General features: G+C 40.4%; 2 protein-coding genes across 3 annotated transcripts; both read left to right on the top strand.

Moving 5' to 3' along the window:
• The first annotated feature begins 30,680 nt into the window (after positions 1-30,680).
• On the top strand, positions 30,681-94,333 carry BAZ1A (bromodomain adjacent to zinc finger domain 1A). Of its 2 annotated transcripts, XM_058806199.1 has the most exons (27): positions 30,681-30,760; positions 31,451-31,600; positions 38,535-38,813; positions 51,424-51,567; positions 58,012-58,113; positions 58,696-58,783; positions 60,330-60,464; positions 60,993-61,095; positions 63,093-63,259; positions 64,078-64,173; positions 66,596-66,734; positions 67,181-67,327; positions 69,687-69,782; positions 69,911-70,135; positions 70,785-70,950; positions 71,220-71,333; positions 71,936-72,060; positions 73,616-74,224; positions 76,813-76,976; positions 77,159-77,313; positions 79,887-80,035; positions 87,232-87,479; positions 87,572-87,795; positions 89,060-89,529; positions 90,570-90,712; positions 92,748-92,835; positions 93,360-94,333. In XM_058806199.1, the coding sequence occupies exons 2-27, from the start codon at positions 31,488-31,490 to the stop codon at positions 93,548-93,550; spliced, it is 4,680 nt and encodes a 1,559-aa protein (XP_058662182.1). In that variant the 5' UTR covers positions 30,681-30,760; positions 31,451-31,487; the 3' UTR covers positions 93,551-94,333. The 2 variants fall into 2 exon arrangements, with proteins under 2 accessions (XP_058662182.1, XP_058662184.1); XM_058806201.1 differs by lacking the exon at positions 69,687-69,782.
• Positions 94,334-106,148: 11,815 nt separating this feature from the next.
• Positions 106,149-111,782, top strand: CFL2 (cofilin 2). The gene is made up of 4 exons (XM_058806643.1): positions 106,149-106,250; positions 107,648-107,955; positions 108,051-108,127; positions 108,218-111,782. Exons 1-4 carry the CDS (start codon positions 106,248-106,250, stop codon positions 108,328-108,330), a joined length of 501 nt encoding a protein of 166 aa, XP_058662626.1. The 5' UTR covers positions 106,149-106,247; the 3' UTR covers positions 108,331-111,782.
• The last annotated feature ends 19,242 nt before the right edge of the window (positions 111,783-131,024 follow it).

The following is a 131,024-nucleotide window of genomic DNA, read 5'->3' as shown; positions in this document are numbered from 1 at the left end:
AGTAAATAAATGGGACTGTAGAAAGGATAGTGAGTTTTAAGAAGTCTTACTTTCATGTCCTGTTCAGAGTGGCAGAGAATGTTTTAACTTGAGTGATGCTGAACTGCTGCTCAAATACTGTGTTGAATCTATTCTTCATGTGTTTAAAAATATAAAAAGATGGAAAGCTTTTCTTAAAACATTTATTTTATTGGTTACTTGGTTGTCAGTGAGACAAGTGCCCCTAGAATAGAAGACTAGGAGAGGCCAAGCAGCAGCATGGAGGGGTAATGCAAGGCTAACAGATCTGATAAGGAGAGAATAAAAAAGAAGAAAAGAAATGCATGCACAGTTCAGAATGAGGAAATGAGCACTGTAGTAATCAGTACAGTGGAAGCTGTATAAATAGGCTGCTATAAAAGGAAAACTGAATGGGTCATGAAAAGCTACTTCATAACCCTACTACCATGTGAGAAGAAAACACCATGTTGGAATGTTTTTTACTTTTTCCAGAGGTCCTGAAAGATCTCCTGAATCAATTGTCAGGACTTGGGGCTCATGGTACTGGGTATGATCTGTGCCCTGCACCTTGTTTTAGTAATATGGGAACTACAACTTTCATTGCAGTTGTTTCTCCTCTTCATGCTGAGTCTTCAAATACTTTTTTTGGGTGTTGATCTCAGATTAAAAGAATTTCAATAGACTGGAGCAGATCACCAGCATATTTAATGACATCTGTATCCTCTGACTGAAAATAGAATGCACGCATCTGGAGCTCATATGCAGCAGAGGGTGCAAAAGGGAAGCTCCCCCTGTCTTTTTTAGACATCAGGAGAAACTCAAGAGGTGAGTTCAAGCTGCTGAAATACATGTTTTCATCTCCTGCCCTTGATGGGTCCTCGGTGAAAACCCTCACATTGACATGTTCACTGAGAAGAGGTGGTGGTAATTCAGTTTGGTTTTATCAAACTCATATTAAGAGATATATCTCCTCTGTCCTTTAGAAGCCTCTTCCTAACGTGACTTCCTAGGGCCAGAGATCACAGGGCCATTCTTCAGGATGTTATGAGCTGCCTAACTCCCCTACTGAAGAGCTAGAAACAACGAGTGTATCAACAAGATGGTAATTGTCTCTTTTCCAGCTGGCCCCTTTCAGTCCTGTTACACATTCCCACACACAAGGGCAGCAAAGGTAAATTGTGATGTAGTTTGCCAAACCTCATGTGAAAGGGGGGAAATTTGTCTTCCATGTGCAGGCTCAGAAGACCTCAGACATCAGCAGAAATCCTCCCAAGGGTGGAGGATTTCTGTGTATTGCCTCAACTAAGGGTTTGCTGTTTCAGCTTGAGGAAGCTGCCAGAGTATATTCAGCATGTTGAGTCCTTGTTCTTAGTTCTGCTACTGCTGAACTGGCATTTGACCAGTGATTGAACTTTTCTCTTCCTTGGTGTCTACAGTGAAAATGAGAACAACTAATCCAAAACCAGAGCAAGGTTGTGAATTAATTGAGTATCAGTTGCTTTGAGATTGTCATATAAAAAATGTTAAACAGCAGAGCTCTTCTTTGTAAAGTGACCTAATTTAAAAAACCTGAAAGGCAAAGATAATACCAGTACCTCTCTGAGATATTTTCTGGCTCTTTCCTTCACCTGACAGCATTGAAAAGGAAGCACAGCTTAACCACAGTCCAGTGTTGAAAATGCATAAATAATTGTTTCCTAGAGCTCTGTTTTTACACTGCCCTTGCTGTTAGCTGGCCCCTGATGTTGGGAGGAAGGGAGAGGGGAGTATCTGGCACCCAGATTTGTGGGCCTGCGTGCAGGGCAGCCCTGTGACAGCTGCTGGAGATGTCACGGTGGCTGCCACAAGCTGCCAGCCCTCGCTGCCCCGCACAGCTCTGGGGCTGCACAGCTGCTGTGTGCTGCCACTGCCTGTGAAACACAGCTCTGTATGGCCTGACAGAGGTCCCAACCCCTGCTGCAGCAGCAGTACACTGAGCAACTGTAAATCCAAAAATTTCACTTTTGTAGGGCTGAATTTAAAAAAAATTAATGAGGGAGATTAATATCTGCAGCAGATATATAATAGCCAGGAGTTCCTGTCACACATGGAAAGCAGCTCTGCTATTCTCCATCCCATGCAGTACCCTGGTTTCTGCAGAAAGAGCCATCTGAAATTTGAACCCATCAAGAACTAGTAGTAAAAGAAGTACTCTCTAGTAGTAAAAGAAGAAAAAAAATACTCTGGATCCACTGTAGTAGCACAAAAAAAAGTCAAGCTATAAGAATGATAGATTCACTTTGCAGACAGGACATGTTGCAAATATCTTTACTTGAGACTGTTTTCAAAAAATCACCAAATGCCTAGTGAGAACAGCCTGGCTCTCAAAGGGGTGTCATTTTCCATGTGCCTTTTTTCACAGTAAGCAATACTGGAAGGGGCTAATGGCCTATGCTTAGGAAAACTTGACAGTGGAGCAAGCTTGAAAAAACCCAAATCCAGCTCCTTCATTCCTCACCATCTGTATCCTCCTCTCTTTCCTAGGTTTCTCCTGTCTCATGTCTCTTCTCAGATGTCTTTTCTCTCGCTGCTGCCAGTGCCAGGACCAGCCATAGTGCAGCAGGAGTGTGCCTGAGTGTGGCTGCAGCCTGCACATTTTCTCTGTTACTGGAAGACAATAATAGAAAATGTGACCGGTAACTTCAGCTGAACAGCTTCTAGGACTCGCTGCAGGCTGGAAAAATGACAGAAACATTTTTAAGGGGTTGCTTTGCACTCTCCAGGAATTCCTGGTGGGGACTCCAGTGAAAAGAGCAGACTCTGCTCCATCTCATCTCTGAGGCCTCACAACAGACTCAGACTCTGCCTGCCCCCTGCCCACCCTTGGTAAAGCAAGAGTTGACATGCATCATGCCAGTACTCTTTGCCAGCATTTTAACAAATGGCCTCTCAAATGTCCTTGAGCTGTCACAAGCCCTCTGCAGTAGAGGGAATTGTATTTGTAGAAATAAGTGGGAGAAGAAGGGAGTGCTGCTTTTCCAACAAATGCATGTTAAATGCTCCTGGAAATGTCTATACTTCCACACATTCATTATTTGAGAGCAGATTAATGTGGCACAGTGTTTTGGGGAAGGAAGAGAGATGGAACATCATGCTTAAATGCACATGTTTTTTAAATTCCTTTGCAGAAACTCAGTGCAGCTTGTATATCTTAAAAAATTGACACGTTTGTGTCACCCTAGGGGTGAGTCTTTTCCAACAGGAACATGGTAGCAGTATATTGGAAGGCTTAGTTAGAACTGATCACCTCCAGTATCCCTTGTAGCTTGTAATGTAGGAGTTCTCTATGTGAAAACATGCTGGAGTCATTCCCCATCCAAGAAAGAGATATTAAAACCCCGAACCCAGAAGTTCACTATTAGTTGTAAGTCTTTTGTACTAAGTTTTTTCTTCCCCCCTTTATTTCTGCTGCATGACTTGTGTGATGTCCCAGCTCCTCTGGCAGTTGTGGTTCCACTTTACCTGGACACCCTGTCTTGGGGATTTTTGCACTCATGCTTCTCTGGAGACTCCTCTTCTTCCACTTGGTGGGACAGGAGAACAAAAGAGTTTTGATTCTTTATCACAGGGTGCATCAGAGTTCCAGGTTCTCCTGACCTGCCCCTCTCTCTGTGCAAGTGGCTGTGATGGCTTACTTTCCATCACCTGGCTCAAGCCCCACCAAACACCTATGGGGCAGGGGGGGAGAGGGAAGGTTCTGAATCTTTGCTCAGCTGTGCTTCCAGGGGTTTACCCAAGCAGGGAAGGCAGCCAGCCAAAACTGTCAGCCTGAGCTGGAAGTAGCAAGGATGGGCAAAGTAGGCAAGAAATTTCATGCCAAAATTTGCAGTACAATAACTGACCAGAGTTGCTAGCTGCTCCAACAGAAATCAGGCCCCAATTATCTGCAGCATTGTGTGAGCATATGTATTGTGTATGTGTGTGTATATATCCACCAACATAGTGAGACACTGCTTATCCTTGAGAGTCAGCCATGTAGGCAGACAAAGGTAGAAGAAAGAAAATAATATTTCCTATCTTCCGGATGGGGCATTGAATTTTGTGTGGTTATTGTGATTGTGTAAATGAGGTAATTGCACACACGTGGTCTGCTGTAGGATTGCTGAGTGCACTCTTTGTGGTCAGTATTTTTAGGGACTTAATGAGCATGAAAATACATAGCCGTTAAATAATCTGTATTTTAAAAATGACATTAAGATAAGTAGTACACAGTTTACTGTGGGGGGGCAGTGGTAAAGGAGGGGAACAGAACATTACTGATGGCATCCTGGCAAAACAATTTAAGACACAAGCACCAAGCTGACACACAGATAAACATTTTAAGGGCACTGGTGTAATGAAGAATTTGGGTGGAGCTGCCTGCTTCCAATTGCTTGAACAAAGAAACTAACAAAGAAAAAATTACTAATTTTGATAGTAAGCTAAACAGAAAGTTAACAAAACATCAGGCTTAGCATCTTAAAATGAGACTAAGCATGAAGTATTTGCTGACTAACTAGGGTTGAATACTGAGGAGCAGTATTCTCTACTAGAGATCACAGATGCCTACATGTTTTCTTTCAGCCCTGTGTAAGGTGTTCATGCTGAGAATGTAAGTAAACAAGTATATCAGCTTTGTCATTTTGAAAGCATTTTGAATAGTAAGTACATTTCAGTTAGGAGCTGTGGCAATTAGGCAAAACAATTATTTGAGCTAGTAAGCTCAAGTAATCTTGACCTACTATGCTACAAATATGCACTAGGGATGTCACTCTCAGAGGCCTACACAGGAGCATCTTGGACATTGCCACTGATTCTTTCCCACTTGTGTATGTCAGAAAGACTGAACCAGTGACTGGTAGGTCATTGTCAGCTCTCCATTTTTGCCAGGGCAATAACCCAAAAGGTCATCAGCAAAAACATCCAAACCAGAGCCAGGCAATGAGGGGGTTGCCAAGCATTCAAGGATTTTATGGTCAAAACTGCCGCATGTGTGAGCACAGCATGGGGTGTTGCAATACTGTGAGTCTGTGTTTCTTAATGCACTTACTGAAATTAGTAAGGACCACCACTGTCTGTTTAAAATCTCTGTGTCATAGTCTGACTCTCTATTTCAGTGTCATCAAGGTGTCAGCCAAAAATTCTGAGGTGGCAGTAAGATTTGCTATGGAAGAATCCAAAATATGTACAGCTTTTGGCCTCCTTTTGGGAAGGGGCTGATTGAGGAGTACAGTACATGTTGTTGGCCTTTATTTCTTTTTAATGACTCATATTTTGGACCTTATTCCTGTTTGTCTTTCAATGCCAAACAGAAATTACTATTTAGGTCAAGCTGCTGTGTGGTACTAATAGAAGCAGACATCAGTTTTGTCGATGGATTTCACAGCTATGCTTTTTGCAGAATGAAGTTCTCTCTCTAGGCTACTTCTGACATTTAGCTCTGATGGTGTTAATACCAGTTTCCAGTGCTACCTCTGCTATTTTACTTGCACATGCTCAGCTGGGGAATATAGCTGGGAAATTACCTTTCAGCTATAGCTTTTTTTTCCATGCAGACTCTGAGTACAGCATCTTCTGCTCCCAGATCCAGCTTTCAGGCCACTTCATGCTGCTGCTGCATGGTCCCAGCTCTTCCCTTTTCAGCTCTTCCTATGCTGTGATCTGTGATCCTCTTGGCCTGCCCGTGGGCTGCTGCCAGCTTTGCTATGTTCTGCTTCTTTTACAGGGTTGTTTTCTAACTCTGACTCCCCTGGCTCTTGCTTAATGCTTCCTGATGAGTGACAGCTTTGGAGAGGAGCCTCAGCTCATGCCCTGAGGTTTTCAGCCTGTGTTCTGGTCCATGCCTCGACTCAGATGCTGGTGTGTCTCTGCAGTGAGGTTTGCTGCACTGCTGCCCTGGAACCAGAACCCTGGGCATGCATGGAAACAGGAGACCTGCTAGCTTAGGTGCCAGAAGACTGGGACCAGCAAATGGGGGTGCTGCAGGCCTCTCATCCCTTCTCGTCAGGTAACAGAGTCAATTGAAGTATCTCTGCAGTACAAAGCTGACACAACTTAAGAGCCACCATGACCCATTAGATGGTCCATGGGAATTGTTAGATAAAATTAAAGAGGGGTGGTTTGGCTGACTGCTGGTGTAACTCTCTGTGTGCAAGACTTCACTGAATTTCCTCCAGTTCTCATCATCTGAGTATTGATCTTCAACTTTGAGCATCAGGATTTCCGAAGACGGATCTTTAAACCAATTTATGCACAGAGCTACAGCCAAAGATATGAGTTGAAAGAGAAAGTATAAAAATGGATCTAAGGTACCTTTGAATTTCTGCATTATCTGTATTACTTTGCTTGCTCTGATTAAATGATACATTAACTTGCAGAATAGCCAAACATGAGCTGGTTAGCAGTCCTGGGGCCTCTACTACCAGCTAATGTCTAGAAGGCTGAATGTACCTCTTAAGTCTATTTTCTTCCTTTCCATCCTCAGATTTTTCTGCAGGTAAGAGGAAGCCTAAAATCACTTGATTTTTGTTCACTTTCTGAGAGGGCTGTGCTAACAGGAACAGCATGACTGACCACAGCCTGATAATTAGGTCTGGTTTTACTTACATAGATAACAAGATGGTTTGTGTGAAATTTCCCAATCCCTTTCAAACAGATCCTCTTTTACAGTACATGTATCATATAAAATCCAACACTGCATTAATTTTCTCTTCCTGGTTTTGTCTCTTGTTTTTGTCTTTGGTTTTGTTCAGTGGAGTTTTCTTTCCTGGTCAATTGTTTCACCCAAACTTTGCATGCAAAGTTGATGCCACCCTGAAACTCTCATAACAGAAGGATGTTCTTACCACTTACTGCTTTGAGTTGATAGTCCTGCTCTGAACTAACAGAAGTTAGTTGTAGCACCCACATTTAATCATAACTGTGCATATGGTTCAGCTCTCACAGATAATAGGGATGAGTATTTAGTAGCTAGAAAGATGTATTTTACTGCGACTTTGAAGCAGACCATTCAACCCAGAGATAATGGCCTTTCAGAAATAAGGATTTATTTTATTTTACTGTCTTGTAGCTACAGTATCCAGACTTGGGATTATTCCTTCATCCTTCCTGCAAGTGGCTGCAAAGGACATGGAGGGAGTGGAAGACAGAGCTGGTCAGAAACTAATTCTGTCCCCTCCCCATGTAGGCCTTAATAGTAATGAAGGACCTTGGCAGAGAGGAGAGCAGACAAACATCCTGGATGTGTGGATGACATCCCTGCTCACAGCCTAAATTAACTGTCAGAGATACCTAGGCTCCAAAACAAGTATTTCCAGTGCATGGGAATGGGTTCACCTTACTGCTGTGATCACAGCACAGGAGAAACAAGGTGCAAACTTCTCAGCATGACCAGAGCAGCCTGGTGGCTGTCTGGTGGAAAAAGTAGTCATACACTGCTCTGTGCCCCAGAGAGGAGGTAAAGCCTCCAGACCCAGCAATGACCTGAGCCTGGTGCTAAACCCTGTCTAAACAGGGTGCACTGCACCACACCTGAGCCCTTTCCATCACTCCCAGCCCTGAGCAGCCATCTGTCTGTTCCTGCAGCCATTGGGTTTGCTAAGTCAGTGAGGACTTCTCCCCATAAATTCCCACTTTGCTTCTGGCATGACCTGGACTGTTTTCTCTGCCCTGCCTTGCAGAACCATCCCACCTCTCCCAGTCATGTTTCCTTTACTCTTCCTACAATGTTTTGAGAAATGCATATGAGCTATCCAATTACCTCACCCCTTGGTGAGGGAAGTTGGAGAGTACAGAGGTCAATAGACTGGGATCTCTTTCTGCCCAAACTGGTTCACCTGGATATTGGTTCCCAACCAGTCTTCCTCTGAGGTGGGGAAGGGGCAAGGCAAGAGGAAAGAAGGAGAAATCAGGAGCAGAAGGGCTTGTTCTGAAAGAATTAGGGGAAGATTGCTCCAGGAAAGAAGTCTGCCTATCTGTCCCTGGAAGCTGGGGTGATGCACAGCTGATGGACAGCCATCCCTTTCTCCTCTGTGCTCCACATTTCCAGGACAGTTTTAGGGCACTGAACATCCAATCAAGAGGAAGAGGTAGATTAGGGGGAAGAGGAAGCAAGGAGCCAGCAAAGGACTGGCAGCACCTAAGGAGTGTGTAGCATTGGATATCAGTTAACACTCCTCCTTCCATGGGGAACAGCTCTCTATGAAGTTCTGGTCTTCCACTGCTATGCTCATTGCCCATAGAAGATCCTGAGCTGGAAGAGACCCATAAGAACCCTTGGATGCACTTGTCACCTGTGTTTTCCAGAGAAAGGCTTTCCAGACTGGCTGTCAAGAAGGCTCTTTCCCATCTACACTGCACTCAAACCCTGGTTTTTGAAGGAGCTCTCCCTCCAAAGCCAAGGCTCAGCCTAATACTTTTAACCACTCCTACCAGCATTTTTTTCAGAAGCCATATTTATGACAATGTATACATTAGATACAGATTGCTTAATTTGCATAGGTGCCAGACACAGAGTTGCATGAAATTTGGCAGGTAAGCCCAGACACAGAGGGTGTGAGTGTTGCAAGAGGGAGGAGACAGGGCCCTTGTTTGTGTTCCTGTGAGGATTGCTGCTGGCAGAGCAAAATGGGTTTAACTGGAAACCAAAAGGTTTCAGATCAAAGCTGTGAAAAGGCTTTAAAAAACATTCTGCTCTCCTCCTGCACTGCACCAGCACTCTCTTATTCTTTGCTTTAAGCAAAAACTTCGACTGTGGTCAAATTATTATGCGTGTGAAGAAGGTGCCACACGAGGCAGCTGCAGCAGGTTTTGGCAAATCAGGGAAGTGTGAGACATCCTGGTGGAACCTTGTCAGGTTTAGCAGTGATGGTTTCACATTGCCTGCCATCTCCCCCACCTCCCTGCCGGGGTCCTTGCCTGGGCAGTGGCCAAAGCAGGGGCTTGCTGCCTCAGCCTGTGGAGAAATTGCCCTTCTCAGCATCTGCTGGCTTCCCCTGCTGCTGGGACAGACGGCACTGGAGAGGGCACTGCAGACACGGGGGAGCTAAAGCGTTACAGATTGCTGCTGTTCAGGTCGGCAGAGCCCATCTGTCAGGGCCTTTAAAATGCATCAGTCCCAAGATGGAGCTTTCCAGTTCAAATCAAGCGGCTTTACTTTGATGCTATTTAGTAGGATCTGCTCATAATGAACTAAAACCTTGGATAGGCACCACTGCCTAATCTAGCCAGGCAGTTCAGTGCATTAGCACAGGCAGCTTGCTGCTCTTCCCTGCAGAGTGGAGCAAGGTGGGGAACACACCTCATCCCTTCCTGTTCACGGCCCAGGGCTTTGTCTTAAGCCAGTAACAATGGTGGGCTTGTGCAAAAACACCCAGCTGAAAATGAGAATATCCCTCACAAATGCTCAAATCTTGCTCTGCTACCTGGCAAAAGAGATTAATATTCTGTGACTATGATACCTCAAGAAGGGGAGATATGTTAGAGTTTTGCAGACCCTTTGCTCATGAATGAGAGGATCTATGTAGAGTTTAAGATGTCTCAAATTGTACACATTTTATGAGTTTTCCAAGTGGAGACATGGCAGAAATTTGCTAAAAAGCTAATTGAAATTTTGCCTGTTGGCAAATGGCCAACTACAAGTAATTATATTGAAGGCACCTGTTGACAAGTGAGGTTACTTAAACCCTCTTTGATTTGATCACTTGTCTTTGGTAAGCAGAAGGCACATCATTGGACATTCTGCTGTCTGAGGCTGACAGCAGATTGGAGATGTGGTTATCCGCCTTCACTTACTCCACTTTGAACACTCCCTCTCAGAGGCTGAGTGGGATGGCCAGAAAATAGGGAGGATGTGGTTTCTGAATTCTGAATCATGACAGTTTTCACCCAATACTCTTATTTGTAGTAATGTAAAAATTACAGCCTGGTAATTAGACTGTACTTGGTCTCAGGCTCTATGGGCCTTGACACTAGCTTTTGAAATTTCAGGACTAACCAGACGAATCAAATTTAATTTTTTAATTAAAAGTTCTCCTAAACTGATACTCAATTGGAGGTCAAGCTGAGCAACCGCGTTTTGGAAGTCATTCTGTTACTTACACTTCTGTTTGCATAGTTCAACTGGTGCTTGGGTCACTTCTCTTCTGCATCTGGATAACAAGATGCAGTTCACAAGCAAGTGAACAAGTGGTTCCTGCAGGACCCCAGGAGGTGGCTTTTAGAGATCTCTCAGCAGACTTCAGTTCTGCCTGGTGACAGGATTGTCTTGGTCCCTGATCAGGACAAAACAGGGATGTAGTAAATGCCACAGATATTCCCCATGAGAATTTGTGCTCACAGCCTGAATTCTGCTGCACTAAACACCAGCTCCAGTAGTAAGTACAGGATTAGATATTGGTGTAGGACCTGACCCTCTATGTATGACCCTCTTCTAGTCTTTTCTCAAGTTATCTGACTCATATAAACCTGTTACTACTGTGATATTAACCTTTTTCCTGGCTGCTGTTCAGTTTATCTCTGAAATTCATCTTCAGGCTTTAGACCACTCTTGCTGTGAAAGCTGAGCAATACTAAAATGCAGAAATCTGACCATCACAGTACATCATAAAGTGCCTACACCTCATGGAAAAATCTGACAGATGCCTTACTTAGAAATGCTTTGGTTTAGGTGTGTCATTCTATTTGGTTTCCTTAATATGTTGCTATGAAAACAGGGTCATGGTTTAGAATTTAATCTTCTCTCTATTCCTGACTTCAGTTGTAACCTCTGTCCACGTCAAAATTAGCTGGAACTTCATCTTTACAGCACACACCAGGTTTGAAAGAGATCTTTTAATCTTTTTTTTCCCTGTAAAGATCTGAAACCTAAGCAGAAAAATAATCAAAGTTTTCTCATCCTTTTAAATTATTCTTAGTGTGAATTGATTTTGTGGTATTGATTTTAGAAATACTATCTGTAAGCAGTTATATTTTGTGCAATATACTAAATAGTAAAAAAAATGGAGTGCATGCATTTATAAAAAATAGAATACTTCATTTATACATATAACACATGCCGCTGTGTACACAGACGTAATCATAGAAATTCTGTAAATCAATGTAGCTGCTGGTTACATTATTTCATTTATTTTCTATTCTATCTTCTCACTAGAAAAGATGATAATAACCTTGCAGTTGTTTTTTTCAGTGTAGAACAGCATATACATTTGAAACTTACTGGGAAAAAACACCCCATGAATTTCCTGCACAGCTGAAAAGGTGAGTAAGAAAATCAGTGAAAGATGCATTGCAGCATCACACAGAATAAACCAGGCAGCACTTTAAAGTTCCATATTCACTACAGGAAGGTGGATTTAAATTCAATGTCACAATGCCATCACCTCCCCTAGCAGAAATGATGCCTTGTTTTGTTTTAAGGTGGTTGCATTTAAGCTATTAAAAAAAGAACCCCAAAAAAGCAAACTTTCCCTGGAAATTTTCTGCTTCTTCCTTGCTTCAAAAGGATCCAGGAAATGGTAGACATAGACATACTTCAAATCCAAGTCCAGGGCCTGATGAATAGGCTGCTGCCCTTTGCCAGGGAGACACAGCAGGGAGGGCTGGACAGGGCTGGTGCAGGGATGAAGGGCTCCTCAGGGCTCTCCCTGGTTGGGGCAAGAGTTGCATTTATGCATAATCATTTCTGAACTGCATATTTTCCACTCTTTTATTAATAGTCTGCTATTGCTTAAGGGTTCACCTACATGCTGGTTTTGGGATTCATTTACCTGTAGATAGGTTCAGAAAGAGGTATGGGTATAATTCTATGGGTATAAGCTATAGTGCTAAAAGCACTGTTAGCCTAGCAGAACTATGTTCACCCTAGCAGAGCAGGCAGTCACTTTATTTATATTCTTAAGTTTAAAACATTACAAAAACATTACAAAAACATTACAAAAAATTAAAGCATTGCTGAGAGCAAAGAGATGAGATGAATTAGCTATATTGCAAAAGCTGGTTGGTATACTTCAGTGTTTACAGTGCTAATGTTGGTACTTTAGAATAATCTGCTTTGTAACTTAAAAATAAATTCACAAATCTTTCTGTTTATTTTAGTTGAGATTATTTTGTCTTCAGCTCCCTTGTCAATGTGTGGCTGCTTAACAATAATTAAACTGCACCTTATGAAATGCATTCATCCAAGATGGTTTCTTAGAAATCTTAGCTTGCCATGAATTGCTTTAGTCCACTTGGTATTGCAGGTTGGGCCACATTTGCCTCACCACAGCAAGGAGAACAATTTAAGTAATTTCACTTGAGGTCTTGGTTAGCATTTTTACCACCGTGAAATGATGTAAGAATTAAAGGATAACAGGAAACTCCCTCAAATCACATTTTCAAAAGCATTTTCCAAAAGTGGCCATGTTAGTAGACTTTATTGTCACCAGAAAGCCTCTGGTAATCTTACAAAGCATCTGCAATGAATAATCTTCTCCTCCCCCATCCTTATTTGTTGCCAGAAACAGCTTATAAATGCTCAGTTGAAGACGGTGCCAAATTTTGCTTTTAGGCACAGTTGTAAATAGAAAATATTTCCATTGATTTTGGTAGAATTATTCCAGATTTACGCAGATGCAAGTGGAAGCCAAATTTTGCCTCATGGGGTCTTCCCTCATGGGTGCCACTTGGTGCCCTGATCAGCTCCAGAGCTGCTGCCTCTGGTGTCAGTGGAAGGCAAGTGCTTCAGCTGAATCTGCCCATAATTTGACAAATTATTATAAACAGATTTGAACAAATATTTCTTTACAAAACAAACTGGTCAGCAGGCTCCAGGCTTTAGTCTCCTGATGCATTTTACAGGAAATAATATCAAGTTAGCTATTATGAAACTACCCCCTCCTCACACACGCATAATTGTTTCCAGCTTGCTGATTATTACCCTTTCTTTAACTGATAGAGTGAGAAGAGAAATAAAAATATCTCCATACAGTAGGCCAAATCCTCATCTGGTATAAATCGACATAGCTCCATCAAAGTCAATAAAACCATCTTGATTTACACCAGTCAAAGAGCTGATGCACTATAATTTTTTTACTTGCTTTTAAAAATAAAACCTTATGTGATTGTGTAACCAACATTACAACAGAAACCAGCATTTTCTTTTGTGAAGTTAAACGTGCCCTCCCATTGACTTGCAAACATTTTCACTTAGATAGTCCTTCTATAGCTTTTTTTTCTTTTGCCTTCTGGCAGAATGCTCCTACCACCCTTGTGTCACAAGTGAGGTACAAACTGGACTGAAAGATAATCACACACAGAATAATCATTTCATGGAGTAATGAGGACAAAGAATGAAATGCTACCACTACTCTTTCACCCAAAAGAGGAAAGACAGCTAAGCAAAGCACAAGAATTTAAAAAAAATTATTTCTGACATTCTCTCTGATCACCATTCTCCAATTAACAAACATATATTAACAGCACCAAGAAATTAGTAATACTTACTCAGGAATGACAGTACTGTAAACTGCTATTATAGATTAAGTTTCTTAAATAATCTTTAAAATAATACAATGAGACTTATTACAAGGTTTACTGAAGCTGATAGAAACTCTCCATGTGCACTCTCTGGACAAACATTTCTAAAGTCTTTTTTTGGTGTTCTCTAGGGGCTGTGAAACACATGGTGATTTTTTTAGGAATACTCTTTGTCTCTTGTACTTCTCAAAAGCAAAGCAAGCTGTTCAAGCAAATCTTTTACATGCATTTCAGGGAGTTCTAAGCATTTCCGTGAAGTATATTGTCAAATAAAGGTCTGGTCTTTCCCAAGGCTTCATTTTTTTGACTGGTTGTTTTGATTGATGTGTATATTCAGAAATTCATGATAATTTCAACAACATCTTGAAAAATTTGGAATGATTTCATTGTTAATGCTGACACAGTTTTGTACTGCTTCAGCAAAGACTTTTAAGAAAATGTACATTTATTAATTCTTGGTATTTAGCAGCCCCTAACAGCATGCTGGTAGTTTTATTAAAGTTAATGGTGATATTTGCAGGATTGCAGCCTTTAATTTCCAATTGCTTTTTTGAATACTGTAAAAAATTAAAGTGTAATAAAAAAATGCATTAGCATGAATTTCCAAATGTTTCCATTCAAAATGCAGTCAAGATTAAGCTTGCTTTTAAATACATATTCCATTGCTTTGAATAACATCTTGAAAATCATTCTATGATGTCTGGAATTCAGTTGCAGAGACTGAATTGGAATTCAGTCACACATTCTAGTCTCTGTTTTAATACATATTTTTTGATTCATAGACGAGTCTGAAACACATTCAGAACTGACTGGAAAAGATTTTATAGTAAGACTTGAAAATTTGCATATCATATTTGGTGGATATCACTACACTACTTATTTGGATTTTGAAAAGATTGCTTATCTCCATTACACTGGGAGCCCTTTAGCTTTGGGATCCTGCTTTCTCTGAAACCATCACTTTAGACTGCAACCCTTATTTTGTGATGAGGCTTTTCCACCTGGTCAAATGAATGAATGACTGAGAGGCTGATGCAGAAAAATTAAATTCAGGTCCTTTATTCCCCCTCTGTAAAATATGACTTGAAACATGATCCTTGTAGAAGACAGGAGTTTCCCAAGTTCTCTATAAGCAAGTATTTATAGGCAGGGACTCTCCAGATCTGTGCAGAGGAAGTTAAAAGAGAACAGAAATTGGCAGTTGGAATTGAAAGAGTGGCCCTGATGGAAAGAAAGGTGGTGGTAGTTCTTGGCAGACAATTCTGTCACATGCAGAGTAGGCCAGCCTTGGATAATATGGGCAAGGAGTATCAAGGCCTGTTGGGGACAAACAAAAGCTGTTCAAAAAGTCAGGTCCTGTCCTCCCTGGTAGTGATGCAGACAAGTTCCTACAAAATGTAGACAATGATTCAAAAATATTTTACTTAGCTAGAAAGTGCAGTCTTTCACAGGGCCACAGTTCAGGCTTGCAGGCTCTCAGCACATTTCTGGGGCTGTGGGAGCTTGGCTTTCAAGCTGATGGTTCAATGACCCAAAGCAGGAAAGAGGCTGCTCTCTACAAAGCTGGTCCCATTTCCTACATAACCATGGAGCAACAGGCTCATGCCAGTATGGGCACTGGCAAGGGTGGAGCTTTTCCTAGAAAAATCATAATTGTTCTTTGAGGAAGTTGTGCCTGCTGATATTGATATGGATGCTCTATGCACAGGCCATTTTCCAGCAGGTTGAAGACCAGAGACCTGGTGGCTGTGGTGCCCCATTTTGGGGAGACTTCAGCTCTGATTGCTGAAAATTTGTCAGAGCAGGGTGCTTCCAATGACAAGCCTCAAGTTCAGAACTTGTTTCAGCAGAAAACACAAATGTAACCAGTTCCAACTCAGGGTTCTTTCCTCTAAGAATAAACCACATATGAAATAAGTGTAGGGGATTTAGGTAACATCTTAGACCGCTTTTATTTTATACACTATGGCAAAACTTTTATTTTATTCCAAAGTGTAGCAACAAAGATTGAAAAAGAACACTGCACCGTCTTGCCTTAAGCATGCTGAAGCTTTGTGGCATCTTTAGACTGGATTCTTGGCTTTGGAGACTAGAGAAACCAGAAAGTGTACTGGAAGTGAAGTCAAAACAGCTTGTTACCCAACTTGCTTTTTCCACAAAGTATTGAAATATTAAGAACTCAGGCAAATAATGCTTGGATACAACTTTGTTTGTGTTGAGTTCCATTTGTTTGTCTGAAGCCAAACTGGGTGAATAATTTTGCATTCTTTATCTTAGCAGTCAATTGTGTGGTTCTGAAATTTGAGTAAGATAAGATCACAAACAAGTAAAAGCATGTGTAGGCTGAAAAATCAATATGTTTCAAAGTAACAGTTGAGAAACAAATTATTCCTGTACTAATAGGCTGAAAACTGGGCTTAGAGATTCTGCTAGAGCTGATAGTATTGCTAACAGTAAAGCAGTTTAAAAGAAATTTGAGCTGCCTCCATAGTTATGTTAATCATGCCATCACCTAGAAATAAGGTGGCCAGAAGACTAAAAATGGTAACTGTAGCATTAAGGATTTTTTTAAGCTTCTCAGTTTTTGCATAATAATCAAATCTTGACAACTGTAGTCCTTTTTAACTACTCATCCTGAGGTCTGCCCTTCCCATTTATCCTAAAATTTTCTAATATTTTACTTCATTTATTCAGAGTACTCTCTTGCTAAGATGTTCTTGTTTTTCAGTTCAGGACTCAAGGTCATTGTCAGCAAAGAGTGGCAGAATTCCTGCTAACTTAATCACATTCAGATCTATACCATGCCCAATGTCAGAAAGCCATTAATAACTAGCTTATACCAACCCAAGTCTGTTCTCTGAGTGATGATACATCTCAAAAATAGTTTCCTTTAAATGAAATCTACATTTCTGTACTTAATTGTTACTTTCTAGGAGTCACTCTTTTGGTAACCTTTATACTTTGCTGAAACAAAACACTCATTGCCCTTGAGAACCACTTGAATAAGCAATACCTAATATACAATTCAAGAATAATCAAAGGCAATAAGTGAAAACTGTAGGCTAGCAGCAACATAAAGGTTCCCTTTGCCACCAGAATCTGCCTTTTCCAGCCCCTGCTTCATCTACAGCATTTAAAATGGTGTAGAATTCAAAAACACCTGTTCAAAAATAAAACTTCCAGTCTCTGTGTCTGGTGCATAATTCACCAGGACAGGACTAAACATCACCTGTTTGTATTTCTATCTATATGCTGAAGTCTCCTGAGTGCTGACTTGGTCTACAAGCAAGCCATACATGTACTGTAAACATCCGTGTATTTATAACACAGAACCCTCAAATTCTCATCACCTCAGCAAATGACTGACTTTTTAAAAAACTACACATGCAATAGCAGTCTCATCCTCTTTGAAGGTATTTGTTTGGTTAACAGCATTTTTGAGAGAAAAGCTGTGTTGACAGGAAAAAGGACAGGCTGTTGAGTTATGGGCCTGTGGAATGGTTGCAGTAGGGAGGACTCAGCAGCAACAAGTAGAACTGTAAACTAAGATGAGTGTCAATTCAGTGTTTTGATGAAGCCAGACTGACTCAAGTGGCATGTTGAGGCAACCACACAGAGTCTTATCTGCTTAGTTCTACATAAATGTATTAAAATTAAAAACAAAAACAAAAAACCAAAACAAAGCAAAAAAAAAAAAAAAAAAAAAAAACAAAAAAAAACCAACAACAACCAAAAAAAAAAAAAAAAAACCCCAAAAAAAACCCAAAAAAAAAAACAAGGAAAAAACCCCTCAGAAATCAGCAGAGCTACATCTTCCCAGTGTGGATCCTACTAACAGTGCTTAAGATGGAGTTTGGACTAGAGGCCTCAATATGTGAGAAGCTCCCAGTCCAGACTCTTTGATTTTTATGAGAGGGGGAGAACTGCTGATAAAGGGATCTGTGTAACTTACAAAATCAAAATCCTCTCATGTGATGTTAAATGGCTGAGGAAAGAGTAGAAATGAAAGACTGATCTATTTTTTAACCTGTTTAACAATGACTGTAAATAGTCTGAAGTTCTGAATTTATTTTCTTGGAAGTTTTTCAACAGCTGTGAAATCACTCATTACTTGCCAATTACAGTGTAACTTAGAATAATGAATGACCACAGACATTTTAGAAGAAAAGCTGGCCACTGAGCATACATATTTAAAGGGAAGATTGTGACTGGATGGTGAGAAGCAGAAGTTGGGAGGGATCAGGACTGGCAGCAAAGGTAAGGCCAGGCAGGGACAGCAAGTGGGACAGGTGCATACAGGACAAAAATGTGTTGTGTGAAGATGAAAACCCTTGTAGTAGTGCTAGGAGCCTCACACATACTGTGTGAGAAGCCACTGCCATTTCCAAGGGAGCTGGGCTTGCTAATCTGGAGAAACCAGAATGAAATGTCCAATCTTACCAAACTTGGCAATTTCTGTTAGAATGTGGCCTGCTCCTGTTCTAGGAAGAGTTGTGGTGTTGTGAGTTGATCCTATCACTTACAGGTTAGTAATTTCTAACTTTGTCTTTCTAGCACATTGAAAACTTTTAACTCCATGACTGGGATCCTTCTGGACCAGTGACTGGAGCTTGTTTAGATTCCAAAACTGGTATCCCAGCCCCTCTGTGGTCCCAGAGGTCCTTCAGGTCCCCCTTGCTTTTCTAACCCAAGCCAGGTTGCACTGTATTCCTCTCAATGTTTGCAGGGGCAGCAATCCCCAGCCACATACCCTGGGGGAAGAGAATGGGGAGAGGCTGTGGGTAGAGATAGCAGGAGGCACCTGTGGAAGGGAGATGGGAGCCAGCACTGGGAAGAGCAGGACTCTTCCTCTGCAGGCCTGCTGCCCAAGCCATCCAAGGGTCAGTTCTGTGTAACAAGCCCATTATCTACCTGATGGGAACACCATTTAGCCTGTGCCATTGGTGCCTGGGTTGGAGCTTTAGGTCTAGTCCAATGAAACCATCATGAAGTCCCTACAATCAAATTGATGGCTAAAAACCTCTCTTTGGAGCTGTATTCAAAACAAAAAACACAACATGGCATTAACAAGATCCAAATGGAATTCTTACAGTAACACAGACATGGTCTTTATTTTTTCTACCAAGTTTAATGTGGGCCTGGTTTGAAATGTACTACAATATGCATTACTTGCTATGAATAAGGAAACCATTTATGACAGAGTACCCAATGGCATCTGCCATTACAAGTGACTTAAAAGCATTCTTAAATACTATAAATATCCCAAGGAATTGTGAATTCTGTCTCCCACAAAAACTTTTTATAACATCAGAGCAAGCTAACTTTTGATGTACACTACTGCTGTGAAGCTGGATATGACAGTTCAATGCCAAACTGTGTTTCTAATTGATAAGGACGCAGTTAAAGTAACACTAACAATTGATTTTTCCTCATGATCTAAACTATTCTGGAACTATATGTTCTAGGCAACTGTAACAAGTTCAGAGATAAAAGAAAACAAAACCAAAACCAAGCTGAAAAGGGTAACATTAACAGAAATGTTATAAATCTATAATTTTTGAAATTGAGTGATGAAAGGCAAGGTGAAGTTCACCTTGTACAGATAACATCTATACACCACTTTCTTTGCAAGGTGTCAGAATAGGGAGTCATCTGAATCATCTGGTGTGTAATATTTTTCTTATCTTTTTCTGAGACAAGGTGCACATCAAGTGATAAGGAGATGGAGCAAATTAGAAGGTGAATGTTGAAACAATGAAAAGAGTACTTTAAAACAGGCACCTGTGCTGCCTTTTAATTTTTTGGTTGTCATGTGTTCATTCCTGTTGCTACCTAACCTTCCAAAACAGGATACAGAGGAAAATCTTTCTTTGACCCAGGGTTTCATGCACCTGCAGAAAAAGAGGACAGAATGTGATCATTTACACCAGTGAAGCAGCTTTAAACAGGCTGAAATCAGCACCTTTCTCAGGTGTCTTTGATCAGTTCCCTTCTCAGTCAAACATAGAAAGAGACAAGCCTGAGTCTGGAGAACATTAGCCATCATTTCATTTTGCTAAGCGTGCCATACAAGTTTATGGTGTCTCTAGATAAGGGGTTTTATGTGTTACCTACTACACTCTAAATTATTATAATCCTATCCCTGCACTGTTCAGGCTGCTTACTGCACTGGCAACCAAACAGGTTTAGTTTGAGGGTGTGAAGTCCTCTTTTTCTCATAACTGGCATCACCTATCTCTTAAATGCACATTGAGCGTTCCTCCCACTAAACATCTGATTGTTGTAAAAGGAAAAATAACATTTTCTTCCTGGCATAAGAAGTTACTATTGGAATGTTTGAATTAATTTGTCTATCAGGAGGATAAGAGGGCAGTATGAACTCTATCTTCATTTCAAGTTTTTTAAATAAACAAACGGTAAGAAATTTTTTCTTCTCAAACTCTGTTTTTGGTCCTCAGGTCAATTCCCTGCCCCAAATGACTCTTTCTCTCTTTTCTTTCTTCTTCCTTCTCACACAGTATAATACACAGGATTTGTTGCTAGTTATAAAAGGGCAAAGGTTTTACATAACTCTAGGCAACAAGAACACAAAACCAAAATTTCCATCCCCTTGCTCTAGGCAACTGCTAGACAGAGGGTTGGAGTTTTTGTTCTGTTTTGTTTTGAGACTGGTGGGGTTTTTTGCTCCTAGAGGCAGTGTCTTTGCTCTTAATTCATTCACATCAGCCTGGGAAAATCACAGGTACTGCCTGGACTACTTCTTGCTCAGGCCTTCAGCAATGGCTCAGCCCCTTGCTTTGGAGAGCTGCTACCTCCATGTTTCCAGAGTAAGCACTGTACAAAGACACACAGCTCAGAGCAGACTGCAGTTAGCCTGAAAGAAGAGACAGGAGGGCAGCCAGATGCATAAACAAGTAGATGACTGTCAACAGATTAAAACTTTTTGATATTGATTATTAACAATTTTCAACATTGTAAAATGTTTACTCCTTTTTATTACTCCACAAATTGTCATTACTTCCTCATCAGACAGAAGCTTGAGAACATGTTTGTATAAAACAAGCAACAGGAATTCTAAAATTATATCTTGGAGAAAAGCAAACATGCCCCAACCCTATTAGCTATCATTAAATAGTTTTTCAATGCTTATTCTATCCTATCTCCAAAGATGAAGAATTAAAAAACACAAAGCAAAACAAAAACCAAAATAAAACAAAATGGAGGATAGGAGAAGAAAGATATGACAAACATTTTCTTTAATTATCTTGGACTTTGTTTTGTTGTTTAAAGAATTAATCAGCTGTTCTTAGCCCAGGGGGAGCACTCTGGTGGCAGAGATAGACTGCAGAGCAGGTCCATGCTTCCCATGCTTTTTGTTTCTATGTTCTGGGAGTCAGAGTTCAGAAGCAGGGAAGTGCACCCTATCTCAGCAGGCCTAAGCCTGGCAGAGCTGTTTCTGGAGAAGTGAAAATACTTATGGCTGGGGCAGTTAAGCTGGCTCTAGACCTGTTTTGAACTATTGGAGTTGTGCCAAGGACCTGGCTCAACTGATAGATTTTGTTTTGAAGTTGCATAAGCACAAACCTGCAAGACTTGATTTTTTTTTTTTTTTTGTACAGTGGTGCAGTTCAGATAGGATTATTTAAATAGCAACTACAATGGAACCCATATAACCACCTTTTATTTTACCTTAATTACATTCTTGGGTGTTGCATCCTTGCTTGTTGGCCTTTGTGTTCTGATCTTACAGCTACTCCAGTGGTTTGACATACTGAGCACCACTGAATATTTAAAGATTCTGCCCATGTTCCTTCAGAAAAATTGTAGATTTTACTTATCCATATTATTTTTATTGGGAAAAGATAATCAGGTTTCATAATGAACACAAGGGAAATTTTAATATGATTGAAGTTATGTGGGTAGCATTCCATCCTTCTGAATACTTTTTCATCTTACTGTGGACTCTTCATTCAATTTCTTTAGAAGTTCTAACATTTTCCCCCATGTAGACAAAGTTCAAAGCTTTTCCCTTTGCAGACATTTTGCAAAGGCTTTAAAACATACTCATCTGGAGAAAATAATTATCTCTTGAAATACATAGTTATTGATTGCCAAACGAATTAATACATTACACCTAAGTGTAAAGGAAACAGCGTGAAAGTCAGCTGACAGAGACGGATTTTTATCTTCACTACTACTGTAGGAGGGAAACATACTAGGACACATATTTCAGATACTTCAAGGCAAATCTTCCTTTGGTGGGACAGGCATATACTTACACCAGTCATCTGATACAGAATTAAGCAAAGTTCCTACACAAGCCAAATCCAGATAAAAGGAAAAAGTAGTCTATGCACAAAGCTTTCGCTGGCTCATCTAGACCCCTTTTTACTCCTACTTAACTAAATACCTTTAAAACTCTGTGTTAATGTGCTAATGTAGTGTTTACACCTTGTTTCTCAATGTGTCCACCTGACAGTTCTCAGCAGAGCCACTAAACTGATGCCAGAATAACTCTAGTTAAACTAGTTCATGGTCTGGTCTGCATGCAAAGCTTATGATGCATCTAAGAGTAGGATTTAGGAGTAGAATGTGCTAAAAAAAAATCAAAAAAGTTCTGTTCTGCATTCCCTAACACTGTGAAACCGTAACAATTTACAGGAGCTTTTATCTTTCCCTAAATCCTTATGAACTGATAGTTTACAAAATAAAGAGAGAGAAGGGACAGACTTAATTTTAGAACAAAGGATGGTCACATGCACAAGGTCTATACACCATTGAAATATGAATCACTAGTAGATTCATTCTGGTTAACTGAAGAAACAAAGTCCAAATTATTCCCAGGAGCATTTTTGTTGTTTGACCCCCACTGGAACTGATTACATTTTATGACTCCCAGCAGAAGGACCTCTTAATTTCCGTGAGGTTTTATATATAGCACACAGCGATGCGAGCACTGGATGCGATCTGGCTGGTGCAGGGGAGCAGCACAGCCGGCAGCGCTGAACCCAGCGCTGTTTCTTACCCTGTTGGCTAAAGAGGTGGCCAAACCCAGCACCCACAACCCCCAGGCTTCAAAGCTTTTACCTGGCTTGGAGCCAAGAGCCAGTTCCTACCCAATTTTGGCCATGAAGTTGGGGAGGGCCGTGGGCCTCCCTGGAGCAGGTGGTGAGCTGCTCCATGGTGTGCTGGCGGTGCAGGCCTGCCATGCAGGGGGCAGCAGCAGCCCCAGCACTGCCTGGGCTCCCGACACACCACCTGGGGACATGCCGGACAGACGGACGTGTGGAGGAGGCCGAGGGGATGGACTTCCCATGGCAGCCACAGCGCCGAGCCTCCTCCTCAGGCAGCAGGCCTGGGCAATGGTGGCCTCCAGCCTGCACATCCCTGTGAGATGGTGAGGTGAGCTGTGGGGCTGTCCCTGCTCCTCAGCCCGCTCTGGTTAAGCTCTAACTGTCCTCCTCACCCAGGGGTGAGCGAGTGGGTGCTCCAGCTCCACCTGCGACAGGGCCAGCCCTAATGGGCAGCTTGAGGGCCTTCCCCTGTATGGCTGCCATGGCTCACTACAGCCCCGCCATGGATGTCACAGACCACTAGAGACCCCCAAACTGCTCCTGGTTTAGGCACAAAATGTGTAGTTCCTGAAAGTGTTTTTTTTTCCAGATCCCACCATTAGTGCCAAAGTCCATCCAAATCCCACTGATCGGCCAGCCTGTGAAACGGTGCCCGCCAGGGTGGCAACGTCAGCCTAACAGAAACAAATTACTGGCAGCAAATAAAACTCCTCTGGCAGCATTTCCTCATTCACACAGTCGGACTGAGCTTCACCAGATGAAGAGCACTGCTTCTATTTGGTTCTGCAAAGCTGTTTGGAAAGCCACCACTTTTTGTAACCAGGTTTTACATGAACGTTAGAAGAATCCATATGTGTTGGACTCAGAGATGGGCTGTACTCACAGCCTGTTGTGGAACTCATTGAGAATCCCACCACGGACACAGACAGGAGCTGTGTTTCCTGGCATACCTTTCCCTTTCCTCCTCCTGACTTTTTGACAAACTGTCCTCCTGCCAAGGATATTCTTTTAGACGGTGTGAAAGAATTATTATTGGGGGCGGGGGGAGGAAGTGTTTTATTTCAACTTGTGTCAGCTGCTAAACATTTTTATCCAAGCATGTGCACATGCAATATGCACAAGTATTAGATAATGCTGAGGGTTGTAACTCCTTTTGCTGCTAAACTCTCAGTTGCACAACAGGCAAGAAATGGAGAATCGAGGTCATGCATATGCCTTGCATGGTTGAAAATCTATCTCTGAAGCAGGAAATTCTCTCACTGAACTTCACTTTTGTCACAGAGGCACAACACAATCACTCATAAACACTAGAAAATAAAAAATCAAGGCAATTCAGGGCAGTAATGGGAAGGCATGGGCATTTTTAAACTTGATCTGATCTTTTAAACCTTTCTTCTTGGTACTGATTTAGTGGGGATACTTACCATTATAAGGTGTAAAAGAAATATCTTGCACATATTCTCCTTTATTCTCATTATCAGCTGCACTAACTTCACTATACCTCAAATGAGTCAGTGGTACAGAGTGTAAGTGAAAGTTATTGTAAGGAGGGGCCTTGTCCATTGCATCCGATAAGGACTAGGCAGAGCTGTAGATGACTCTTTCTTTTTGCACTAAAGGAAGATTGCAGTTATAACAAACTTTCTAATTTCTGGGGACAAGACAGTGGTTAGTATGCTGGTTTAATTGTCCTTGTCTCTGTAAATCTGGATTTATATGCAATGTTTTCCAATATCCTGTAATTATAACAAGGATGAAAACTTTTAAAAAGTATTTTAGGCTGAGATATTTATGCCAATTCAACCTTAAACATGCATACATTTAGATATATATTATGATACATTGAATCACTAGGAAGTGTTCCTATAGAACAATAAACTGTGTGGATATAAGCATTTTTGCAACTTTATATCTATGTCCACACTGTAGTCTATAAATTCTATGTGTGAAGGCAGTCTTAGGATTGTCCTTGTCTTTGCTTTGTCTAAGAACTTCTTGGATGACTGGAAATTACAACTGAAATAATTGTTGCTTCTTAATTCATAAGTTTCTGAAACTAGCAATTTCATTCTATCAATGTTTACATTTTCCTCTTTGCTATGAATGCTTAGCAACTGTATGGTAACAATCCAAATAACTTTCCAGCTGTCCTAAGTCTGCCAAAGAGAGCAAGACTAACGTATGCACTGGATTTACCACCTTTAACGTTTGTTTCCTTCAGTTCTGCTCTACATGCATGCTTTATATAAAACATATTTATGAGTGCTTGACCTTTAAGAAATGTAGAAATTTTGTCAGTATCTCACTTTCCCTTGGGTGTGAGGCACCAGCATGGGTATTGTGGGTGGTGGTGTCCATCCCTGGATCTGTGGGAGAAGGGAGAATGATCATTTGGGTTGAGCCTGAGGAGCTTTTCTTTCAGAGGATTTCCATGTAGTATAGCATTCATTCCCCAAGAACTATATTCTGTGGCTGTGATGTAGTATGGTTGGCTTCCTTCAAGGTATAGGACTCAGCAGGCTTGGAGCATCCTGTAAAAGCTCAAAATCAAAACTGAAGCTTGCTTTGTACACAGAGCAAGCTACCAGCCCCCGTCTGCCTTGGCTGAAGTGCTCTGAGCATGAGCAGAAGCATTGTGGTGGGGCTGTTCCACCTGTACACACCCTGACTCACTGTGTGTGGTCAACTGGGGAGATATCCAGAGTCTTTTTCAGCCAGCTACTCTCTGCTTCCAATTCTGCTCTTGTCTGGGATCTACCATCAGAAGAGTGCCTGGATAGTTAACATCTTTGCCTTAGCATTGAAGGTCTTCTGTTAGAGATGAGTAGCAGGACAGAAGAAAATAAGGTGGAGGCCAAAGGAGTCTCATATTAAAAGGATAAGTCAGAATACTGGTCACGGTTGTGAGTCATCACATTTGTCAAATGAATGACTCAAAGAAAATCCAGCATGGTCTGTATTTGATTGAGCAGATGTATATGCTTCAGATTGACTCATCACTGTACACTCTGACTAAATAACCCAGATCAGCTACTGGGCCAACTTCTCTTTATGTGCTCCTCAACAGAAATTGCACTGCATGGCATCATTTCAATGTGCAAGAGGGTTTGTCTAATCTCAGTATTAGTGACCAAAAACCCCACAAAAACTAATAGCAAACAAACTAACAAGTTGGGACTGTATAGTCATATAATAAAATCATAAAGCAACATCCTTGAAATTATTTGTTCTACTCATCAACTAGACAGAGAGGTGTTCAATGTAAGAAATTCAAATAAGATGAATGCAAACTTAGTAAAGGGTTAGAATTATTCAGCTTGAGAGTTTCCAATCTTAAATTTGATTGTACAAAGAATATCTTAATCATATAGATCCAGGTTTCAAGCACACTGATTCAGGATATTTAAGTCTATTGTAAAATTGCTCCAGTAGTGACAATGTGCATATGTAGCAAAAATTAACAAATCTGCCCATCATTCAGTCTTCATTCATTCAAAATCCTTAATCAGCCATCATTCATTCTAAATATTAGTTAGCAATAGAAATTCAGCATATTTTAGTGTAAGAAAATTACAGTAGTGTCAGTGCTCTGTATCCAGTGCACTACAACTGTAAGAGAGAAAACCCGGTAGCAATCCTCTCAGAGCTTAAGCTGGTTTCAGAGACACTATTAGGAAATAAATAGTGGTTTCACAACATCATTTTATCATTTTGTAACCAGGTTAGAGGCCAGTCATACATGGTCATTGCTGTAAAGTAGATAAGGTCAGAGTTCCTCCCCACTAGTATAAAGTTATCAGCTTAAATACCTTTAATAGTATTTTCTGAGAGAGAAAAAATAGGATGTGATTAAACTTTAAAGGAACGTATCTCTTAATTTCTAGAGTTGCACAGATATTAAACATGCAATATCTGTTAAAAGCAGCGAGAACCATATGTCTAAATCCTATTAAACTGTGAAAAAAATTAAGAATGTGGAATGCCTTTTCACAGAATGAATCCAATGACATAAGAAACATCCCAGTGCTCCCCGAGGGCTTTGTGGAGGGATGGGCTCTGCTGTACTGGGTGTTATTTAAGCTCAACAAGAGCCAAAGCAGATTCTGGCCATGACTTACTGCCCTCTATGATAGCAACAGACCCAACCATTATGCCTGCATTTGCAACTGTGGGATGCCTGTCTTAAGGCATCCCACAAATTGTGACCACACCAAAAATTCACTGTCAACAGGGATTGGTTCTTCACCTTTATTTGTGACTCATGAAAGCAAAAAAGTAATGAATGCATCCAGCAGCTGCAGAATAAGGAACCTCCTGTTCTTGTGATTACAGAACTACTTTAAAAGTATGTTGAAATATAACTGCACCAGAATGAAAGAAAGATTAAATGTGTTGTGAAAAATCGTGTACTTGTTCCATGGCTTTGTTTTTTGACTGAAGAATGCTATTTATAAGTGAATATCTTATTAAACACTGAACATAGTGCTTTACAGCCAGTAAAAGACAATAGACCAAATGTTACTGTTACCCACAGCTGGAGTGGATTGATAAAACCAGCACATTGTCTTTGTTCACATAGTTTAAAGTCTAAATAAAGATATATGATCAAAAGAGTGAATTGACTTAGCAAGGTGACAGAGAAAGGGCAAAAGGTGAAAAAAAGCTGTATCAGTAAGTTATAAAATGCATAAATGGATAATATTTTGCTGGCTGCCTTAAGCTTTAAAAAAAGTGATCTATGGTTAATGTTTACATTACAGAAATTAAGCATTTTCAAAACAGCATTTGGAATGGGAAGGGGTGACACTAGTCCCCCAAAATCTACTCAGTGCATTAAAATGAGTCAATGCTTGCATATATGTTATACTTCTCTCTTTATATATGATCCAGCAAACTGTGAAAAAGGTAGGTGTCATTGCTATCATGTCATTTGACAGAAGAACTTACTAGCAATCTATAATTTACACATTTTCACATTTATCTTTTCAACCATATGGTTTTTTACCAAAATTATAGTTGAGAACCTAGCATACCATTCAAGGTCCAAGGATATTCTTCGTTAAAAAATCCAATTATTTTTTCTCTAAATTCAGCAAAACCTGGAGAGAACTAAGTGGCAACTTTGGGGGAAAAAATAAAAAGAAAATACTCTCCCAGTTGCATGACAATATAGGTAAAACTGAGTAAAAATTCTCCTTTGCACTGTTCCAAGTATATGATTCGGACAAGTATTAGTTATTCCAACATAAATTCAACTGTGATTTTTAAACTGACAACCCTTTTGTAAAATATTGCACGGGCTCTACATTTTTTCAGAATAACAAGTCACATATGGAATTGTTTTGTTATGGACATAGTTGAATAAAAATTTTGGAGCATCTTTGTGCAAAGCAGCTCCTGGTAGTTTAAAAAGGGGAAGAAATAGAATAAGGAAATGAATCTGTAATTCGGGAAAGATCCAGTGAAAAGAAATTTTAAAAAATTTAAAATTGTGGGGACCTTGAAGGAGCAGCTGGGCAGAGGTGGGGGAAGCTGCCCCAAGCCTGGGTTGACTCTGTCCCTAGGAAATTGTTGTATCCTTGTAAAGCACAGAGACCAAGTGTTTTATAAGATTTTATGTTCCAAATACAACTATTTTTAAAGTTCTGCGAGTGAGAACTGCAATCTCCCTGACTAGGGAACTATGTTTAATATATCTGTTAGTGTATAAGTCATCTTCTAAAAGGAAAGCAGCTTCATTTTTGCTGTTTTGTGGTAAAATCCACATCAACAACCCCCCGAATGTTACCAATCATCCCATTCCTGCATCTTGAATTAAAACTACTTTCAGTAATTTGTAAAAAAGTCCCAAATTATTGTAAAGACTAAGCATTGTGTTAAAATAGAAGAAATATTCCTGAGGAAGGAAACTAAGCTTTTTCTGATGTTTCAGAATTATTTTATGTTGATTTCTCAATGCCCACTTAGTAGACATTTAGCTGGCATCATAAAAACCTGTTCTAGGTCCTGCTGACCTTATTGGAAGAAGAACCAGAGCCTGGATTTGTAGATTTTAAAGAACAAAGGTGAAAACTAAATGAACTGCTCCTCTCTGTCCTAAGAACATGAAAACACAGTGCAACCCTATTACTCAGTGAGGATCTGTTCACTGGAAAATCACTGAGGGAATAATGAGGGGGGAAGAACACAAGGAGGAGGAAAAGGTGAGAAGAAAAGAGAAAGAGGGCAAGAGAGAGCGAAGAGGAAAGGGGAATTTGCTTTTGATGTCACAGTTCTATCAGCTCATGCATTTTTCATGGATACCAACTAGTGCTAAAATAATGCTGTGCTGACAATACAAGCACGAAAAAAAGCAGCCAGGTCCCCAAATATCATGACATTGGCTTAAAAAAAATTATAAAAATTTGTAACTCAAAGCTTTCTTTCCCTTCTAATTCGTAAGCCTTTTGGGGCTGCCTATTCCAGCATTTCTCTCAAACTTGAGATTTATCATTTTTAAGGTGACCTGAGGTTCCAATTAAATTGCATCTGCTGAAGAGCTTAAAACAAAGCTAAGTGTTGCAAAATTGCTGCAACCCTGAGCTGGCAACACTAAATGTCATAAGCATGGCGTACTACACAGTTTTGAGCAAAGTTGACTAAAAATTACCAGATGTTTGATACAAGTGCATTAATTAAAGTAGCATTTGTGCCCTTTGCTAGCAAGAAAATAAAAACTGAAAGGGAAGCCAGCTGGTAAAGCAAAATAAACTGGTAAGACTCAGGAGTTAACCTGGTTTGCAGTTCAAGCTTTGTAAACTTAATTTGAGGAAGTGAACATTAACATTTTTCAGTGCTTTTGATTAAAACCTGACCTTTTAAAAATAATTAATGGACTGTATGTATATCTTCTTTTAGGTTTTAGTCACACATGCTACAGCAGCACCGATTGCTGCCTTTACTTGCAGAAGAAGAAAAACCATGCACAGGTGCAGGAAACAGCACCGGACCTTTATTTGCAGGAACGGCATTTTCAGTTGAATTATTTAGGTATCAGCCTTCAGATATTAACCACTTCAATAGTTCTAGGGACTTTCTGCAGTTACTCTGTAGATTTTTTAATATAAACACTTCACTTAGTTCTGGTTAATTACAATGGATGTGGCCTTTCTGTGGTTTTTGTCTCCCAACCTGGCGAGCACTCTTAGGAACGCAATTAATTTAATACTCCAGTTTTAATTACCAGTGACACTGTAAATGCATTAGTGTTTAAAAAAAAAGGTAATGAAAAATTAATACATTAATGAAACCATTTAATGACATTTTCGGTGAACTGGAAGGAAAAGCAATGTTAGGGGGCCAACGTACAACCCTCACGCTCATCTTAATTATATACAATCGCACTTTCTGCAAAATACACCCGCACGCCCCCGCCCGCGCCGATAGCACCGTGGCTCGGGGGCTGTAACTGAGAGAGCAGCGTGCCCGGCCCTGCACTGTCAAACGCCGAAATCCGCCGGGATCGGCCCCGCAGGAGACGCACTGGGGCCCCGCTCGCAGGGCAGGTACGAAGGGCAGAGAGGGGTGGCTCCGGGGCCGGCGGTGGGTCCCTACGGGCCGGCGGTCTCACAGCTGCTCGGCGGCCCCTCGGCACCGGCTGCTGCCGCCGCGGGCGGAGGCGCGGGCGGGCAGCACCGCCCGCCGCAGGCTCGGCCGCCCCGCCGAGCCGTGACCGCCGTGCCGGGGTCGCCGTGCTAGAGCCGCCCGCAGCCCGGCCCGGCCCGGCCCGGCCGCAGCGCCGCGCCGAGAGAGCCGCCTTCCCCGCCGGCAGCCGGGCTGCGCGCACCCCCCGCACCGGAGGTCTCCGCTGATAATTCAAAAATGGAGGATGCGCCCTCTCAGCCATTAATTAATAATGTAGCTCGCTGTCTTCCTGTGTGACACACGCTGGAAGGCACCGAGCGGCCAATAAAGATGTAGGGGAGAGCAGGGGAAGGCTCCTCCCCGCAGCTCTTCCTGATTGAGGGCTTGAAGAAGTAGATCAAAAACTTCCCAGGAGCCGGCAGGGGGGGGCGGGGGGGGGGCTGAGGAAAGGGAAGAAACGCAAGAAACGCGGCGAGGGGGACCGCGCTCCGCACCGACCGAGCAGCGAGCAGAGCCTGCGGCCGCACCAGGTGGGCAGGAGGGGAGGGAGCCCCGCAGCCCCCGCCGGACAGGCCGGAGGCCGGGCTGCCCCCGCGCCGCGGCCGCGCTGTCCCGCGGCGGCAGAGCCCGGCAGGCGCCGGGCCAGGGCGAGGCGCGGGGCGGGAAGGGCGAGGACCCCAGTTAGGCAGCGACCCGGCAGGAAGGGAAGGAGGGAGATAAGTGGTCGGCGCTGCCCCTCCTGGGTGTTTGCTTTGCGGAGAGGAGGAGGAGGAGGCGGAGGCGGCGGGGGAGTGGAAGTTGGTGTCCGGCCCGGCGTGTGTGGGTCAGAGGCGGGGGAAAGGGGGTGACCCGAAGGCAGGGGCGCCGCAGGAGACAAAGCGCGGCCGGGGTATCCCCGAGCCGAGCACGTTGCGCGGCTGGCGCGGGGGTTGCCGCCTCCGCCCGCCGCTCGGCGTCATGGCCCCATTGTGAGGCGGGCGGAGGCGGAGGAAGGTGCCGCCGTTGGTCCGCGCGCAGTCCCAGGCAGGCAACGGCGTGTCGGGCACACAAAAGGCTCCGCCGAGCCACCACCGCCGCTCCTGCTCGCTTCTGCTCGCTCCTGCCTTGGCTCCCCCGGGAGGAGGGACACGCCGGGCCCGTTCCCTCCTCCCCGGGCTGGTGGGCGCCTCTGCCTCGCTTAATCCCTCCGTGTTTTTTATTCTCCCCCGTACCCTCTGAAGCCGATCCTGGGGCAGGAAGAGAGCCGGGAGCGGGGCAATGCCGCTGCTGCACCGAAAGCCCTTCGTGAGGGTGAAGCCCCCCGCCGACCTCCGGCCGGACGAGCGTGTTTTCTACTGCAGGGTCACTAACGAGATCTTCAGGAACTACGAGTAAGAAACAACCCCGCGTCAGTGTCCGCGTCCCTATGTCCGTCCTGCACTCCCCCGCCAACCCCCCCGCGCTCCGGCGGCGGCGGCGGCGGGCAGGGAGCGGCTGGAGCCCCCAACCCGCTCTGACACCTGGGCGGGCAGGGAGGGAGGAGAAGGGATTCCCCGGCTCGCTGCGGGGAGCCTTGCCGGGGGGTGTGAGTGGGGGACCGCGGCTGGCGCCGAGCCTGTGCCCTCGCGAGGGGGATGGGGGCAGAGAGGGCGGATCTCTCGCCTGGGGCAGGGATTCCCCTGCCCCTCCTCGCCGGGGGTACCCCGCAGCCCCCTTCGCCCTCGGGGAAGGAAGACAGCCAGCTCCTTCCCCCTTCCTTCTCTCGCTCCTTCCGCGGTGTCGCCCCTGCCCCCGCCGGGGAAGTGAAAGTTGCGCGTGTGGGAGGCGGCGGGCGGCAACGAGCGTCTACCGGGCTCGGGCTCTCCCTCCCGTCCGCCCCCGCCGGCAGCCGCGTGTCGGCGGCGCTCGGCGCTAGGCCGCCCCGCGGAAGGGGCCGCGCCGGGCCCGCGTTCAGCCGGCGCAGCGGGGCCGCCCGCCCGGCGTGTGCCGGTGCCCTATTGTTGTGCTGACGGCCGGGCGGGGGGCACTGGCTGCCGGGCCCGCCGGGCTGCTCCGGGCTGGGCTCCCAGGCCGGCTCCCACCGCGGTTAACCCCTTGCTGGCGGCCCTCGCCGCGCCGCCCAGGGCCGCGCTCGCCCCGCCTCCGCGGGGAGCTGCCGGCTGCTCCGGTTGGAAATGGCCGGCGGGGCAGCGCGGCGCGGGGTCGCTGCACCTGTCCGGCGGGGCAGGGGTCCCGCCGCCGGAGCCCTCCCGTGCGGCACAGCCAGGGGTTAAACCCCGCCTGAAGCCCAGCGAGCGCACCTGTCACCTTAGGAGCTTTTTTCCTTGCGAGGCTTTTATCGCTTCTTCTATCGCTCTCATATCCTTTATATGTATATTTTTTTCTTTTTTTTTTTTTTTTTTTTTTCTCGCGTGTTCAAAGCTGAACAGGATAGGTGAAATTCCCGTTAACGAGTGAAGGCGGATGGCACGGGTAGTCCCGAACTTGCAGCCACTCACTTCACCGCTTGTAAGAACAATGGACAGAAAGTATTAGCAAGACGTTTTTCAAAAGCCGATAAATTACGGGTTTTCACCACCGGTCTGATCCAGCAACATTCTCACCTACAAAAGGCCCCCACATCCAAACTATAATTTTTTTAAGATGTGCAGACTAACGAGGTTAAATCTAAAATGCTTTTAGTTTGCAACATATGAAATAAAAGCACACCTAAATCTTTCTCATGTTTAGACTTGTTTTTGTTGTTCAAATACACTCGGCTTAATAAAAATTTGAAGAAGCTGGATTAGGTAACTTTGAAGGGTAATGCCTTACTTTTCCCTGAACTATATACTCTCAGGGTGCTGATTGTGTTGGGAGTTCTGTAAGGAGTATTTTCCTTATAGGGTGTATAAGAACCTGACAAGGGAGAGGTGACAGCCTCCTGTTTCTGTAGGAATTAAGTCACCCTCCCCCAGCTTCTGATATTGCTTTGCTTATATTGATATTGATTTGCTTATTCTGATAAGCTACTTTTCTGGATACAAGTATTATCACATCATTAGATGACATTAATGTATTTGTTGACACAGGGAAATATGTTTCAGGTACATGTAGTTTTACTACAATTTCGGTATGAAAAGTATCCTTTTAAAATGTCTGTCTGTCCTCAAAATGTTTGGTGACTATTTGAAGTATTGTGACAGGCATATTTATACTGCAGAGGTGTTGTCAATAAGTATGAAAGACCAAATTCCTTGCTTAACCAAAGTTCAGGAATTAAGGAGTAAATTTAGATGTGTTCACACAGGCAATCCCTAGAAATGTCAGGAGGTGGTTAGCTGAGAGGTCCGGCCTTAGAATGTGGTGTTTGGGAAGACTCCACAGAAAACTCTGCTGTGCTTGTTTTTTGTGTATGGGGGTGTGTGTGTTTTTGGTAATGGGTTTGTTTTTGTTGGTTTTGTTTTCTGGCCCTTTTTGTTGGGTTGGATAAAATTGGTGCATTGGATTGAAAAACGTAGTACTTTCTTTGCCTAGCAAAGTGTTCTGGCACAGATGGGTTGTAAGTTTAGGTTACTGTTAGTTATGGCATAATCTTCTCGAGAACATAAGTTTGGTCATCTTTTAGACAGTTTTAAAGGTTCTGATCCTTTAAAACATCAGCTTTCTCTGCTGATTGATAATGCCTTCTGAAAACAATAGTACCTATTTCTTTGCCTAAGCAAGGGCAAGTAGATTAATAGGGATAGGGAAGGCCCACTTCTTTAAAATTGTATTAGCTGTTTCATGAAAGAAAGCCATTGTCTAAGTCAGACTTCTCTGAATCTACTATTTGAGGGGAGAATTTAAAAATTCCACAGTCCAACTAGATGAAGAGGGCTGTACTGATATATATATATATATATATATATGATAACCTGAATTCACCCCCTACATCAACTGTATGAATGCTTTTAACTATTACAAACAGTTAAGACTCAAGCTGGTTTTGTGTTTGTTTTTTGTTGGGTTGTTTGGTGGGTTTTTGGCAGAGCACAAACTTAGTGGTGAAAAGCTGCTTTCATGCATGTGTCAGCTTTAGTAGAGTTGATTAGAAATCACACATTAGTATTATTCTTTTCTATATAAGAAATGGTTATACTAATATGAGAAAAATTTGGCAAGACTAGTATTTTGTAAAGTGACTTTCCTGTAAAGAATGTATTTCCTCTTTAATTCGAGATACAATCACATAATTTTGTAATCCTTTCAGAAGAGAGAGCCACGTCCAGTTATATTTATCCTTAGAAACTGGGAAAGCTGATGTTTTCCATGCTTGGTTACATTCCTGGTTAGAGGGACAGACCAGCAAGGAGAGTCTGTGGGGTCAGAGTAGGGAAATCAAGTACGGATGTGCATGAGATGTATGGAATGCATGAAAAACATATTGAACCAGTGGGATGCTACCACCAGTCTTTGACACCTTGTCTGTGACAGTTAATAGCTGATAGAAATGTGCAGAGAAAGCTACTACTAAAGTGTGGGAAGTCTTGTATATGAAGATAGTTTGAAAAAGACAATGATGAGTAGTATAGACACAGTGGTAGGAATGTTTCTCATTCTAGAACGTGAGAGCAGGGAAGAGCAGTTTCTCCTTACCTTCAAAACTTAGTGAAACTTATTTAGAGGCTGACCTGTAGTGTTCTTGGTTACAGTCAAATAGAGATCTTTCAAAAGGCTTTTTAAAAGCCCTTAGTTAAATTAGGTGAATTTTCCTCTTTTCTTGGAGAGAAACTCATCACTTAAAATGTATTCCTTAATGCATAATTAACCTACAAATATTAAGGAATAAATGTATTTATGATGGGTTCTTGTTTGTTTTGTGCATTATTTGTAATGCTAGTTCTTGACTACTTCTGGAGACCAAGAGTATAAGAAAACTCTGATCCAGAATGGCAGAGTTAGTCTTCTCTGATTACCCTCCTGTGGTACACTAAATTACTTGTTCTAACGTATGCTAAGAAAATGAATGGAAGTAAATATTAGCAATAAATGCTCTCGAAGCACACTAAAAATATAGTCAGTCTTAAAATCAAGAGGAGTATTTGTTTAGTTCAAGAAAAAGCTGTAATTACTAGGCTGATTTTTATATCCATTGCAAATGCAGTCAGCACAGAGGTTGCCAGTAATTTAGTTCTTGCTTCTGTTAATGACCTGCCTCCTATCAAATACCTACTGAGTAGTGGCATTAAACTACTACTCAATGAGTTGCTGATAATTTTACAGTTTGCCTTACCTTGCATAGAAAACTAATTAAATGAAAAGAGGCATCCAGCTGAGAAGTTGGTGTTAATTACAACTACAAAGACAAATTGGTTTTTAGTCCATGCTGCTCGAGTAGTTGAGCTGATGTGGACATCACCAGGGTGCTGCAGTTGCATTGGACATCTCAAATGCAGATGCATCCATGCAAGTGACCTTTGTGGATGTGTTTTGTATGAAATTCTCCCTCCTGGTTGCCAAGAGCCACAGACATCTTGAACCAGCAAGGAAGCCCCAGAAACCGTAATACCCTAGATAAAGACATAGGTAATGCTTGAGATGTGATGTAGCAGCAGATGCTCTTGCTCTTGTGAAGTTGGGTGTAGAATATGATCAAGGGCATTATCACCCTTCAAGTAAAGGGAAAGACTATCACTGCTGCTGCCTTGGTTTGGTAGATGTTGTGTCTTCGTCAAGTGTTTTGTGATAACTGATGTCCCCTGGAGAGAGACAGGGACAGAAGGAGTATATTTAGTGGTATACTGTGGGATTTTGTTTTCTTTCAAACCAAGTTAAAGTGAGATCCTTAAAACATTGCAGTGAAACTGCTAACAGACTAAGCCACAGATGGTTTTGATGCACTGTAGGTAAAGATAGCTAAATAATGCTTTCAAAATGGAATGTAGCTGTTTTTCACACTATTTTTTTTCTTCCCTGTAAACTCACAGGGGAAAAATCCACACAAAACAAAAGAGGAAATGAGGGAAAATGAAACTAGATACACAAAATATGCTCATGTGTAAATGGAACATATTTACTTCTAATATGTTTCAGTTAAAGTAATCTTAGCATTTTGTACTTGTAATAATCATGGATCAGGAATTTTTAGAAAGAGGTTTGTTGACTGGGATTCTTAAATTATTTTTTTCCTTGTTTTTATAATTTTTTTTCTCCTTTAAGTTCAGTGCTGCTGCTTTAAATAGCATGACTGCCCGGTATCCCCTCACAAAGAATAACAGCAGCTCTTAAAGGGACACTATCTCTGTCTCTCCCTTGCTCTCTGATGCCCCCTTGACTTTTTTTTTCTAGCTTTACTTTCATAGTTTAAAAAAAATTATATTCTGGTACATTGTTAGTAACTCTTTAGAGTGTTTTTCTATTTCCTGGCTAAAGATAGTTATCAAGAGCCTCTTGGGTAAGTGAGACACACACAAAAATATATTTAGAAATACAGCTGAATGAAGATTGAAGTAAGTGCTACTTTATCCATTGAATATCCATCCATAAAAATTACTTTATTCTAATACAGAAATATTGAAATGTAGGGCAAGACAAGACGTGAAGAGATCACATTTCATCTATTCTATCACCTCACAGAAAAACCCAGTCTAAACTCATGAAACAGATTTTTGTCAAACCTGTTCTTTAATATGTTTAAATAAGTATAATACACAATAAAGATGCACAAAGAATGACTGACAGCCATCTGTTCTTCATATCTTGAAGAATAGTTTATCTAATTCTCTCTCCTTTGTTCTTGTCCTTTTTGTCTTTAGAGTAAGCAGCCCCACATTATCCATATACTGTCAAATATATTGAGTAGATAGCAGGATAGCAGATGATATAAAAATCTGAAATTCTGCAGCTATTAAATATTATTCAGCTAATTTATCTATCCCTTCCTCTTCTGTCCTTCTTGCAGCTGATGGTTCTTCCTAAAGCATATCTTGCTCAGAGGACTCCTGTGTTCATACAGAAAGGATTATCTGAGCCAAGACCCTTCATTGTCCTCAATCTGAAATTTCCATTTTCATTTACAAAATGTTATGGTTCATCTGTCCATCTGCAGTGAACACTGTCATCTGCATCAGTGTCACCGATGAACATTTGCCAGCTTGAGTTTGCAGGGAGACTGCAAGAAAAAACTGACTGTGAACTGTCCAATTCTCTTAACCTCATTACTAGAAGTTATTTGAACAGGTCTATCCTTTTAAAAATGGGAACAGTGTGGTTTAGTTTTGGGTTTTTTGTGAAGGGAATGAAATGAAACTTCAGTACAGGCATCTGATGTAGCATGCAATTGACTGAAAGTACTGTGTGCTTTGAAATAGCTATGTTGGACTGATAAAGCTTTCTGAGCTTGGTTTGTCATGTGTATTCAGTAGTTATCAATACTAGTCCATTAATATTTGTAAAGGCAAGTAAAAGCATTGTCTGAACTGGGGCATATTGAAAGATTGCTTTGCTGTCTGATCACTAATCCAAAGTATATGATATGTTTTAACATGGCTTTGTGAATTGATGCATCTCCTTAATTTAGAAAATGTTTTAATAAGCTGCTGTTCTTCTGACACCTGTCAAAAATGGACAGATTTTGACTAATGAAAGCTCTTCATTCTTGATTCCAATATAATAGCTAGTAAGCAAGCAGTAACAACAATGCAATTTTAGCCTTAATTGGAAATGTGTGGAAGGAGGAGAATCAATATTTACTAACGGAACAAGGGAGGAAAAGAATCTGTAGGAAAAAATATTTCAGTGCTTTTTTGTAAGAGCTATGCAAACAGTGAAGGGATAAAAACTATTTAGAGAACTACTTGACATTAAATTTTTGCCTCTCCCATCTTTTAGTTTGTGAGTTAAGGCACTCAAAATCTGGAACTTATTCAAGTTGCAACATGTTTCTGTGATCTTAAAGTTATTTCGTGTTTGAACAGTTTTAGGCGCTCGTCTTACAAATATTTGTGGAAATGGGGGAGATGCGAGCATGATATGACACCTATTAAACCCAGTGTGCTGATTATTATGCAAAAGGCTTCTTATACATTAATATTTGTTTGCAGCATGTCTTAAGTCTTGATTCTCTTACTGTAGTCTGTAATGAGGGGAGACTTTGGTTGTACAATAGCAATTTACCATGTCTGAAAAACATCAAATACTCCTTGATATCTACAAACTGTAGAGGAGTAGAGCTGCTTTTGCATTTCATGCTGTAAAAGATATTTGCAATTTGCTGCTATATTAACTGTGAGCAAGTTTAAAATGTTAGTCCAAACTCAACTGTTTTCTTTCTTTCTTCCCCCTCCGACCTTTCTTCCTTTCCAGTGATTTTTTTGAACGCACCATTCTGTGCAACAGCCTTGTGTGGAGCTGTGCCGTCACAGGTAAACCAGGACTCACATATCAGGAAGCTCTGGAATCGGAGAAGAAAGCCAGACATAATCTTCAAAGTTTTCCAGAAGCACTCATCATTCCAGTTCTCTACTTGGCCACCCTTACCCATCGCACCCGCCTGCATGAGATCTGTGATGAAATCTTTGCTTATGTCAAGGATCGGTATTTTGTTGATGAAATAGTGGAAGTACTTAGAAATAATGGTGCAAGGTAAGTATATTTAAAAATACTAATTTTTGTTTGTGTGTGCATTTTTGAACCCAAACCCCAGTGTAATAAACTCCATCCAAGTGAGGTGTGATGCTTCAGCTGGTGATACTATTACTGCACTTCCCTACTTTAATTAAGAGCAGGATTGTGTTGCTTGCTTGATACATTCCCTTAGCTTTGAAGTTGCTGTGTAGACATGACAGTGTTCTCAGGTCTTGACACTGCATGTTTTTTGGTCTGTGTGGTGGATTTGCAAAGGAATGTTGGTTTTTGTGAAAGGTGGTTTGTTTGTAGAATAAGATTTAGTGAGAAATTAGGGGAAGATACAAATTTAAAAAACACATGGCAATTTTGATGAATCATTCAGAATTAATGGCCAAACTACTGAAAGCTTAAAATAACTGATAGATGTTGGATTTTTACTTCTTAGGTAGTGCAAAAATTGTGATTACATTTTCAGTGAAGTTGGGAATTAATTGTATAATATGTATAATAGTTGATTATCTGGAATTTTGGTTGATAGGAGTTTCTTCCCACTCATAGTTAATGTTATTCTTACTGTTATACTGGTGTATTTACTGCAAATGTTTTTATTGCTGTCTTAGACCAATTAAAACCTTGGAAGAATTTTAAGCTTCAGATGCATTGTTTCTCATATCATTGGTACATATGCTCTATAGCAGAAATAAGCTTGAGTCTTTGTTTAAAGCAGCTTCTAGGGGAGGTCTAGAAAAGGTTCATATTTTGTCTAAATGAGTTTACAGTTTTACCTGATTGAGGCTTAAGATGTGAAAAAACATGCTTAGCTTGGATGTACCTGCAGAATGGGTGCTAAAGCCTTTGTGGGTTCAGCTGTTGCTGCTGGGGTTTTTGTTGTTTGTAGGGTCATTGTATTTTGCTTTTTTTCAGGAGGTAGGTGACAGCTTACACTTCAGAGTAGAAGGCACTCCTCAGGGTAGCCTGATACTTAGTGCATAGACTGGTGTTTGTTGGGTGATAGGAGCAGGCTGCTTCAAAATGATCATTGGAGAACAGTTATTCTGTGTCAGTTTTTGTAGTGGCTGATCCAGATATTATTTATGGCAAATTTGGTACTACACCAGGGAGAAAAGTCTCAATGCACTGCAGGAGATAAGTTGTAAGGGAATTGGTATGGTTATGTACATAAGGTCAGTGCTTAATAGAAAAGCTTTCCTTCTCTTCACTGCTCTATTCTTTTCAACCAGTAAAGTGCCAGTCTGCAAAGCCAGGATGAGAACAGCTTCAGTAGGGTTACTGCTTTCTGTATGGAAAACCTATATCCAAAGTTTCTTTCTCTCTTTCTCATCATTATACTTGTCAAATGACTAGACTCAGGATACCACTGGTATTGCAGTATTTTGCTTAGAGAATAAGGTGTTTGTTTGTTTAATTTGTTTATTTAGGAACCCAAATATTATGACCTGTCAGTATTGTTCAGCTGTTCTTCTTTTGCTCAATGAAATGCCTTAATATCTTCAAATGTAGAAAACAGTTAGTTTCCAAAACAATAGCAAAAATAATTATTGTTCTTCTAAAAGTTTTTTCCCCTCAAGAATAACTCTTTCTATTACTTTTCTAAAATATTTGCATGTGTGCATTGTAGCTTTCCAAAGATGTTTTCAAAGGTATAGCTGTGATATCACCTTAAGAGAGTGCTGTGGGTTTTTTACCAGCTTTTAATTCAAACTTCTTGGTTACCTGAACTTGTATTGAGATAAACACAAAATTGTTACATGTGTATGTTCTACTTTAACTGATCAGTGCATGTATAGGATATAAGTTAAATTTCTTGAGCCTCTGAGATGGATACCTTTCAAAAGATTTAAAGTTTCAAATAAAATTTATTTCCATCACAAATCAGCCTGCTAGAGATTGTATGTTTTAACTACATAAGTATAAATTGGTGTAAAATGAAGAATAAAAAACTTTCCTTAGCTGATTGTATGCCACTGATATTGCAGACAAAGGTATAGTAGGGAACTAGTTCTGACCTTTAATACTAAATCCAGGAAACACCGCAAATAGCATGGTAATGCAGAGGGACTTTCATGCTCAGAGGTACATAATTAAAGAATACAAAGTGGGAGGAGGTGAGGTGTAGTTATTTGTGTGCCAATTAACAGTTGACTTTGCCCTGCATGTTGAAGTACTGCATTGGGGATTAAGTGTACCAACTCACATTACTTGTACATAAGACGGCTTTCAGCAGAGCTGTTTGCATGCGTTTGTCATTTGCAGCTACAGTTTTGGGATCTTTTCTAGAAAAAGTTACCACAGTCCATCTATATTGTAATAGCATCCTATGAGAGCAACAGAATTTGGCAGATCATGAAAACCCAGTTGTTTTGTGGTGTTGTAAATTCTTCCACTTCTTTTAAAGTTTTTTGCACATGTAATGTCAGCAGGATTTTTTGGTTTTCTGAGCTCTGTGCATCATTTAATTCCAAGCCTACTACATAATGCATATGTAACTAAGGCTTGTTCAAACAACTTAAATATTGATATTTTATAACTCCTGACTTTGCATGTGTAATATAGTCATAAGATAGACTGCAGCTTTCTAGATTTTGAACAAAATAAGCATTAGGGAGCCCAGTCACTAGAAGGCTTAGCATTTTGGCTTAATATAAATGGTTTTTTATCCTTGAGCATATGAAGTTGTCTATAACACTGCAGGAGATGACAGCTGATTTGCAATGAGAGGACAAGTTCTTTGTTCAGAGTCTAGGAAGATGATGGGTTTTTTGATTGTATGAAACCTGTATGTTCTGGTTTTTGCAGAGTCTAATGCTCCATTACTTTTTCTGGTCTTACGTCTCCTGGTTTCTAGCCTTTTGCTATGGTGCTCAGTTTTGAATTTGGCTAATTCTGCCTTGTTACTGAGGTCTGGTAAGAGGAACTCAGGAGAATTTGGGATATACTGTCCTCCTCTTGTTTTGGTATGTCTGGTGTCTCCAACAACTGTTGTCAACCAGAAACAAATTGCAGAGAAAGCCCCCCCACCCCCCAATCCTGCCTTGTTCAGGTGGTCTCTAAAAATTATGGGTGCATTTTGGTAATCTGTTAGAAGCAGCAAGGAGATAATTCTGCTTGCTCTGTAACCCTTTCAAGTGATGCATTGATTAAAAATGGCCATCTTTCTTGGTTTGTGTCTGACTTTTCTGGCCAAACTGTGCTGACTTTTCTCCAAAGTGGCAGCTGTGCTATGCTTTCAAACACAAGGTGCTCTGATTTCCAGTTAAAGAAACTTAGGAACTGACTAACAACATTTTCCTAATACTGCCTTCACAAAAGACAAAATTACTATTTGAAGTATTGGTCAGAAACATTATAGAATAAAAAGAGAAAACTTAACTTAATCTAAAGTTAAGTTTGAGTTGCTAAAGAATTGAAACTAGTTGATATTGCAAACTATTGTTCATTAGAATGTCACATTGCAGTTTATGGAAAGTAGTTTATGGAAAAGGGCATGGAAATTATTTGAGATTTTATTGGAGGGAGGTTTAGAGCAATATTTCATGTTAGCCATAGTAAATTAAGATGTAAAATAAGCAGCAAATGTTTTAGCTCACACTTTATTGAAGGAGAGGAAATAAGTTGATCACATTACTGGAATCGCTTCCTATATTTGACATTCAAAACTGGAAGTTCAAGACCCTCATGTACCTGTTGGTCTTTTGATTTTCCACAAGGAATAGTGTCTCTTGCAGGAACCTGTCTATTTGTTGCTGTCTTAGTACTGTGTTTTATTATTGATACTTGAAACTTGTGAAATTGATTTTCAGCATTTTGACATCTGAAGACAGTTACCTGAAAGCTGAAACTATGTGATATGGAAGGCCTACCTGAAAATAGTAACCTCAGCTAATGCCTCAGACATACTAAAAAATAAAACCCTTGAACAACTTAACTTGCTCAGCAGTAAGACCTCTTCTTTTCTGCCTGAAGTCAGCATCATGCTTTTTGGATTTTACAACTGTTTTAATTTGTTGGAGGAAAAACTTCATTTACAGCCCATGTAAACAACATATTGTCATTTATCACCAGTATTCTGAGTCTGGGTGCTATCACAAGAAGTAATGTCCTGCTTTATGAGGATATATAAGTGAGCAGTTTGATAATTAGTTAATTAAACTATAAGCTTTTGGTCTGACTTGAGCAGTGAGGAGATGTGGCAACTCTACCTCCACTCTTGAAAATAGCTTATGTGGTGACGTCTTCCCTTCCCCATGTGGAGGCTGGAGCACAACCAATTCTTGTCCATCAGTTAGTATGGCACTTAAGTAAAAAGTCAGCCACTTACAGACTGAAATAGATGCCTTAAAGGTCAGTGTGTAAGAAGGAAGAAAATAATACAGAAAGGAATATCGTTTTTTCATTGAATTTGACCACTAGATGACACCACTGCAAAAGAATACTTGGCTAATGTCTGTGACCAAGCAACACCAGAATGCTTTTAAAAATGAGCCTACTTGCAGAAGCAGTAGATGATGTTCTGTTAGGAAGATTCTGCATCTGATCATACATTTGAATAGGTTAAGATCCTTTCTCTGCTTTGAATGATCTGATGTTGACAATTGTCAAGCTGCAGGAAACAGATAATCAGAGATCAAACTTCTTTTCACTCATCAGTTGTTTTCACTGGTGTCCCAGTGCTTTAGGAGTGTTCATTTAGGAGTGGATTAACCAGTGCATTAGGCCAATTAAAAGATTTGCATACTGTTTTCATCTCTGTAAGTCTTAACTGGGGCACAGGAAGCATGTCGCTGGTCAAGACTGTAGCTGATAAGGAGTTAGGATGGTGGAAGATAATCCTTGCAAGAGATAAAGTTAGAGCTAATTTTCCAACTTTTCTATTCAAACTGGCAATTGCTTATATCTGTCTGTCTATATCTCTATATCTGTAGTTGTCTTCTGAGTGCTAGGATGAGTTATTATAAGACCACTAGGTAGTGACAGTGTCTTGCCTGTTTAGACTAATGAGTTACAGAGAATTTAAATTATTTAAATTATAATTACTAATTGTGTGGCTTTTTAGTGGTAATGCTTAAATGTAAGTTCCTGTATACAAAGGAAGTTTACTACTTTATTTTGAAAGGTGAATTTGAAATTCCAGAAAGTATCAAAACTAGCATGGTGTCTGTGAAACAGCATCTCTGATAGTACTGGAGAGCAGCTTACCTATTCATAAAGGAAATACAGTATGCATTTTCTCAGCATAGCTGTTTAAGGATCAGTCAACTTCTGTCCTGGAAAAATCACATTTAACAAATTTACTTTCCACTACCCTTAAATCCTTTGGGATGTAAATGTAAATTTTTTGACTAATAAATATATTTGTATTTGAGTAGTGGAAGCTATGAGATGATGATATATGGGAAAGAACCTGCAGCTCCTTTCTTATGGGTTGTTAAAACAGCTGTTACAACAATTGGCACTGCCAGTCTCTGTTTGCTCTCATTCTCACACTCTCTGTTTTAGAACTATAAATTCAAAGGTAAAGGTTTTGGTTTGTTTTATTGCTTACTTGTTTTTAATGCTATGAAACAAATGCTGGGCAGTCAAAATGATACATATACCAGTGTAGTACTGTCCTAATTCTGCAGGAGACAGCTGATACAGCTAGTCTGTACTTGCTCTTTTCCTAAGCAAAACTGTGTTTCCTACTAGTTTCTTTGAAACATACAATCTTAATTATAACTTGAATAAAGATGCTAAAACCCGAAAGCAGCAGCTCTTTCTGTACTTTAGGAAGCCATTATGTGCATAAAACCTGTCTCCTTGTTGTGTGCTTTTGTTTGTGTGTGCATTAAACAGTATCAGTTAGCTTAGTAAAAGATGTCACTTATTCCTTCAGATGTTGTCTTTTACCTCCTTAATTACTCTCAAGTGTATGAAAACTGTTAGGACAAGGATATGAGTGACTGCACTTACTTGACATTTGCTTCTTAAAAACTTCCTTAAAGCTGACAAAACAGAATGGTGCTATAGTTTTTTTTTTGGTGCTTTTTAGCACTTGCTACTACACCTTCTTGTATATTACTCTTATGGGGGTTTCTGTATTCAACTAACCTTATATATTATTAGAAAAAGTGTGCTTTTTTAATTTTGGCATTTGAAAAACATTACTTTCATTTGTGTGTCTTAAAAAGTGAATTTGCTTCTGATTCACTGATCATTGTGGGTTTTATTTTAAAAGCTGACTTCAAAGTGTTGCAGTGTTCCCCCACTGTCTCATTTGAAACAGCCATGTGCCATCCAAGGGGTAGTTTTTTCTGCTTATCATAAAGCACAAAGAGACACATTTACAACTCATCTGAGCCTTCAGGGTATCTTGTTTTTTGACTTGAAATGGGGACATAGCTGAATACCAGAGTATTATTTCTGTCAGAGTAATTAGTGCCAGCCAGATCAGAAGCTGGTGTGCAGAATGCTCAATTGAGGAGCTGTGAGAAGTGGTCTCTCCTCTCAGAGCCTCTCTAATGCCAGCCTTGGTTGGATGTAAAGGCCTGCTTTGCATTTGGGAGGAACTTTACTGGGAAGCAAAAGTGCCAATAGTTGCAGGGTTGAGGTTTTTCAGTTGGTATCCTGTAATGGTCTGGGCCTATTACATAGTAGAGTGCAGATTCTCTTCTCTTGTTTAAACTGTGTTCTTCTACTTCTCCAGCAGCAGCAGATGGAGGTACCTGGCCTGTTGCAACTCCTAATAGCTTGTATGTGTCTTTGAGCTGCTGAGATGAAGGAAAGAATTTGTTCTGGTTTGTTTCATTCTGAAGAGGAAGGGAAAAGGCTGAGGAGTATCAGGGAGTATGAGAGAAAACAGACTGGTGGAGTCACATCCTCCAGTCCCTGAGAGAAATACAGTGGATGGAAGCTTGGCAAGAGTCAGAGAAACCCTGACCCTCTCACCATCAGGGAGAAGGGGGGACCTAAAAGGTGTGGGTCAATGGAAACAGGTCCCTGCCCAGGGAGACAGGACAACTCCCCCCAGCCTCCCTTTCCTTTCAAAGTGGCCTTGCAGAAAATGTATGAAGGTCTGCAATATCAGGGTCAGACAGAAAATAGTGGGGATGAAGTTCTCTCTTGGAGCTTGCCCAGAACAAGTCAGTCAGCCAGATGGATCAAAACTTTGGGTGTTAAGAAAGAAAGAAAGGTGATTGTAGGTGATTTCCTTTGCAGGGAAACTGAGGGCCCCATATGCCGGCTGGATCCATTCCACAGGCAAGTCTGCTGCATCCTTGGGACTTGGGTAAGGGATGTCATCAGGAGACTCCCAGGACTAATTGAGCCCTCTGATTATTACTGACTTCTAGTTGTGCAGGTTGGCAGTGACAAGGTTGATGAGAGAAGTCTCATGGCAGTCAAAAAGAACTTCAGGGCACTAGGGCAACAGATTGAAAGAACAAGAGCACAGGTGGTGTTTTCCTCAAATCCTTTGGTAGCAGGGAGGAAAATGGTGAAAGGAACAGGATAACTCACCTGATCAACACGTGGCTTAAAGGCCATCAGTGGTGTTTTGGCTTTTGCAATCATGGGACAGTTTCTATGGCACCAGGCCGGCTGTAGACAAATGGGGTTTGCCTGTCTAAAAGTCCCTGAGTTGGCAGGGGTGATTGAAAAGGCTTAAAATTAGGTTTGAAGGAGGAAAGGGATAAGACCAGGCTTGCCAGCATTGGGGGTGAAATCAGTAGCCTAGCTGAAGTGCATCTATATTATACTGACTCTGAAATGTGTGAGCCATATTGGAACATGCAGTGTTAGGGAGATGAGCCAGGGTCTCCTAAGGTATTATAAACCAAAAGGGAAACCACCAGAGAATTATCTCTAAGGAATTCAGGGGTGTGCTCCTCTAGGAAGGTGACACAGCTGACAGCCCAGCTGAGGGTGCCTTGCATCAAAGCACACAGCATCAGCAGCAAACAGTAGTTGGAAAGCATTTTGCTGCTAGAAAGCTATGACCTTGTTACCATTACTGAAATATGGTGGGACAAATCCCATGACTGGACTGTGACCATTGATGGCTACAGGCTGTTCAGAAGAGATGGGAGGAAGAGAGGAGGAGGGGTTGCCCCCTTCATCAAGAGGTGGAATGAGTGTAAAGAGCTGTCTGTGAAGAACAGCCATGAGCAGGTTGAAAGCCTGTGGGTAAAAATCAGACACTGAGGCAACAAAAGGAAGCAAGGTTGGTAACAAAGGTTGGTAACTGCTACAGACAAGGTGTCTGTATTGACAAAGCCTTATTGCTTTGTCAGGAACTATTGCTGACTACAGGAACCATTGCACTCACGGGCTCTTGTCCTTCTTGGGGCCTTCAACCGCCCTGACATCTGCTGGAAAATAGCACAGTGGCCTGGCTGAGTAGGGACCTGATGTTCAAACTAAAGAGAAAGAAGCAAATACACAGACAGACAAAGACAGGACTGACAGGTGACCTGGGAAGAGCAAGGCAAAGCTGGAATTGAACCTTGCAGGGGATGCAAATAACAGAAAGAGCTTTAACACATGCATTAACCAGAAAAGGAAGGTCAAGAGGGTGTAACCCCCCGATAAACAGTGCTGGAAAGCTGGTGACAATGGATGAGTAGAAGGCTGAGGTAATCAAAAACTTATTTGCCTTGGTCTTCAATGGCAGCCCCTCTTCTCCCACCTCTTGAGTAGATGGACAGCTCTCCAGCCTCCTCTGCATTTATTTGTGGTCAGTGTTTATAACTTGCATATGTCCTAACTCTCATCCATCCTTCAGTGAGCTGCTTAAAGTAGGTAATAATGATACAAGTTTACCCAGCATTTCACATTGGTTTAGGGATTTTGGTGGTTTTTTTTTTTTAATGTATATTCTTTTGTTTAGTTTTTTATTAGGTAGTTGAATCCAGTTTCATGACAATTAATAAATGAAAGTGATTGCCAGAGCAGCAAAAAGCAAGCACCATGTATGTGGCTGGAAAGAGGAGTGGCAAAGGAAGATCTTCCCATTTGACAGGAGCTGTTAAGTCATCTCTGCATCTTGTGGAGCAGCAGCCTAGGCTGCAAGTGCAGTTTGCTTTTGTATACCTTCAATCTACTTCAGCTTTCTTAGAGTCCTGGGAGGGACAAGGTTCGGTCAGACTTTAGTTTTCTGTTAGATGTAGGCTCTTCTAAGCACAGCCCAGAATAGTTTCTGCAGAAGGAGACTGAGTTTGGGTTTCCTAGGAACTGTCCTGTGCCCCAGTCTGTAGTCCCTAGCCCTTGGGTTGCTGGAGTTAGTTCTGTTCTTTTGCATGTGCAGCTGACCAACCCTACACAACATTCATGGAAATCAATGGAAATTCTCAGACTTCATTTGAGAGAGAAGATACATTTTAAAAATAAATTATGTTTGTGATACTGAACTCTGGCTTTGTGTTGAAAACCTTTGGACTCCTGTGTTGTTCTTTGTTGTTTTGGGATTTTTAAAAGAATAAAGATAAAACCATAAGGCTAAGCGTTTATTTGAACCCTTACCATAACAGACCTCAAAGATCTTAGTTTCTGAGCCTAACAAAAATTAGATCTGTAATCATGAGGCCATCCTTTCAATGAGCCAGAAGACTCCACTGTGGATAACAGCCTGTAGTGCAGAAATAGGTAAGCAAAATTGTTTTAAGTAGTGTCTGAGCTAGAGTTGCTGGGACTGTTGTGTGCAAGTTCCTAATGGTTCTATTCTCAATTTATTTTGAAAGCCTTTGAGATTCACTCAGTGTGACTGTAATCTTTATTGTAATTTGAAGAAAGTGCTTCCTGACTGATGGGGATAGTTGGGGTACATATTTATGTTGATGCTGCTGTCTTTTTAGATTGAGTTGCCCCCAAATGTTATTTTATGGGAATAGTGAGCATGGTTTGACATAAGCTGGGTAAAGATCTTGAAGTATCTTTTTTAGGAAGTAATTCTCAAGTAGTATGTGTCATTTAAATGTCTTGCTTCAGCTTTCAGCTATGTTGTTTTATGTGCCTTATATTATAAAATAAGAGTTGTAGTGAGTGAACTCAGGGAATTGTTAGGTTATTGAGAAGAGCAGACCACTTGCACTAGAAACTGTTTTTGCCACTTAGTCCAGGGAATTGATGCTATTAGCCATGACTTGACTACAAGCTAAAAAAATCATTCATAGATTATTTCTTTAATGCCAGAAGGAATGGTTGCATCACTGTCTTTAATCTCCTGTCCATCAGTAAGCATTAAATTGCACAGGATTGTGCTTTTATTGCACCAGGTAATGTTTCACTTGATTCCTTCCCCAAAGGTTTCTGGTAATGATTTGAACGGCATAGAAGATGGAGTATCACTTCCCTTCTGAGATAGCTTAGTCTGTTAGTCATTCTTCCTGCTGAAAAATAAAGGGGAAAGGGGCGGGAGTGGAATGCAGCTGTTATTGGGGATTTGGCTGCTTATTGAATCAAGCGTATAGAATATGTAATTGCCATTCTTAGAAAAAGAGATGCGATGCCCTGTAAATGACGGGGCGCTCGATGGATGAGCAGGTAAAGCCAGAGTTGGAAAGCCCCTCGGTGAGTGGAACATGAACATGAAGTGTTTTTGTGCCGTGGCACGGCCCGGGCCGGGCGTGCGCTGAGGCCGCTTTGTCAGCGGGGGCCGCGCCGTGTGCGCCCCCCCTGGTGGGGAGCGCCGGAACTGCACCAGCGTGTGGCAGCCTCCGCTGGGCTCCGTGAGAAACTAAGGTGTGGCTTCATCCGAGTTGGACTCACTAGGAAATGTAGTTCATAATCTCAAACAAGACTAATTCCACTAAGAAGCCTTTTTTTAGGAGACGATCTTTATTGGATTTTAAAAAACCCAGCCTAATAATAAACATGCTGTCATGCAGTTGGGTCCATATTATTTAAAATGAAGAGGTAACTGTGATGTTCCTAATATTGGAAAACCAAGTTACTAGTAATAGACTTTACTTATAGGGCTCAGAGTCTGGTGTGGACCAGGCCTTAATAAGCCTTGTTGGACTTGCATTGACTTTGTGAGCAGTCACCAGGTTCTACCTCCACTATACTTGGACACTCTCGGTTCTTCACACAGAATCCATCTAGATTTTTTACAGTTAATAAGCTTGGTCTCCACTGTCTGGGAAGACGTGTCTTCCAGGCCAGCCAGCTTTGGAAACATACAGGCTGCATTGGGAATGGCAGTGTGCCTGTGGCCAGCAAGTAGGCTCAGGCTGCCTCTGCATGCAAGCAGCTCTCGTGTCCCCATGGACACTGTAAGCACTGGTCATATTGTTGTCTCTAGGAGTATATAAGGATGTAAATAGTCTTGATGGTTTTTTTTAATGAAATTATTTTCATATTTTTTAAATAACGTGCTGGAGCATCTTGGACCTTCCTTCCTATTGGAGGGAGCAGCTACAGGGTCTAACTGCTTACTGATCCTTGATAATGTCACAAGAATACTACCTAGGATATTTTAATGTCTTTACATTATTTTAATTCTTTGGGGTTTTCTCAAGCTACCAGCATCTTATCTTTCTCTTTTCTCTATCCCCAGTCTTTTCCATGTCTGCAAGTTTTCAGCAGTACTGTCTGCTTGCAGAAAGATGTGTTCAAGAAATATTTTGACATTGCTTGCTTTTTGCCAATGTTCAGTTCAGAAAGAAAAACATTTAGATTTTGTCATGGATTTTGTGAGGTTTATTTGTTTTTAGCCTAAGTGTGACATAACTAGTTCAAGCCCAGAACTTGATGTATTCTTCATTTTACATATTTCAAGTGGGACAGCTTGGTGCCCTGAGAAGAAAATTATGTGTTCTTTTCCTCCATGCTTTGAGCTTTTAGTGGTAGAATGTGACAACATCCATTGGCTACAGCAGTTAATTTTCATTAATCAGACAAGGCTTTTGGATGTTAAACTAAATAATAGGAACCATGGAATTCTAGAAAGGGGTGAAAGTTAGTGGTTAAGAACCAGCTACAGTACAGTTACCCAGCATGAAGTGTTGATTAATCATACTTTTTGATATGTAGTTAATTCTCTCTTTTATAACTAGCATTCAGGATGGCAAAGGAATAGGCTTGTTTTTCCAATTGTGTGCATGCCAGATGGAGCCTTAATATGTGTCAGCAGATAAATGGGCCATTATTAAGATTAGATGCATAATGATCATTTCAGCCTTGTTTATTTAGGTCATCAACAGTAGTAGATTATGATCTCTTACAAGTAAAAATACTTTGGGATCTCAAAATATTTTGCTTTTCTTAGAATGCTGTGAAAATAACATAGGAGTTTTGTTGTCTAGTTTTAAAGTAATGCATTAAGTTAACTTTTTTAGTTTACTTAAATGAGAACTGAAGAAAAACCTCAGAACCACAAGTAACTTGATTTGTTTCCAGAGAAGTGAAGCTGATGGCTGTGTAAGCAGATTAATTTGTCCATTTATTAGATGGTGCTTACAAAATTAATATTTTACCTAGTATTTCAGTTCAAGGCTCTTGGTTACTTACTTAGTAGACAGTACAATGTTCAGTTATGTATGTATTCTTAAAATAACATCCGCTACAACTTTAGACTCCTTGTACTAGTGAAAGACTTTTGCCATTAATAAATGTCTGTGTTTTATTGCAGGTTGCAGTGTAAGGTTTTGGAAGTCATAGCTCCAGCCCATCACAATGGAATGGCGAATGGGCACACCAGCAGTGCTGATGGGGACACCATTGTCATCAGCGACAGTGACGACTCAGAAACGCACAACAGCTCTGCACAAAACGGGTACAGGATATTTTTACTGTGTGTCATTCTGACTGGCTGGGAAGGAGATTAAAGCCAGATGTGTCAGAGTCTGACTGAAACAAATTACTTGATCTGTATGGGTTGTGAGCGTTCAGACAGCTGAAGGTGACAAGCTGAACCTTCAGGGGTGCAGGCTCTGCTAACGCACCAGAAAACTGCATTATGAGAAGGGCAATACCTACAGGTTAATCGTTGTTTATCACTTTGCAGTGACTGGTTTTGCTGAGCGATGGTGGAAGAGCTGTGTGTACCTCTTGGTGGTTCTCTGTGCTGGCACATCTGTGCTGCTGTAGCAGAAAGTGCAGCGTGTGCTGCAGTTGTGCAGTTTTGGTATCACTTCGCTTCCAGTATGGGGCTCAGAGTTGAGATTACTCTATGACAGGACACGCTGTTACTGGAGCTCTCTGAAAAGTTTTCCCAGAGACTTGTTGTGTCAAAAAACCCAAAAACATAACAAGCTTACTTCATTGTGCATGTGTCCATATAAATATATCATTGTATTTGATGGATTTGGTTATGATGTTAGGTGCAGTGAAACTGTGTGTCTTGTCTTGAGGAACTTTCTGTGGGCTGGAGTAGCCTAATAACATTGAATAGGAGATCTTCTTGGTTGTAACTGCGTTGTTTATTGTGTTGGACTGTTCCCTTAGTGAGCAGTAATTGAGCCTATCCTAGCAGTATAATGAGAAGAAAGACTTCTGTGTTTCATAGGCATGATGATGAAAGAGGAGTGTTTGAAGTGGGCCCTAATCTAGCATCTAGCAACACAGAGGCTTTGCCTGAACTGTTACTGACTTTAAGATGTCACATGGATGCAGAAGTTAATCTTGTTGATTGCTTTATGATGAAGTCATGTCCTGACATGCCTAGAATAACTAGGGTAGAGCTCCTCACTTGGTTAAGAAAATAACATGGGATAAATAATTTTTAAATTTCTTTGCTGTCTCTTGAAGGCAGTGTCTAAGTTGTTCATGAAGATGTCCTATGTATTTGAAAAAATAAATGCATTTTCAGTATTCCAAAAGGCATGTGGCATTTGAAAGGAGGTTATTGGAATTAGGCAAGCATGCACAGAGCTGACTGTAGGATTGATCCATTATACTGCTGTCACTTCTGTGCATGCAGAGCTGGTGGTAAGACTAAGTCTTGTACTCCCAGTCAATCTGTTGTTCTCCCCAGCTGATTACTTATTTTGACAGTGCAGAGAAGGGAGGGAAAATGATTTCTTTCTCTTAGAAGGGGAGTTCTTGTGAGAATATACGGTATTCTGGGACATATCTAACATTGATGCTGCAAGTTAAATTGCAAACCTCTTGTGTCTTTAAAATGCTTACTGTAACTTTTAAGTGAGTCTGTTTATAACAAATGTTAGAGTATAGTAACAGTAATTTTCTAGATATATTCTGGGTATATGCAGACTTGAAAAGTGTTATTTGCAGTATGTGTAAAACCGATCTGTAAGTAGAGCATTGTCATGAATTTTTGTATGCTAGCATATAAGATTCTTTAAACCATTGCTCAAAACGATGAAATCCCACTGAACTGAATGACATGGTTTTGTATCCCTAGTCCTTCAGAGATTATATTTTGCTGTTTATAGGGAGACTTGTATGTGGAGAGTATGGATGTTAGTCACCTTGGGACCAATGTCAAATCGATGTGTGCAGGACAGCTCTGCCTCAGCCTGCACACAAATCTGCAGGTTTTGAGACCGTCTTTGTGCAAAGCTGCAGTGCTGTTAAACAATGGTACAGCAGATGCTCAGGGTGTTTGTGAGGGAGGGGGAGGGGAGCACAGCACAGATTGATGGGCCATCTGCAAATATTTTTCCTAAAGAATCTGTAAGGCTGGAGAATCTTAACTGAAAATAGATGTCATTAGAGATCTCAGCCTTTCTGTGACCCTACTCCTCCTGTCTGTGTGGGGCAGAAATAGCTGTGTAGTCGGTACAAATGTTGCTGCTGACCTTTTCTGTTGTGTTCTTCAGTAAAAGTTGGGGTGGTACAGGAAGAAAGAGGCTATGATGCTCTTACTTTCCCTCAGAAAAACAGGCTGTGCTCTAAGGCCTGGCTTACATAGCAAAAGGTAGCAAATTTTCTGAGTTCTTAAAACATTTCTGCTATGCCCTGGGAGCCTCTGGTACCATAGGATAGTGGTCACATGGAATAGTAGTGTTCACACCTTAAACTGATAGGCTTTTAAAGGTAAGGTTGAATTCTTGTGTTGGCTTTAGCACTCAGCAGCAGCCTGGAGGTTTGGGGGCTTTTGCTGCCAAATGCAGACAATTCAGCTGCAACTTAATTATTCATGTCATTCCTTTTGTCAGGGCTGTGAGTAGTGTGAATCATCAAGCATCATCAGAAATACTAGAAAAAAAATTATTGGTTTGCTGGCTGGTTTATGGCAGTAAATTTCGGTGTTTGTTCAGTTTGAATTGAAGATTAATTTTGGGGAAGGGCTAATTGTTTCTGCAAGTTTGGGGATATAAGAGGTAACAGTTTTTGGAAATAATGTCAGTGTAACCTTACCATCCAGGCCTTTTACCATCTTCAAATGAGTTTTTAAATTTATTTGGAGGAAAAAAATTATTCACTGGATACATTAAAATGTGGGCATAGCTTGTCATTAAAGCTATATAATATCTTCAGTACAGTAAAATCTTTCTTCATCTGTAATTATTATCTTTCCTTTCTTCCTCTCTCATTTCTACATTGCTTGAATCCAAGAATAATGATGATGGGTAGTCCTCTTTTTATGTTATAAGGAAAAACCAAAGTACCTGGATCAAAGGCACCTTAAAATCTGCACCAAAAAGTTAAAAGTCAGTTGTCTTGTCCCTAGAATGTTCTTAACCGTCTTCAGGTTGCTCTGTTTTGTTGTTGAAAATACTTGCAGAAAATATTTGCAATTCCAAGTGGACGGTTGTTGTTATTGCTCAGTACAGAGTTCCTTGTCAGTGGCACCCGTCAGAGATGTCAGAGGCAGCCGTGCCTTGGGGATCAGTTTGCTGACAGGTTACCTGTGCAAGGCTTGCACTGGAGCGTGATGAGACCATAAATGATTGTGTTACTTACCTAGCATTCTTCAAAGGAGTTTTGTCCATTCCCAAATTGAGTGAAAGGGAAAAAAGCCACTGCCTTTTTTCGGGAAAAGTGGGACAGCAGTCATTTTAGCACTTTTGGACAACATTCTGGATCCTCCAACTTCAGTATTTTTTGGTGCAATTTTTCGGTTTTTGTTAAATACAGTAAGATACAGGTAGCTGTGGCAAGACTCAGACCAGATGGTGCAGATCAAGGTAATTCAGGAGGATAAGGTTGAAGGAGCAGGGTTTATTTAGCCTGGAGAAAAGGAGGTTCAGGAGGGACTTTAGCACCCCCTACAACCACCTGAAACGAGGGTGTAGTTGGTCTCTTCTCCCAGGTTGCAAGTGACAGGATGAAGTGGCCTCAAATTGTGCCAGGGAAAGTTTATATTGGATAATAGGAAAAATTTCTCCACTGAAACATCAGGCATTGGAATAGGCTGCTCAGGGATGTCATGAAATCATCATCCCTGGGAGTGTTCAAAAAGCCATGTGGATGTGGCACTTGAAAATGTGATTTAGTGGTGAGCATGATGGGGCCAGGTTGGTAGCTGGACTCAGTCCTAGAGGCCTTTTCCAACATTAACAATTCCATGGTTCTAAGGTCTCAGGGGTTACTTGGTACTGCTCCCTTAGTACTGTGCTGTCAGAGTGTAGCATAGCTGTAGTGTAAGAAGAAATTTATGTTCAGGTCATGTGGGCAACATGCCAAAGTAATTGAAGGCCTGATGAGATTATTACCTGTCAGTGGTTATTATTACCTGTCAGTGGTTCACTATAACCTTACTAAAAATGCAAGATTCTCACACAGGTACTAACCACACTCACTTGACTGCAGTAGAAACTAGTGTGATATGGGTGAGTCAGTTGTAGTTTTTACCTACTAAGTTACAAAATACTCTGTGTTTTTTCCTCTGGATTTGTGTGTCAGAGCTGTGCTGAGAAGATTTTTTGTAAGGGATCTCTGCAGTGAAGTGGATCTAACCCTTGCTAACTCTAATGTGTTTTATATAATGCTTTACAAAATAAAATATAAGCAAAAATAACAATATTTTTATGCTAAAGCTGCTCGATAATCTATATAATTTTTAAAGCTTGCTTTGTGTATTGAATTACCTTTTTCTTCCTCTTTTGCACTAAGCAAAATTTTTACTCTAAATTTGGCAGAGGATGTCGGGAATATATTTACTTCTTTGGATAATATCTAGAAACTCAGAAACTAAGCAGAAAAAATTAGTGTGTTTTGAAATTACATTTGGGCTATTATATATGATTCACTGAAATTGAAAAATATTTACACAAACTAAGAAGAAAAGATTAATGATGAAGAATTGAAAATTTTATTATTCTTTGGGCCCTGAATTTGATTGCAGACAGTATTGAAGCTTAGAACCTATTCAAAATGTATAAATAAGCTGATATACTTTTGGTTTCATATTGGTACTCTGATGGCTTTTATTTTGTATCTGAACATTATCTGTTTGGGCTGTTCTTCAGCTTACTAGTCAAAGGCCTGGAAAGGCAATGGTGTGTGATGAGGTGCAAGTTTGTCTTTCATACTATCCAAAAATTCCTGTGAACAGCCTTCATTACTTTAGCTTTCCTGTCTTGAGACTGAAGGTGGTCATGGAAGACCAAGTCATGGTATGACCAGAATATGAAGGCTCTTCTAACAAACTTAAGTAAATATGTTAAAATCTTGCCAGTGGATATACTGGATTATAGTTGATCTGTGTTTTGCTAATATGAATGGCTGGGTGGACTTTTTTTCTGTTGTATTTCTTAAACTGTGTTTGGTCTGACTGACTTAACTTTAGACTTCAGCTGTGATGTGCATGAAGTCTCATGCAAGACACTGCACGGAAATCACAGCACTTACCTGTAGGTCTAGTAGATACGTTGCTGTTTCCAAGTCTGTCTTTTTTTGTCAGTCCATTTATTATTAACTATGCTGATAATTTAATCATTATAAACTATTTTTCTTGAGAACTTTGCAAATTAGTCTCGTCTGAAATGTCACTAATGGTGAATAAGTACTGTTTTGTTTAATCTGTAGTTAATAATGTATTTATTAGACATTGGAAAGTTAGCATTTCTTGAATCTCTCTTTCACAGAGTTAGTGGGGAAAAACAAGAATTGTAGCAAATTTTATTTTCAGAGCATTGCAAAGTACAGTTCTCAACATCATGTGCATGTTTTTCACAAGGCTAAAGAACAGCAAGTGATGTACTGGTTTATTTTTTCAAACTCCACCTGAAAGAATTTTGTAAATGCTGGAAGGAGTGACAATGATGAAATGCATAGTTTTAAATCTCCTAGTTCATCTACATAGCTGCTTCAACTTTCCTTCTTGATGAAATAAGACGATGACTGAATTCTTCCTTACAAAGCAGTACAAGTCTTGATTACAAATTGTCACCTCAGGAGAAGTTAGTTCTGTTGTTTAATGCCAAAATGCAACATTATTATTTAAATAAAGTCTTATTAGTTCAGCTCTGTTCATAAATACACTGCTCTTCTTAAAGCATAAAGAGCCCCTCTCTTTCTTGTAAAGGAGTGAATTTTGGTAGCACACCAGACCTGGGTGTTATCCACCTAGGAAGAGATGTAACAAAACAGTAAATGTTATGTTAAAACTGAAGAAATATTTTCCAAGTGGGGGGAAAACATCCAGGTCTCTGTAGGAATACCTGTAAAAGGGAAGTGCACTTTGGCTAGTAAAGCATGTAACCTGGTGAGCATTTATTTTGAAGTGTAGATATTTATGGTTTCTGTTACTTCCTGTTATTTTATGCTATTGGTAAAGTGTTTGATTTGGTTTTTTTTCCTAAAGTGTTACTTCGGAAAAATATTTTAGGTGTTTTTTACTTGTTTTGTAACACAATTGGTAGATCAAGGACTGCTGGTTTTATTAATTTTATTTATTTCTGTCCTTTGGACTCCTTTCTCACCATCTTTTTCTCCTTTTTCCTGTCTTCCTGTTACCATCATGAGCACTTGAGAGTATTAAGGAGACAATTTTCTGAAGTGTAGGGATGTATCATTACTTGTCTCTCTCTCTCTTTCTTCCTTCCCTTCTTACCTTCCATTTCCTTGCTAAGAAAAATCCCTCATTGTTCTTCCTGTTTCTTGCAGGAACTGCTTTTAATGCAGATTTAAATATAGTAGCACAAAAGTTGGCATAAATTAATGAGCCCTCTTTGGTCCTGGTGGAAGTTACAAATTGGCTATTTTTAAGAAGTCCATTGTATAGGCATATAAATATATTAAATGTGTAAAATATGGGGCTGATGATATGTGAATGTAAACTTCTAATTTTTAATTTTTTTTTTCCTAGGGAGAAGAAAGCCATAATTGATCCTTCTTTGTTCAAATACAAAGTCCAACCTATTAAAAAACACCTATATGAAGCTGTTATTGTTAAAGCATCTCAACTAAGGTAAAAATTAGTATGCGGAAGTTAAAACTATACTTTATAACTGTGAATTGTATACGATTTTTTGATGTAAAATGACGTTTTAAAACAATGTTAGAGCTGTTAATTAAAAGCACTGGAACAGAATACTGTAATACAGACCTTCTGTATCAAGGATTCCAAGCTTTGCTAGCATTAACACAGGTACCAGCTCCTTGCAGGTCTCTGCTTTCATTGGCACACAGATGAGACCTGCTGTTGTTGTCTGCAAAAATTGGATTAGTTACCCAGTGTGCAGTGAGCCAATAATTACACACTCAAGAGACAGAGGTTTTTATTTCACAAGCCTAGGTGATCAGTGGTATTCCATAAATCAAGCAGAATCTTCAAAATTAAAATTGCAGATGCATAAACCAACTCTTTATGTACTACTTGTGTTTTGTTTTATTCATAAGGAAAATTTTAATTCAGTTGTGCTTTCAAAGAAATATAATGAAGAAAATAAGAAAAAGTTCAATCACATGTATTCTTGCACATACTTTTGGCTGTACTTAAATACTAATTAAAGATGTTAGTTGATAATACTACCTTTCTTTCCTAATCCAGCCGGAGGAAACATCTTTTTTCTCGTGATAGACTTAAACTTTTTCTGAAACAACACTGTGAACCACATGATGGAGTCATTAAAGCTAAGGTAAGCAAGAAGACATAATTTATGGGATAGAATATTGACACTATTTGGTATTTTTTTGCTCTCCTCTACTAGCTGCTCGGAGCTCCTTTTAAATACTACATCACATTTAGGTTTTTGTAAGTATAATATACTTTTGATTAGTCTAGCACATGAGTTGTTTTCATTCTTCAAGGTATGCAGCTAAGTTGAATAAAAATGAACTGGTTTTGTGTTGGTACAGTAAACCAATATTACTCTGTTCTAATTCTTTTAACTGGAAAATATTTTATAATAGATTGTATTCAGTCTCCATATCTTCAGTAAGACCAGAGTTTAGGTGGCTGGAATGGATTTTCTGTAAGGTTTTAGGTTTTGATTGTGCATGTGTTTGCAATTTTAGATATACGGTGATACTTAGAACAACTCAGACTGAAGTTCACATCTTAGTGGGCACCAGAGGACTGAGAATTTGAGCAGCTTTTCCCACAAGGCAGCAATTTCCCTTGTTTTGCTTGCTGAACCACAAGAGATCCTGGACACCTTCTCTGTGTATTGCAGCCTTGACCCCGAAATCCTTGCTATCTTCTTGTTTTTAGAAAGTAGCAGGGATTTTTATCGTGTCTGTTATTTTCTCATACAGCTGTGTAACTGCTCATTCTGCACAGGAAGGCTCGGAGAGATGAGAGTCAGTGAGAGTCTTGCCTCTGAAAATAACAAAGGCAATGAATTTCTAAATAAATTTGTAACTCCTAAGAGTCTGTCTCTTCTAAAGAAATGGAAATAGAAGAAAATAGAGCTGAAAGGGATAAACCACCCCATTCCTTGGGCTTATTAGTGGTCATTTTGACCCACCTCACTGTACCACATTAAGGACTAGTCATCTATTATTGATGCTTTCTGAAGCCTCAGGAAAATTGTTGTATTCTATATATGTTTATTTGTCATCTTGTCTTTAGTTGGGCTTTCTATGGAGTGTCTTCTTGTCCTCTTGCTGATTGCCTTGCATTTCAGTTACGTGAACATGTCCTATTTGGAATGTCTCCTTTGTATACTCATCTGTATTGTCCAGTAAGGGTGGATTTCCTGAAGTCATGGTTGAGAAAGTAGACTTGAAAAGAACCTTTGACAATTTGGAAAAATCTTCCTCTAGAAATAAGTACCTGTGTAATAGAGAATTATATAATTCTTCAATAAGTTAAGTTTCTGCTTATATCTGTCAAAATTTATTCTTCACACACTTCAGTAATGTGCTAGGAAGATACTGATGAGCTATGTTTGCTGAAAGGCATATAAAGAAACAACATCTTACCTAATGAAGCCAAATTCTAATTTCAGATGAGTGCTGCATACATTATTATCATAACTTGGTAGATTAACTCTTCACTTACACTATTTCAGAGATGTATTTCTTATCCTCAGTTAAGTAGTTGTGGATATGGTTGCTCTTACTGTCTTCTTTTGTGAATTAATGATTGATTAGTTAGCTTATATTTAGATTATTTAGCTTATATTTATAAAAAGGTTAAGAATTTCACCATGAATATCTATCTTCATCTTTCTCACTAAGGCAACATCAATTGAAAAATATAATCTAGCAGAACAAAGCTTCTCCTATTTCTTTCCTGATGAACCACCCACGTTTATCTTCAGTCCTGCAAGCAGACGGCGAGGGCGACCTCCAAAGAGGGCATCTGCAAGTCTTGTAAGTAATAACATTTCTAATCCCAGATGAGGACACCTCAGCATAGTCTAGGAAGTACTTCTATTTGTCTGACTTTTCAGATCATTTGAAATACAGGGTTGACATTGTGCTTCTTTTATTTTGAGGGCAATTGGGATATATTCCACAATTGCTTTAAAGTAATTGCTTTATAGTCAAGCTGGTAAAAGGGATCATAATTGATATGTTATCATCTTATTTCTGTTATTGTTTCTGAGATCCCATCAAGAAACTAGTTTCTCAGTGTGTTGACAGAGAACTTTTCCATTCTGGGATTAATAAATAATTTACTAAAAAGCTTTAATTTGAACTCTTCATATAAAATGATGTCACTTGCCCTCAGATACAGGTATGTCACTTGCCTGTATTTAAACACTGAGACTCTTAGTCACTATACTACTTCATTATGTTCTACAGAACAGTTGAAAAATCGGGAATATCTTTTGCTGGTCATTTCACTGTAGTTATTATGCTCTTTTTTCTCCTCTCCACCTCCAAATTCTCTATCAGGAGGACAATATTAAACCTAAACAAAACACTGCAGGAAATAAAAGTAAAGTATCAAGGGAAAGAGCAAGGTTCCAGAAGCATAAAGAAGATGTGCAGGCCATAGGTAAGTTGAAGTTTATTCATATGACCAGTAGAACTAGTTTTTGCAGATTTGAGAGCAGGCCATAATTAGGGTGCTTTTGGGGTTGTACCTTTCAAAGGGAAAATGTATTAAGAGTGTACTGCCACACCACTGTGGCCAAGTGCTCCTTTGAATAGTTAGCATGCTTGTTTACTGGTTTTATTTCTTTTCCATGTTAGTTGATTAAACTGGGGAAATGTAGGAAGCTTGTGGTCCAACTGTGTTGATTTCTCAGATAAATAAAGAGCTAAAGAATTTTTTGTAGAAACTTGGCTGGTGAAGTCATGTGTAAATTTTACCAGCTGAAGGTGTATCAAAGCACGAATGTGTAACACAAATCTGTTAGTTTTTCCATTTATGCATTTTCCTCATACAACAATCTCAAAATTCAAAAGAACTGAAATATATTTTGATTTTTTGGGGTTTAAAAGATTCAGAGATTTTTAGTTTGGACTGATTGAATTATTTTGGCTTAGTTTTAACCTGTTCCTGATCAATTTAAATTTGATTTTAAATGAAGTAAGTGGATCCATATGCCTTTTCTTTGGGTTTAACTAGATAAATTGGTGTGCCTTCTTGAGGACAAAGGTCAGACAGGGACATATTCTTCTAGATTGTAAGGATTGTTTTTCCTAAGGAAAGGCTTTAATCTGTGGAAGTATTTCAGTGAACTTTTGGTTCCAGCCTCTCATCTTCTTGAAGACAGAATTTTTTAAGATGCCAAGGATATTTAGAAATTACCTAGTCTAATATCTGTGTAAATAACAGCACAGTTGTCTGACACTGTTTGGGCCTTTCCTTTCTAGGAGATAGATGGGAACACTAGAATTTCATGGGTTCCATTAAACTTGTGTTTCCATGTTCTTGCACAACAAGCATCTATTTGTTTATGTGCTGGGAATGACAGCACAGACCAAGCTAACAGCTGATCAGTGTCCAAGCTGCTTCCTCTCTTGTGTGGACAGAAACTGCAGCTTCTAGAAGGGTTGTTAAGACGCATTTTCACAATGTGAAAAGGTAGCAAGTTACCAAGTACCTTGAAAATTTAACCTTCTGAGTGCGTTGAAAGCTCCAAGGATCAGCTTTACTGCATTTGTTAGCCAAATTCATACATTGCTGCTGTGTGCAGTAGCTATCTGTAGAAGGAACCTAGCCCATTTTCAGAATGTTATAGGAAAATATAATAAAAGTTTTTGTTGTTGGTACAATCCACTTGGTAAGAGTGAGGATCTTTTTTCATTTCATTCACATATGATTTTAGCTTTCCTGTTTATTCAGTTAAAACAGTAAGAGCCCCTTTTATTTGTTAGCCTGTGTGTGGGTTGATGGGCGCTGTCTGCCCCTACAAAGTGGAAATTTATATCCTGTTCTTCTACACATGCCTGCAAAGAAACCTGCATCTCTTCAGGCAGTAGCATTTATTATTATTTAAAGTTCAGCTTAAACTGTGTAACTGAAGTAACATTTGAGCAAAACACACTGAAATACTACATGGGTTTCAAATGCATTGACTTCAGTAATTCAGTAAGAACTAAATACTTAAAGACCACTTATTTAAAGGGTTTTGCTGTCACAGATATTTCATGGTTGTGTGCCACACCTGGTTGTGACATGCTTTTATTAACGAGTCATTACTAAATATGTTGCTGTAATTATATGTTCGAATCAGTTCTCATCTTTATATGTCAATTGATAGAAACCAATAAACAAGTAATAACCTTCTGTATCCTCATAAAACTAGATACATTTAACTTTATTACCTGTTGACAACTTCATAAAACATGTCTAATACATAGGCTTGAAACTCTGATTCTGTAAAGAACTTCCAAGTGTTTGAATTTCTGGTTGGTGTGGAAACAATTCAGCTTTCAAAACCATATTTTTCTGATATGATAATTATAAAATTACAGTCTATTTATCGGTTAAAACTAACGTTTTACAAAAGAAAAATAACTCAGGTTTGTCATTTTCCTTTATAGCTTTTGAAAAAGCTAAATTAAAACAAGAGAAGGCAAATGCTATAGAAGCTAGGAAAAAGGAGAAAGAAGATAAGGAAAAGAAGAGAGAAGAATTAAAGAAAATTGTGGAGGAAGAAAGGATGAAAAAGAAAGAAGAGAAAGAGAGACTCAAAATAGAAAAGGAAAAAGTAAGGCTTTTGAAGTATCTGTGTTTCATATAGGAACAGTATAATGGCTTTCTAGTATTAATGGAATGGTATAATGGCTTTTTGTTTCTTAGTCTCTGTTTGAAGTTATTTTCCATAATCATTTTCATTTTCTAGAAATGCACTTTAAAAAAATAGGCAGTTACAAGATTTGATGGTGGATTGTATTTCTGGTTAACATTCTCTATAATTTTAGTTTACCAAAAGTTCATTTTGAATTTGAATTTACATTTGAAGTTATGTGGTGGGTTTAGGGTTTTTTTAATGCCAATAATGCATAAAACTATTTGATTTAATGGTTGTCTTCTCTTTGAAGTATCTGTTTTGCATCAGATTGACAGCATATCTAATGGTTGTGGGTTTCTGTGTGGATTTTTTTTGGATATAAATTGTTAAATAACGTTTTTGTCAAGTTGAATATGAAGAAATGATAGATTCCACTATATTTTACCACAGCCACATTCACTGTTGTTGAATGGATGTTGTAGATGGTCTTTTTTGAGGCAACGTTCATCAATGCTGTCTAATTTTTGATATTTTTTCTTTAGCCATTTCCATTAAAAAGAAAACAAAACCCAGAACACCCCCCAGCAAAAGCAATAACTATTCCAACAATGTATCACCTCATTTAAATATTTTTGCTAGTATCATTTTATACAAAATAAAATTAATAGATTACTCTCTTCTCATGAAATGTGATGTTTTACTTTTCAGTGGGATTGAGTAGTAAATGATGCAGTTTTAGAAACTGCAGTAAGACCATGACAATATTTATATACAATTGTGACTGTTTTTTTCAGGAAAGAGAGAAACTGCGTGAGGAAAAAAGGAAATATGTGGAATACCTCAAACAGTGGAGTAAGCCTAGAGAAGATATGGAGTGTGATGACCTTAAGGTATGATTGAATTTGGGATAGCTGAAGATTGTAGTTTGCAGAGTTCCCAGATGGATTAGATTCCCTAATGCAGGGACAAATCTAGATCTGATTGGAATGCTAGAGGCTGTGAGTCACCTGCAGTGTGTAATACATATTTCCCAGTGGCAATGCTAATGGGATCATCTGCATCTGCATTTTCAACATCCAGAAAAGCTTTACAGCCTGTGCTCAGTCTGCAATGGAGTATGTTCAGTGTGCTGGCATTACTGAGTGAGGGGTATTGAGTATACCTGATTTTTCTGTGAAGAATACAAAATGAACTCACTTATAAAAATGTGTGTTACATAAAAGATTTGAGTAATGAAAAAACTAAAGTTTTGGCTGCAAAAGTTAGAGAAGACATTGGCTTGTTACTTCCTGAGGCATTCTTTTGATTTAAACTGTAGTAATATAATATAAATATCATGTTTAATTAACATCTTTCATGATGATACTGGAAACCTGTAGAAAGTAACAAGAATTTGCTTCTCAAAGAGCTTAGGATTCACACAAGAGTATAATGTGGCTGTGTACCACAGAAGATTTTCAAGTGTTATATGTTTATGTATGCTTTACTGGGATTCATTCTGGCAGGGGATTGCAAAAGGAGGCAAATAGTCAGAAACACAAGGTTAAGAGTTTGAGGTACACAGGGAATTGTAACAAGTGCAAGGAGGGCGAGTGGAAATAAAGGAGAGTGTTGAATGAATTCAAGTGAAATCACTGATTGGGAGGAATATGAGAGCTGAACATATTTGCAAGGAGAGCTGTATGGCCACTGAAGATGGGAGTGAAAACTCCTAGCTATGTAGAAAGGGAAAAAAAGCTGAGGAAAGGGGAAAAGGCCATTGCTGAAAAGGGAGAGCAAGCTGTGAAAACAGTTCTGCTGTATTTCTACTGGAAAAAAAAAGGAGGGGTGGAAAAGCAGTGTCATCACTACACTGAGACTCTGCTGCTCTACTCACCTCAGTCTGTGCCTGGTGCAGCCTCACCTGGACTACTGTGAGTTTTTGGTCACTGCAATAAAACAAAGACATTAAGCTATTAGAGAGTGTTAAAGGAGGGAAAAAAGGATGGTGAAGGACCTGGAGAAGAAGCCATATCAGGAGTGGCTGAGATCACTTGGTCTGTTCAGCCTGGAGGAGACTGAGGGGACACCTCATCACAGTCTACAGCATCCTTGTGAGGGGAAGTGGAGGGGCAGGCGCTGAGCTCTGCCCTGTGGTGACAGTGACAGGACCCAAGAATGGCCTGAAGCTGGGCCAGGGAAGGGTTAGGTTGGATATTAGCAAAAGCTTCTTCACCCAGACAGTGGTTGGGCACTGCAACTGGCTTCCAAGGGAAGTGGTCAAAGCACCAAGTCTGATGGAGTTCAAGGACCTTTTGGACAAATGCTCTCAGGCACAGGATGGTTCACATGGGTGGTTCTGTGCAGGGCCAGGAGTTGGAAGTGAAGGTCCTTGTGGTTCCCTTACAACTTAAAAGAACCTGTTATTTTGTGATTCTGTGAATTGGCAAGAATATAAATAAAGATGAGTTTAGGTGGGGACTGCTTTTGAAAAGATTCCCATCTCTGGAAATTTATGAAATATCTTACTGTGTTCCTTTGGAGCACAATATTCGGCTTTCTTTAAAATATTTGTGAACTACCACATTTGTGGAAAATAGACATCATTCTGAAAATTATTCTATGTGCGCTAAAAAGCAGTAAATGAAGACAAATCTTGAAGGATTCAATGAAAATAGTAATTTCAAAATCAAACTTGATGTTAGGCACCATTATCTGTGGTTTGGAGGTGGTGTCTCTTAAGTGGTCTTGTTATGTGGTTACATCAGCTCCCTTTAATGTCTTCAGCTACCATAAATGCCTTACAAATGCAAAAAACTCAGTGCCAGAGCACACAGTTGTTAGACATGATCTTGCATATCCTAGTATTAGAAGGGTGCATTTTATGTGAACGTGTTGGGGTTTGCTTGTCTTTGCAGGCAATCATAAGTAACTTCTAAGAGTATGTTTATTTTGGCTTGTTTGGACAGTTCAGGAAACTGAAATTCAAAACTCTTGTGAAATAATACAGGTATAAAGGAAAAAGCTTGACAGCCAATGTTTTTAATTTGTAATGGGATTAACTTCATTTAATGAAGATAAAAACTTCATGGACATGAGTAAACTTCTTTCTCAAAAATTTCACATTCGAGTTGCATGCTCTTCTGTTTCCAAAGTTAATATTATCACCAGTGTTACCATGATAACTGGTCATGTGTCCTTTGGGACTCATTTTAGTAAAACACAGAGAAACTCAACTAATACATTCCTTAGAATAACATCTCTTTGGTTTTAATGACTTGTGTACTTTGCACAAACCAAATACTGTATTAAGTGGTCCCATTTGGTTTGCAGGAACTTCCCATTCCAGTGCCAGTGAAGACGAGACTTCCTCCTGAGATCTTTGGTGATGCTCTGATGGTTTTGGAGTTTTTACATGCTTTTGGGGAACTTTTTGATCTTCAAGATGAATTTCCTGAAGGAGTGACTTTAGGCAAGTTGTGGCTTATATGGCAAGGTGCCCCACTTCAGTGGTTTCCCTTCTACCAAACAACCAAACATCTTAAGTGTGCACAAGTACCACTGCTACAGAATTTTCTGTGTGGCTTTAATCTGTCAGTGCCAACACGTGTATCGATCGAGGTTTCAGTTCATAGTTGACTCCAAGGGACTTGTAAAATCAAAATTAGTTTTGTTGTACAAGTTGTTATTCTGCTTATCAAAAGATCTACCTGTACTTTTTTCTTGCAGTTCTCTATTAAGAAAACAATGTTTGGTCAACACTTTTTCTGACACCATCATTCTAGGAATATATGCAGTAAATTATGGAAATGTAATTTAATTATCATACCTGAAGGGAAAAAATGTTTTCATTCTTCAGTACATAATCTTTTTTCCAACTTTGCGGCAAAAGTGACGCTTCTTAAACTTTATTCACAGAGGTTTTAGAGGAAGCTCTTGTAGGAAATGACACTGAAGGCCCACTATGTGAATTGCTGTTTTTCTTCCTGACTGCCATCTTTCAGGCAATGGCCGAAGAGGAAGAGGAAGTGGCCAAAGATCAAATAGCTGATGCTGAGACCAAAGGTCAGATCTTTAATTTTACTGCTGAAAAGCTGAAGTTGCACTGGAATTAACTTTAAGCTGCATGATTTATGGCACTCCTTTGTTTAACCTTGTCTTATTATGCATGGATATTGTATGTAAATGGGCTTGATTTTTCTCTTTTATCTGAAATTAAAGCCTTGAACTGGGCATGGACCGCAGGGTCTGGGGGGAATAGAGAAAAAGGAAGCTCATTGTTACTATGATTGTATCCAGCAAAGCATAATAAGCTCTTAACAGCATTGCTTGTGTTTTGGAGGTGCAGGAAGCATCTTTACCTTCCTCCTCTTCCTCCAGCACTGTTACATGTTTCTCCTGAGGGTCAGGAAACAAGTCATATTCCTAAGTCATATTCTCAAAGATATCTGTATCTATAAAAAAATTTGTACCTAACTAGATGAAAAACTAAAACTCCCCAGCACAACTGTAATGGTGAATTGAATATTCATTGTCCTCCAAGGCTTGAAGTTATTCATCCACAACTCCTGGATACTACTGTGTGTGTTCTTTCACTAAAGACTCTCACAGTCACACTGACTTTGGTCTTTGCTCTAAAGCTGATGTCCCCATTTTTAGAGGCATTCAGTATATACTAACCACTGATCAGAAGGAAGTGCAGGCTTTGTAACAAATTTGTAGTCCTGTGTTTATGGACTGCCAAATTTGCTGACTAAAGGAGAAGCTTTGGCCCATCCTACTAGCCTTCATTTTATTAGAGGTAGGTACATAAGAGCACTCACTCTTTGAGGTCAAGTGAATTCCATGGTGCCCCTCCAAGCCAGGTATGTGAGTTAAACAAAAGTTCCTTTAACCCCTCCATTGAAGATTGTTTATTTTCATGTTTAAGATTGATGTCGAGTCTATAAATTATCTTTATATAAGCATGGGCACTGTCTTCAATAACAGTGGCTGCTCTTGTTAATTGAATAGAGATTTGAGACAGTGTTAATAAATTTAGACTGTATTTCAATTACTGTTGAATTTAGCTATTAAACTGTATTTGTTAACTACTGACAGTATTGCCTTGGCAATACAAACAAGGATTATCAGGTAATAATGGAATAGTTGATTAGAGTCTATATTATTTGTATGGCTGATCAGAAAAAACATAATGTAACTTTCATATTTTAATTTGACATAATGGGGCTGATAATTGCAAAAGTCTGCCATTTTGTTTCTAGTTTAGCAGAGTTGTGAGTAAGGCACTTCATTTATTGTGTTATTTGCCTCAGAACTTTAATTTCTTGTCACTCTTGTTTAGACATCTTCTTTCCCATAAAAGATCTACATAGTCTTGCCTTTGTAATTCTGGCTAACCAAACTAGCACTAGTCAGCATGTTTGCTCAGTTAAATTCTGTACAGGCAGTGTTTCTGCTACAGGGAACACCACAGATATGTGGTTTGGGGGTGTACAGTTCTTTCTCAAAGTGTGTTATATAGTTAAAGTGAAAGGGGAGGTGCAGAGATTCATTTTGCTGTGTCTGGGTGACAGTTTTCAAACAACATCCTAGAGGACTGTTGTGGATTTGCATTTATGTATTGTTTGTATAGTTTGTGGTTTTATTTTGACTTGGTGATTTAAAGTGCTTAATAATTTGGATTTGAATAAAGTGAAATTGTTGAAACAGCATACATTGCTGAAAATACTCTGCCAACCCTCTGGAGAAATACCTGTAAGTGCTGAGGAAACCTTTGTTTAAGAAACAGGAACTTGCTGTTTCTGCCTTTCACTTCACTGCTTTCCTGGTCAGTTTGCTTATGGATGATGGTCATTAAGTGCAGGTGCTTGATTTGGTGAAATAGGATCTATTTGTAATGTCTTAGTAATTGTGTTTGTGAAGAACAGGCTGTATGTGAGTTGTAGATAGAAAGTATAAAGTGAGTGGTGATAGCCAGTATCAAAGTACATTATTGGTTTGAGTTATGCTTCCTAAAAACAAAATTATGATAAGAAAAACTGTTTGAGGAAAGGAAATACAGGTGTTCTTGCATTGCTACTTGTCTGCACTTTCAAGTGTGTTGCTGGATTTGTCCCTGCTACCTTTTATGTTGCCATTGTGCATGTTCTGCGTGTTGCGGTTGCTTTAACAGCTTAGATGGTGTTCTCCCTATGTAGCATGTGGTGCATGTCCTTAGCTTTTAGTTGGATTTTTTTAGTTGCATTTCAAGATCTGTAAATTGTTGTCTGGATGTTGAATTGAGTTTTGAATACATTGATGGATCTGTAAATACCATCCCTCTTTTTGCTTTGTCTGCAATTCTCAAAACGCAGCTTCCTTTCCTCCCCTCCACAGTACAAGTTTTAATTTGCACTAGAATAAAGTGTTTATTTCCTTAAAGATTTAACAGAGGCTTTGGATGAAGATGCAGACCCCACAAAATCTGCACTGTCTGCAGTTGCAACTTTGGCAGCTGCATGGCCCCAGTTACATCAGGGTATGTGTGGGTTTCACTTCTTGTTTTGTTACTGTTATTATTTTGCTCTGTATTTTAAAGAACTATTTTTATATTTATGTACATTTAAATATCTGTATAAAATAACTGTTTATTCTTCTCAACTGTAGGCTGCAATTTGAAAAACTTGGATCTTGATAGCTGCACTCTTTCTGAGATTCTCAGACTTCACATTCTAGCATCAGGTGCTGATATAACATCAGCCAATGCAAAATACCGTTACCAGAAACGAGGAGGGTTTGATACTACTGATGATGCTTGCATGGAGCTGAGATTAAGTAATCCTGGTCTCTTGAAGAAGCTTTCAAGTACCTCAGTATATGATTTGTTGCCAGGTAATAAAAGAATACATGTTAGGGATTATTAGATTGCTGAATAAGTGATTCATTTTGCAACTGCTTTACACCAATAATACAATTTATTGTATCATAGAATAATTGAGTTTGGAAAGGATCTCTGGGGGTTTTATGTAGACCAGCACTCACCTCCTATGCTTCAGTCCTCACAAGCACATCCCACCACATCAGAGATTGCAGAGCTAGGCAGTTTTGTTACTTCTGAGTAGCTTTTCTTTCATCTCATTAAAAATGTTAGTGTTACTTGAATAAGGGGATCTCTCTGGAAGAAGCATTGGTGTGTTTGATTCAGCCCCTGCTTTTTTTTCTCTCTGTTTGTATTTGGGTCTTTTGTTCATTACTTGGAAATGGAGAAAAATTTCTGTCAATTCTTCTTTTGTCTCTACTTTGAAGATAATACTGCATGTTACTAATTTGGTGGTAAAAGTTAATAAATTAAAAATAAAGGCTTGTGTCTCTGAACAAAGCAGATACGCTTTCAGGAAATGTCTCTGCAAGTGCACCTAGTGTGCTACAAATGTTTCTTCACTTGTTCTTAAGTGAGAACAAATCCAGTTTGGAGTCTGTAAGACTTAGGCTTATTATCAGTTACATAGTGAAATATAAACATTGGTCCAAATTTTATTAGGAGAAAAGATGAAGATCCTTCATGCTCTCTGTGGGAAACTTCTGACTCTGGTCTCCACTCGAGATTTCATTGAGGACTCTGTTGATGTGCTACGACAAGCAAAACAGGAGTTCCGGGAGCTAAAGGCAGAACAGCATCGCAAGGAACGAGAGGCAGCAGCAGCCAGGTAGAGCTAGGATATGGAAAAATAAAGTTTGGTGCTACAATTGAGATTCATGTCTCAGCTGCAGAAGGCATATGAGAAACAGTAGTAATGTTTCTGTTCTATGCTGATTTCCTGGGACAGTGGGCAGGAGTGAAACTTAGTTCTGCTAAATGTTGTTTTCCCATGTTTCTGCTATTTTTGGATGATGTTTTAGTATGAAAGAAAACTATCTGGTGGATAGACTAGATGCTATATTAATTGCAACTGGTTTTTTATATCCTTATTATTAGGATACGTAAGAGAAGAGAAGAAAGGTTAAAAGAACAAGAGTTAAAAATGAAAGAGAAACAAGAAAAGCTGAAAGAAGAGGAGCAAAGAATTCCTGCTGTAGAAATATCTGTTGGGTATGATACATAGTATTACTGTGATGTATAACATAGAGCACTTTTCAGCTTTGTGGCCAGACTTCACATGTGTAGTTTCATTTACTAGATCATATACAAAGCTGTATTTTAAGAATATTGTCCTTAATGTTGATTTTATTTTTCTTCATAGTGGTGTAGAATTGGTTAAAAAGTTACCTTGTAAAAACTGCCTGTTTTTCTGTAGGGAATTAATTATATTTGCTAGATGAGGCAAAAATGTGTAACAAGCATTTTACAGAATGCTACATACCTTTTGGGAAGGAAACTTTACTTAGACATGAAAAAAAACTCACAGAAATAGAACTACACTAAGATGTCTCCAAAAATGGTCTGATTATAATAATAATACTCTTTAAATGAAAGTGTGGGCACCAAATAACAGGTTTTAGTCCTTAATATAGAACTTCACATTTATAGTTCAGTAGGTTTCTTTTGGGCTTTAATATAGTCTGTGATTTACAGTTGATTTTTCAAGAGCATTATACTAGTTAAGTACTTGGGAGATAAAAGTACTCTTTGTGTCAAAGATGCCATGTTATTTATGGTTGGTTAGTCACAGTTTGTTTATTTTGCTGTGTCAGGGAGGAGGAACGGGAAGAGCTTGATACTAGCACAGAGAGCAAAGAGATGGAACGTAAAGAGCAAGACGTGGACACAGTCACAGAGGATGAAGAAGAGCTGGGACCAAACAAAAAACGCCGGAGAGGTAATGCTAGAATGGATTTGTTTGTGTACCTGTGCACCTGCATGCATGCACCTGGCAAGCTCCTGTGTTTTATAGTAAACAACACCAATCTTTGCTGTAATTTTCTTTTAAGGAAACAAACCCACACTAGAACACGATCATAATGGGCTCTTAAGTACATTGAGCCGGACTGGTGTAGTTCTAGTCAGCTCTATGTTCTTTCACACTTCTGTTTCTTCTTGTCTTCCATACATGCTGTGTGGATTCCTCTGTTGTCTAAAAAATGTTATGGTGTTGCCATTACAAGTACTTGCCCTCATAGAGAGAGCTGTAGGAGTTTCGTCTAATAGGAAGTGGTATGGGTTTGATATTTTAAATTTTTTTTTTTTAGCAAAGTGCAAAACCAACTAATATTTCAGAAGAGAACATTAGATCATGCATTTAGGTATGGTTTTCTCCTATACAAGAATAAAACCAGACTTATGCCTAGATTTAATTTCCTCAGCAGTGTGCTAGTAGGAACTGGAGTGCAGTAAATGATGCTGCCTGCTGTTCCTAACTAAACATAGATGGCACCACAGGAGGAAGAATGGTTGATGGCTTTGGGCTGCTAGATCATATTTTCTTTCTGCTGGGAAGGCTTCATGCTGGTGTCTGTGCCAGTGAAAGTCCTAGATGATTGTGGTCTTAAGTTGCAAACTTGTACAGTTCCTAACAGTACCTGGGAATTCTGAGTCATTCAGTAATACAGATTTACACGTTTGTTAGAGCTTTGCCATGAAAAAGCAATGAGATCTTAAACAGAATTTCAGGTTTCTCAAATACCCATGTGTGAAACATTGTGACTGGGTGACAAACAAGTGTTATTATCTCATTCATACAGCTAGGGTCACACTGGAAGCATGTAGAACTTGAGTGTTGACTGCACCTATCAGGTTGCATGCATCAATTATGAGACATACTGGTCTAGATGACAACCAGGACTTTAATACTTCCAGTGTAAACGAAAGATGTGAACTGAAATGTTTTCAGCTGGTACAAATTGAGAGGGGAAAATAATAGTAAATACTTGATCCCTTTAATTTTTAAATGTGAGATACCTGAGTTTGCCATAGAAGCTGCTATGTAGGGATTGTGGTCTTTCTTCAGACCTTTGGCGGTTTAAGATCATCATTTTGAGTATGATAAATAAAGTCTGGATCATAGTTTGTATTCAGTACTGAAATTGCTAGAATTCTACTTTATATAAGATGTTTCTATTATATATTTTTACATTCTTAAAATTTTGGTTCTTTTTGTATGATATTGAAGATGACAGTGTCAGTAAGGGAGACTTAGTCTAGTTTCTGCAAAGTGAGGATGTATTTAAAGTGGTTACCTGTTCTTCAAGGGAATGGGGGTGAATCACTTGAGTTTTTGTTTAATAAAGCCAGTATTATCTCTTGACTGAGCTGATGGTCTTTGACAGTGTAAGTTTGGATAACCAAAAAGGGACAGAACTAAAACCTGCCCTTTACTTGAGTTTTTGGTTTAAAAAATTTGTAAATTAATTCCTATCATACTTCTTTTAACTTAGGGAGAAGAGGGCAAAATGGATTTAAAGAATTTACAAGACAAGAAGAGACCACTTGTGAAAAGAGCGAACCTCTTACTGCTGAAGATGAAGAAGCTTTAAAACAGGAACAACAAAAGAAAGAGAAGGAACTGTTAGAAAAGATTCAGAATGCAACAGCCTGCACAAATATCACCCCGTTGGGTCGTGACCGCCTGTACCGGCGCTACTGGATTTTCCCTTCTGTTCCTGGATTGTTTGTCGAGGAGGACTATTCTGGTCTCACAGAAGACATGTTGTTGCCTCGAACCTCTTCCTTTCAGAATAGTGGACAGTCTTGCACAAATGAACCTCAGGTATTCAGTAAAACTGGAGAGTCTTTGAAATCCTCTGAATCTACCTCCAATGTTGACCAAGATTCACGTACCAGTGTTGTCGTAGAGGTGCCAAGGCCAGTATACAAACCAAACCGTTGGTGCTTTTACAGTTCTCGGGAACAACTGGACCAACTCCTCGAGGCTCTCAATTCCCGAGGACATAGGGAGAGTGCCTTAAAAGAAACTCTTTTACAAGAGAAAAGTAGAATATATGAACAACTAAGCAGTTTTCCTGTGGAGAAATTCCATATTCCAGGTAAATGAAAGGCTCTTGGTCTTAACTTGATTCTATGGATTAAACTTCTATATAAGATTATAGAAACGTCTAGTTTTAATTTAACTGTAATTTTTAAGGTCTAAGAATTCTCCTTAAGCTTTTTTTCACTCAATGGAAGACAAGTTTGGTTTTTTCCCTGCCTTCCATTTCTTTTTTCTTCCTACTTGACAGACCTTTGTGGTATTTTCTGGTGTTTCATGCTAAAAAAAGCAATAATTCTTCCGTGATCTTACTGCTCAGTAAACCGGGATTGGCTTTTAAACAGACAACTTTAGGAAGTAATTTTAGCTTTGGAAAAAGATTAACTGAGGAATAAAAGTTAATACATGCTAAAAAGCCGTGTAGCTGGGTTGGTTGTTAGATGGATTTACATCAGTGCAGTGGCATTTTGTGATATTATTCTTTTCTGGGTTTTGTTTCCCTTTTCTTCCTTTGGCAGACGCTCAGTGCAGATTGAAGCAGTAGGATAGCAGATGTTTTTATAGCTTTTTAAACACAGAAGTGTACTGAACACCATCCTAGACCTAGGGTTTGGGGCTGTTTCCTTTTTCTCCTAGCCAAGTATTTTGGCATTTATTGGCAAGGCATTGGCTCCAATCACTGATAAAATTCTGCACATACAGACTTACAGCTGACTTGCTTATAGCGTGTTGGTGGGTAGACAATGTTACCAAAGTGAGACTCCCTAGGGTGATGTTTAAGAAATTGCATTTTATTTTTAATTATGACAAATTACCTTGAGGATTTGGGGTTCTCTGTATTGGGGCAAGGGAATATTATTCACAGCAGACACAAATTCTGTTTTCCTGGAGTGGGTATGCTAGGACACACTGTGAACACATCAGATACTGCTAAATTTATGACTGATCTACCATCTCTTTCGGTGGAAACTTGCACAAGACAGAGTTTTTGCATAGTCATTAAGCTTTATTTTGAGGCCTTTTTTCTATATTGGGTTCTTTTTTGTGCAAAAATCTCTATCATCTTCTGATACGTTTGAGTTTGTATGTGTGGTTCCCTATTGATCGCTGCACCTTTATCTGTATTTTGTTTGTTGCTTTCTGCTCTGAAGCAACTTGATGTCCATAGTCACAGATTTTTCTTCTAATTAAGTTAGAACTGTTGAATAATATTGATTTTCGTTTGAAAAAAATAGAGGCAGCTTTGAACTTCACTTTGTTAGAGATCAAGAAAATTCAAATGCAGTGGTCCAATACCGATGGTGGCACATGTTTGTGTGATAAGCAGGGATAAATAGCCACTTGTAGCTGTACTGGGTTGGGAGCTTTTCTGCTGTGGATTCCAGATGCTGCCCCATTGCCTTCACTCAAATGACCTGTGAACAAGAGGGATTCTCCTGCAGTGTGGGCTGCTCTCCTGCCTTTTCAAGTTCCTGCTCAAAAGAGCATGGAAATAAAATTAGTATATGCTATTACTTGATTTTATTCCAGTATCCACTAAATTCTCCTTGTCAATTATTTGAAAAGCGGTTGCTGCTTTTCTACTTCTGCTCAACAAAAAATACTATATTTCTTCTCTGCTTTTAAACCAAAAAGGACTTTTCCCACATCCAGGCAGTAGAGTTGCTAGTCTACATTTTGAGAGTATTTGCATGATTACTTTCAGTTTCAGGGAATTCTTTCAGCAATTGAGAGTGCCTTAGAAATTCATCCTGTGCTTTCTTAGCAGCTGCTTTATTTATATTATTTATTAAATACATCTTAATTTGTTGCATGTACCTTCTTATCACTGCACTCAAAGGTTTTAAGGTAAATCCTGTGAACAAAAATGTTCACCACCTATGCAGACTTGCAAGCATTAATTTAGGATTTGGGCAGACTTTCTGCTCTTTCCTGTGGCTTTTGAGTTTTTGCATGAACTTTGAGTTCTCTTGGGACTAGGTTTTTACTTGAAAGCCCATCATCAGGAGCTCTCACCTTGTTTTCATAAATTAGCATGTTGTCTTGCTCCTTTTTCCCTGTCTTTAATTAGAGAACACAGTCAGTCTTGTCTGTGCCTGTATCATCTTATCTTTTTGTTTTGTTCTAAGGTTAGGTTTTTAAAAGAGATTTTATCTTGTCTTGTTCTGTTAGGTTTTATGTTTTTCAATTGCACATGCTTATTTTAAGTGTTTCTATGATAAAGATACATGCAGGAAGGACAGTTGAAGAGTTCTCTTGTAAAGTAAGAGCAATCAAACAAGAGAAATGTGACTTTATTCTCTCTCTTTTTGTTCTCCTCCTAAAGTAAGGTTGATGTTACTTATCTACTACTTTTGAAAGAATTTTAAGACAAAAGAACTACTTTTAAATTAGCAAAGGTTTCTCTCATGAGTTGTTCTGAGTGGATGCCAATCATCTATTGGCCATCTCTTGGTCATCATTACTCTGCCTGGCTGAATCATATTCCTTAGCTGGCACAGATGTTGGTGTTGGCACTTAATTACAAGAAGGGAATTTTGAACCCATGCATTCAGCTTGTTCTGTCTTGTACTGTTGTTCCCTCTGCCAACAGCTGCTTTAAAGGAACAAGGCCTGCTAACACCAAATTACTTGCTGTTCTTGCAGAAAAACCTCAAAGTGATGTCAGACCTCCTGTAGGAAGGGGAAGGATGCAGAATGTCCATGATGGATCTCACCCATCTGCAGAGAAACAACTTGAACTGAGACTTAGGGACTTTCTTTTGGACATTGAAGACAGGATCTACCAAGGAACATTGGGGGCTATTAAGGTATTTGTAAATGGTAGAATGTGGGAACTTCATGGTGCCATCAAGTCTGTAACTTAAATGAGAACTCCTGCATGCAATGGTTTTAGTGAAAGCATAATTAAATTAAATGCAGATTGTAATGGGTACTAAAAGCTTGTGTCCTTTGATTCTTTAGAAACCTCAAATTTGTATATTTGCTGCAGGTTACAGACAGACAGGCTTGGAGAGCAGCCCTAGAACATGGGCGATATGAATTTCTGAATGATGAAAATAAAGAAAATGGCATTATTAAAACTGTGAATGAAGAATCTGAAGAAATGGAAACTGATGATCATGATAAGTTTATTGTGAAAGACAGGTAAGAGCTATAGTTTAAATAATGGTTCTTCTCTCTGAGTTTTATAGCAGTGCTCTGGCTTTGTTTGGCTGGGGACTTTTTCACCTTCGGGTTATTGTTACCCTCAAATTCTTCCACATGGTGATTTTTAAGACTGTGAATTTGAAAATGCAAGCTTTTACTTTGGCTTATAGTCTGTAAATGATGCTGTTCTATTACCATATAAGATTAAGGCACCAATTTTTACATCTTTCAGTATTCAGATATTACACTGCTCAAAGTAAACATTGATTATCAAAGAAGGAACATGTGGATTCATTTTGAAGTAATTTTAAATGCAGGGAAAAAATTACACTCTCAATTGATGATGTGTTTCCCAGAAGAACCTCCCCCCCAAAAAAACCCTAAACCAAAAAAACCTCACACAAACAAAAAACCTCCAATAAGACACAAAACCAAAACCCACCAAACAAAACAACAAAATCAAACCACTTCAATTTCTGAGAAGAGTATAGGGGTATTGAAAAGGAAAAATGGTAATAGTAACAAATCTCTGTTTGAACTGGCTGTTCACTTACCTGTGAGTCATGGTGAAGACCACTGGGGCAACAGGCCATGGTCTGGATTAACTTTAAGCTTAGCAGCAAAATGGAGATGTGATCTTACAACTTTGGGAATGATAATACTTCTGTGGAGCAAGCTGCAACATAATGAAAGGAAGGAAACCTCAAATCCTACAGTGTTGTAGCTGTAAAGTGTTTTGTGGTGTTTAGTTTTTAAACATTTGAGGCAGATGTGCTCTCTGATAGCAGTTCTTGTTGTAAATCAAACTTGAGAAATCACAGAAATGGTGAAGATTTCCAAATTCTTAATTCTCTAAAGTTGCATACTTGTCAAAAATAAATGTCTACCTTAATATAGTTAATGAATATGAAATTTTATCTCTTGATAGGATGTGAATATTGAAATACATCAGGAAAAAAGATTCATTTGAGACAGTCATTGTACTAACATTTTGTTTGCCTTACATATTTTGTGAGGCATTTCTGCTGTTAGACTTCTATAAAAGCTGTATTTCTGAGTGGACTAATGAATGCTGTGTTGGATGTTAGGAATTTGAAGTTCTTCAGGTATTTTTCTCATTTTATTTCAGTTCTCATTCATCACTGTGAATTAGAATTTTCCTGTTAGACTGTCCTTTGAGTCAGAATTCTCTAGTTCCATGCAAAATGGATGGGATCATCCTTTATATTAATTATGCAATATACAGACATTTGGTTCCTGAAAACCACAATATAGAAGTATTCCACTGTTTTAACTAAGAAGCTGAAATTTATCTGTTTCCACTTAATGTTGGGTACTTGTTCCATTGCCAACTCTTAATTCAACTGCAGAACTTTGTAGCTTAATTTTTTTCCATTTGATACTGACTCCATCATAGTTTCTGCATAAAGTCTACTCTAATAAAGTCTTGCATATTAAATCAGTGTATGGGATTCTGAAATCATGTGACAGATTGCTTTTGATGTGGGGCTTTTTATCCACCTCAGAGCAAGTGACATCTCATTAAGACCTTGGAGTTTGACTAGTGAAATGTAAATAACTCTGCAGCTTTCTTTCTGTTTGCTTTCAGGCTCTCAAAATGTGTGTGACTGCAAAATATAATGAACAGCTTTTAAGTGTGAAAAAGAACAGGGACAACCAAAAGCATTGCTTATTCACGAGAATAAGGCAGAATGCAGACAGTTTTAATTAGTTAATTTTTTATAAACCCCAAGTAGAAATGGAATTTTACTTTCAGTAGCGGGAGCTGCTCTCCTACACGTTATTTAATGTTTGTGGTTCAGAAAGATTAGCTACATTTTGAAATGATTACTTAGTCTTTTGGTCCTGTTTTGTTGGAAAACTGCCTCTTTGGTGGTCTGCTTGTTTGTAGGGTTTGTATGGTTGGTTTCAGGGTTTGTTTTTTTGGTTTTTTTTTGTTTTTTTTTTTAGTTTTTGGGGGGTTTTTTTATTGTTTGGGAGGTTTTTTAACCACCCTTACGTAAAAAATTAGTATTTTATGAAGATCCTCTAAGCATGAGGACATACAAGTTATCAATTCCTGATTTACATTTAAAAATTACTTTATTTTTATTTTTTTATTTTCTTTTCAAAAATCTTTTGAATTGTAGGGATCTATGTAATTGAACTTCTGCAGGTGGATGTGTTCTAAAAGACTACATTTTGCCACTGGAAGTGTTTTCACTGAAGAATTGTTGGGATTACATTCTTCACAGAAATCTATCATAAACTAGCTGATGGATGTCACATAGATTTTCTGGAAATCTTAATTGTTTTGAAATTTGTCATCCATATTTCTTAAAATTTATCATTATTTATCTGCTATCTAAAGAAGAATTGTCTAGATCAACCAGGCTAGCTGAGCAAACATAAGCATTAGGATAGCTCATCACACTGTGTATTATCTGTTCATGTCAGTAATCCATGAGTACATGGAGTTAAAACAAGAAGCTTCTGTAGATACATTTGCAAGAATGTCTGGTATTAACTTCAGAGACTTTAAAAGATAATTTAATACATTTCTCTTTTAGACTTGTTGGGTTAAAAACCGAAGCTCCAAGTGCTGCATCAACAAGCACAAGTACTCCTCAGCCAGTCAGTAACATGGTCCACTACTTGGCATCTGCACTGCTTCAGATAGAACAAGGAATTGAACGCAGGTTCCTCAAAGCGCCTCTTGGTAAGTCTCAGAGTTGAAACTCTGTCTCTAGTCTTGTGTAAGATTTTGTAACTAACAAACCAAACACATCCACCCCAGCACTGCACTAATACCTCTGACCCCAAGCCCACTTGCTTGTTTTGTAAGACGGGATGCTTTAGAAGGACACCTTAGGGAGAAGAACAAAAAGTTAACACACCCACATATATATATATATATATATATATATAAAATGTATTAATTAACAAGAAAATTCTTAAATGCATGATTATTGAACATAGATTTTTTCCAGTGACCTTGTTTATGTGGTGCTACAGTTACACTGATGCATTGGCAGACAAATTGTACCCTTAGGCAGAAATGATCAAGCTTTCTGGGGGAACACTATAGTTCAGAATTACTGTTGAGGCCAGTATATCATGCAGCTCTTTTGTTTTGTTTTGTTTGCTTCTTTTTATACCATTTCAGTGAAAGCAATATAGACCTAGTTTACCGGGATCACCTTGTTCAGCAATAACAGAATACTTACAGTAAAGCGTAGGAAATACTTAGGTTGCAAACATTAAGATTCCCTGGTTTTGTGTTTGTGCTGTAAAACTTGAAAATAAAAAGTTGCAAGAAAAATTTAAACCAAAGCAGGATTGCAGCTTGACTTTGACACGTATTTCTTACTTGGCTTCCTCTGATGAGGCTCCAGAGGTGAGAGAGAGGATCCAAAGTGCATAAAGTCAGTTTGTGTTCCCGTGATCCCTCAGGTCTGGATTCCTTAGGATCCTTTTGCAATTCAGAAGTGGACTTGGATCTTAGATAAATGTGTAAAGGTAGTTCTTGCTTCCCAAGGTGGCTGTCTTGGTCAGACTTCCTGTCTTGATGGCACACTGGGGATGTGCTGTGCTCTGTGCTTGCTGAGCTGCTTTACCTCTCAATTCTGGTTTGCCAGTGCAGCACATTCCAGAGCAACAACTGCTACACTCTGGTAGACTTGATACTCTTCTGAAAGTCACTGTGTATAAAATCCTGCTCTGGCAGACTCTGCTGTAGTAGTTGAAGACAAAAGTGCAGGTTTTGGTGTGTTAACACAAGATGTTAGGTGTCCTGTTGCACAGTTGACCTGAAATTTTTTCTGCATCTTGGCTGCTCCTGCATGGAGCCTGCTGTCTGGGTATCAGTTGCCACTGAAGATGGCTTTGAGCTAGATTTGTGCCAGACACTGACATGTGGGCATGGGTTCCCTTCCACAAGCTTTAGATATCAGTGTGATGACCTCTAGAAGAGGGAAGTGCAGCAAATGATTGAGATGCAAGGGGAGAGCACAGGAATAGTTGAAACCGCAGCTGTTTAAAAGCTTTACTTGGCTGAGTGTTTGGTCAACTCAAATATGTCTGCACTTTCCAAGCCAGGCATGATACAGCTTATTTCCTGCTATATGACTAGATTGCAACCTGTGCAACAGTTAATTGACAGTGCCTCTAGCATGTGTCCTACTTTTCATGTACAAGTTGTAAATACATTGTGCATTATATGCCTCCATTTCCATACAAGGTCTGTGAGTATTTTGCTGACAGCCCCTTGCTGACAGTCGTAAGTTTACTATTCTCCAAGGGGAAAAATATGGTTATTAGCAGGCTGTGGCCATTGATCGTGCATCCTGAGCTAGAGGAAAAAGACTAAAAGAAGAAAAATGCCCCAGAAGTATTGGAGAGAAAGTTTTTTAGCAGTCTTCTGTCTTCTTTTTGGTGGTTTCAACTCTGCTATAATCTTATGTTGGTTCATGTTTTTGCCTTACCTTTGGAATGATGGTGGGTTGGCTTTTTTTTAACCTGGAAATCATCTTCTCATATGTGTTTTATACTGAGTGGCAAAGGGAGTATATAAGGAAAGCAAATAGATGTGTTTTGCATGTCTTAAATCTCTGATGTTTGTTTACTGCAATGTGCCCGTGCATGTCTTCTGCTGTGAAAAATGCTACTACTCTAAAATGACAGTAATGTATAGAATAACCTACATTGCTGAGGAGCAGGAAGGATCCCAGGTGTCCTCTGGTCTGGCTTGCTGCCCTGATCATTAAGTGACAGTGTCAGGTTCCCTCTTGCTTTTTGGTGCCAAATGTCTCATGTTTTCAGTTGCGTAATGGGCTGCTTTTAACAGGAGGTGAATCTGAATGAAGGCAAGATTGTATATGTACAACAGACATAGAAAAGTTCTCTACTCAGCTTGACAAGGACATGTTTGTAGTGCTTTTAATGACAAGTGGACACTTGTTTTTCAGGACTGCTCTGTGCTCAGAGTGTGATGCATTTTTTCCCCGACTCCTCTAAAGTGTGACCAACAGTTTTGTGATGATAGAAATTAACTCTAAGTTTGTAACCACTGGGGTTTAGTTTGAGGAGGTTTTAGTTTTGTTTCACTGTTCTTATATAGATTCTCTGTCTCTGCACTCATTTGTTTTGGGTTTTTTTCCTAACAGGAGGGATTTTTTTAATAGTTGTTCCAATTATTTAAGACAAAATGACTTGCATATCTGTTTCTCATGTTAAATCTGATAATCCCAACTTTTTTGGCTGATTGAGTTACCATTGAAGTAAAAATATTGGAAGTCAAGCAAGTGCTGGGAGTTCTGTTTTTGTAGCAGTACAGGGGGAACACTTGCAGTAAAAAGAGTGCCCTTGCATTTCTGCTTTAAACCACACTGAAAATGCTCTTTGTCGTTGTTTCAGTTCTTGCTTTCACTGCAAAGTTTATTTGCCCTCTCTATTCCTCCCTTTACTTTGCTCTGTTCCTATTAGGGAATGGAGCTATACTTAACAATTTTTAGTTTTCATTTATGGCTGCCAGTCCTAAAGCCAGCACACTGAAATTGCCTGCAGTCACTGGCAGGTTTATGCTGGTGGCCTCCAGGGTGCGGAGCAGACAAAGGGACCCAGCACAGCAATAAAAGGACCAGCTGCTCCTCTCAGCTCCGTTTTTGTTTGAGGCTCTATCAAACAAAGAGCCTTGCTGGGGTGATTCTGATAGGTTTAGAGTTGAGGTGCATACCAAATGTTCAAGTGGAAGAGCAAGAAAAGACTGACAGAGAAGATAGAGATGTGAAAAGAGATCTGGAAACCCCAGAAATGGCCCCTTCAGCCTCACAGAGCTGCTAGATGCCCACTAATCTTCTGTTGTCTGGTGATGAAATGTCACATGATTTAAATTGTATGCATTTCTTAATTATGAGCTGTCTTTTTGAAATATTTTCATTAAATATTACTATGAAAATTTGGTTTTTCTTCCTTCAGTGCAGCCCAAGGTAATGTTACAGGAGACTCATGGAAAGGAGGGAGTGCAGTTGCAGTACATTGTTTTCCTGCAGAATTTTCAGAGTTAAGATGTAAAAAAGCCTTTTTCTTTTTTGAATAGTTGTTTGAAGGAAGCTCTGAAGTCCTGCTTCTCAGAAAAAAATTGTGTGAGAAGGAAGAAATACAAGCGGTTTTTATTATGAATTTTGCTTCTTTTTTGATATAAATTTACTCTTCCTTTCATTTCAAAGTACTTTGCAGTGCAGTAATAGGTCTCATCATTCCTTTTACAGAGATGTGAAAGTTGAGGTATAAAATGATGAAGTGATTTGGTTGCCCTGGAGTTCTGTGAGGCATCCACAAAAAAGTCTGCCTTCTGCACTAGTTCAGGACTTCAGTCATTTAAGCATCCTTCAGATTTCCATGCAAAAGGTTGGATTCTAATTCATGGGAGCACCTTTGAGATTGATGGAGGGAACCATTTGCCTGCTTTGTAACTTGTGCCGTGCACTTCTTGCATGACAAAAAAAAAACCCAAACCAACTTTTTTGTTCCTTTTTGCTTGTCTTTATTCAATTCCTTTCTTTTTAGATTTTATCTTTGTTTCCTGTACTCCCATAGCCGTTTCCTTTCCTATTTATAATCGTCCTCATAATAGTATCAGACATCTTCCAACAGTATCCTGGATATGATAGGTATATACACATACTTTTTTCTTATGCTTCCATTACTTCCCTGCAGAGTTTCATGAGCAGAGGCAGCAAAGGTGGAAATGGGCTTTTTTTATGATACAGAATTTTTCTTTGCTCTTCAGAGAAGACAGTCAAAGGTGCCTTGTAATTGGAGCAGATGAGGTTGACCATGGCTCTTCCTTCCTGAGAGGTTAATTTAATCCTTTTAATACTCCAGAACACACCTGCACAAAACCATCCAAAATACATTGTTTCAAGTGGACAGATGAACTAATTCTCTTGCGAACTGTGCCCATAACCTGGCTACATTTTTTGAGCTGTGAGGAGGTTTGTGGTACCACAGACCAAACAAATTGTTTGCTGAGAAAAACCTGTGGTTAGTATCTGCTCCTGTGGCCATTTGCACCAGAGTTGGACAGAAAGGTAAGGCAGGGTAGGGTTCAGAGCTTTTAGTTCAAGCATTCCGTTTGTAGTGGGAGTCAGATTAAACACTGGGATGTGCAATTCCTCCATGCACAGCACTCCCCTACCCTTCGCTGTCTGCACATATTGAGAACCACTGTTCACTGTTCAAGTCATGTTTTTAGACTACACATTTATGGAATATAAAAATTAATTAAAAAATAATCTGCCATGCTTCAAAAAGGTATTTGAAATAACTCTATGAATTTAATGTTAGGTAATGCAGAAGATGATGAAAGGCACCACTGGGGGTATAAAAGGAGGAAGAGAGTGAAAGACAAGACTAGTCAGAGAGATGGTAAATTTTAAATGTTACTTGTATTGCTAAGAATTAGAAAGCATTGAATATTTTATCAAGTTTTCTTTTTTCATTGGTTTTTGCTTAATTAATTTTGTAGCCAGTTCCTTACACTGAAGGTATTGAAGCCAAAGGTTTAAGCATGAAACAAATACAGCTCAAATATTTAAAACTAAGAAAAAGGTTTCTGCAACCAGAAATAAAGAACTGTATTTTTTTTTTCTACTTTGGGACCAAAATCTGCCTGTTCACATAATCCTGGGATTTTTTTCCCCCTTTCTTTTAATGTCCCCATTTTTTTCTAAAACTTCACACCATTGTGCAACTGCATATCCTTTCTAGAAAAACTAAAATGGAAAACCCTTCCCTGAACTCAATTAGCTATTGATAGATGAGTGCATAGATCTGTCAAATGACTTCATTTGCATTGTAGCAAGGCTTGGAGGACTTAGCTGACAGAAGGGTATCCCACTGCGCAGTGTAGAGCTGCTCAGACACAAAGAAAGAGGCCATTTCTCCCTCTGAGTCAACAATATAAATGAGAAAGATGATGGATGGAAGAAAAAAGTGTTATTCTTATTTTACAAATTGGGATCTGAAACAGTGAGTGTTGTTTGGCTTGCCTGTTTCAGCAGCAGGACATGCTGAAGCAGGTTGTGGTCAGGAATTTTCATCTCTACTTGCTGTGCAAATTCACAGTTGCAATATATTTGTTGTGCTGTGTGATGAACTATATTGGTAAGCCAATCCAGGCTGAAAATAACCTCCAAATAAAAGTAATAATGCTCAAGCTGTCATTGTTAGCCAAAGAAATGCTTGCCAGACTTATATATGTGCTTAAGATAATGTGTCTTTAAGAGTTACAGTACAAATCTGATTTAAGCAATTTTAACTTTCTTACTGAATTAAAAAAAATACGTGGAGATATACTGCAGTACTGTGAAAAGGACCTTGTCCACTGTCTTCAGAAGACTGAATTTAACACAGCAAGCCTAAGGTCTACGTAATAGGAAATGTTGGGAAATAGAGGTTTGCAGTTCAGGAGTGGCTGTATTTTATTTATGAAGCTGTGTTGCCTGTTTATCCTCTGCCTTCTCCCATCACTTCTCTTGTGCTGCTTGCTGCTAATGCAAATGTATGCAAGATTAGACAAATCCTGGCAGCCAGTTGATGAGAAGGCAGAAGGGCTTTGCCAGGAGAGCAATTAGTCTCATTTTTGTTCTTTCATTTTATTTGTTATTAGATATTTTCTCTTCCTAGTCCTGGGCATAAATCATTTGGCAGCCAGGTGCATCACAGGCCATTCATGTGCCTGCTGTCAGTATTCCAGCAGGCAGGGTGGCATTATATACTGGAGTGCATCATTAATCAACTGAATCACACAGTAGTAGCTGGACTATCACTTTTAGAAGGGAAGTCTGCAGACGTCTCCATAACCACAAGCACTGTTGTATGGTCTCTTCCTGTCCTCAATCCCTCTTACTTTAAAATGCAAGAAATAACTTTCTGCTTCAATAAAGAAACCAGCTTCCTGCTCAGGAGCAGCAGTGCAGGCTATCATTTATACCTTCTGTTTTCTCTCAGGTTCTCAAACAGCCTATTTGCTTCTCTGGTTCCCAGCTGAGCTGCCCACTCCCATTCAGTACTGTCCCCCTCGTTGCTCAGTGTGTGTGTTTGTGTAGCTGCTTTCATGGCCTTGATTGCAAACCAAAAGTATTTGAAAATGCCATTTAATTTCTCACCCTTGTTCCCTCCTCCGTTTTTTTTTAACTTAATTAGGGACGTAGGTGTTACTTGGTTTGACACTTGATGTGTACCACAACTCCTGTGTGTTACATTGCTTAAAAGGTATTAAGGAAACAGTTACATTTCATCCAGGTCAGTCATCCAACCTGGTCAGCCACACAGAGATGGAGGTGCTTGTGAAGGCAGGGTGCAGAGCAGGATTGAGGGCAGTGAGGCATGGGCAGAGGGCTGAAAGGCTCTCTGGTAGACTGTACTGGAGCAAGTGTGGGTGAAAAGTGCCCTTCAAGCTGTTCTTTGCCTGTGAAGTTTCAGGTACTTTCTTTAAACATTTTGGGATTTCCAGATGTAAATACAAAGGAAGGTAAATTGGATATGTGATCCTTTTTTCATGATCTTAAGTTATGTTTTATACTTTATAAATTGAATCAAATTAGGTTTCCAGGTTTATATCTGAATTTATTGTCTTATTAATGACCTATGTATGTGCAAGTTCTAAGCTTAATAGGTATTGAAGAGTAAAATACTAAAGCTCCAGCACCTTGGAAACTATGTAGAAAATACTCCAGTACTGAAGAGATAAGACAAAGGTTGAATTATTATCCCAGTTTACTACTTGCTGTCTGTTTGAAAGAGTATTACCTCTTACTCTAGAATAACCTGCATCTTTGAAAAAGAAGTTTGATAATTCTGTGGGGGTTTGTCATTTTTCTTATTTTTTTAAATCCCCTTCTCCAATGGAAGATGCCAGTGATGGTGGACGGTCCTACAAAACAGTTCTGGATCGCTGGAGAGAGTCACTTCTTTCTTCTACCAGCTTGTCCCAAGTCTTCCTTCACCTGTCGACGTTGGACCGCAGCGTCATCTGGTCCAAGTCCATCCTCAACGCTCGCTGCAAGGTGTGCCGGAAGAAAGGCGACGCGGAAAGCATGGTGCTGTGTGATGGCTGCGACCGAGGCTATCACACCTACTGCATCAGGCCCAAGCTGAAGGTACCTCAGGAGAAAGGACTGCTTCCTTCTCACACAGAGCTTGGATAGTTCTTATAATGCTAATGCTTCTTCATTTCCCCTTCTGTTCCTAGGTCATTCCTGAAGGAGATTGGTTTTGCCCAGAGTGCCGACCAAAACAGCGCTCTAGACGCCTCTCCTCCAGACAGAGACCTTCTGTGGAAAGTGATGAGGAGACTGCTGAGCAGCTAGAAGGGGAAGAAGAGGCAAACTATGATGAGATGGGACAAAGTGAGGAGGAGCATTATGAAGAAGAGCAAGATGAGGAGGATGAATCGCAAGAGGAGGAAGAGATAAGGTAAACAGATTTGTTAAAATATCACCTTGATCGTTATTTGGAGTAGTTGTTCACATAAGCATGTATCCTGAAACTCTGGTATGAAAAAAATGTTTATTTTTAGAAAAATGGCATCTTGTTGCAAATTTAGCTCTTACCAAAAGATTTAATACTGAATACAAAATACTGAATAGGGCCTCTGGACTTGGGTTCATTTTCAGGATAAAAATTCCAACTTTGAATGTATGGATGAGAGGAGGCCATCAGAGCTTCAGTTCTGTACAGCTGCTGTGTGAATGTGAAGTGGAAAGAGTTTCAAACAGTAAAGGTTTTCTGGAGAAAGCCCAGAGTTATTTTTGTCCACTTTTGACTTTTGGAGGACTAGATGCATACACTATTAGAACATTAGAGAAAACAATCCATTGAAGGCCACAGGACATTGGGAATCCCTGAGGACTAATGCAGTAGCTGTTTAAAAAAGGCCAACAAACAAACCAAACCACCCTTACCCCCTGAAAAAGACCCCAAAACCATAACAACACTGAAACAAACAAAATGCAAACAAACAACCCAAGAAAATATCTTTGAAAAACAGCCAACCAGAAAACGCTATACAATCAACTAAATAATACAAAGTGGTAATTTCAATAAAAATTTTATGTCAGCAACATAAAAATTGAAGGAAATTTTTCTGATCTCAGAGTATTTTTCTGCTCTTTTTTGTTCAGTCTTTTGAATTGACTAAAGCAAGCAGCTCTGACAGTTGAGATTCAGTAGTTGGAGAGAATGTGCATGTCCTCGGGAAATGAATTTATTTCTGGGATCTTGTCTCTTTCCTGTAAAGGAAGGAGAGTCTTAAATATTAGTTACAAAACCTGACAGAGCCTAACTCTTATAAGTAGCATTTTACAACTGTGCTTTATTTATCTGGCTGATAATAATGTTCAGAAATCTTAGTAGTTAACACTTGCTGTGAGAAGTAAGTGATTTAAAGAAATTGATAGCTGGTGCTCCAGTTAATGTATTCTTATTGCATAAGCTGCAAAGGTGATCAGCATTCTGAAAATTTCTTTAAGGTATGTACTCCACATAATATTTCACTAAGAGACCCAAGAGGAGTATTTAAGATAATGGTAATTTTGGGTGACTGACTGCATCAGGTTGTTAGCCAGCTGCTTACCAGTTCAACCTTGAATGGCTGGGTTTTTTAAATGCTGAATTAGAAAACAGGGAAGAGAGACGAATGGAATTTTGGAATAAATAAACATAACTGTTCACTTTGTAGCCCATCAAAACAAGGAAGATCTCAGGTCAAGTTTCCATTAAAAATGAGAGCAGCCAAGCTCAACAATCCATTCTCAAGTCAGAACAGCCAGCGTCAGGCAAGATACGCTTCTCGGAGCCAGCCAATTGAATCTTCATCAAAAATGACCAGAAGGGGTTTAAGAAACATAAAATCAGCCTCCTCAGCAGTGACTAAGCCCACCTTAAGACTTCATAGCCGGACCACTCGTCAGAGCCAAAGTTCATTACCAGCAGATGTTTTTGTGGAGCTGCTCGGTCCTCGAAGAAGACGAAGAGGACGAAAGAGCGCCAGGAGCTCACTGGGAAGCAGCTCCTCCAGCTCGCTGGGGTTCCGAGTTGTGGATACTGCAGAGCCCACTGAGCGCCTCAGGAAACTGCCAGTTACTGCTTCAAAGCTCTCCCTTCCTGTTGCTGAACCCAAGAGAAGAGGCAGAAAACGACAATCTACAGGTTAGAGAAATGTGTTTACCACAGCAAAATCCACATTCTGTTCCTTGATAAAATAATTGTGTGGTAGAGCATGGAGATCATGAATAGTGGTTGAAGGCACTTTTGCCACTTCCAATGAGACAGTTTTTCTTTCACACTGACAGAACCTTAAAATTTTCAGCTGTCTGAGATTTATTGTATCCATATTTGAAATTTCATATTTGCACACGATATGCTCTATAATAGGTGGATTGAAAGTTTGGAAGTGCCTTAACCCACACAAGTGGAAATGTTTTCTTGTAGCTTTTATGATTTATTTTACTAAAGAATTAAACAATGAAGAGCACAGATAGAGGGAACATAGTGAAATTGGGAATATACACACAGAACAAGAAACTGCTTCCAGAAGAAAAATGTTGTCTGCCTGGTATAGGGCTAATAGTGTCCAGGCTTGTTAAGGTAATACTTTGATGGTAAGGAAATACTTGGAAAGATACAATAACTTTTAAAAACAAAAAGGACCCAGTCTGAGACTGAAGAGTGTAAAAGAGCTTGCACTCCAGTGTAGCAGCCTTGTATTCTTCACCATTTCTGTCTGTTACTATTCAGAATGTCTGAGCTTTTCCTTTAACTACCCTGCTGACTACTGTTGAAAGCAGATAAAACCAATCTGAATAGAGGTTTTTGTGAAAGTAAAAGTTAGGAGCAGGCAGCTTATTCTTTTTTTTCTCTAACACGGCTTTTCTTCAAGTGTTTAACAAATTGTTTTAATATTGAAATCAGTGAAAAAAATCGTGTCCAAAATTAATGCAATGGAGGAGGCACCCAGCTAAGGTCTGGTACTTAGCATTCTGTATGACAAGAGAGACATTTTAATAGTAAATGACAAGACTGGAGTATAGTTACTACTTTAGGTCTAACTACATGCCTTGTGCTTTTAAACTACAGTTTTAGTACCCCAAAATAATGGTGTTTCAGCTTTTTATTAATTAAAAAAAATTATTTTATTTGTCAGACTTTTAATCTTTATCTGGGGGGTGTTGGGTTGGTTTTTTTTCCAGAAACATCTCCTCCAGTATTGAGCAGGAGAAGTTCAGGACGTCAGGGCGGAGTCCATGAACTCTCAGCTTTTGAGCAGCTGATAGTGGAGCTGGTGCGGCACGATGACAGCTGGCCTTTCATGAAACTGGTTTCCAAAATCCAGGTAACAGACACAACTCTACAGGCAGCAGGAATGGCTTAGAGCCCTGCTTGCTGCTGGTAAACCTGGGGAATTTACAGCATGGTGCAAACAGCAGGATAAAGCCAAGCAATGGGATTCAGGAGAACTCTTGCATTTCAGCTCAGATATTTGGTGTCAAAAATAACTTCCACAATTGATGTGGTATTGGCAAAATTTTACATTAACTTTTCACTGGGCATTTTAAAATGTGAAATGCTTTGGTTTTAAAAAACCCAGCCAAATAAGTAGAGCACAGGACTGCTAAAGGTAAGCTTGTGATTATTAATTAATTAGTTGAATTAATCTTTCATTTATGCAAAGACATTCTGAGACGAGACCTGTGATAAATAATAAGATAGAAACAACTTCATGCTGATCTTAATTATAATGCAGTAAAAAGATGATTCTGTAGCTTCATTCTTAATTTCCCTCTTGTTTAAATTTCAAAATACTGGATGATAATGTGGGTACCCAAAGTAAGTGCTGCTCTAGAGGTTTTTACTACAATAAAACTTGCCAAAGCTGCTTTCTGCAGGCTGCACTGGCTTGTCCTCTGTAAGGCACTGCTGGCCCTATCTGACCCTGCCAAAGTGCCTGTCCTTTCCAAGCCTCTGGGGCAACTCTGCACAGGCATTCCTGGGGATCTAGAGTTTGGTGTTTAAGGCTCTGCTAAAATTAGCAATGATAGCTGTTTAATAAAGACCTGAAATGCTGAATTCAGAGTCTCAAATAGTTGGAAGGGTAATCTATCTGGACAAAGAGAATGATGTACAAACGTGAATGAACAAAGTAAGCGTAGAGGAGGAGAGGAATATTGAATGAAATGGAGAATAGTGACTGGCTAATAATAGAGTATCAGAATTATGTTGGGAAGGGCAAGAATCTGGTGAATGCAAAGAAAGATGGAGAATTCAACTTAGTTTTGGTGCTGAAACTAAACTGCTAGAATTCAGTGCATTCTGGTTTGCCTGAATCAATCACTAAGGGATAGTCTCTATATAGTTGAAAGGAGATATCCATACCTGACCCAGATTTTCTTCATCATGATGAATATTTTGGTTTAAACTTTTAGCTGCCTTTAAGAAAATGTAAAGGATACATTGAATGGTCAGTGCACAGCAAGCTAGAAAGAGAAAAATACTTTTCTTTTTAGTAATTACATAAACAGCACTCCTAAAGAAAAAGTAATGAAAAATGTCTCAGTTTAATTCTGTTTCTTTACTGATTCTTCCTTTAGGTTTGTTTGCAGGTTGCACTTGATCTAGAGTAAAATTGCAGGCCATAACCAAAACCTAGGTTTTAAAATATACATGATAGTGCATGTGGGTATCTTTCTTTGGAGGAGAGAAAGGCATGTTTGGATCAAATACCTTTTTCTTTTGCTTCCCCCACCCCACTTTGTGAGACAGGCACCCTAGGCTTGGTGCTTACTGGAATTCAAAACTGGATCCAAATGATCAGTACACTTAAGGGTTAGGCAGTCCTTTTCCTCCCCTTGATCCCATAGTACTTGCTTAGAGTCTCCTGCTGCTGCTCTTACACGAGTGAATGGAATCTCTGCATTTTGAATGAAGAGTGGTGGAGTCAAAATGATTATTACTCATGATTAAAGAGCTTTTAACATTGTAATATATTGCAGAAAAAATAAAAAATTTAAAATATTGGAAATAATTTTTGTACTTGACAGATGGGAATAGCTGGAACAGCACAATGCTTATCTGCTCATGCAATTTTCTTATAGTTGTTCACAGGGCATTTAGGAGTAGATTTATTTATTAAATTTCTGGCTAATGTTTGTTGTAATCTGCTACTTGAATGATAGAAAAAAAAGCAGTGCCTGAAAACTAATATTCAGTTCAGGGAATGAAGGTAGTTGTGTAAGACTCCTCTGTTTATTTAAAAGCAAAACATAAATGCCTTTTGCTGTTACATTATTTGTTTTAATGTTTTACATAGACAGAATTTAAGCTTCCCTTTGTTTGTCCATTAATCTTTTTGTTTGGATTTTTTTTTTTAGGTACCAGACTACTATGATATAATCAAAAAACCCATTGCCTTAAATATAATCCGTGAAAAAGTGAATAAATGTGAATATAAGTTAGCATGTAAGTATTGTTTATTGAAAGGGGTATATTGTACCATGTTCTCTCACTTTAAATCCTTGTCCTAAAATAGAACTGTGTTGGATTATTAGAAAGCTGAAATTGCTTTGGGGTTTTGTGGTGTTTTGGGTTTTTTAAAAGAGCAATTACTAATATTTTTTAAAATGAAATCTGTTGAACATAGTTCCTTTTCTACTAACATACATGATGGATAGATAAGAAATGGGCAGCTATGAAACTTCTGGTAGTTCTCAGGCCTTTAATATCAAAGAGTGACACTGATGGAATAATTAGAAAAGGTACTGTTGTTCTTGTCTCTGATTTGTATTTCCTGTATTGATAATCAGAGAAACTGAAGAATGTTGACATGGAACAGCACTGATACAAGGATAGCAACTTGATACACGTAAAGACATTTTTGTGTTGCAGCTCTGCATAGGATCACTGTACTGATTTATTGGTGTCAAACTGTTTGTCAGACTGATGATGACTTGAAACATGCTAAATTTATTTATTTTATGCCCTAGCTGAATTCATTGAAGATATTGAGCTGATGTTTTCGAACTGCTTTGAATACAACCCTCGTAACACAAGTGAAGCAAAAGCTGGAACTAGACTTCAGGCTTTCTTCCACATTCAGGCTCAAAAGCTTGGACTTCCCATCACATCTGGTAACGTGGACCACAGTGCTCCCGCGGCGAAGAAGTCTCGAATCTAACCTCTGCCTTCCAAAGGAGTTCTTGAGGGAATTTATTACATTCATTAAAATGGATTGTTAAATTACCCAGTCGTCATGTCTATTTAAAGCAATAACAACTGTTTAACCACCTTGAAGTGTGGCCTGCACTATATTCTCAATATAATATTAAGCACTCAGGAGAATGTAGGAAAGATTACCTTTGCTACAGTTTTATTCAGTGTCTAATAATTTTGATAGATGTACTGGATACAGTACTGGTTTACAGAGGTTTTGTACATTTTTAATACATTCATGTGTCCAGATATCTTCCAGAAGTACTTTGTTTTTTCCTGCACAAAATAACGTTGTTTCATCCTCTAGATTTTGTAGGAGCTGTGGTATTGAGGGCTTTATCAACTCAGAGAAAATCTTCTGCTGTAGCACAGTTGAAGAAACTGTGTGTGTTGTTAAAACTTGTTTGAGCATATCTTCTCAACACTAATGAGTACAACTGCATATCTTTTCAAGTACTGTACCAGTGCTGGCTGGAGGTATTCGGTCTGAGTTTAAGTAGATATTTATTTAGCATTCAAAGTAATTTGTGAATTTGTTTTGTATTTATAAAATTTGTACTTGGGGCAAAAAAAAATAGTCCCAATAACTTTTTAAATTTTGGAGGGTGGGGTTTTGTTTGTTTGTTTGTTTTTTCCCCTCTGACTTGATGATCAATCAATAAATACCTTCTTGTGTCCCTGGCAGTTCTTCTAGCAATGAGTAAATTTGCAGGACTGTACTCTTAAATTTCTACATTCAACTTTGGAAGTGTACAAATAAAATGACACATTTTTTCAAAGTATGTTGAGCTTGGACTTCCTCTTGAGTTGTACTGCTGCATCGCCTTTCCATTAATTTCTGAGGACAATTTGCTGGAGGCAACACAGCAGAATGTGGTTCCAGTATGAGTACCCAGCCAGCACTCTGGGCAGCTGCAGCCACTGTGGTTCCTGGTCTCAGAGGGATGCAAGTGTCCATCAGTTTGTCTGGAGTAATGTGAGTAGTGTAAGTTGTATGGATCTTTAATTTGCATCTCTACTGTGTAAAACCTCACAGATTTGTTCAGTTGACCAGCAGCTTCTTTAAAGTATCCTTAGTATGCTTGATAGTTTTATTTTCAATATTTATTAATGTAAATTTATTAAGCTCAGTTTTAGTTAATAGGTTTAAATCAGTCCTGTCCTCTTGGAGATATGCCATAATCCGAGAAAAAACTATAGAGTGGAAGTCTGGGGATAGGAAGGGGTTGTAGGAAAAACAAACATGAGGCTTGCTGCTGCAGCAGCATCTTTCCCCTTGTGTTTATGCAGCTTGTGTTAAAGGGTTAAAGCCTGAACATGCTCCTGACAATTACTTGCTATGTAATTGTGGCTTGCTTTGGCTGCTGTAGTGCTTGCATTGCCTTAGAGGTGTGAGAATGGGCATTCTCTTGAGTTCAGGGAATGGGTGGTGGTGGACAGGAGACTGATCAGTTCAAAATGTTGCAGTTGTGGTTTGGGGAATTTTAAAAATAATTTTTAAAAATAATAAGAATGAGAAGGGTGAGGGATGTTGTTCAGAAATTTCTGCTAATACTTCTGAGTTTCTGTGAAAGCTTTCCACAGAAAGCTGTCAGTTCAGAGCTGACATCTCTGCCTAGATTTAAGAGACATTTTTTTTCCCACAAAATAAATGCTCCCAGTAAAGAATGCTGAATTCTGCAAGGAATATGAGCAGCAGAGGACTTGGTTGAAGGGTGTAAGCTGTACTTGATACCCCTGCATCTGTCCAGTCCTGAGAGGCTGTCAAAGTCCTGACTAGTAGGTTGCACAGCAGTTGTGCTCATTCTTGTTCACATGAATAATCCCTATTGACTTGAGTGTGAATACATTTTGAGGAGGGGTGCAGTGAGCTGAGTAAGTCTATGTGTGGCAGATGTAAGTTAAATAATTTCTGTTCCAAACCTACTCCCAGCTGTTCATTCCTATCACTCTTTTTCCAGGGTTATTTCCTTCAGTAGCATCCCCTTAACAATGCAGCTATAATTTTGGGTTTGGATAGAGCAAGTGGGAACAGTCCAAACCAAATCTCTGCTTGACAGTGGTGTTTGTAGCTTATGCTCAGCAAAGTTACTAATTTCCCTTTAAGTCTGCAAGCCTGAGGCCTCACTTACATACACTGAAGGTGAAATACAGGAGGTGCTATTCTGCTTTGAACAGCTGTGCTTAAAATACTCCTGTCTGCCATATGTGCAGTTCAGCTCTGACTGTCCTTGGCTTTAGTGGTGCTTGTGAGGCATGAAACAAGTCCTCAGAGCAGACTGCCTCATCTGGTACTTTCTTTGTTGCTTTTTCAGACTTCAGTGATGCTTTTTCTTAGCTGTGTCAGGATATCTTTTTTATGGCCTTTGGGAAAAGGGGGGGTTACTTCTATCTCCCTCCTTGTCTTAGGGACTGAAATATTCATTCAACATACTTTTCCCTGAAAGTGTGTTACCATGATCAGCCATCCCACCTGATGTTACCATCAGAGTAAGATCTGTACAGTATCTGTCAGGGCTTCAGGCAAGTTTTTCACAAAGGTGTCAAAATGGAGAGGGTGAACAGCTTCATTTTGGATTCAGACTGATGAGGTTGTACCAGACTCTTACAGAAAAGAGGCAGTAGGCTTAGTTGAGTGTAAGTGTAGCGTCCAGTGTAGCATCTGTTCTCTAAGCGTTTTTAAAAGATGCAACAGTGAAAGTCTTGCCCTTCTTGGTAGCTTCCATAGATCTTAGCCCTGGCATGTATCCAGATACTGCAACACCAGCTGCTTTTCCTGCTGTGCAAATTCTGCCCCTTTCATTCATTTCAGAGCTGAGTAACTACCCTAGGCAATTTCTACTGATGTTTTTTTTTTTTGTACATTAGTCTTCAGTAGCCAAGGGACCAGTCCCTTTGGGCTCCCAACCCAAAGGATTATCTTGTCCAGGAGACGCCAGCATTTCCTCAAAGAAAGCTTGCTCACCTCCTGGCCACCACAGGCTGCCAAAGATGCAGAAGACCAATTCCCACAGTGACTGCTGGTATTAGAAGCAGCTCTTCCCACCATGCAGGATGAGGTCACAAGGTGAAGGCCACTTCAAATGCTGGCTGTAGCCTTCTGTGGTGGTTGCAGTCAAGCTGATACTGGCTGTTTAGGTGTCAACACCAGGGACTTGTTGTATCAAGTCCCTTCACCTGTATTAGGAGGCAGGTGATGACCTTGACTGGCATATCCAGTGTCAGATTCAACTGTTGGAAGTCTGATTTCTGGAAGCCTGTAACAGTATTGGAAAGCTTGTGTTGCTTTGCTGTGGCAGCCCATGACACATGTGAGCTAGCACTCTTCTTTGTGAGGGGTATGAGTTGGGGCCAGTGCCCCAGCAGCCGCTACTGGATGCCTCTTTTGTGGAGGGTGAGGTTTAAACACTTAGCACAGAGCACTTAAACTAGTATTAACAATAAAAATATTATCTTAGCATAATCTTAGCAAATATGGGCATTAGAAACCAGTATGTAGCAGCTGAAAACCAGCTTGAATGTGCATATATAGCTCTAGGGAGGCAGACCCTGAACAGCCCCACTGCAGCGACCAGCTGCCCCAGAAGCAGCTGTCCCTGCATCTGTCACAGTGCAGAAGGGAAGAGCCTTCCAGGGACATGTGCAGGGAGCAGGTCTCTGGGGACAGCAGGCCCTGCCAGAGTCCTACCCAGCACCATGTTTGTGCTGCACTGGTAATCTGGTGCTTTAGGATTTAGGAGATTACATTACATCATGATTACATGAATCATTGATGTAACCACTGAGTTAACCCTTACCCTGCAATGATCTTACCTCTTCCAAGTTTTATCTGTTTGTATTCAATAAATAACATCTAACACAGGTCACGTTGCCTATTGGGGATCCCTGTTGTAATTGATCACAGTGATTCTAGATAACACTTCTTGAGGCTAGCAAGGACTATTTCTGCCCTCCAAGAGCCTTCTCACTCTAAAGAAGTTGTCAGTGTCCAGACAACTGCAGCAAGTTTCTTGTACAGCATTTGGCTGTAACTGAGAGATCTTTCCCTTGCACTGCTCAAGTGCCTTGATCTTCCCAACATGACATAGTCCAGTTCTGCAGGGCTGCTCCTGGTGCTTTACCCAGCCTGCTGCAAGGGCATATTCTGAGATTTCTCAGCCTGCTACCACATGATGCATTCTTTCTCCTGCCCTTCATCAGCTACCCACTTCCCTTAGTTTGGTGCTTCCTTAGGCAGTGCTATTAAAAGCTTGCCTTTGAAGTGCTCAATTGAGTATATGTCCAGTATTAGGCCTGTGTAAAAACTCCTCATCTCCAATTACCACCAACAAGAACATTTCCCATTTCAGGGCGCTCTGGTTTGAAGATGATGTCTGGATGAAGACTGATGCAAAAGGTAAAATAACTTGTGCTCCAAATGAGAATTACAAAGGCAGGTAAGTAAACTGATTACCTTGTTTTCCAATAGGGATGCTGATGTAGCTCCATCCCTAAAACACGTTCGTGTATTTGTGGATGTATTTGTATATACTTAGGCAAAGTTTGGGATTTTTAACTGCTCTAAGTCACTGACAATTAAAACAATGGTTATCATTCATGAATCCTAGAACTTAGAAAATGGCTTGGGTTAGAAGGGACCTCAAAAAATCATCTTATTCCAACCCTGCGGCCATAGGCAGGGACACCTTCTATTTGACCAGGATGCTCACAGACCCATCCAACATGGCCTTGAACTCTGCCACAACTTTTCTGGACAAGCTGTTCCAGTGCCTCACCAACCTCACAGTGAAGAATTTCTTCCTCTTACATAATCTAAACCCGCTCTCTGGTAGTGGGAAACCATTCTCCCTTGTCCTGTCACTCCATGTCCTTGTAAAAAGAGCCTCTCTAGCTTTCTTGTAAGCTCCCTTCAGGTATTGGAAGGCATTTTTTGGAGTGCATTAAAATGCACATCAATACAAGCTACACCTGAAATGTTCTTGGGGCAGAAAGCCATAGATTGCATGTGTTTTCCAAAAAGTGCACTGAGACAACCTTTAGGTTTGTTTCTCTACCATAATATATCAGGTTCCTGGGTTTGTAGTGCTTCTTTCCTGGAAAACTGCTGAAATTATTTTGAATATATATTTTTAAGGTGCAAATCAACCTTTAAATTTTTTTTGGGGTGGAAGAAGGGAAAAAAGTGTTTCTGGGTCTCCAAAGACAGGGCTGTATCAGCGGCTGCCCTGCGAGCGGCTCTGGGTACGCAGCAGCCGGCCAGGCTGGAGGTGCTCAGTCCACACCATGTCCTGCAGCCTTTGCCAGAGGGGGGAGAAGGCAGCAAAGCTCCAGCATTCTGCCTGAGCCTCCCTGCTTGCTCACAACGTTTATCCAGCTGTTCAGGTCACTTGCTTTTGATGAGAGAAATGTTTGATTGGGCCAAGTTTCCTACAAGGATGTTACATGACAGCATACTCTCCAAAACGCTGGCCCATGGCCATGGAAGATCAGCTTTCATTTCTGTCTTCTCTGCTGTTGTTTGTCTCTTTCCTTAGATTGATTTCAAAGAACCACAAAAGAAAGGGTCTTTATTTGAATAACACAGAGCTGCTGCACCAGCACTGTGTCACAGCACTGTGGTCTGGGGTTATTCTGGTGCTTGTGCTGCCTGGTTTAACCATGCTGTGTAGAGGGACTGAAAACGGCATGCTTGTCCCAGAATTTCCCTGTAACAAGGTTAGAAGGAATCCTCTACAAGGATTACCTTGCTCTGCTAGGATAGCACATAGTCCAACTTCAGCTTTGTCAATTTGCTAGTCTTGTCTTACCAATATATTTAGGATTTATATTGATTGTTCCTAGGTTAACAGTCCTATAAGAATGTGTATTATAATCTACGTGCTTTCCAATTTTTCTCCTTAGAGCACTCTACAGATAAAATTAGCTTGGAGAGGAAAGGACTTTGAAGAGACAGGCAGTGCTGTGGCTCAGCCGCTGTGAATTCTGTGTTCAGAATGGCAGAAATGGGAGCCAGGATGTTAAAATGTTTGGGGTTTGGATGGCAGTTCTGCATTTGACACTGGGCAGCGTGGGGCTTCATAGTTGCTTTTCATGAGCATTCCTGTGCAGATCCCACCATCAGTCACATGCTGGGCTCTGCAATCCTGGCACAGCTCGTGAATGCTGCTGTCACCAGAGGACACTTCTGCACTGACCGACAGGCCCCACGATCCAGCAATGGTTATAAATATTCCTGGGCCTCAGTCATCCTAAAGCCCATCCTCAACCACCAGAAAGTGATCTCAACTCATGTATTTAGCATGTTAGGCTGAGCTAAAGTTCTGTTTTTAGATTGCTGTCTGAAAAAGAAAAAGTTTGTGGTTTTAAAAGGCACTATCAACTTTTTAAGCACTGTATCTTGTGCAGGGACTTTGAAATGCTTGAATAGGTTTAGACGGTGCATCTTCTGTTTCCATAGTTGTTGCTTTTAAGAGGTTTCTTAGAACCAACCCTTGAGGTCAACCTTCATCAAACAGAATTTCCTTTCATTCAGATGCAATGCTGCAAACTGGGTGTGAGATCTGTCTGGAGCAATTTTAAGAGTATTAAAACTCCAGAACCAAAAATGTCTGTCCTCCTTTTTGTCTGACCTTTAAAATTTCCAATCAAAACAAGCCATTTGAATTAACCTTTGCCATCTTCACACTTTAGTCATGGCTTTATCTATCTCCTGGAGAGTATTCGATCCTTTACTAGTGATTCTTTTTTTGTATTTAAAAGATGTCTCCTTAAATCAGACCTGCAATACCATAGAAGTGCTGACCATGATTAGAAACAGTCCATTTTCCAAGGACTTTATACCAACGTGATGACATAACCCTAGCAGGAAAAGAGGCACAGAGCAATGAAGGTCAATAGCAGAATCAGGCCAAGCCTGGAAGACTCGGGATTAATGTCTGAAAGATCTGTACCATCTGTGTACAGTACTGCTTTGCACTTGTCCAGGCACAGAAGAACAAGGATTCCTTTCCCTACCAGGAACCCTGTCTCAGGGGGCACTCTCCTGTAAAAAAGAACCTAACAAAATTGAATCATTACACACGTTATGTGCCAGCCAGCCCCAGCAACTCAAAGGTCTGCACGCACCTATCCTAAAGGAAAAGAGCTTTTGGAAACCATTGCCACTTTTTCCTGGAGGTGCACCAGTTTGAACTGTGCCATCTGCTGAGATGGCTGGCTGTATCCTAACTTTTGGCAGTTGTCCTGCAAACCAGGCTGAGGCTGTTCAAGAAATGACCCTTTCCAGCTGTCATGCTCGTCTGCTGAGAGGAGTCACTGCTCTGTGGCTCAACAGGTTTTCAGAAACATAAACAAGATGAACTCACTGCTAAGAGAATTATAAATGTGCACTTCAGTAAAACTACTGCTGTCCTTACTCCTTCTTTGTGTAAGATCTATTATATTTAGATACTAAATATAATATATGTAATAGAATATAATTAATATAATATTGTGAGCAAAGAACCAACTGTTGAGCCACAATACAGAGTAAGGAAAGAAACCACACTTTTATCTCTCTTCTGATTTTAAAAAGAAACAAAAACTTCTGCTTCTGTGCTGTGGTAAGTCTACTAAAATCCTAGCATAAGAGGCAGCAGAATTTGACTTTCTAAGCTTGAGGATAGAAACTTGGAGACTGCCAGCATATGGACTATCACTCAGTTTGTAAGACATGGGGAAACTGTAAAAATTGCTGAGTGCTGTTTATGCATGTGCATAGCAAAAGGGCACTGCAGCAGTTGGAGACACATTTTGTAGGGCATACAGGAATTACAAAGGCTAGCAGGATAAACAGTAGCAATTTCTTCTAGTGCTACAAATGTGTAAACCTTTGTAAAAGTCGATTATGTGCTAATTATGTAAAGGTGATTTTTATCTTCTGTTTTTATTAATAAGGTTGAGCAAAGTTTCCCTGTATTTTAAACTATAGAGGATTTTTTTTGTTCTGTTCTGCCATTATTTTTCATGTTTCTCTCACAGGACAAATTTTTATTTCCTTTTTTTGCTGTGCTTAAATACATACTTAACATCACGTCATTACAAGACATAACATTTTAATTAAATCTCTCTTTTGCTGTCCATTGACAGGCCTGTGGCTGCCCGGCGTTGTGATTCAGTGACACGTGTGAGAGGGGGAATTCCACTCTGCCCCGAACAACATGTGGCTGCTGCTCCTCGAGCATCCTGCCGGCTCACGCTGGTGCCGCTCCCTGCTGCCTCCTCCCGCCTGCCCTGCTGGCATCCGGCACCAGCTCAGCTCCTCCAGGGACCGCGGGTGGCTGACGAGCTTTACAAGCGAGGAGGGGAAAAAGGAGCTTCTCCTCGGCCGCATCCCCGCGCGGGCTGCAAAGGGCCTTCCCCACCTGGCAGGGGAAGACGCTGCTTAACCCCAGCGAGGCATCGCAGCTCTCGGCCGGCATCGCCGCCCGGGGCCCGCGCCCGCCGCCCCTCCCGGGCATCCCGCGCCGCAGCCAGCGCTGGGGCGGCGGGAAAGGCTCCGGGAGCCGCGGGCAAGGCGGCGGCAGGGCGGGCAGCGCTCCCAGCCCTGGGGCAGCAGCTGGCAGGCCGCGCTGCGAGGCGGCGGCGGCGGGAGCAGCCGGGCCGTGACTCAGCCCGGGAATGTCCTGGCACGGGCGGCCGCGGCTCCCGGTGAGGGTGACGCAAGGGGCTCGGCCGAGAGCAGAGCCCCCGGGCGTGACCGGCCCCGGCAGGAGCCGCTGCCCCGCCCGGTGCCCTGGCGCTGCCCTTCCCGCTGTCCTGCCCTTTACCCTTCCCGCTGTCCTGCCCGGTGCCCTGCCCGGTACCCTTCCCGCTGTCCTGTCCTGCCCGCCGCCCTGCCCGGTACCCTGCCCGGTGCCCTGCCCGGTGCCCTGCCCGCTGTCCTGCCCGCCGCCCTGCCCGGTACCCAGCCCGGTACCCAGCCCGGTGCGCTGGGAGCTTGGGGAGCCCGAGGGGGATTTGGGCACCGCTCCGCTGGACGAGGCTGCTTAAACCTGCAGAATTGTGAAAAGGGATAGTGGAGTCTGGAGCTGCCCTGATGGGGATGGCTGCGGATCCGCGCCTCGCATCAGCACACGCACACTGCCCCTCGCTTCAGGCTCCGCAATTAGCTCACACGGAGGCACTGCAGGTCTTCCTAACTTGCCGCAAAATCGTGCCAGGATCCACAACTTAAGAGACAAATATATTTACTGTTGGGTTTTTTGGCTTGTGGGGTTTTTTTTGTTTGTTTGTTTTGGGTTTTTTTGTTTTTTTGGTGTGTTTTTTGGGGGGTGGTTTTTTAGGTTGTTTTGTTTTTTTTTTTTTTTTTTTTTTTTTTGAGGAATGTATCTGCAATGTAAGGAGAGAGGAAAAACTCAGTGTTAGCATTTCACAGCTTTTCTCTAATGGTCTCTTACATTACCAAAAGTTAGACTTTGTCTGGCTTTCTTTGCACTCCCACTGAAAATACAGAATTGTTAGAGGAAAATTTGGTATTTTGCAGGGGTACACAGGACAGTAAAGGAAAAAAAGAAGTGTCCTGAGCAAAAGATCATATCAGATGCATTTCTCTTCCTTGACAGGTTGATTTTTTGAACTGAATGGTATTAAGACTCTCTGTCATTTCAGTGTGCATCTATGCAAGCTCCTCTGCTTTTCCTTTCCCTCTGCTCAGTTCTCTTGAAGGTAATCTGGCTACACTGTAACAGCTCCAATGCCCCCAGCAGAAACCAACAGGTTCCTGAATTGGACTGGTAGACATATAGCCTCACTTTCTTCTATCTCAAATGGATTATTTTATAAAATTTAATTACTTAATTACTTTTGTGACCTCTATTCTTGTGTCAGATTTAACTCAAACAAGCTAACAAGTCAAAAAGTCACTGAGACAAGGACTAGCCCAAGTCAGAGGGGATGCCTGAGGAGGCCAAGCAGAGGCCTTGCTTCCACGGGAAATGAGGCTGAAGTGGCAACACTGAGCTCAGCGAGGACCACAGAAAAACAAATAGGATGTACAGAGCACTAAAGGAAATGACTGTGATACCAAAGAGCTTCAGTGCAGAAGGCAGCTCAGTCGATTCTAATAATTTCTCACTAATGAGCACCCAGGAGCTGAATCCAAACAAAGAGTGCCTCCTGCTCCACAGTGAGTCATTGCTTCCATCCACAGAGGGTGAAGGGAGCCTTGGAGGGCTTCCTCAGAGGCATGTGCTCCACAGAGGGTATCATTCACAAAGCTTTTAGTGCTGCTGCTGCTGCTGCTGGGCTCTCTGAATCATTGGGCTATTTCGGTGGAGCCTGGTGGGATGCAGGTCTTGTGGCACAGGGTAGTGAAACTCGATGCTTCCCGATGCAGTGAGATGCCGAAGTGAGGAACCAGCTTTGTCTGAGTGTGCTTCAGCAGTAAGATTTGCTTGGTCATTACTGCTTTTGGCTGGATACTGGCCATTTCTGTGGCCTCCAAAGTTCACCAGTGGGCTCTGCCACAAATTCCTTCTCCGATCACTGCAGTCACCGGGAGTTCAAAATTAATTTCCTTGAAAATGAGAAGCCTCTTTCTGTTTACCTGTGACATGTTTTTCACCTCTAAGAAATGCTCTCAAATTCTGGCAAACTCATTTCTGTGTCAGAGATTTCTGTAAAGTCACACTCCTCCAGTCTGTGCTGCTTCTGCACTCTGGTGACTGCCAAGTATCAGTCAGTGATGTGCAGCAGCAGAAGCAGCAGCCCTTGGTGCCTGGGTACCTCAAGTACGCACCTTGTGAGATGAAGAGAGTATCAAGCACTCCTGATTCATTACTCAGTTTCCATGGTGTTAAAAACAGAGGGTGAGTCATGCACAGTGTTGCAGTTGTCATCCATGGAGCACCTATCCAGCCACGCAACTCTGGAGCTGGTAACTCCACACCTTTCATTTTAGGAGCCTGGAACATGCAGTGCAGAGGCCCCATGTAGGTGGCTGAGGGTGCTCGGCAAGGACACGAGACTAGGGCACTCACACACAGCAGATTCCTGCTCCTGTGCACATGTTAGAAGTTTGCTGAGCCCATGGCAGCAAGTGTGGTCAGCAGCACCAGAGGATGTAGCGCACATGAGCACAGCTACACCTGCTTGCCAAATACACAATAAAGGTACTCCTTCCTGAGTCCCACATTGCTGGCTCTTACACAGGCAGTAAAAGTAACCGAGTAATCAGGAAAAAAAGACTTGAGTCAAACAGAGCTCAGTGGCAGCAGGAAGTCCGGAATGTGTGGCTGTAAGGAGCTGAGGGGTAAATACAGCTCCAGATTAGTAATTTCAAGGCTGAGGAACCAAATTTTCAATATTGATTATGCAAGTTAGTCTTGAATTCTGCATCCACAGGGCAGGATATACCCAGAGGGTCGGGTGTAACTCAAAAAGGATATTGGAAACATAGTGTCTCAGCTGATCAACAAGGTAATGTATAGTAACGGCGAATGGGGGCAGAAATGTCAACACATCCCTCACATAATGCAGTATGAAGATACGAATATATATGTATCTAAAACACATAGAGGAATCTAATACACATTCACAGTGCTGACAAGCACTGGCTTGTCGGTTTCTACCACCATACTGGTAGCAGTTCAAGTGTTTGGGGGAGAGAGAGCTGGCTGGTCACAGCACAGGTTGGAGGCTCACAGGTACAGCTCCTTGAGGTCCTCAATGTTTAGGATTCCTTGGTTTTCAAACACACCAGTTCAGGGCGAAGAGTCACACAGGACTGAGAATTCTCTTGTCCACTTGGATGGGCTAGAGATAAAATGCTCTGTGTTTGTTGCCCTGCGCCTGAAGCCCTGTCCAGCTTAGTATGGAACAGTAAAACACTGTCGGGAGAGCTGTCCTTCCTTGTTTTTTCTGTAAGTAATTTTCTCATCTTTTCAGGCACCTTCCACCCTACCTACTGTGTCCCGCCCCACTGTCTGAGCAGCTCTGCCAAGACGGCAGAAAGAGAACTCTTTGTGCCGGGTCCCTTTGTGCACAGGGCCTTTCCTTGCTCAGCCCGGGGCGGCCGCAGCACAGATCCCTTCCAGCGGGGACAGGGCGGCGTGGCACATGGCAGCGGCACAATGCCGCCTGTGCCGCCTGCCGGGGCAGCCTGGCAGCGCCGAGCCGTGAGCAGGGGGCAAACCCTTCGGAGCAGCACAGAGCGCCTCGGCGCGGGGAGCGGCGCCGGGCGGCGCGGGGCAGGGCGGCCAGGGCGGCTGGCTCCGAGCGGCCGCGCCGCCATCGTGCCCCGGCCTGACGCTGCTGCTCCGGGCCCAGCCGAGGGGCCGCCTCGCCCCTCGCAGCCAGCCGGCCGCTGCCAGGGCCCGCTGAAGGGGCCGCCGGGGCTGCGGGGCCCAGGCCAGGCACCCGCAGTCCGGCGTTGCCGCTGCGCCGGCCGGGCGGCGAGCGGACCCCGCCGCCTGCGGGCCCTTCCCCGCGGGGGCCGGCCCAGCGCGGCCCGGCGGCGGCACGTGGTGGCGGCGCGGCCCATGTGACCGGCCCTCCCCGGCCGCTGCGGCTCATCCCCCGCCCGGCCGAGTCCCCGCCCGCCTCGCCCCCAGCGCAGCGCAGCGCTCTCTGCGTGCAGCAGCCCCGCACCGCAGGCAGCCGCCGCCGCCCCGGGACCCGGCGCCATGGTAAGGGCGGCGCGGCGCGGACGGGCGGGGAGGGCGGTGCGGGCGGCTGGCGCGGCCCGGCGGAGCCGAGCGAGGCTGAGCGGAGCAGGCCCGGCCCGGCGCGGCCCCGCGGCCTCCGGCGGCCATTTTAGTCTAATTTTAGCCGGGTGCGGGGGGAAGGGGACGCGGGAGCGGCCGCGGGGCAGCTGCGGGCGGCGGGGCTGGGGCCGGGCCCGGGGCCTGGCCGGGCGGGCGGCGCAGCGCTCCCTGCGGCACCGCCCGGGCGTGCGATACCCGACGGGGCGGTGAGGGGCGGTGGGCGCGGAGAGAGGGGTCCCGCACTCCTCCCGAGGAGCCGCCCGGGCCCGAGGGGCGGCCGGGAGCGGCCGCGGGGGAGCGCTGGGGCCGGGCGGGGCTGCCGGCGCGCAGGGACGGGGGCGCGGGGCGGCGGGGATCTCCGGCCCCGCGAACAAAGCGGGGAGAGGGGCCCGCGGCTCTGCCCCCGGGGACAAAGCCGGCGGCTCCCTGCGAGCACCTGCCTTCCCTCCCCGGCAGCCTGCGCTGGCAGCGCTGCCTCGGCAGATGTAATTGCTGGACCGAGAGCAAGGGCGCTGCAGATGGGCTGAGCTCGCTTGCTCACTCGCAGCAGGGTTTGCTACATTATTTTCATTTTGCCTGGAGTTGCCCGTTTGCCCTGCCGGTGTTTTGTTTCCTTGCTGTTTTAGGCTCTTATTTTGAGCGGCTTGCGAGCCTGATGGGGAGCTGTACAGTTGTAATCGGTGTTTTTATATGAACGAAGAGCAGTCAAACAATACTCCCGCAGCAGTATGAAGTAAAATTCGGGAGTTCTTAAGGCGCGGTGTTGAAGCTGACACAATGCAGAAAACATTTCTGCTGCTTGTAGAGCCTTACCTCACGCAACAAAATGAGAGTCATGACAGTGCTGGATGTGAACTGCTGCTGTAGTGTTTGCTCTACTAGAAAAAAAGAAAAAAGCCAACAAAAATCTATCCCCCAAAACCCCATCCCCTCCCATCCCAACCGAAAATTACAAACTCCTCTCCTGTGTTCAGTTCCTACCCCCCCATCCTCCCTCTTCCCCTCCCCCCCAAATAAGCCAATGCATGATAAGGTAAAGAAAACTGTTTGAGCAGTACAGTTGTGTGACTAGTTGGATGAAACTGCTATCCAGAACTGCTGAGATCTACAACAAGAAACTACTGAATTCACGCCTCCTTTGTATTCTCTGCTCCGGTCCTACAAATATTACTAAATTCATAGTGTGTTCAGGTTGAGTATAGTATTTTTATTCTTACGGGGGCAGGCAGACTTCTTTATCTAGCACTGTGGGCTATCATCTTCTTCTAGTGAGTGTTAATTTTTGCTGTTTAAATTATTCCTTTGATCTCATTTTACAGGCTTCTGGAGTAACAGTGAACGATGAAGTCATAAAGGTTTTTAATGACATGAAAGTAAGGAAATCTTCAACCCCAGAAGAGATTAAAAAAAGAAAGAAAGCTGTTCTCTTCTGCTTAAGTGATGACAAAAAACAAATAATTGTAGAGGAGGCAAAGCAGATATTGGTTGGTGACATTGGTGATACTGTGGAGGACCCCTACACAGCCTTTGTGAAGTTGCTACCTTTGAATGATTGCCGATACGCTTTGTACGATGCCACATACGAGACAAAGGAATCTAAGAAAGAAGACCTGGTATTTATATTCTGGTGTGTGAAAGCAAAGCTTGCTGTCAAAATTGAATGTTCTGGAGCTACCACTGGATGACTTAGTAACTGTTTGTTGTTGGCTTTTTTCTTTAAAGGGCTCCTGAAAGTGCACCTTTAAAAAGCAAGATGATCTACGCAAGCTCTAAAGATGCCATTAAAAAGAAATTTACAGGTATGGACCTAAAAAGGCTTTTCTCGTTAATCACTGTGGCATTTAGATGTTGAGGTTCTCATAAGTACATTGTTGTCATCTGTCTTTCAGGTATTAAACATGAGTGGCAAGTAAATGGTTTGGATGATATTAAGGACCGTTCAACACTTGGAGAGAAATTGGGAGGCAACGTGGTAGTTTCACTTGAAGGAAAACCCTTATAAAAAGACAGACAAGTGCCATCTGGATCTAAGGAGCTTCCATTTCTGCAGCTCGTTCAATTGGAATAGTATTAGTCTCCCCATCCCCTCCCCTCCTCAAAAAATAAGCCCCTTCCCCACCGCCCTGAAGGAGATGTCATTGTTAAGCAGTCTACCAGTGATTGCCATTAGACTGTTTGATCCTGGTAGTTTTATGTAGGATCCAAGGAATGCTTTCACGTCATACTCTTGGCCAAAACTGACGTTGCAGGCATTCCTTGCAACATGTTCAATGAATGTGATAGTTAATGTAAATAGTCTAGCAGACAGCAAAGGGTAAGCTAATCGAATGCCTTGAAAGTATTGTCCACTGGTCGGATGGTAGACTCTCTACAGTATTACTTACAGTTGCACTTGATTGCAGTTCCATGAGGCTCTTGTGCATTCATACACCTCACCTGCCTTGACAAGCCTATTTTTGTGACATGGCAGCACACAACACTATGCATTTAAAGCACTTTTTTGTAATATGTTTGACCCGCCCCCTCCCCAAGGAATGCCAATTAAGTTGCTGTAACTGTGTCATCAAATTATTGTAGTACCTCAGTTTCATTCCTGTTACATGCATATCTTTATAAATGAAGTAGCTGTTACGATGCCTTTCGTTTTCCATTGAATGTACACTACTGAACAGGAGTAGAAGTTATCTGTTTACCATGAGTCTTGAAACACTAAAGTTTTGTAAAACATCAGTCATGGTGGCAATTTCTGTATTAAAAAGAGCCTTAAATGGAACATTGTTCTTTGAGATCAAAAACTGGCCACGTTGCAATAAAACTTGTGGCTTATTACAGAACGTTGCCTTGTTTTCATTGGAAAATATAGTTTTTAAGTGTTTAAGCATATTTCAAATAACTTCTGTGGAAAGTATTGTAAAGGTAAACAATCATTAATCTCATATTGAATAATGCAAGTTTTTAATACTGATTTAGGCACTGCTTTACAATACTTTGTGGCTCTGTTCTGGCCGTTCTATAAAGGACCTGCTCCTAGTTTACCGTAAAGTAAAGAAGCTACCACTACTGGAGACCATTAGTTCCATGAAACACTTGTGTCAGAAACTCAAAAATACGAAGTAATTAACCATGCAGTGTATTTTGTACCTGAATGTTCTTAAAGTTCTACATGCCAGAGTAAAACCTTGCAGGAGTTTTTACAGCTCACTGTCTTTCTGGGTAAGGTGGTGTGTAATAACAGTTACATGCAGAGTTTGAAGCGGGCAAAGAGTTTTTGTTTCTTGAGGGTTATAGTTAGAGTGACCCAGTACAAGAATTAGCCTAAATGAACTGTTCTACTTGTTAGCTTCTATGTAAATAGAACTGGAAAGTGTTTGCCACTACTGAGGCTTGCATAGGGGACGTGTTTTGGCTGGGAGCCAAATAATGCTCTCCTTATAGAGAATTTGATCTGCTCTGTGTGAGCAATCCTCCGTTAGCCAGAGCTATTTATGGCAAACACATGCTTTTGTATCTTGTCATCGTTATCCACAAATGGCAAAACTGGACATGATTCTCCTGGTATGCATAAAGGAGCGCTGTTAGGCAGCCACTGGCAGCTGAACTGTATATGCTGCTGAAGGAATGCTCTTTTATCATTACCTTATTTTAAAAAGTTGGTAGAGTTGAACTGTGGAGCTTGTAAATGCAGGCTCTTTATGTTCAGTTCATAGCCCTTTTTCTACAAGGAAGCAGATAATAATCCAAATACTTTCTGTCTTTTTTTTCCCCCCTCCAATAATTTAAGTAACCTAGTGGTACTGTGTTTAGGCTCTCTTGTCCTGTAGAACTTTAAGACTTTATTTCAGGCTTCTGGCTGTCCCTATGACTTGCACACTTCATTGTGTTTGCTGTTCTATGTAGACTAAACTTTACTAGAATTTAAGTAAAAAGGCATGATGACCACTGACTTACTAAGTGTATTAATGAGTCTTGGTTTTGTTCTACAAAACTCTCCTTTCAGGTACCTTTTAAGATTGCAAAATAACTGATGGTATGCATGTTGTCTAGGTGAAAAAAAAAAACAAACCCACAACTTTTTATTCCTTAAAATAGTCTATTTCTGATCATTCATGTTGTATGCAAAGCCCAGTTTAATGTAAAGATATCTGTGCTTTATGTTTAACTTGACTTCAGTACAGTAAAATGAAATTATCTTTTAATTGATTTTTCACAAGGAATAAATTGTTTCTTTAGAAAAAGCCAAAATGGAAAATGTTAAATTTTAATAAACCATTTGAATTTTCATTTTAGACAGTAAACTTTTTTAAGGAGTATTGTGTTTAAATTTATTGTTTGTTTTTGCTGCAGTCCGGAAAAATGTCTGTGGCTTTTTAGTTGAATATTATAGGTTGTTTTTTTTTCTTTTTTTTTAACTAGCTTAGGTGTATATTCACTCAGTCCAACTAGCTATGAAATTGAAGCACAAACTGTCTTTATGTAAGATTCCTACCAAATTTAAGTTTTGGATCCAAAAGGATCAGCCTGCCTTCAGTTTGTTCTTGAAATGAATGACTGACTGACTGATGCGAGGTCCAATTCAGATGGCTTGCTTTTTAAAAAAACAAAAACAAAAAAACAAAAACCAATAAAGTGCTACAGAACTGTTACTGTTTGAGTTATAAAACAAATGAGAGACAGCTGGCATCTGTTCCAAAATGGTTTGTCAGCTGTTGTTTTCTGTCATTATGCAAAATGGTGAGGGCCTCATTGTGATCGAGAAGTGGAGGAAAATCCTCTCAAGTTGAGTATCTTCTGTGTATTTCTGTGTAGACGTGACTTTTGGATATCTTGGCTTCAGTTATTGATAAAGAAATGTTAAATTTTTCATGAGAGTAGCTTGTGCAGAAATGGCATTTTTCTTCTAAAATAATGTTTCAAAGCCAGCAGTTTTGTTTGATTTGGTAAATCCTGGAAGAGGTATAGATAGACGGGTTTGATTTCTCTGAGAAGGGAAACCAAACCAAGACTAGAGTGTGCAAATGAGGTTTATGCTTGTGGTGATTTTAGAAGTGCAAAGCTTAAATTTGTATGGACTTGACTGTAAAAATGACTCCTGGTCAGATCATGAAGCAGAGTTTGAGTATGCTCTGTTAAATCCAAAGTGTTTCGCTAAGGGGAAGACTTTCCTTCTCTACCATTCCCTCAGAACAAGTGATGGAATACAGCAATTGCCACAATTTGATAATAAGCTTTACTCTCTTATGCCAATTCCAGTATAAACCAAATTTTCATGTCTGCCTATTTTTTATAAACTTCTGTAAGTCCCCTTTAGTTTGTGGTGGCGAGTTAATGATTGTAGAGTGAAAACACGGCACTAATGGTGGATCAAAGATCATCAATGTAGCACCTGTCTATTGAACTTCTTTGAAATATTTCTGATTTTGAAAACCTGGTATAAATAAAATTAATTTAAATGTCTTCAGTTGTTGAGTTTGTTTGTGTGCTAGACATCATCTGCGTTAATCACTTTGTAGTCTTCGGACTGGGAGCAGCCCAGATACTGTGAAAGAAGTTGTGGAATACCTGGACTTTTTGTAACAGGTTTCTTCTGCTGCCCATTCAGATCAATATCCAATTGCAGCAAAAGCCAGCACTAGTGGCTCTGGAGATGGATATAAAGAAATTTTTAGTGGGCTGGTTCTAGATAGCCTTTTTCTTTTGTTGGATCCCAGCTCGTGTGTTCAGAAAATTAGATGGCTTTCATGTAGAAAATGTAAAATGTATGTTTACACTGGCAAGTCATTTCTAGTACAGGGAAGGAAGTGAACTGATGTGTGAAAAAACTGACTCCATGAAGAAAGATCAAAATATTACCATTTTGGTATCAGTGGCCTGTCTCTTGTTAATATAAGATTTCTTGGATCTAGGAATATGTTATCTGGAAGAGTTAATTTTGTAAACAAAGCTGTGAAGAAACAGCTTCATTGAATTCTCTGGAGAAGGCAGACTTTAACAATGTGCATTAAAAAACCCTTTACTGTTTATCTAACAAAAGCCTTCCCTATGGCTGTGGGGAACATACATAAGAATCTGCATTAAAGAAGAATGAAAGGTCTCTGAAGTTTTTTGAATAAAAATTACTGTTTAGCTTAAAAATGTTCTATTTTTACTAAATTCATATCCAGTGCTTGACCCTATTGAATTTGGACATTTTTCTGCCTCACCTCCCATGCTGTTGAATCCACAATAATCCCCATACATCTTACTCTTTCTTGCATTGCTTATCTATGCATTCTACTAGTAACCTCTGAAAAATAAATACAACAGTAAAAATTAAATCTTTTCATAGGAAGTTCAAACAGGTGACATAATTTATGTTCATTTAATGATTTCATAGAATTGTCTTTTTACATTATAAAACTTAGGGAAAAAAAGTGCTAATTGGAGGTACTGAAAGTAATTTTTACATTCCTAAGATTCTGTGACTGTTTTTAATAACTCATTGTAGATTAATGTTTCTGTTGTCAGCTTTCCTTTATAGATATTTAGAAAACTAATGATTGGAAAATAAACTTGAAGATGCTGCTGATTATTTTTAAAAGTTTCTAAATGTCAATTTGGATTATAAAATAATATACAAACTTCAATTTCCCACTGCTAGCCTAATTTTTATTCTTTTGTGTACAGGCTTAGAAATGTATGTGTAATCATGCCTCTCCTCTTCCACCTCTTTATTTTTAAAAACAGCTGTGTCACTGCAAATCCCTGCCATCTGCCCCACTGTCTTCTGTAAAGGTTTATGGACAATCTCCACTTGTACCTTTCAGTATCTATTTTCCCCTCTCTTGTTTGTGATTGTAGGAGTTTGGTTTAGAAAAACTAACCGCTGTAACACTGTGCTCCTCGAAACCTTTTCTATTATGCAGCAAGTTAAAAGCATCAGTTAATCTCTGGTGAGCGCAGCTGCAGGGTGTACATTGGCTTGGAAAAAGAGATGTCATTTTGAGAACCAGTTTAGAGAGCCTTATTTGTGTCTGCTTCCTCGTAGTGGCAGCACTTTCATCTGTGACCTTCTATTAAAGCTGATGTGAGAGCTAAGCTTTTCTTCCATTTTGGCTGTTTCAACAGAAAATGCAATGTGCTTGTAGCAAACAAGGTGCAGGGAAGCAGAGAAGGTTTAGAAGCAGCAGTTTTTCATGGAGACCTGTACATCTGGTGGGCGGTAGGGGAACGCTTACAGCAGAGGATTTGTTTCCTTTTAATTTCAGTAGGAACTTGCAGCTGTAGTGACTGGGCTTATGTTATCTTTTGCTCTGCCTGAACAAACTGATTCCACAGTCTCAACTGTCTCAATGCTTTCATGCAATGAAATGTGAACACACAGCTCTTTATCAGTGAAATGTGGTTTACTCCTACAAAAGTGAAGCCCTGCTACAGCAGTGCTCTTAGTTAGCCATGTCATGTGGAGAGATGCACCTTGGCTGCATTTGAACAATCCTTAAAAAATGTGTGGGTTTTGATTACACCAAATACAATAGTTATGCTATTACACGGGCACTGAGGATGAACGGATGTAGTTCTTAATTAGGTGACTGCAAGTGACAAATATAATTCATGGTCATATTTTTGAATCTTAGCCCTGTTATTTAAGCATGACTTAAAGATGATACACTTCCCAGTCCACAGAATTCATTGCCTGCATAAATTCTTTTAAGCAGCAGTAGCATAATTTTAGCTCTTCACTGAATATACTGATGCAGAATCTGTCACCTGAGGGTTTTTAGTCGTCTGCTTGACAAATTCCTTTTGTAGTGCTGCATTATTTCTCTGCATCCACACTTCAAATTCAGTTCCCAGAACTCTCCTTCCAAGTAACCAGAATTCCTAAACAATATTTATTCTGTGTGACTAAAGTAGAAAGGCATCTTGTAGAACACCCATAGGAAACAAATGCACGGTATTAGCCTGCGTGGCCACTGAGCATGTTTGGCCCTGCGTGCCATCTCTGCCTGTTGGGTTATTCTGATGAAAGGTCACCTCATTCAGGTTTCTGTGGAATAGCCCAACACACAAAATTTGTGGAAACAGGAAAGAATGTTTTAATCCTGAGCAAATGTTTTTGCTCAGATAAAGACTTTGCAAGCTGGGTGTGATAACAACTTTTTAATTTTTTCATTTTACCTGTCCTGACAAAAACACCTGGCTTTGATTCTAGCCAGTTTTATCGATTTAGTTCGACAGGTGCACTGGTTGGAAGTATCTTCAGGACAAGCTATATTTAGATATATAACCTTTTGATAATTCTGGCAGTTGCTTTGATCTCATTATTTTAATTCACTTGCTTCACCTCCATTACAATTTTAACTGCCTAGTGTTCAGCACTGCCAATGTAATCTTGCAACACAGCTTGAGGAACATTTAAAAGCAGTCATCATCAAAACTAGTAATAATATAAATCAATTTTATTTATTTATTTTATTGAGCAAGTCTCAGTTTTGCAAGGACAATGATAACTCTCTTAGAAAGCTAGGTGGTTTTGCAGGGAGTTCCTGACTGACACCTGCCATAGATCCCTGTGATAAGATGGAAGAAGTGTTGGAGCATTCATATCAGAGCAGTTTGCTTTGCTTTCTTGCATAGCTGGATGCATTTCCTCACCTGGAAGATGTTGAGGTCACTGTGGTATCAATATTTAAAGTATTTCACCTTCTGCTTCTGAATAGAATGGACAGACTGCAATTACAGTGGAGTATGCTGCGTTTTTCTTAGGATAATACAGTCAAGGATCTCGGGTATGAATTTCATTTTTTTCCTGATTACCACAAGGGAGAAAAGAATGTGTCTCATCCCACTGTGCAGCATGAGGCCAAAACACAGCACTGCAATCATATGCAGGCATCATAAGTGTTTTCAGCTATTGTACCTGTTTGCAGCTATTGTACCCAGCAGGTACAAAATGTGACCTTGTCAAGTGAGTTGTGCATGGTCTTGGAAAACCCCAGAAAATACAAAGTTGAGATACTTCCAGTAATTGCTTTGTGCACACCAGATTCAAGAAGCATGTGGCTGGCTCTGTGTTTATCTGCAGTTATTTTGTGCACAAAGTAATAATGGAACATAAATATATATTTAATACTAATAGTAATTCAGAGTCTTATGTTAATTTAACAGCTATCTTCTATGGAAGATAGTGAAGGTAAGATTTTACCTTTTTTTTTTTTTTTTTTTTTTAGCAATGGTGTTAATAACCAGATTTTCTGCTGTAACAGCAAACTGTGGAAATGTGAGAAGAGTTACTTCTCTTTGCATCAGCATCTTACATTCTGTGCAAATACAGACCCTCTCAGTTTCTTCTTAAAATAGTGTTTGGATCACATTCAGTGCTTAACAGACAAGGATATAGGATTTTTGTAAGTCACATTTTACAGTATTAATGTGAGCATGCACATGTTTTTTGAGCTGTGAGATAAAACCTTTTAATTACAAAAGGGCATATTTTGGGAGAAAAAATTAATAACTTTTTAAAGCTTATAGTTTCCTCTGCTAGCACTTTACTTTTTATTCCTGAAGGTACCCATTAGGATCTGTTTTTTCCTTTCTGTTAGTTTTTTGGTTTTGGTGTTCCCACTTTCCCCACACTGCATCATGTTTCAGCCTAATATGGACTGGATAAAATTGTTATCGAAGGAAGAAGGTATTATGTAGATAACATATACAGTTTCTGTAGGAAAGAATAAACTGTTTGCTTGACCCAGTTTTATGGAGCTATTTCTTTCTACAGAGATGGGATTCAGTCAAGGAAGAGGGACAAATGGGTTTGCTGAGAGTATTTAGCAGCACTCAGTGGGAATGAGATTATTATTGTAGTGCTTAATCCTGAAATAATCATACACCATCTCATCAACATTACATCAGCATCTGAGAGACATAACTATTCCAGCTAGTTTGTGATATTAGTCTGAGATAATTTTCTATATTATAAATTTGGAGTTCTCCAGATGAATATAGAATATTTCTACCTGTGATCAATGTTTTGATGTTTTCGCAAACATCTGTTGTGTCTTTTAAAAGATGATTTCCAACTAGTGGAAATTTATTTCTGAAGAAATACATCTTTTATGGGTCTGAAAATTAAAGTGAAGGTTATAGAAGCAACCAGTTCCCTTAATCTTTTTGGGGGAATTCCTATAATGTTATCAGGCTTGATTTTCCATCTGTTGGGCACAGTATGAAAGAATGCACAGAAAAGCTGCTATGGTAACATAGTATCTGTTATCACTAACATTAAATTCATTTAATGGAACTCAAGTTACAGGCCATGCTGTATGCAAAAGGAATAAAAAATATTCTCAGATTAGAGTTTGTCATTTTCACAGACAGTAACTTTTAGTTCCCTTTGAACAGGTGTAAGTGTCCTGCTGTGTCTTTGTTTCGCTGAGGATGGAAATGACAAACCCAAGCCTTTCCCCTGCCTTTGGTTTTCTCTGTGTCCTATCTCCTCCAAAGCACTTTCCCCGTCCTCCAAAGCTTTATCCCTGAGATATTGCTCACCTGCTTCCTCTAATCCTCTTATTTACCTCACTTACCTCAGTTTCACTTCCTTTCATCCCTTTTTTACTCCCTGCTAGTTCTGATTTTCCTCTGGTCCTGCTCCTTCATATTAGACGTGTCCTTTAGTCTTCATCATAAACAGAGACCAAACAATAAAAAAAAAAAAAAAACACAAACCAAACCACTTTTTATCTATTTACTATTTTCTTTTATTAAAAATATGAATCCTTAGAAGAAATTATTCGAATTGTAAACCTGACTACCAAAGTTACCAAAGTGTCAGACAGTTTGAAATAATCTCTTGAGATGTTTGAACAGTTCCATTTTGTCCACAGGGTTTAACTCAGAAATCCAGACTTTACCATTTAGATGGGAAATTGCCATATTGGGTTATTTTATGCTCTCCGCAGTGCCATAAGCATGAACTCTCCTTTTTTTGCGATCATTAAAGCATCTGATTTCAGTTGTTAACTTCCATGAAAGTGGTTAACTTCTTAGAGTGTGAGGAACTGCATCAGATGCATGAATTTATGATATATTGAAAACTGAAGCTGTAGAAATAGTGTGAAATAAACTGTGTATCAACACAGAAGCTCCAAGTTAATTGCATGGCTCACTGGTTCATTGCCAAATGCACTGGTTCCTAGTAAAATTGAGAAAATCTCAGTATTATAAAATGTATAGAAAATTGCTACAAGCATTAGAGGCCATATTACAATACTACATGGTAAAAAAGTTAGATTCAATAAATCTTGAAGTAACCTTTTGTATAATCAGAAATTATATTAATACAATACCTTTTAAGTGTTATCTGCTTCCTTTTTTGGAACCCTGTATTAGGCTTCTTCATCTCCTTGGGCTTTTCTCTGCAGTCAGAAGCACTAGGAATTGACAGCATTGCAATAAGGGTGTATGTCCTTCTCCTGATTTTAAAAAGAAAAGAAAAAAAATCTGATGAAGAGATATATGAAGCGGGGCCATCTGAGGGTGCTGTTTGACAACCTACTGAAGGCACTCCAATGACACCAGTGGGATAAGAGGGGGATTCCTGCACATGCTGGGCTGAATGCCCCCCCTCGTTTCTGGCGCTCATATCTGCCTGATTAGGCAGTGAATTTGTCAATTTACTGTTCTCACTTGCTTTGGAAAAGTTTGGGTGTTTTTTTATTAATTTTTGCTTGTTTAGGGAGGCATGATGCCTGAAATGTTTCAGATGTTTCAGAGAATTGCCTTGGTCAGCATTTGGTATGCAGGGTGTCTGTGGGAGAGCTAAACTTAGTGTTCATTGTGGGGCTGGAGCGTGTCCAGAGAAGGGCCATGGAGCTGGGGAAGGGTCTGGAGCACAGGGCTGGTGAGGAGCTGCTGAGGGAGCTGGGGGTGTTCAGCCTGGGGAAAAGGAGGCTCAGGGGAGACCTTATCACTCTCTACAAGTGCCTGAAGGAGGAGTTTATATCCAGGCAGGGGTTGGTCTCTTCCCCCAAGTACCCAGGGCTAGAGGAAATGACCTCAGGTCGCACCAGGGGAGGTTTAGATTGGATATTATGAAAACTTTCTTCACTAAAGGGGTTGTCAAGCATTTGAACACACTGCCCAGGAAAGTGGTGGGGTCGCCATCCCTGCAGAGGTTTGAAAGATGTGTAGATTTGGTACTTTGGGATGTGGTTTAGTGGTAGACTTGACGTTGCTGGGTTAACAGCTGGAATCAATGACCAACTCAGCATATGCCATGATTCTATGGTTATATAATGATTTTATGATTCATAACAGCCACCACACTCCTCCATGTTGCTCAGTGTATTTCCAGGTAATTCTGGGCTCCTGTATCTTGTACAGTAAATCCAACACTTCCAGGAAGAACTGGACATTCTCTGTCCATATATCACACGGCTGATGTGTATACTGTGTATACTGTGTTAAATACAGTGTATTTAACAAAGATCAGAACAATCAGGTGTTTGGGTCTCTGGTAGGTAATGAAGGATTCTGACATCATCATGTTGTGTCTTATCTGGACTTGATGATCTTACAGGTCTCTTCCAGCCTTGAACTTCTGTGATTCTGTGATTCTGTGATCTGGCAAACCTGGGGCAAAAATCTGGAAAGCCCAATGATCACTGGCATCTCAGCCTCTTCTTCTGCACATGCTTTAAAGTGTGTATTCTTCAGCACTCTGACTCCTGTAGTTCCCTGATGAAATTCAGTCCATCAGCACTCAGCTGCTGATCGTGCGGCACAGGACATGTAAAGGATTTCAGTGTTCAGGGTGAAGTTGGGAGTTGCACTGCATCAGCCACGTGCATACCTGACCCCAGCTTGCCTCCTCCCTTCCCTCCCTGGAACAGTGAACTTCCAACCACCCTTCCCCCATGAAATCCGTGATATGAATTAGCTGAATTCCTCAGATTCTGAAGTTCTGACTCCAAGCTTTCAGGGACTGGGAATGCTGCCATGCCATGGTATTCTGAAGGGTGTAGGCAAGCATGCTCCATGTACAGCACAGTCACTGAGCTTTGACTATCTAAGGGCCAGCACTTCTACAGAGTTTGGGTTTCGCTTTGTTCACTTCATTAGTGAGAAAAACTTTTTTTTTTTCAGCTTCACTTTCCTGTTAGCATTCCAGGTGAATTGTATCTAGTGGTGTTTTAAGTGGGAAAGTAAGTAGGATTTACTACAGACTAGTCAGAAAACAAAAATAATAGGCAAAATAGCTCACCTGATGTGTATTTGGAATTCAAGCAGTGCATGTATATGCTAAAAATACATGAAGTTGGGAGGGGGTTTTTGTCAGGATTTATGTAATCCAAGCATTATTAGGTGCAGTTCTATTAAAATCAGCAGAAGTTAGAAATGCTTGTTAGAAGTTCATTGCTCTCTGGAATCATGAGAACACTGTGGTGTGATGTTAATGGCAGCAGGGAAATGCACTGGGTGTACCATAGATGAAGCCAAACATTTTGCCAGCATTATGCATATTTCAGAGCATGCTACACAGATTTGGAGTTTTAGGCTACAAAGAGTCCAGACTGAAAAGTGATGGCTCTCAATATATACAAGAAATGCAGGCATGATCCTTTTAATCAAAATTCTTTTAATTTAACCTAATAGCTCTCACTTTTTAAATGTACCAAAAGCAATGATAAATGCTGTTACCATGTGGCCATTTATGTCTATTATATAGATAATATATAATATTATCTTTGATACTGCCAAGGTACAAATCAGTGCTTTAACACATCCTCACACTGACTGCAGCATAACTTTGCATCTTGAAGGACATTGGTTACTGGTCAGGATCGTGTTTGCCTGGTTTCTGCCTCCAGAACTGTACAAATATTCTGGTTTTTGGTGATAAGGGAGCAGACATTTAAAAACCAGATACAGTGATGTCTGTATCATTGTGGTGATGATATATCATCCTATCCAACTCACTTGGCACTTCAAGATTCAGCTCTTAGAGATCATAACATGAACATCTCCACATCTAACACATGCCTTACTTGTGTTATTTGTCTGTTTAGTACTTCTCTTTAATAAGCCAGGTGAACTTTTTTGAAAAATCATATTCAGTTGTCAGAACAATTCTTTATTTGTTTTGATGGCTTAACATCACCGTGAGTTTAATTTCATTCCTTCAGGAATCATCTCCTGATCGCTGTCTTTGATCAGAGGTAAGTAAACGTGTTTTTCTCAGCCTAAGCTCCAGTGATGAGATGCCAGGAAATATTTCCATGCACTCACAATCTGGGAAGTGAGATAGGCATCCCTGTAAGTTATTGCTATAAAAATCAGTTACTGCTGTGAATTCAGCACTTCACATGTTGCCAGGGTGGGCTCACTGAACAGGTCAAAGCTGCTGGGTTCACACCTTCTCACACGGGAATTGCTTGGTGCTTTGCGTTGCTGAAGGACAGGGCTGCCAAAGGTACAGCCAAAGGGACACAGGCTCACAAAGGTACCCAGATTCCAGCTCCGTGCTGTTCCACAGCAGCCAAAATGCCTGCAAGCCTGGCCACAGAGCCCCATACCTGCAGATGTGCTACAGATCAGGACTCCACGCAGCACATGTGAAAGCTCACACATTGTTTTTCTGTGCAAATATGACAGGAATAGAGAACCTGACCCCACCCAATGGAGCTTTCACTCCAGTCATTGGCTATTGCCTGCACTCAGGCCATATTGCCACTCTTCCTTACCCCTCCCTCGAATGTAACAAGTGCAACTTAATTTTTTTCCCCTAGTACTATGATGAGGATGATGTTTCAGAATCCAGCATTCGTGCCTTGAGGCCTTATTTAAATACTAGCCAAAATATATTCTTGGGCATTGCATTTTGTACCTGTACCATTCTTTATTTAGAATAGCCTTCCCTCCCCTCCCTGTTTTTTATTCTCTGATGTTATATTCCCTTTTTTTCATGTGTTCACACCAAGATATTTCTAGTAAAATAGCCTCCTTCATCCCCTTCACTGCTCTAGCAGCACCTCTTGGTGCCTGGTCCAGTCTGAATCTATCTTTTCAGGACACATTTGACCATGCTTTACCACTACAGATTATGAAGATATTAATTTCTCTGCATCACAGGATCCTCTGCCTTCTTGCACAGAAGTCTGATTATATCACATGACTAGTATATCTAATTCTTTTTTCTCCTCTGCTTTTACAGAAATTTCTTTTGGCCTGTTCAGATGATCACTTTGCAATGTTTGCTAAAAATTGCATCCTATTTCTGTTGCTGCAGTCCTTGAGGTTGTGAAGGTCTTCCTGCATGATACTCCAGTCCTCTTCTCTATCAGAAGTACCTGCCAGTTTTTTGTTTTAGCAGATTTCACTTGCTCATTTACCTCTTATTTTTTGTGCCAAGATCATTAATGAGAAGATTAAATAAGACTGTTCCCAAAGTGAATCTAGGAAACTCCATTAATAATTCCCTTTCTCCTGACAGAAGACTACTCTTCAGTCAGTTTATTATATGCTTTACAGTTCATATGTTAGTCTTGATTTTCATCTTAATTAATATTATAGAAAATACCTTCAGGAGTCCAGCAGGATTAGGTCTAGAATCTATTTCTATAAAGAACACAAAAATACTTTATCAAATAAATGTATCAAACAAGTCTAGAATCTAGAATTTAGAATTTATCCATGATAGTGGTGTACTTTTATCCTATTTCTGATCCTTCTTTATCTTTTATGATGTTTCCCTTCCAAATGTGTCATAAAATCCTGATCATTATTCAGCTCACAGATACATACTTTGGCAGCTACCTAGTTAATTTACTCTCTTTCTTAGTTAAATCTAAAAACTAATATTAAGAGATTGAGATCTCAATTTTATTGATAATAAATTAAACCCCAAATATTTGATTGTTCATTCAAAATTAAAATGCTAAAGCAAGGAAAAATTAAGTTATTTTCTAACATTTTGTTAATAATTATTAAACAGTGTTTCAGAAATGTATAAAGGGGGAAATATGAAAACAATGAAACAACTATAAATGTTATTGTGGATGGCATTCATAAATTCTGTAAACAGCATTTAGCCAAATTTCAATTAAGGAGCATGCTGTTATCTCACTGTGGGGCCCTCCATGACTGCCTTGTCACCCAATATGATTCAATCAGACTCAGCTGTGACATTGCACATCCTTAAAATAAATTTCAGCATTGATGTGTTTTAGATTCAGAACCAGATGTAAACAGCAGGTGACCCAAAGGGGAGGGGCTTAGAAGAATTGGTAGAACATTGGGATGGGACTTAGACAGAAATTATGTAGATTTAACTAAGAGCCTTACTGAATCTGATTGAACCTTACTTGCTCTTCTAATTTGATTTAGTTCATACAAAGTTTACAGGTTACACACCATGATATCTCAAAAGCAGCCAAACCATTTTATGATTCATGTGGAAAGCAGAGAGCTGTGTACCTTAGGACATTGGGTCAGAGGCATTGCAGAGGGATGTGTCAGCTCATGAATCATGAGGATGGCACATTTTAGATCTCCTTCCCATAAGCCTGTTGCACAGGTACTGACATGGTGTAACTCAGTTTTGGTTTGTCTGCAGGATTCAATACAATCTTGTACCACTACAGAACACTGGGGTGGTTTATGGATCAGAAATTAATGTACACACTGAGATACAGTAATCATGATTAAGTAAAATTCTTAGCTGTTGGTGGCTCAGAGCTGATTTTTTGAGTATATGTCTGGGACACAGAATTACATGAAGTCCAGAGCTAAGAAAAATCAGCCCAGACTGGAGGGAGAATCCATTGCCAGAACATATTATTGTAACTCCTCAGTCTTCAGTGCTACAGCTGGGTGATTATTTGAGATTTAAAATAAAAAATACAGCAAATAAAATGTTTTTGTGAGAAGTGAAAGGCAAAATTTAGCAAAGACCTTTATTAGGTGCATTGGCAATTGAAGGTTACACTGTTTTGTAAAGGCCTTTCTTTGTCCTAAGCACTGATTCTCTGGGTGGGGAGATTTCAAAGTCTGAATTCCAAAAATAGCATTGCCTTAAATGCTGGGAAATAAGCTGCACAGCAGGTTTGGTAAATCTGAAGGTTTTGCTCAGCCACTTAGTCATAGCTGCCCCCTCAAGCAAGAGATAGCAAAAGGATATTTTTTGAAGAGGTGGGACTAGAACAAACATAATGACCTGAAACTGCAGGGGTCCTTTGTATCTTATAAAAGAAGCAGAGGTAAAAGATTTCCTATTGTAGAGTATTATAAAATAGCTAGAGCCAGTAAACTGTATATAATGATTTTGATTTCATGAAATCAGCAAAGCTCCATTGACTTTAATGGAAAAACATTGATTTGCCCTAGCAGAAGAGCTGAGTGGAAGGAGGTGCATTACTGATTGTCTTGTTAATGTGGGTAATATTCCTGAAATAATTATCAAAAATAGAGATTATTAAGGATTTGTGTTTCTTTTGTAGCTCCATTCTGCAGGTCCTTACACTTCCAGTGACAAAGCTGTAACAGTAATACTGCACAAAGTGCAAAGAACACTTTCCAGAGGGGAGCCTGAATTTATTGTCTTTATTCCCCCTGATTTGGATGAGGATCCCTCACCAGTCCTGAGGCACAGGTCCCCTCTCCAACTGCTGGTATGTATTACTTTGTGCACTTGTACAGCATCTACCACAGAGGGGGGTACCTGAGAATTCAGCAGCAAATAACAGGATACTCAACTCCCTGCCCTTTGCATGGAGTCAAACATTGCCCTCATTGAAGATTTTTTTTGAGTCCATACTATTCCATGTATCAGCAGGAATTTGCCCTACATGTCATGGTTACTGTGATAATTGTGGACAGATCTGGACATGGCAGTTAGGATAACAGAGCTGAGATTCCCAAACCCAAACTAATGTTCTGGATTTGGTTTTGTAGCTTGGGAATGAGAAACTTCCATCCCAGTGTGAGGACTAGCAACATTTTCTAGGCTGGCTCAGTCTCTGTTTGCAGAGCCACCCATGTGTGTAGGGAGATAGAACATAAGTAAATAAAGGTAGTACAGAAAGTAAACTTACCCCCTAAAGAGTTGCAGCTGGGTTAATGATAAAAGATTAAGAGCAGGCCTGATGTTACCAGGCCACAGCTGTAGCCCATCAGAAGAGTGTTATAAAAGAGTGGATTGGTTGGTTGGGGGGAGCTGGAGTCAGTGGCTGCTGTGAGGACAAGGAAGAGTCAGTGCCTGGAGGAGCTGCCTGCAAGAAACATCAAGGAGGTATGAAACTCTAGCAATAGGGAGCTCTTGCAATGTAATGACAATAGAACTCTTACACTATAATGACAGCATGTGTGGCTTTGACCACATGTAAAATTCTCACTTAGGCTGGTTCACCTGCTCACCATCAAATCCATCCACTCAGATGCAAAAATCTGTAAATCAAAAGGCATTAATGTAGAAAAAGAACAAAAGGAACTCAAAGCACCAATGCTTTCTTTCCCTCCAATGCATGTTGTCCAGCTGGGACACAAAGCATCTTTAACACTGCTTGGTTCTTCACTGAAGAGCTGACCCTGGGCTTGTTCATGAACATTACGAGTACCTCTCTGTCTGACCACATGCAGTGCATGTCAGGGGCTTAACTACCAAACTTTTCAGTTCCTCACATTGCAACACAAGGCTTGTTTGTGCTCAAGTACACAAATACAGTTTTGATTTCTACATACAGATATATAGCCTCTCACAGTATCATGTTATCTTTGCCTTGACCGTGGAACTATTGCAACTCAATAAAGTGCTAATAGAAACCCAAATGTTATTTCATTAACTTTCATTCCAGATTATAGCCTGGCCTGGACAACATCATAAAGCTGTGCTGCCTAGAGGCTGATGGACAAGTGCTTTAGTTATCTTTAGCCATGCATGCTCTGTGCAGACCTCTCTGTCATACAAGCTCTCCCAGCTGAATTTGTGCTTAGATGGGCTCAGTGTTTGCCTGATGGCAGATCCTGTCCATCAGTGAAAACCGCTGCACTACTCTAAAACATCACAGCAGAAGCCACACAAATTTTTCCTGGTGAGCTCGCTGGATTTTCACAGTAGGATGCTTTACTGTAATGCACCTGAAGGGCAGGATGAAGTAATGTACTAGCAATGCCACAAGAAGCTTCCTGATTGGTTTGAGCCAACCTAAAACTGCAGGGCTGCTAAAAAGCATTGTGCTACCCTTAGTAGTCTCCCTATGTTCTCATTATGCTGGCCTAAATGAAACTGATCCTGCAAGAAAAGCAGGTAACTTGGATTAGCTCCCTCATCTCTCTGCCCCTGGGGCTGCACTGAGGGAGCACTGGGACAGCAGAGAGAGTAAAGGCATGACATGGAGAGACATGACTTCCCCCTTAGTGGGAGCATGGCCTTTGATGTGTGTCCTGCCTCAGCTGAGATAGGGTAAATTTCCTGCCTCATAGCTGGTACGGTGCTGTGTTGCAGATTCTGTATGACAATAACGTTGGTTGCACACTCAGATGTTGCTGAGTGGTGCTTGCCCCAAGTCAAGGACTTTTCACTGTTTCATGCTCTGCCAGTGAGGAGGTACACAAAAAGCTGGGAGGGAGCATGGTGAGGACAACTGACCAAACTGGCCAAAGGGATGTTTCATACCACAGAACACCCAGTATATAAAGTGGAGGGGATACCTGGAAGGGCACAGAGTGCTGCTTGGTATGTGTTGGGCATCGGCCAGTGGGTAGTGAGCAATTATATTGTGCATAATTTAAAAAAAAAATTTGAGTTCTGTTTATATTTTATTTCAAGTATTCAACTGCTCTTATTTCAACCCTGTGGCTTTGCCTTTTTCCGATTCTCCTCCTGATCCCACTGGGCTGGGGAGTGGGGAGTGAGTGAGCAGCTGTGTGGTACTTAGCTGCCAGCTGGAGTTCAGTGATGACAATGAGCTTAATCCAAACTACACCCTTGGTTGTTTTCCATTCATCATCTCCAGATGGAGAGAACTGGCCTGTCTGGAAGCATGGGCTGCAGCTCAAGCGCTGGTGGTCACACTGTGGGAATCAGTTACTAAGTGTAGCTATTATGATAAACCTGCACATCTTGGCTGCTTGCAGTGAGCACCATCAGTTGAGTCAAGCTGTCTCAGAAGATGTTAACTCAAAAGCAGACAGCTGGAAGTAAAACTGCAGTGAAGCTAAACAGTAAGTGCTTTCTATGGCTGCACTTTAGCCCATGCCTCTTATTGCAACTGGCTGTCCAACACAATTTAAAATTAACAAGCATTTGCATCTCCATAGCTGTTAAGTCAGAAAAAGAGAACCAAGAAAGTTATTGTTTGCCCAAATAATGTCTCCATGGCCCAATTTTTTTTTCTGACTACCCCTCAAGTCCTAATGCCTCTGGCTCTGCAGATACTACATAGAAAGGAACACATCTGGATGTGTAGAATTTATTTTACTGGACCTTTGAGCAAGCAGGAGTTTGAGACTATAAACAAAACATAGGATGTGTCTTAGGTGCAGCTGTGCTGTAATTTGAATGTCACAACAGATTTACCTGGAGATGGAAGCAGCTTTGCTTTTGGGTCAGATATTGTCACATTTGAAGAGCTGTTCCTGGCCATTAAATAATGCCTCAGATGATTGCTGGTTTAATGCTGCTCGATGGCCTCTATCAAACAAAGCTTTTCTCTGGTAAACATGTCAGAAGTAAGATGTTCGGGGTTTTTCTTATCTTTGATCATTTTGAATGAGATCACTTTGGTCAGAAAATTGTTAGAATGTTGGTCAGGTAATATGATATGTGCAGGAAGACAAAGAACACCCAGCTAGTGTTTGGCTGGCTTGTGAATGTTGCCTCAAGCAGAACATGTTAGTGGTCATCACATCCTCTCACACTGCAAGTGATGTCCTACTAATATTGGCATTGACAGGAAGCACTGGGAGACATCTAAGGTTTTCAGAGGAGAAGAGTGTCTCTTCCCAGAGCACAACAGCAAAAAACAGTGACCAAGAAGCTGGTGAGGAGCAGAATAGGAGAAGACTGAATCTAAGACTGAGGTTAAGAAGGGAGAAAAATGGAATGAGCTGATTACACAGAGGACCTAAAGATTTGGTAGTGAGGGGAAAGCAGCAATTTTGCAATAAGCTGGAGAGAACAGACAGCTGCCCTCAGTCAAAACCAAAGGAAATTGGGATATGGAATGGGGTGGTCCAACAAAGAGAAAGGAAGAGACAGACTGGAAGGAGAATAAGATATTAGGAAGGTAAAATGCTAAATATAAAAAAAAAAGAGGGGAAAATAATAAAAAAGAAAACAAATATTAGCATCAAAGGCAATATGATAACAGGGGGCAAAAGACTACTAGTCCCCAACAATGTTCTGACAACATAAGCAGCACTGTGCAGTCCTTCCTGATACCCACTATTGTACCAGTGACAAGACATGACAAGAACTGCTTTGTCTTCCCTGCCTGGTGCTGCCCTGCTGGGGAGAGCTGGCCTTTGAGGAATGACGTGTATGAGGTCAGTCTTAGCAAATCTGCTCCTTATCCTTCTTGGTCACACTTTCATCAACAAGGCCTTGTTTATACTGAGGGCTCTTTTCAATTTTACTACACCCTAGCTGTGACAAGCACTAGTGTAAATGGTCTTCTGGTATTTTTACCTCAGACTCATCTCAACATCTTAAACAAAAAGAGAAATAACACTGCTTTGGAGAAGTCTCCCATAATGCTCTTACCATTGCAGTTACTGACTGACAGAGTTAAGACTGCTGTGAAGCTGATATCCTAAAGCATTCTTATTGCCCTCCACAGCACATGGATTAAACCAGGCAGCTCTAAAACTAAAAACCTGATAACTGACATGGCAAAAAAATCTCCCTGTTTTCAGCTGTCATGTCACCAAAATGGTTTTTCTTTTTATGTTATAATAATAAATTTTGTTACAATAAAGAACTAAAGAATTTTGTGCTGCGCTTGGTAAAAGTAAAACCCTTAGTCTGGAGCAAAGGTGAGGCAGGAAATTTTGGCTTTCTCTTAAGAAAAAGGACATTAAGTACTGGGAAGAATGATTAAAAAGAATTCTCTCAGAATGTTCTCTGAAATATTCCATGTTTCAACTGGTTTATAAAGAAGGGACTGGAGTTTAGGAAAAGAGTTGAGTTCAAATGCTTTAAATCCAGAGTAGGCAGCTGATGCTGATCAGTCTGTGACTTGTTTATAAACATTTCTCTGCATCCCTGTGAACCAGGGAGGAGAGAACTTCTTTATAGGCTCCTTCCTAGACAATCCAAATGCATGCAATAGGAGACTGCATCTCCCAGCTATGGGAGTCTCCTTTTGCATGCATTTGTAATGAAGAATTTGTGCAGATCAGTGATTGCCTACAATCTGTTATAGAAATATGATGGTTAGGTTAATAACAGCATGCAATCCAAAGAAGAAGAAGAAGAAAACTGTCAATATGTACAGAGCTCAGAATAAGTGAATTTTACCTGTGTGTACTGCATACTATATTCTTCCCCTTACAGCTTCTTGGTGTTAGTTCATGGCACTGGTGAAAAATGAGGCTTTAGATAGTTCAACTTCCTGCATCAGTGTAGTGCATATGGGCATTAGGTCATTCATGGCAGACAGTGTCTATAATGCCATGTCAATGAATTTTAAAAAGAAAGAATTTGATTATTTCCTAGGAAGAAGTGTATTGAATTGCATTACAATATAGCTTCATACATGCAGTCAGCATCTTGCACAAGGAGGCCAGGATTTTTAAAACTGCAGAGCGAGCCTTTTCTGGGTCCCTGCAGTCTGAATAGAAACCCACACATCCTTACTATTTGCATATGTCCCCATTATGCTTTGGAATTCACAGAAGACTATTCCACACTGAGGAACAGATATTTCTTTTCTTTTCTTATGGAAATTACTGTTCCTCAGAGTGTCTAGAAGTTACTGAGCAGTACTAAGCTATGTTTCTCTTTCTTCTGTATAATATTATACAATTTTCCCTGTCTGTTCTTTTAATCCTACATATCACATCCTATTTGTGTTTCTAAGGAAATATGATCCATTTGGCAGTATTTTTTTGCTATAAAGTGATCTATGTCCATAACAGGTAAAAAACCTCTATTGCTAACTGAGCTTTTTAGACAGATTTTATAAGATTTTGTAACCTTTTTCTCATTCAGCCTTTAACTTCTGAGATCAGTACACTTAGAAGTCTAGTTTTCCACAGAAATAAAAAGTAAATATTGATTAATCTTTTCAAAATTAATTATCTGCTCTGTCATTAAAAAAAGAAAAAAGCACCACCATCAAGCTTTAATGATATGGGTCCTTAATACAGTTTCAGTTAGTATCAGTAGAGAAAATTGAAGTATGTAAGGGTATAAAGTGTTTTTATCTCAAAACAAAAGGAGGAATCAATCTGTTACTGAGATACAGGAAAGCTGGTCCTTACAACCACAGCAAGATGCTCTGTTTGAGCTTCACCTTAGTAGTACATGAGGTAGTTTGAGGGAAATTTTGAGTAATTAGATTTAGAAAGGAAAGTCGAGAAACTTCTCAAAAAGAAAAAAGTGCATGAAGAATAGTTCCTCACACTTAAAAAAACCCAACCAAACAAACATATCAGCTAATGAAATACCAGAACTACAGTTCCTGCCTATATAAAACACTTGCATCCATTGAATCACTCCACGGTGAGTCATCCAGTGCAGACAGTACTATATGACATGATGCTGTCGAGTGGGAAGACTGAAGATCTCCCCAGTGGTTCTCTGATAAAAGCCAAATATTTCTTAAATTATATGGCTTCTGATTTTTCAGGGATAACACGCTCAAACACAAAGGAAATGCCACTGGTTGGACAAACCTCGGCCGAAAAGAATTCCGAAAAATATGGATGTAGCACCATCTACCGACATTATGGGTCTTTGCAGGTGGATGTTTTTTCAAAATCGGGAGACCTACGGGTTACAATAGCGCGGCAGCGCTCCTTCCCCCATCTAGCACGGGTTCGGTTCCTCCTTGTATTTACAGCTCTGTAAACTCAAGATAATGCTGACCTTTGCCTCAAGGGTTTAGCATCTGAAATGAGACTAAGAAAACATGGTATCTGAATAGAAAAAATGAGGGGAAAAGGGAGGAAAAATGAGACAAAACATGAGTAGCTGAGTGAGTCAAAGTGTGTCCTGGAGCTAAAGGAGGATGTTGCTACTAAAGGGAATAAGTTATTCTCAAGATGTCATTTGAAAGCCCCAACACTTTCCTTTTCCTTTGGCTTTGAACTGCATTTATATGGGCCATCCATACAGTTTATCAGTCAGTGGAACTCACTGTTGAAAGAGTTTCCCTCTCCTCTGTCCCATGTAATTTTCCTGCTGGTGAGATAGGTTGACAGGAGTAAGGGCCTGCTTGTAGACCAGAGTTGGTGTAGACAGCCAGGTGTGTGGAGGAGGGTAGGAATGCGGTCATACCAAAGGACTGTCAGATTGTCTCAGTTGCAACTTGTAATTCTTCCTGTGTTATATTTAGTTCATTGACTTATTATTTTTATATAGACATAGAAAAGAGTGTGCAAACAGTCAAGATGGAAACTCGTTAGGTAGGGTGAGCTCAGCTGTCAAAGGAAACTGCTCCCGGAGCTGCAGAGCAGGTTTATTAAAGTGAGTCTTGAGAGAAGAGCAGTGAGAAGAGG

Source organism: Ammospiza caudacuta, chromosome 6 (assembly GCF_027887145.1).
Source record: "Ammospiza caudacuta isolate bAmmCau1 chromosome 6, bAmmCau1.pri, whole genome shotgun sequence".
NCBI classification, from domain to species: Eukaryota; Metazoa; Chordata; class Aves; order Passeriformes; family Passerellidae; genus Ammospiza; species Ammospiza caudacuta.
This window is presented reverse-complemented; position numbering and strand designations above follow the sequence as displayed.

Excerpts from the sequence above, each read along its gene's own strand:
- BAZ1A (XM_058806199.1), top strand. The coding sequence starts at position 31,488 with ATGCCGCTGCTGCACCGAAAGCCCTTCGTGAGGGTGAAGCCCCCCGCC. Across the intron at positions 31,601-38,534 it reads GAGATCTTCAGGAACTACGA|TGATTTTTTTGAACGCACCA; the intron begins GTAAGAAACAAC and ends CTTCCTTTCCAG. Across the intron at positions 61,096-63,092 it reads AGAAGATGTGCAGGCCATAG|CTTTTGAAAAAGCTAAATTA; the intron begins GTAAGTTGAAGT and ends TTTCCTTTATAG.
- CFL2 (XM_058806643.1), top strand. Across the intron at positions 107,956-108,050 it reads GACCTGGTATTTATATTCTG|GGCTCCTGAAAGTGCACCTT; the intron begins GTGTGTGAAAGC and ends TTTTCTTTAAAG. Across the intron at positions 108,128-108,217 it reads CATTAAAAAGAAATTTACAG|GTATTAAACATGAGTGGCAA; the intron begins GTATGGACCTAA and ends TCTGTCTTTCAG.